At 39.5% G+C, this 121,896-nt stretch overlaps 1 protein-coding gene across 5 annotated transcripts; it reads left to right on the top strand.

The window, feature by feature from the left end:
* Window positions 1–17,104: 17,104 nt before the first annotated feature.
* Window positions 17,105–48,923, top strand: LOC110795315 (protein ILITYHIA-like). 5 transcript variants are annotated; one of them, XR_008922108.1, is made up of 5 exons: window positions 17,105–17,545; window positions 19,390–19,470; window positions 19,548–19,664; window positions 47,211–47,309; window positions 48,691–48,923. XR_008922108.1 is itself a non-coding variant. In XM_022000314.2 (4 exons), exons 2-4 carry the CDS (start codon window positions 19,174–19,176, stop codon window positions 19,662–19,664), a joined length of 291 nt encoding a protein of 96 aa, XP_021856006.2. In that variant the 5' UTR covers window positions 17,105–17,545; window positions 19,145–19,173; the 3' UTR covers window positions 19,665–19,797. The 5 variants fall into 5 exon arrangements, 1 of the variants encoding a protein (XP_021856006.2); XR_008922109.1 differs by lacking the exon at window positions 47,211–47,309; XR_008922110.1 differs by lacking the exons at window positions 47,211–47,309; window positions 48,691–48,923 and adding an exon at window positions 22,168–22,790.
* Window positions 48,924–121,896: the final 72,973 nt, after the last annotated feature.

The following is a 121,896-nucleotide window of genomic DNA, read 5'->3' as shown; positions in this document are numbered from 1 at the left end:
AACTTGTACTAACCTTGCCGATGGAAGTAACATTAATGAATTGACTCTGATTTGGGGAGCATGAAAGCTCGCAGAAAAGATTCAAGAAGTTCCTCAAGCAAGCAGGGCAACTCACAAGTAAAGGAATCGCCTGCAACAAAATAGCCAAAATTGAACCCTTTTTTACAATAGACAAGAAAACTGAACAAGACACAGAGGTAACAAAATAATTTATCTGCACCAGATCAAGAGTTCTGAAATTATCTATCCTAGGTCCATATTATATACAGGAAGAAGCTGTTTATATAACATCATATTTATTGCTAGACTGCAGTGCTAGACATTAGTAAATAGTAATTATTCTTACTTGTTGAACTTGTGACCGCAATGTGTCAAACTGACGTTCTGTACAACAAACATTCCCACTTATGGTAGGACACAAACTCTGAATTTTCGCAGAAAAGAGATCATCAGGCTGCAAAAGATGACAACTAGCTTGAGTTAAAAGTCCAATGCGGTACAAATAATTTATGAAATAAAAACTTGATATCATGCCTTTTTTGAAGGAGAACTGTCAGGACAATTTAAAACTCTCCCATTGCTGCGCTCTCCACAAATATCATACATGGAACAATACTCTGTTGAGTGTTTTCTCCTAAGAACAAAGGTTAAGCAAGTTAAACTACGAATTTTACACAGGAAGTAACAATTTAGAAAAATTACAAGAGTTAAACTTAGACAAGGGACAGGAATCCGGTAAAGATACAAGAGCCAAGACTATGGGATCCATCATATACACGACATAGTTATTATAATATGGCACTTGATTGGTTCATACTAAGTCAAGAAATCAAGATTGCAACTTAAAGTATAGACAATCCACTTTTCCTGACTTCTCATCTTCTTGCTTTTAATTTTCCCAGTTATCTGCGAAAATAGAACTTAGGCGAATGAAATATATTAATACAGATCCTTTCACCAAGCACTAGTCAGAGTAGTCACAGACGTGCTAACTATAAAACGGCTCATAGAGTAATAATTAACCGCCAATTGTTTGAAATGTGTTCCTCCACAAAGATTTAACCACGGCACCGCCACCATCTTACTCAGTTACCCTAGCCCCTAATGATGCCTATTACCACATTACTCATTCCAAGCATGCCCTAACAAATAACAATACAGTGGCTACAGTAAAAGGTCACATAAGCCTTTACTGTGACTTGGAAAAAAATAAGTGAAATCATCAAATCATAGACCTAGTTATCATCAAATCATCGTTATAGAGTATCATTTTGAGTTCGTGGAATTTAGTATAAAGGACAGAAGCAATCAATTTAAGAGTATTATACATCATTTTCCCCTTTGACACTCGATCACTCTACACCCCTAAAAACAAAAAAAACAATCAATACACTATTATCACTGCAATAAAACACGACCCATGCTCGAAACGCCAGTCGAAGGAGATAAAGTGAGGTTAACAATTCCAGCAATAAGCCAATCAAGCAGTAACAATATATCAAAGGAAACAATAACCATCATCTTCTGCAGCAACTTAGTATTTCAGATCATTTCTTAACTGAATTATTATACAATTCTATAGACTAAACAAAATCCATCAACAAAAAATAAATAAAAAACAGATAATCAGGGATCCAAAAGAATTCAAAAGGTGAATTCTGGGGTTTCCTTTCTGGGTTTTTTATTTATCTGAAAAAAGGAAAGATAAAATGCATATGTGCATCTGAAAAAACAAAGAATCGGATCTGGGATTTAACAACAAAAACAAAACTAATAAAAGAGATTGTTTCAATTACCCGTTCTTGCTGCGGAAATCTGTTCTGCTCAGACCCCATTTGTAATTTGTAATTTGTAATTAAAAGAGATGACAATGAACGAGGGCGGCTGAGTGGGTGGTGGCGTGGGCGGCGGCGTGTGCGGCGGCTCTAAAAACGGAGCAGGGCAGTGAATTAAGCAGTGAGGGGAAGCAGTGAAGCGCGCAGTACGTGAATCAGCGAAGGAACGCCGGCGCGGCAACGATGGAAGGCGGCGAAGCAACGACGGCAGTGCCGCCGGTGAGAACAAAGCAACTAGTGTTGGTGTTGGTGGTGGTTTCGTTGGGGAGGGCGCAACGTTAAGGGTGAGCTTTGCAATAACCTAAGTCAGAATGAATATTTGTTTTGCAATTAAGGGTGAGCGCGAATTCGAAAAAAAAAATCAAAAACCAGTGCATCGCAGATTTATAATTCTGCGTGGCAAATGACTCTAGGAGCATCCTAGAGTCATTTGCCACGCAGAATTATAAATCTGCGATGCACTTAAATGAGTCATTTGCGTCGCAGATTTATAATTCTGCGTGGCAAATGACTCTAGGGTGCTCCTAGAGTCATTTGCCACGCAGAATTATAAATCTGCGACGCAAATGACTAAATTTTATGCTAAAATTTGTTATTTGCTTCGCATGTTCAGAATGGCGTGGCAAATGCGGGGATACAAATAAGCCTTTTTCCACTAGTGTATGTATCCTTAAAACCTTTATTCCAAGGAGTAATCGCGAGTGCTCATCTGCCGTTAAGTGGCAACGTCGGGAAGAGAGCATTGCTAATGTTATTCGTACATGGAGTGATACGGAGGGTAATATGCTGCTCTTGCGGGAAACTTTGACAGTTGGATCCCCTACTTTGATGGATGCTGACGAGGACTTTGATTTGTCAGAGCGTAATATCAAGCAGTGGCGTAGGAAAATTTGTGATGGCCATTACACCGCCGCAGTCCGAGTTCTTTCTTTTTCTGGCGTTGCTCCTTATAATGAGGCCACTCTTGCGGATTTACAGTCAAAACATCTTTCTTCTCCGGCTACATCCTTGCATGATATACCTGTTGATCACCATCATCTCATCGCTACTTCTGCTGTTATTTTGGACCGGATTAGAAGTTCACGTGGCACATCTTGTGGGAGGGACGATTTGCTAGCTCAACACCTTGTGGATTGCTTGAGTGGTGTTGTTGTGGCTGTTTCGGATGAGTTAGTTGACTCTATTTATGGGGTGGTTAATCTCTTTCTAGCTGGAAAATGTCCTATGGATTTGGGAGAAGATATTTCTAGTGCTCCTCTCACGCCTCTTGTCAAGCTCGGTGGTTGTATTCGTTCTATAGTTGTGGGTACTGTTTGGTGGCATCTGGTTTCAAAGATCGGTGCTATCATGGTTGGCAAGTCTTTGGGAAGTTATTTTGATGGTCTTCAATTTGGTGTTGAGGTTTCTGCAGGTGGTGAGGCAATTCTTCATGTTGTAAATCGGTTGATTGAAGATCGCGACTCTGATGTGGGTCTTTCAATGTTGTTGGTGGATTTTCAAAATGCCTTCAATTTGGTTGATCGAGCGGTCATTTAACGTGAAGTTCGTCTTTGTTTTCCATCCATTTCACAATGGGTTGAATTCTTCTACTCTACTCCAGCCATATTGTATTATGGGGAGCACACCTTATGGTCATCTCAGGGGCGGGTGCAGCAGGGTAATCCCCTTGGTCCTCTGCTTTTTTCTTTAGTTTTACAACCCCTGGTGTGTAAAATCAGAGACGCTTATGATTTATATCTTCATGCATTGTATTTGGATGACGACACTATTATTGGTGACACCTTGGTGGTGGGGAAGGTTCTGCAGTTGGTTATGGAGGAAGGGCCTTGTTTCGGGTTACATCTCAACGTGGACAAAACTGAATTTTTCTGGCCTATAGAAGACCCTCTAAGCAGGCTTGTGGGTGTCTTTCCCCCTAATATTGCTCGACCTTTTCATGGTGTTAAGTTGCTTGGTGGTCCTACCAGTTCCAGTTCCGTTTTTAGTGGTGAGCTTGTGATGCAGAGGGTGACCAAGACCATCGTGCTTATGGATAAGGTTAATAAGCTTGATGATCCTCAGTGAGAGTTGTTGTTACTTAGTGTTAGGTTATGATACATATAACTAAACATAAATCATGTGGAAAAACCATAAAGCCAGGAAACATATTATTAACACATAATCATTTAGCATAATTCAGATGCATACACTTTGTAGCGTGCCCTCCCTAGCTGCGCCCAAACCGAACAAGAACAAGTCTTTAGGACTCCAAGTGTCGTCCCTCCGTCGATAGTCCACAGCACGTCCGGATCCGCCTTAAGCTTGACCAACTAGAATCGCCCTTAAGGTTACTTAGGATTTTCGGCTATTTTGGGTTGCAAGTGTTTGGCTGATTTTTGCTTAAAAATCTTACTTTTGAATACTTCAAAATCGTCTATCAAATATGTGACCCTAGGCCCTTATTTATAGAGTTTAGGGAAAGGAATTATAATCCTACTAGGATGTGGATTTATTAATTAGAATCCTATTAGAACTCTAAATAATAAATTTAATCTTTTAGGATTAGGATTTAATCAATGCACAAATTCCGATAGGATTAGGATTCGTTATGAACACGAGCGTGCACGACCACGAGCATCGCACAAACCCGCGTAGGCCTTACGGCCCACACGAGCAGGCGCTGCTCGCAGCCCACGAGCATCAGCCCGCACGCGCCCCATGGCCTCGCTGGGCCTGGCCTTGCGCTAGGCCTGGCAAAGCTCTGGCAGCTTCGTGTTGGGCGCTTGGCTTGCTGGGCGCGGGTCTGGATTCGTGTTGGGCCTTCGTCTAGCAAGCCTCGTCCGATGCTAATTCGAACGATGCGCTGCCGATTAAATTCCCGATTCCGGAATTCATTTCCGATACGAACAATATTTAATATTTCCGATTCCTGAATTAATTTCCGTTTCGAACAAATATTTAATATTTCCGTTTCCGGAATTATTTTCCGATTCCGATAATATTTCCGATTCTGACAATATTTCCGTTTCCGGCAATATTTCTGATTCCGGCAATATTTCCATTTCCATTAATATTTTCCGATACGTACCATGTTTCCGTTTCCGGCAACATCTACGACTTGGATAATATTTATATTTCCGATACGATCCATATTTCCGTTTCCGGCAATATCATCGTTTCCGGAGTATTCATTTCTTGCTTTGTGACGATCTCAGCTCCCACTGAAACCAAGATCTGTCGAATCCGAATATCCATAGATGAAGTATGTAATGCCATTAAATACTTGATCCGTTTACGTACTATTTGTGTGACCCTACGGGTTAAGTCAAGAGTAAGCTGTGGATTAATATTATTAATTCCACTTGAACTGAAGCGGCCTCTAGCTAGGCATTCAGCTCACTTGATCTCACTGAATTTTTAACTTGTTAATTAATACTGAACCGCATTTATTAGACTTAACATTATATGCATACTTGGACCAAGGGCATTATTTCCTTCACTTAGGGCATGTCCCGAAGTTTCTAAACTCTATTTTGCTTTGCGTACTTGTCCTCCTGGTATTTTTGAGGCGGCTCAGCGCACAATCGATGGGGCTCTTCGATCTTCCTTGGAGCGTATTGTTACTGCTTCAGGGCCTGGGTTTGGCGAATGGAAGTGGTGCCTTGCCACCTTACCTTTTGCGTTTGGAGGGCTTGGTGTTTATTCTGAAGGTGATGTTAGTCATTATGCTTTTCTTGCTTCTCGGTTGCAGTCTTCTGGTTTGCAGTCAAAGCTTCTTCGACATGATGGCATTGTTGGTCATGGTCGTGCCTTTGACGATGTGTTGTGTCTTTTTAATAGAACTGTGGAGTCTGATATTTTGAGTAATCCTAGTGAGGCCGTTGTGAGGGGGTCGAAAAAAACACGACGGGGCGCCTCTTAAGGAAAGTTGTACGACCCGCACGACTTTTCCCTCTTCTGGATGTGGAAAGCATATAAATTAAATAGGGACTAACTGTGGGCGTTAGCCTCTTTTTTCTTGTCTTTAGGAGTCGCCATTCAGTTTTAAAAAACTGACAAAACCCGGTTATCATGACATGCTTGGAGTGCAAACATGTGTTACTCACGGCGGCCATAGATTCCCTTGTGATCCCTGGAGTGGAGATCCCTCAACGTACATCTAACAGAGCAGAGATTAAGAGTTCGGGGGACGTTTACTAATACAGGGAGTGCCCAACATTAGCCCACAAGGCGCGGTCCTTACTAGTTCAATTGTGACGATGATGGGACATGCGTTATGCTACATTACTACTCTGGATTGATTTTAATGCACAAATATTACTAAACAGATGTCAAAAGCTGATTTAGGTTGATTAAAGGAACTTAACAATACCTGTTTGTCCAAGAATTATCTGATTTAGGCGTGAGCAATATAACAAATTAAAGTTAGAAAATTTATATGGTGGGGAAAGCAATAAAGATATAATTCACGTTACAGCAAAGTGTAGGCTTTACTTTGGTTCTCAAGAACACCTACGACTTGACTTTGCTAGCTTTCCGTTTGATTTTAGAACTTTTCCAGACTGACTGATTACGGGACGGGATTCTTCCAGAGTTTTGAGTATTTTAGGCTTAAGGACTTGTGTTTAGGTTTCAGCAGCACTTCGACAGTATTTGGTGAGCAGGCAGTCATGCGGGCTGGGTCTGCTTAACAGTGTGTTAAAGCGGCAGACGCACGAGTACTGGACAAAGAAAAGCTTCAGTCTATACTCAAGCTTAAGGGTTTAGGGTTGGAATTTTGGAATGGGAATTTTGCAACTGAGATCTACTGAGCGCTAGAAATTCCAGCTCTTGGACCAGGAGCGCTGGTTATTTCTAGCGCTAGAAATTTGTGCGCCAAATTTGTTCTCGTGACAGCTGGATAATTCTATCTTTTTGCGTGATTGTATAAGAAGCAAACTGTAGCGCCGGAATTATTCACCGCTTATGGTTTGTGCGCTGGAATTTCGGGAACCTCACTCTGCCAGCGCCAGAATTTTCCAGTGCTGGTGTTTTACTTCACTACTCCTGTCTTATCGATTTTTTGCCGAATCTTATCACATTTTTATCCTTTAGGAACACGAGTTGGACTGCAACTCTTAGTCCTTACCTACTGGTGAATCGTAAGGCGATTCAAACACTTAGATATTTTAACTTACATGGTTACTATTCTAAGCAGCTTTTTAAGCATGGCAGTTACTATAAATAGCAGTTTCTAAAAATGGAAATGTGGTGTACGGGATTATCAGTCAGTCATGGATCGTTCATCGCACGCTTAGGAAAACTTAGTCAAGCGGTGTTTGGTTTCATCATCGAACACACCATGTCGGGCCTAAGGACAAATATAGGCGTCTACAGCCGCTGTGTTAGGTTATGATACATATAACTTAATATAAATCATGCGGAAAAACCATAAAGCCAGGAATCCAAATTAATTAACACATAACAATTACCATAATTTAGGACACATACACTTTGTAGCGTTCCCTCCCTAGCTGCGCCCGAACCGAACAAGAACAAGTCTAGGACTCCAAATGTCGTCCCTCCATAGATAGTCCACAGCACGCTCGAATCCGCCTTAGATTTAATTAACTAGAACTGCACCTAAGGTTTTATGTAATTTTCGGATTTTATAACAAATAAAAATCTGACTTTTAAGGCTAAAACTTGTATGAATACTTGAATTACTCGTTATAAATTGTGAAATATGATCACCTATTTATAAGGTGGGGAAATCGGATATTTAGAATCCTAGGAATCAATTTAGCTAATCTGAATTTAACTTAAATTCAATCACTTAATTTCTAGTAGATTTAGGAAATTAATATAAACGAATCCTAATCGATCAAGGCTTCGTACACAAACACAAACACACACGCACAGCAGCCCATGAAGGGTGCTGTGCGCGCGCGCGCTGAGGCTTGGCCCAGCAGCTGCTCGCAGCCCACGAAGGGCGCGCGTGCTCGCGGGCCTTGCTCGCGGGCCTGGCCTTGCTTCTCGCTTAGCTGGGCTTGCTTTCTTGGTCGCAGTAGGCTGCGCCTATGCGCTTGTGCGCGCGGGCTTCGCTAGGCGTTGGGCCTAGCTTCGTGCTGGGCCTTGCGTCTAGCAAGCTCGTCCGATTTTTATTTCATACGTCGCGCTTCCGATTAATTTTCCGATTCCGGAATTCATTTCCGATACGAACAATATTTAATATTTCCGATTCCGGAATAAATTTCCGTTTCGAACAAATATTTAATATTTCCGTTTCCGGAATTATTTTCCGATTCCGATAATATTTCCGATTCCGACAATATTTCCGTTTCCGGCAATATTTCCGATTCCGGCAATATTTCCATTCCCGATAATATTTTCCGATACGTACCATGTTTCCGTTTCCGGCAACATCTACGACTTGGATAATATTTATATTTCCGATACGATCCATATTTCCGTTTCCGGCAATATCATCGTTTCCGGAGTATTCATAATTTGCCTTTGACGATCTCAGCTCCCACTGGAACCGAGATCCGTCGATTCCGAATATCCATGGATGGAGTATTTAATTCCATTAAATACTTCATCCATTTACGTACTATTTGTGTGACCCTACGGGTTCAGTCAAGAGTAAGATGTGGATTAATATTATGAATTCCACTTGAACTGAAGCGGCCTCTAGCATGGCATACAGTTCCCTTGATCTCACTAAATTATTAACTTGTATAATTAACACTGAATCGCATTCATTACACTTACCATTAAATGCATACTTGGACCAAGGGCATTATTTCCTTCAGTCTCCCACTTGTCCTTAGGGACAATTGTGCATTTTCTAATTCCTTTGTCACTCGATGCTTGCTCTTGAACATAAGGTAAGAGTTGTCATCCTTATTATATCCTGAGGTGTTTCTCGGTTTCAGAGTTCAACTGATCAAATAAACAGATAATCATAGCCTATGATTCATCTGAGCACGACCATGCATTTTACAGTTTCTAGCTCTCCGAGTGGCCTTTTACAACTTTAAGCATCTCATCCCGATTTATGGGAGGACAATCCTAATCTTGCGATCTTAAGATTAGACTTCGTTTGATAGGTGATTACCCAAGCGTTGCCTTTATAACCTCCTTTTACGGTGCGACGGTTGACAACGTCAAAGTAACTAGTTCTCAAACAAGTAATCTCAAATCACTCAGGTATTGAGGATTAGTGTCTAATAATTTTAATGAAATTTACTTATGACAGATTTTCATCTCTTATAGTAAAGTTTCATAGGTCTGTCCGATACTAGTGTTCCCAAAGTAAGTATCTATGCAAATGATTGCGACATTGACATGTCCACATAGTTCAAGAAACAGAACTACTAGCCATCTTGCATTCTAGTCGTCTAACGTTTTCTATGCGTCCATCTTTATAGAAAACTCCGACCAGGGACCATTTTAAAATTTTGATATTCAAGTTCACTTGATAGACAAATTCTTAGTCACAGGACTGGTTATGAAAATACATTTCATATATGATAAATGTTCAACCCCAATGTTTTACAACCATGGGCCTCGAACCCATCTTTAAAACAATTAGTGGAATTCAAAATTATGCTTTATTTCCAGTGCCGCAATGTGAGTGTTGTTTCTCACTTGTTGCATAGGTTTAGTTATCATGCTTTGCCATTCTTAATATCCTTTTCATCGAATGTTCTTCGACATAGGATGATAAGATCTTTTGAGTTTGTTTATTATGTGATCTAGTCTTTCTTGCTACAATAGTGGTTCTACGCATTTTACAATGAAAAACCATTAAGACAACAGACATGTGATCCACCCAAGTTCATAGAAGAACTTTTTAACGTAAACAACCCTGTTTTATTGCTTCTTAGGCAATAAGTACTTTTACTTCAACTGTATAGGTTGCTAGTGATGCTTTGTTTGGATTTACTTATCCAAGCAGTTCATAGATATGTGGAAGACTTTCCATTTGTATCTTAGAACATAGAAATTAATATTTTAATTTCCCACGCAACAACTCATGGTCTTCAATCAATGTTGCCATTTCAAAACACGATGCTCTATAGCTCGTCCTTGCCAATGGTTAACTCCAAAGGGATCTTTCTTGATCCTTTGCCAGTGTTTATGCGTGTAGCATCAATATTTAGCATATCTTTGTTTCGTTGAATCAAGAACTTTTCTTATGTACCTTTTCAAGTACCATAAGTTTTTCTTGATATCAATCTAGTTGATCTTCACTTAGATCAATAGAGATTGGTATATGTTCGTCATGCCTAAAACCTTACGATACGTTTTTGGCGATCCTCATATTATATCATACATGATAAATTCTTTTGCAGAATAATTCCCAATTTAATTCTATCCATGTAATTTTAGCTCATCTAGTTTCAGTAGATACTAAATCCAGCTAAATTATTTGACATATAATATAGGTTAAGAATCTCATTTTGACTCTTTGATGTTTAACTTAGTAAATGCTTATACATAGTTCAAACATTCATTACTTAGATTTATTCATATGGGTGGAATATCTCTAGTGGAGTCTTTCGTGTTTGATTTAGTAAATGTCATTACTTAATCTAAAACAATATTCTAAGATCTTTGTAAATAGATCTTAGAACCCAGCACGTACTAAGTTTCGCCTTGGTCCATTATTGATAAATAATTTCAAATCTAAGTCATTAGCATTTGAATGTTATTTCACAATAGAGAGACATGTGTGTGGTACACATAGGACCAATTAAATTTTATTTACTCCCACTAAACTTCTTATATATTTATAAGAATCATGTATATTTTATGAAACTAAATACTTATTAGCTTCACTAAAATACAATTCCAATTCCCAATTGCTTGCTTAAATCTGTACTTAGATTTCATAAGCTAGCTTTTCTTTTGAAGTATTTATTTGGATCCACAAATCCTATGACATACCATGTACATAGTTTCTTCCAACATTTGACTGAGGAAGATGTTTTGTCATCCAATTGCCATATGTACCAATATACAATCATTGCTTGAGTTATAGACTTGAGCATTAAGATTATGCATGAGGCTTCAACACAATCCATGCCATGAATTTTCTTGTAACCTTTAGCAACTAATCTAACTTTGTGTGTGAACACAAATCCATGTTTGATGGTTTTTATCCTTAAAACCAATTTGCAACCAATAGATGTAAATCATTCTTGCAAATCAACAAAATTTCAATTTTGTCATCAGAACATTGAGTATGTTTTTATGGCCTTTAACCAATTAAACATTTAGTCTATATATCCATTTTAGGGAATCTATAATTCGTCATAGCTTTCTTACAAGTCACATACTCATTATTCTCTTGATAATAGTTTGACTGCAAGTTATAGGTTTCTTCATTATCTAATAGAAGAATCACATAGTTTCATTGACCTGAACTCCATGTTTCTTCACTATCTAATAGAAGAATCTCATAGTTTCAGCGACTTGAGCTCTATGCCTACTTGGGTATAAAACATCAAATAATAGAATATCAATAGCCACTTGAAGGTTCTTTGAATATTATGTTCTCCTTAAAGCACTTGTAAAGTCTTCTAAGAGATGTCTATTCTTTAAAGCCACTTCTAAAGTCGTTAAAGAATAAGTGTTCGGATTTTCTAAAGAACTTCGAAAAGCTTCCGGAATGTCCGTTTATATTTGTTGTTCGCCTCGAATACTTTCGAGGTCTATTTACTCCCACTTGTCATCTTGGAAACGAATCTCCAAAAGGACATTATTTCGAGCAAACAAACATTATGTTCTCAAAAATTCGTGGTAGAAACAAAACCCTTGTGTCTCATTTGAATAAATCACAATGAAACATATATCTATACTTGGGCCTTAGTTTGTTGAATAACAAACACTAAGCTCCCACTGAGTTTAGGAACTCTTTTAGATATATTATGAAAAGATATTCTAAAATTACTTTTCAATAGCTTTGACGAATTTGGTTTAGTTTGGTGGTAGTTGAGCATTTTGTTTTAGAAATTATAGTAAAAGTCTTTATGATTCATCATTGATCGAATCAAGCACTAATTGACTTCGATCATTCCAACTTAGATATGTCATATCTTATGGAGTTAGATCGTGAAATTACAACACACAATCATTGATGATCATTTTTGGTTTTAAAGTAATCATCGTCATGATCTAACCTAGATCTTTATGATTTCTTGCCATGTGGATTTTATACTTCTGAATCTTTGAACTAGCCAAACAGATTCAAACTTATATCACTTTGAGTAAATAAACCTATATTCACTCCTATGTGAAATAATAAAGTCATAAAATCTTTCTTTAGTTTTGTAATCTATTGTCTAGGGGTTCTAACAATAGTTCATATCCTTTGTTACTTTCAACAAGTAAGACTAACTTGTCTTGAATGATCTAGAAATCAATCAACTTTCAAAAGTCCATAGAAATAGGGCTTTAGAACGTTAAGTTGTTGATATGGTCTAAGCAACAATGCCAAAGATTATTGGAACTCAAATCAAGGGATTGATTTGAACCTAGTAAAGTTTTTCTTGTTAAAGAGTTGTTTGTTTTAATCAAGCATACATGACTCAACCCGTAAATGACCATTTCATTCAAATAACAAACAAACATTGTTTTTGTCCTTCTGAATGTGAGTCTTTCTGTGTTTGAAAACAGAAATTTAGGTATGCTGGTTATGGAACATAATAGCCATTAAGTTCCAGCCTTTGAAAGGACTTAAAACAAACTAGATGACCCTACAACTAATGTAGCATTGCCATGCTTCATTTCCCACTTGTAGGCCATTAGTGTAGCCTAGCTTCCATTGTTTGAGTTTTAACCGAAGTAAGAACCTCAAGCGGTATATGATACTAAGGAAGTTTGATTGCTAGGTCACTTCTCTTTTAAACATAAACTTATAGGTAGAAACGTAATCGTAAATTCCTTTCGTTTGTTCTTTGTTTTCCTATTTCTTGTACCCTTTCTTATAGTCTTAAGAATTGAATTATTTAGTGTTGACTTTTATACTTTGTTTAGACATGTCCAATGTCACTCTAACAAAGTTTTTACCATTTTATTGATGTTGAATATTTTGTTTCAACTTAGATGATCTTACCAGAAGCTTCTAAAGTTCTCTAAGCATCGATCTATTCGAATGTCTAAGGACTAGACTCATTCGAGAATTTAAATGGATAAAGATATTAAGTTGTTAACCTTTGGTAAAGCTGAGCGTTTAAACTTAATGCTTTATGATCTCAAAACTACATTGTATTTTGAATTCACAAGCACCAATCGGTTTTCCATTCGACTTTGATACTTGAAAACAACCATAAAAGTCGCTATAAGAAACGTACATTTTAAATTGCTCATTTTCTCTCATTTCCGTGAATCGTTCTTGAATTCACTACCAATCGAGGAAATTTACTGTTACCTTTCTAAAAGGATTTACTGCAGTGCAAGATATTTAATTATAAACAATAATTAAAACATACATTGAAGCATGCGAAGTCTAAACATTTATCATGAGTAATAACTTGGAAATTAAAGCAATCATGAAATTTAAACAAGTCATTAGCATTTTATTCGAATTTATTGTTCCGGCAGGTGTGAATAAAATGATTCCAAGATTCTTAAATCATTGAAGAATTAAGCACATTATGTATTTAGACTCAATTCTAAAATATTTTAGGTAAGCAAAGCCTTTGCTAATAGTCTAGAAACTACTCTTGGTTGATAGGTGTTAGGTTATGATACATATGACAAAACATAAATCATGCGGAAAACCTTAATTCCAGGAAACATATTATTTACACATAATCATTTAGCATAATTCAGATGCATACACTGTAGGGGAATACAGTTAAACATAATAACATGTGCGGAAACAATCCCCAAAGCCAGGAAACATGTATAAAGCACAGATTAAGCAAACTTACATTCGAAGCGTGTTTTCCACAATAATATGTCAACGAACACGAACAAAGAACTCCACTTGTCGTTCCTCTACTTGGTTCACCGACACGTTCAGATCCGTCTTGATTATCGTAGCTTAGACAATCGATCGAGATACTTTGCTTTTGGGATGAACACACCTTGGAGGCACAGAGAGAATTAGGGTTCTCTGTTTTCTCCTAGGGTTGTGTGTATTGTGTTGTGATTGTACTAAGTTGGAAAATTAGGTTATAAGGTTATTTACATAACCTTACTAACCGACTAAGCCTTGAGGCAAGGCCGGCTACCAAGCCCCGCGCGCCATCACACGGACACGCACAACACGCTGGGCCATGGGCCGCGCTGCTGCTGATGTGTCGTGGTCTCGGCCCGCACGCGCACAGCTCCTCGGCCATGGGCCTCGCTGATGCGTTGCTTTGCTTGCTCGCCTAGCGTGCGCGCGCCCACGGTCCTTGAGTTCTTCGTGCACTCGGCTCGTGGGCCGCTCCTCGTATTCGCGTTTTAATATATTTTCGATATATTATTAATCGTTTCTTATACGACGAATCACCGTCGTACGATACGATTTATTCGTATCGCCTAGCTTACGAATATTCGCGATACGATATACGATTCCGATGCAAGGTCGTATCGTATAATACGTTTCCAACTTAATTCCCGAAAAGCTATTAAAAAAATTTCCGATTCATTTAATCCGGTGATCTTTTACGTGTCATTGGTGTGACCTTGTAGGTTCAGTCAAGAGTAAGTTGTGAGTTCAATATCCATTAGAACTCACTGATCGGAAGCATTGCTCCAGCTAGCTGTTCCGATCACTTGATCTCACTGAATTAATTGTTCGCAATTAATCTGAACCTTGGTATTAGACTTAATGCACCTTGGGTGAAGGACATATTTCCTTCATACACTTTGTAGCGTGCCCTCCCTAGCTGCGCCCGAACCGAACAAGAACAAGTCTTTAGGACTCCAAGTGTCGTCCCTCTGTAGATAGTCCACAGCACGTCCGGATCCGCCTTAAGCTTGACCAACTAGAATCGCCCTTAAGGTTCTAAGAATTTTCGGCTAATTGGCTACAAGTGTTTGGCTGATTTTGTTCCAAAATCTTACCTTTGAATACTTCAATCCTCGATCTAAATATGTGACCCTAGGCACCTATTTCTAGAGTTTATGGAAAGGAATTATAATCCTATTAGGATACTAATTAGTTTAATTAGAATTTCATTAAAACTCTTTTAAACTTAGGATTAGGATTTAATCAATGAACGAATTCCATCAGCTTTAGGATTCGTATCGAACACAAACATTGCACGACCACGAGCGTACCGCACAGCCCGCGCAGGCCTTGCGGTCCACACGAGCAGGCGCTGCTCGCAGCGCACGAGCGTCAGCCCGCCCGCGCGCGCGCCTTTTCCTTTGTTGGGCCTGGCCTTGCGCTGGGCCTGGCGTGGCCTTGGCTGTGTTGTGTTAGGCGCTTGGCTTGCTGGGCGATGGCCCGACTTCGTGCTGGGCCTTGATATGGCAGGCCTCGTCCGATGCTAATTCGTACATACGCTTCCGATTAAATTCTCGATTCCGGAATTCATTTCCGATACGAACAATATTTAACATTTCCGATTCCGGAATAAATTTCCGTTTCGAACAAATATTTAATATTTCCGATTTCGATAATATTTCCGATTCTGACAATATTTCCGTTTTCGGCAATATTTCCGATTCCGGCAATATTTCCATTTCCAATAATATTTTCCGATACGTACCATGTTTCCGTTTCCGGCAATATCTACGACTTGGATAATATTTATATTTCCGATACGATCCATATTTCCGTTTCCGGCAATATCATCGTTTCCGGAGTATTCACTTGCTTGCTTTTGACGATCTCAGCTCCCACTGAAACCAAGATCCGTCGATTCTGAATATCCATAGATGGAGTATTTAATTCCATTAAATACTTGATCCGTTTACGTACTATTTGTGTGACCCTACGGGTTCAGTCAAGAGTAAGCTGTGGATTAATATCATTAATTCCACTTGAACTGAAGCGGCCTCTAGCTAAGCATTCAGCTCACTTGATCTCACTGAATTATTAACTTGTTAATTAATACTGAACCACATTTATTAGACTTAACATTATATGCATACTTGGACCAAGGGCATTATTTCCTTCAATAGGTACGTCTAAGAACTTATTAGGTAAACCTATCATGTTTGCCGCGACATAAAAGGAATCCTTACTTATATCATTGAGTTTCACCAAAACTAACATGTACTCACAATTATTTGTGTACCTTACCCCTTTAGGATCAATAAGTAACACCTCGCTTAGGCGGAAAACTATTACTAAGTTTGATGTAAAGGTTTATCCAAGTAAGTGTTATTTTGGCATGGCACCATTTAACTCAATTTTAAAGTTTGGAACTTAAGGCTCTTACTATGTTGGTTAGATTTTAAGTGAACTAAAATCCTTAATCTTGCAACATAATCAAGCCACAATCTCATGCATAATTAAGACATATTTAAAGCAATAAATAACTTAAAACATGCATAAGATATAAATGTGATCTAGTATGCCCGACTTCATCTTGAAGCTTCAACTTCAAACTCCGTCTTGAAAATGGAATGGAAACTCCGTCTTGAATTTCACCATGGGAGGCACCATTTTCTTCAAATAGGATAAGCTATAATTTAAACTAATTACAACCATTTGATGGTACGCAGACCATATTTAAATTAAAAACTTTGGTTTAGACCAATTTTACATTCAAATTAATGGTATGCAGACCATATTTACTATCCTATTTGGGCCATACTAGTTACTTTCAATAACCTGCAAAACAGTACATATACAATATATACCATTCACCCATTCATTTATCAATGAATGGCCCACATAGCTGGTTAGTAGAACATATTATGCATCACATAAATATTTGCAGCAATTAATCAAGGCTTTCAATAATCTACCAATTATTCAATCCTTATTAATTCTAATCAAGTTGTTTTAACCTTAAAGGAATGTAAACCTAATCAAGAGTTTATGACTAAAAGCTCCCACTTAAACCAATAAATTTACATGCTTTATTAATTTTAAACATAAAATTGTATTTCCTAGTCTAACCGGAAACATACAAATTTAATTAAAATTTAAAGCTCATATAATTTAAAAATTGAATCCTTTAATTTATTTTCAGTTGAATCAAATAAATAAATTTAAATTTATTCAAGGTTTTAATTTTAGTAAAATAATTAGTATAAATGAAATTTATAATAATTAGATTATTCAAAATTAAATTCCGAGAAAAAAAAACTTAACTTACGAATTTTAAAATTAATTAAAATCGTTTCCGAACTGAAAATTCAAAATTAAATTTAAAGCGCATCAATCGGATCAAGACGAGGCACATGGGCTTGCGCCCATGCCCCCACTAGTAAAAAATCCTTATAAGTGGCTCATCAAAAGTTGCCCTTGTCAAACAAGGGCAACCTTTAAAAAATAAAAAAATAAAAACATTAAAAAAAAATTCTGAAATATTTTCCCTCCTAAACGTTAAGCGCAGCTTTTGCCCTAACATTTTGCTCCCCTTCATTCTTTTCTCTCTCGCAGTACACTCCTCCATACTTCTCCTCCAGAATTCATCACCGGCCACCTTCACCACCGGCCAGCATCAACACCGGCTTATAAGTCACTCTTCGTCGGCCGTTCTTCGCAGTCAATCTTCGTTGGCCGTTCGTCGCAGCAGCAGCCCGAGTCTAGCTGCGTCCTCCTCTACGTCATCTTCACCGGCGACGAGGTTATCCTCTTCAATTTCCTGGGCTTTGCTCAATTTATTGTTTTTGGGTCAATTTTCAATGACTTTATTTTGTTAATTTGATGTGGGTGTGTTTGATTTATGCCTGGTGTTAATTGGGGCTTTAGAAAATTCAGCAGTTCTATAATTTTTGTTTTTTTTCGACTTTTTGTTGGTTTCTGCTAAATTGATTGATTCTGGGATACTGGGAATGCTGCGTAATAAATCAAACTCCGTAACATCGAGATGAAACATTCTGTTGTACATATAAACTACAGAAACACAAGAATTGAAAACCTATCAACAAACTAAACTACAGATGAAAACCTGTCAACAAGTGGTATCAGCAGCAGCAGGCCCTCACTAGAACAGATGAAACCAGTATTGACAAACTAAACAAACTAAACTTGCTCACTCTGAGTGCTTAACTAACTGAACAGAATACTGGAGGGTTAGGGGTTGATGGGTTTGAAGGCAGGGGTTGCAGGGCTGATGGTTTAGATATAGGCTGCAGGATCAGGTTCAAACATGGATTATAACGTCAGGTTCAGGTTTGGGCTGCAGGGTTGATTGTTACTTCTTTAAGAGAATACTGGTGGTCTAGGGAAACCCTACAGAAGTAAGGGTTGCTAGTGCAGCAAGAATAGAAATTAAGGAGAGGAATGTACTGTTCCAAAAAGGCACAAACAAGGAGAAATTACACTAAGTAATTCTGATTTCAGAAGGCTGAATAGGAGGTGTCTAATATGGCCTGTCAGCTTCAACTGGCTTTATTTTTGTGTCTAAATGGTTGGTATAAGCTGTGTTGTTCAAGAATATTACCTTTGTTTAACAAGTTAATTAAGTTTGTCTTTTCACTCTGGATTCTTTGATAGTTTCATTTAATAAATAACTTGTTTTCCTTAACTTGGGGGGAATATAAAATATAAGGCTGGTTGATAAAATAAAAGGGAAGATGTGAACAACATAGGCACCGCGCTAGCTAGGCAGTGTGTGCGATTCTAATAATGATCTCGTTTTTGGTTTTCTTGAATGGTTGGGCAGCTCATTTAGTTTGATTTTATTCTATATTTCAAGTTGCAACAACCCCTTTGACTTGAGATGTCTGATGCAGCTATCCATGCAGTTCTATATCAAGTGAAAAAATGGGTGGAAACCAATGGTGTCTAAGTGGAAAATTGAATATAGTGGTTCTAGATTACAGTGGGGGCTGGGGTATATTCAAACTCCTATTTGTGTTAATGTGGATTATTTAGGATTTTTTCGTATAGTTAACATGCTTACTGCTTCTAGATACTTGATAAATGTCTTTATTCTACTAAAATAATAGTTTTAAATAAAGCAATACAATAATTAACATAGTAGTTTAACTTGAGACAATTAGTATAGCTTTAAAATCAAGGAATTATTTAAATGGAAGAAACTGATTTACCTGAATAAATGATCATTCTGTTAAAACCCCGTGTGAGAACGTAATGTCATGTGTCCTTGTTTCGGCACAATATGTCAGATTAAAGCCTTTACTTTGTGAAACTGGTTTTGCTATTTTTTTTCCATCATTTATTTTAATGAATAAGAAAATTGTGGTTGTTGATTTTTAAGTTGATCCCAATGGAGATGTTCGTGGGAGAATGATCAATGCTGGCATATTGATCATATACAAACATAGGAGAGATATCGTTTCCTTGTTATTTCCAATTTTTGAGAACTATCTCAATAAAAAGGTTAAATGATTACTGATCATTATCTATACTCTTCTTTTAGGATTGTACCTTCAGTTTCTCATATTTTACGACTATTTGAAACATCTTAATTTTATATGCGTCATTTTTTTGTTCGTTATTTAGGCTTCTGATGAGGAAATGTACGATCTTGTCCGTGAAGGTGTAGTTATTTTTACTGGAGCTATGGCAAAACATTTGGGAAAGGTGTTGTGAATTTTGTTTCTCCTCCAGTTATTATTTTGATTATTGTGCGATTGGATCTAAAATTTTCTATCTAACAGGATGACCCTAAAGTCCATTCGGTTGTTGAGAAGTTGCTTGGTGTGCTCAATACTCACTCTGAAGTTGTGCAGAGGGCTGTCTCGTCTTGCTTGTCTCCACTAATGTCATCTAAATAGGTATCCAAAATATCGCCAACTTAGTGTTTCCTGTGGATAATTTTTTACCTGTGCATAGAATTTGGGCATGGATTTCTAGACCCTACATGATTTGATGAGGTTTAATAAGCCACTAAAACATGGATTATGCTGACCCTATTGCCGAATGTGACCACCAGCTTGTCCTTACATTGCTTGTGGCACATTTTACACTTCTATCACAGTGTAAATCAGCAGCAGATCTGATCAGCTTCTGATCTGATCAGTAGCAGATCATCAGCAGCAGATTAGTAGCTGATCAGATCAAAAGCTGATCAGATCAGCAGCAGATCAACAACTGGTCTGAGCAGTCTATGATCTGATCAGCTACTGATCTGCTGCTGTTGATCTGCTGCTGATCAGATCAGTAGTAGTAGATCAGCAACTGATCTGATCAAAACATCGAATCCTACGTAGGGGGTGGATTTTATAGGTGGGCTGTTTATTGTTATGCTTGTTACAATGCTACCTCAACTCAATCATTGGTTATTCTTCCTTGTTTATGTAGTTGGGGTTGTTTGTAATTTGGTTCTAGGGCTTGAGTCTGGTCAACCCAGGTCGACTTTGGCCAAGTTATCAATGTCAGTCAGTCTGGTCTGGTGTTGGCTTTTTCTGTAGTTCAGGTCATAGGGATATGGGTGGGTTGCCAGTTCAGGTCTGCTTTGGAATGGGTTATATTTCAAGTCTGCTTGGTCAACTTGTCCTAAGTTGCCTTTTGATGTTTTTTCTACCTTCTTAAGAGCTTGCTATTTATACTTGGTATGCATTCCAACTGATCAGAATAATGTTTTATTTGTTTTCGGTTCTATACATTATTGAGTTGCATAACTTAAATGTGTGAAACCGTATTGTAATTTTTGTCAGAGAATTAATATATGTTGTGAATGGTTGGCATACTATGGAATGTGTACCAGTCTTGTGAACAACTAATTGACTTCAATTTTAGTTTACAAAAAAGCTTTTATGCTCCATGTTTGTGTATGTTATGATTCTCTCAATATATATTATTTGAATGCAGTCAATTTATGTTAAATAAAAAACAAAAACAAAAAACTATTATTTTTGGGAAATTTGCTGAGTTTGTGTGTACATGAAAATTAATGAGTTTTATAACTTGAAACAAGTGCAACAAATGCCAACAGAATGTCTATTTCTGCTTGATAAAGCCGAGATTCCTGAATAAATAAGTGACATTCCAAGAGATTGAGTGTATGTAAGCTCTTTGGTGTTGAAATATCTTTCTACGGTTCAATCGACTGAATCAATTGAAGTTATGGCTCTGATGAAGATGCCTAATTGTTTTATAACTCCTTCCTAAAAAGAGAAAGAAAAACTGAAAAACAAAACTCAAACTCAAACTAAAAAGAGAAAGAGAAACCGAAAATTGTGTTTGAAATAACTAAGAATCAAAAATCTGAACTAGTAAATCCAATTACTAGCTGCTATATTCTACTCGCTATTGCTGCGAACTGCTATTCTATCCCTTGAAGGAAATAATGCCCTTGGTCCAAGTATGTATTTAATGTTAAGTCTAATAAATGCGGTTCAGTATTAATTAACAAGTTAATAAATTCAGTGAGATCAAGTGAGCTGAATGCCTAGCTAGAGGCCGCTTCAGTTCAAGTGGAATTAATGATATTAATCCACAGCTTACTCTTGACTTAACCCGTAGGGTCACACAAATAGTACGTAAACGGATCAAGTATTTAATGGCATTAAATACTCCATCTATGGATATTCGGAATCGACGGATCTTGGTTTCAGTGGAAGCTAAGATCGTCAAAGGCAAGTAAATGAATACTCTGGAAACGATGATATTGCCGGAAACGGAAAGATGGATCGTATCGGAAAATATTATCGGAAATGGAAATATTGCCGGAATCGGAAATATTACCGGAAACGGAAATATTGCCAGAATCGGAAATATTATCGGAATCGGAAAATAATTCCGGAAACGGAAATATTAAATATTTGTTAGAAACGGAACTTTATTCCGGAATCGGAAATATTAAATATTGTTCGTATCGGAAATAAATTCCGGAATCGGGAATTTAATCGGAAGCGTACCGTACGAATTAGCATCGGACGAGGCCTGCCAGACGAAGGCCCAGCACGAAGCCGGGCCATCGCCCAACAAACCACACGCATCAATTACACACAGCCAAGCCCCGCCAGGCCCAGCGCAAGGCCAGGCCCAGCAAGGCCTTGGCGCGCGCGGAGCAATATGGGCTGCGACATTTGGGCTGCGAGCGAGTGCAGCTTGCGTGGGCCGTAAGGCTTGCGCGGGTGGTGCTCGTGTTCGTGCTCGTGTAAGGTTGTGTGCAATACAAATCCTAAAGCTATTAGAATTTGTTCTATGATTAAATCCTAATCCTAGTAGATAGATTTTATTTAATAAGATTCCTAACAGGATTCTAATTAAAATAAATTGGTATTCTAATAGGATTCTAAGTCCTTTTCCATAACTCTAAAAATATGTGCTTAGGGTCACAAATTTATTGAAAAAAAGATTCCAGTATGCAAAGGTAAGATTTTCAAGCAAAAATCAGCCACAAACACTTGCCCTATTAGCCGAAATTTATTGTTAAGGGCGATTCTAGTTGGTCAAGCTTAAGGCGGATCCGGACGTGCTGTGGACTATCTACGGAGGGACGACACTTGGAGTCCTAAAGACTTGTTCTTGTTCGGTTCGGGCGCAGCTAGGGAGGGCACGCTGCAAAGTGTATGCATCTGAATTATGCTAAATGATTATGTGTAAATAATATGTTTCCTGGCATTAAGTTTTTCCGCATGATTTATGTTTTGTCATATGTATCATAACCTAACAGTGGTATCAGAGCCTCTTATTATTTTCATAATCTAAATTGCATGACATGGTTAAATTTTACAAATTTGCAAAGAATTAAAAAGGGTGATTAATTTTCGTAATTGTTAATTAATTGCAAATTGCGTTTATTTAATTATATGTACGTAGTTTTTCGGCAGAATATTCGTTACTTATCCACATCGAGTGATTTTTGTATCAATTCCGCATGTAAAAGGCATTCTAAAATTTTGACAAAAACATTATTTTTCGGCCGAACCCAGAATTCCCAAATTCGAAGCCTAATTATGACTTTTCGGAGGTTTTAGTTTTTCGAACGCAAAAGGTTGTAAATTTAAGATGTTAAATTAAATATTTGCGATTCTTGTTGATAAATCTTGAGTGTTTGATTGACCTACAGTATATGTTTAACAAATTTGAATGCCTAGACTTGTTAATTATACAACCTAATTTGTAATTATGATTAATTTGTTGAAATTCGAATAATTTAGAATTGATTTGTTTTTCATAATTAATTAATAATTTAATTAGGTATCCATGATTAAAATCCACCATAAAAATTGTTAATTTGTGTTAAATTTTAAATTTTTATGACCTAAATTTGAATCCATGTTAATCTAAAATTAATTGATTAATAAATTTTCGATTTGTAGCCCTAAAATTATGAAATTAATATGTTTTATTAATTTGTCATTAATTTTAAATTAAAAATTTTAAATTTTTATGAAAACGCCCATAAATGTTGCACGCACAAAGCAATGGAAGCTACGTGTTACCCTTAAGGGGTGTTGTATAGTGCGGGCACGAGACGACGAGCAAGGGAGCTCGTCGCCCGTGCGGTACGAATGCATCGAGCAACGAGCGTGACATGCACAAGGCAATGTGCCTAAGGGGTGTGTGCTACGCGTGTGGGCGATGGGGCAACGGGAGAGCAAGTGCAGCGAGCAAGGCAAGCACGCGTGGGCAGCGACGAGCTGTCCAGCAAGCCATGCCCAGCAGCGCGCCAAGGCGATGGGCGAGTGGGCTGCGCGCAAGCGTGGCTCGCTGGGCCTGATGCATTGGTGCGTTGTTGCTTGGTCTTTGCGGTACGATCAATCGAGTGACAAGGGGTTTGTTGCTTGTTGGACTTGACGAGGTATGGGCGCAAGCCCATGGCCTTGTCTTGACCCGATTGGTTCGTCTTAATTTTAATTTGAAATTTTCAGTTCGGAAATAATTTTAATTAATTTTTAAATTAATAATTTAAATTGTTTTCTTCGGATTTAATTTTGAATATTATAATTATTATAAATTTCAATTTATACTAATTATTTTACTAAAATTAAACCTCGAATAATTTAAATTCATTTAATTCAACTGAAAAATAAATTAAATAAATGGATTCGATTATAATTTTATATGAGCTTTAAATTTTAATTAAACTTGTATGTTTCCGGTTAGACTAGAAATACATTTTTATGTTTAAAATTAGTAAAGCATATAAAGTTATTGGTTTAAGTGGGAGCAATTTTAGTCATAAACTCTTGATTAGGTCTACAAATCCTTTAAGGTTAAACAACTTGATTAGAATTAATAAGGACTGAATAATTGGTAGATTATTGGTGCCCTTGATTAATTGCTGCAAATATTTATGTGATGCATAACGTGTTTTACTAACCATCTATGTGGGCCATTCATGATAATGAATGGGTGAATGGTATATATTGTATATGTACTGTTTTGCAGGTTATGAAGTGACTAGTATGGCACAAATAGGATAGAAAATACGGTCTGCGTACCATTAATTTGAATGTAATTGGTCTAATGCACCAAAGTTAATTTGTTTTTTAAATTCAAATATGGTCTCCGTACCATCAAATAGTTTTAATTAGTTTAATTATAGCTTATCCTGTTTGAAGAAAATGGCGCCTCCCACGGTGAAATTCAAGACGGAGTGTCCAATCCATTTTCAAGACGGACTTTGAAGTTGAAGCTTCAAGATGAAGTCGGGCCATACTAGATCACAATTATCTTATGCATGCTTTAAGTTATTTATTGCTTTTAAATATGTCTTAAATATGCATGAGATTGTGGCTTGATTATGTTGCATGATTAAGGATTTTAGTTCACTTAAAATCTAACCAACATAGTAAGAGCCTTAAGTTCCAAACTTAAAAATTGAGTTAAAAGGTGCCATGCCAAAATAACACTTACTTGGATATCCTTTACATCGATCTTAGTAATAGGTTTCCGCCATAGCGAGGTGTTACTTATCGATACTAAAGGGGTAAGGTACACAAATAATTGTGAGTACATGTTAGTTTTGGTGAAACTCAACGATATAAGTAAGGAGTCCTTTTATGTCGTGGCAAAATCGATAGGTTTACCTAATAAGTTCTTAGACGTACCTATCAACCAAGAGTAGTTTCTAGACTATTAGCAAAAGGCTTTTGTTTACCTAAAATGTTTCAGAATTGAGTCAAAATACATAATGTGCTTAATTCTTCAATGGTTTTAGGGTCTTGAAATCATTTTATTCACACCTGCCGGAACAATAAAATCGAATAAAATACTAATAACTTGTTTAAATTGCATGATTGCTTTAATTTTCAAGTTATTACTAATGATAAATGTTTAGACTTTGCATGCTTCAATGTATGTTTTAATTATTGTTTATAATTAAATATCTTGCACTGCAGTAAATCCTTTTAGAAAGGTAACAGTAAATTTCCTCGAATTGTAATGAATCCAAGAACAATTCACGGAAATGAGAGAAAATGAGCAATTTAAATGTACGTTTCTTATAGCGACTTTTATGGTTGTTTTAGAACATCAAAATTGAATGGCAAACCAATTGGTGCTTGTCAATTCAAAATACACTGTAGTTTTGAGATCATAAAGCAATGAGTTTAAAACGTTCAGCTTTACCCATGGTTAACAACCTAAAATCATTTTCCATTTAATTCTCGAATGAGTCTAGACCCTAGACATTCGAATAGATCGATGCTTAGAGAACTTTAGAAGCTTCTGGTAAGATCATCTAGTTGAAACAAAAATGTTCAACATAAATGGTAAGAACCTTGTTGGAGTGACATTGGATATGTCTAACAAAGTATAAAAGTCAACACTAGAAGTCAATTCTTAAGACTATAAGAAAGGGTACAAGAAATAAGAAAACAAGGAACAAATTAAAGGAATCAACGATTCCGTTTCTACCTATAAGTTTATGTATAAAAAAAAAGTAACCTAGCAATCGAACTTCCTTGGTATCATATACCGCTTGAGGTTCTTACTTCGGTAATAACTCAAATAATGGAAGCTAGGCTACACTAATGGCCTACAAGTGGGAAATGAAGCATGACAATGCTACATTAGTTGTAGGGTCATATGGTTTGCTTTAAGTCCTTTCAAAGGCTGGAACTTAATAGCTATTTTGTTCCATAATCAGCATACCTAAAATTCTGTTTTCAAACACAGAAAGACTCACATTCAGAAGAACAAAAATAATGCTTGTTTGTTTGTTTGTTTATTTGAATGAAAATGGTCATTTACGGGTTGAGTCAATATGCTTGATTAAAACAAACAACTCTTTAACAATATGAACTTTACTAGGTTCAAATCAATCTTTTGATTTGAGTTCCACTAATCTTTGGCATTGTTACTTAGACCATATCAACAAGTTAACATTCAAAAGCTCTATTTTGATGGACTTTTGAAAGTTGATTGATTTCTAGATCACTCATGACGAGCTAGTCTTACTTGTTGAAAGTAACAGAAGATATGAACTATTGTTAGAACACCTAGACAATAGAGTTCAAAGCTAAAGAAATATTTTATGACATTATGTATCACCTGGATTTGAGTGAATATTGGTTTATTTACTCAATGTGATATAAGTTTGAATGTGTTTGGCTAGTTCAAAGATTCAGAAGTATAAAATCCACTTGGCAAGAAATCATAAAGATCTAGGTTAAATCATGACGATGATAACTTTAAGACCAAAATGATCATCAAAAGATTGTGTGTTGTAATTTCACGATCTAGCTCCATAAGATATGGCATATCTACGTTGGAATGATCGAAGTCAATTAGTACTTGATTCGATCAATGATGAATCATAAAGACTTTTCCTATAATTTCTAAAACAAAATGCTCAACTACCACCAAACTAAACCAAATTCGTCAAAGCTATTGAAAAATAATTTCATAATACTTTTTCAATTATATCTAAAGAGTTACTAAACTCAGTGGGAGCTTAGTGTTTGTCATTCGACAAACTAAGGCCCAAGTATAGATATATGTTTCATTGTGATTTATTCAAATGAGACACACCGGTATTGTTTCTACCACGAATTTTTGAGAACATAATGTTTGTTTGCTCGAAATAATGTCCTTTTGGAGATTCGTTTCCAAAATGACAAGTGGGAGAAAATAGACCTCGAAAGTCTTCGAGGCGAACAACAAACATAAACGGACATTCCGGAGGCTTTTCGAAGTGCTTCATAAAATCCGAACTTATTCGTTAAGGACTTTAGAAGTGACTTTAAAGAATAGACATCTCTTAGAAGACATTACAAGTGCTTCAAGGAGAACAGAATATTCAAAGGACTCTCAAAGTGCCTGTTGATATTCTATTTGTTTGATGTTCTATACTCAAGTAGGCATAGAGTTCAAGTCACTGGAACTATGATATTCTTCTATTGGATAGTGAAGAAACATAGAGTCCGGGTCAATGAAACTATGAGATTCTTCTATTAGATAGTGAAGAAACCTACAACTTGCAGTCAAACTATTATCGCATAGATTAATGAGTTTGTGACTTGTAAGAAAGCTATGACGAAACCCAGATTCCCTAAAATGGTTAGAGGCCATATATAGACTCAATGTTTTAGATGGTTAAAGGCCATAAAACATAATCAATGTTTTGATGACAAAATTGACATCTTGTTGATTTGCAAGAATAGTTTACACCTATTGGTTGCAAATTGGTTTTAAGGATAAAAACCATCAAACATGGAATTGCGTTCACACACAAAGCTAGATTAGTTGCTAAAAGGTTACAAGCAAATTCATAGCGTGGATTATGTGGAAACCTCATGCAAAATCGTAATGCTCAAGTCTATCAATCAAGCAGTGATTGCATATTGGTACATATGGCAATTGGATGACAAAACGTATCCCTCAATAAAATGTTGGAAGAAACTATGTACATGGTATGTCATAGGATTTGTGGATCCAAATAAATGCTTAAAAAGGAAAGCTAGCTTATGAAATCTAAGTACAAATTTAAGCAAGCAATTGGGAATTAGAACTGTATTATAGTGAAGCTAATAAGTATTTTAGTTTCATAAAATATACATCATTCTTATAGATATATAAGAAGTTTAGTGGGAGTACATAAAACTTAATTGGTCCTATGTGTGTCATACACATATCTCTCTATTATGAAATAACATTCAAATGCTAATGACTTAGATTTGAAAATTATTCATCAATGACGGACCAAGGCGAAACTTAGTGCATACTGGGTATTAAGATCCATTCACAAAGATCTTATAATATTGTTCTCGATTAAGTAATGGCATTTACTAAATCAAACACGAAAGGCTCCATTGGAGATATTCGACCCATGTGAATAAATCTAAGTAATGAATGTTTGAACTATGTATAAGCATTTACTAAGTTAAACATCAAAGAATCTAATGAGATTCTTAACCTATATTATATGTCAAAGAATTTAGCTGGATTTGATATCTACTGAAACTAGATGAGCTAAAGTTACATGAATAGAATTCAATTGGGAATTATTCTGCGAACGAATTTATCATGTATGATATAATATGAGGATCGCCAAAAACGTATCGTATGACTTTGGACATGACGAACATATACCAATCTCTATTTGATCTAAGTAAAGATCAACTAGATTGAGATCAAGAAAAACTAATGGTACTTGAAAAGGTAAATAGGATTAGTTTTTTATTCAAGGAAATAAAGATATGCTAAATATTGATGCTACACGCATAAACACTGGCAAAGGATCAAGAAAGATCCCTTTGGAGTTAACCATTGACAAGGACGAGCTAAAGAGCATCGCGTTTTGAAATGGCAACATGGATTGGAGACCATGAGTTGTTGCGTGGGAAATTAAATATTAATTTCTATGTTCTAAGATACAGATGGAAAGTCTTCCACATATCCTGTTAGGTTATGATACATATGACAATTCATAAATCATGCGGAAAAACCATATAGCCAGGAAAACATATTATTTACACATAATCATTTAGCATAGTTTAGATGCATACTCTTTGTTGCGTGCCTTCCCTAGCTGCGCCCGAACCGAACAAGAACAAGTCTTTAGGACTCCAAGTGTCATCCCTCCGTGGATAGTCCACAGCACGTCCAGATCCGCCTTAAGATTGACCAACTAGAATCGCCCTTAAGGTACTATTATTTTCGGCACTTTTATAGGCAATTGTGTAATTGAATTTTGCTCTCAAAAACTTACTTTGAATACTTGAATTCTCTCTGTAAATATGTGACCCTAGGCACCTATTTATAGAGTTATGGAAAAGGATTTGGAATCCTATTAGGATACTAATTTATTTAATTATAATCCTACTAGGACTCTAATTAAATAATCATTATCTAATAGTTTTAGGATTTAATCATATTTCGAATCCCGATTGCTTTAGGATTCCCGCACAAGCATTGCACGAGCACCGTACACCCGCGCAAGCCTTGCGGTCCACGCTAGGCGCACAGCGCTCGGCCCACTGCTGCTGTGCTCTCGCGCGCGCGCCCCAGGCCTTGGCTGGGCCTGGCCTTGCGCTGGGCCTGGTCGAGGCTTGGCACGCGATGGTGCGTGTTGGCTCGCTGGGCGATGGCCTGGCTTCGTGCTGGGCCTTCGTCTAGCGGGCCTCGTCCGATGCTAATTCGTACGATACGCTTCCGATTAAATTCCCGAATCCGGAATTCATTTCCGATACGAACAATATTTAATATTTCCGATTCCGGAATTAATTTCCATTTCGAACAAATATTTAATATTTCCGTTTCCGGAATTATTTTCCGATTCCGATAATATTTCCGATTCTGACAATATTTCCGTTTCCGGCAATAATTCTGATTCCGGCAATATTTCCATTTCCGATAATATTTTCCGATACGTACCATGTTTCCGTTTCCGGCAACATCTACGACTGTGATAATATTTATATTTCCGATACGATCCGTATTTCCGTTTCCGGCAATATCATCGTTTCCGGAGTATTCATTTCTTGCCTGTGACGATCTCAGCTCCCACTGAAACCAAGATCCGTCGATTCCGAATATCCATAGATGGAGTATTTAATGCCATTAAATACTTGATCCGTTTACGTACTATTTGTGTGACCCTACGGGTTCAGTCAAGAGTAAGCTGTGGATTAATATCATTAATTCCACTTGAACTGAAGCGGTCTCTAGCTAGGCATTCAGCTCACTTGATCTCACTGAATTATTAACTTGTTAATTAATACTGAACCGCATTTATTAGAATTAACATTGAATGCATACTTGGACCAAGGGCATTATTTCCTTCAGTCTCCCACTTGTCCTTAGGGGCAAGTGTGCATTTCCTAATTCCTTTGTCGCTCGATGCTTGCTCTTTGAACATAAGGTAAGAGTTGTCATCCTTATTATATCCTGAGGTGTTTCTCGGTTTCAGAGTTCAACTGATCAAATAAACAGATAATCATAGCCTATGATTCATCCGAGCATGGCCATGCATTTCACAGTTTCTAGCTCTCCGAGTGGCCTTGTACAACTTTTAGCATCTCATCCCGACTTATGGGAGGACAATCCCAATCTTGCGATCTTGAGATTAGACTTCGTTTGATAGGTGATTACCTGAGCGTTGCCTTTATAGCCTCCTTTTACGGTGCGACGGTTGGTCAACGTCAAAGCAACCAGTTCTCAAACAAGTAATCTCAAATCACTCAGGTATTGAGGATTTAGTGTCTAATAATTTTAATGAAATTTACTTATGACAGATTTTCATCTCTTAAAGTAAAGTTTCATAGGTCTTTTCCGATACTAGTCTTCCCAAAGTAAGTATCTATGGAAATGATTATGACATTGCCATGTCCACATAGTTCAAGAAACAGAATTACTAGTCATCTTGCATTCTAGTCGTCTAACGTTTTCTATGCGTCCAATTTTATAGAAAACTCCGACTAGGGACCGTTTTCAACCTTTGACATTCAAGTTCACTTGATAGACATTTCTTAGTCACAGGACTGGTCCTGACAGTCTATCTTGAATATATCGTCAAATTGAAGGGACTCATCATTTAATAAACCACAAATTAAATGGAAAAATGAAATTTTTTCATTTATTGTGAATGATTAACCAATAATGTTTTACAAAGATTTAAACTCTAAAACTTTATAACATTAAACAGGGTCATCAAAGCCATTCTCCAATATGCTTGATTCCCATAGCTGCAGTGTGCGAGTTATGCTTCGCCTGCGGCAGAGGTTTAGTTAATGGATCTGATATGTTGTCATCAGTTCCAATCTTGTTTATCTCGACTTCTTTTCTTTCAACGAACTCTCGTAGAAGGTGAAATCTACGAAGTACATGCTTGACTCTCTGGTGGTGTCTAGGCTCCTTTGCCTGGGCAATAGCTCCGTTATTATCACAATACAGGGCTATTGGTCCTTTAATGGAGGGGACTACACCAAGTTCACCTATGAACTTCCTTAGCCATATAGCTTCCTTTGCTGCTTCATGTGCAGCAATGTACTCCGCTTCAGTTGTAGAATCCGCAATGGTGCTTTGCTTAGCACTTTTCCACCTTACTGCTCCTCCGTTGAGGCAGAAGACAAACCCAGACTGTGATCTGAAATCATCTTTGTCGGTTTGGAAACTTGCGTCCGTATAGCCTTTAACAATTAATTCATCATCTCCACCATAGACCAGGAAGTCATCTTTGTGCCTTTTCAGGTACTTCAGAATATTCTTGGCAGCAGTCCAATGCACCTCTCCTGGGTCTGACTGGTATCTGCTCGTAGCACTGAGTGCGTACGCAACATCCGGGCGTGTACATATCATAGCATACATTATTGAACCAATCAATGATTCATATGGAATCCCATTCATTCGTCTACGCTAATCAAGTGTTTTTGGGCACTGATTCTTGCTTAGAGTCATTCCATGAGACATGGGCAGGTAGCCTCGCTTGGAGTCCGCCATCTTGAACCTATCAAGCACCTTATTGATATAAGTGCTTTGACTAAGTCCAATCATCCTTTTAGATCTATCTCTGTAAATCTTGATGCCCAATATGTACTGCGCTTCTCCTAGATCTTTCATCGAAAAACATTTCCCAAGCCAAATCTTGACAGAGTTCAACATAGGAATGTCATTTCCGATAAGTAATATGTCGTCGACATATAATACTAGGAAAGCAATTTTTCTCCCACTGACCTTCTTGTATACACAAGATTCGTCTGCGTTCTTGATGAAACCAAAGTCACTTACTGCTTCATCAAAACGTATATTCCAGCTCCTGGATGCCTGCTTCAATCCGTAGATTGACTTCTTTAGCTTGCATACCTTTTTAGCATTCTTTGGATCCTCAAAACCTTCAGGCTGTGTCATAAACACAGTTTCTGTTAAAACGCCGTTTAAAAAAGCAGTTTTGACATCCATCTGCCATATTTCGTAATCGTAATATGCAGCGATTGCTAACATTATCCGAATAGACTTTAGCATTGCAACTGGTGAAAAGGTTTCATCGTAATCCACACCGTGGACTTGCCTGTAACCTTTTGCAACCAATCTCGCTTTGAAAACTTCAAGTTTCCCATCCTTGTCCTTTTTCAGTTTCAAAACCCATTTGCTTCCAATGGCTTGGTAGCCATCTGGCAAATCGACCAAATCCCATACTTGGTTTTCAGACATGGAGTCTAATTCAGATTGCATGGCTTCTTGCCATTGCTTGGAGCTAGGGCTCGTCATAGCTTGTTTGTAAGTCGCAGGTTCATCACTTTCAAGTAATAGAACGTCATAGCTCTCGTTCGTCAAAATACCTAAGTACCTTTCCGGTTGAGATCTATATCTTTGCGATCTACGCGGGGTAACATTTCTAGATTGACCATGATTCTCACCAGATTCTTCTAAAGATCTCTGAGTTTCATCTTGAATGTCATCTTGAGCATTCTCTAGAGTTTGTTGTTCGACTCGAATTTCTTCGAGGTCTACTTTTCTCCCACTTGTCATTTTGGAAATGTGATCTTTCTCCAAAAAGACACCATCTCGAGCAACAAACACCTTGTTCTCAGATGTATTGTAGAAGTAATACCCCTTTGTTTCCTTTGGATAGCCCACAAGGATACATTTGTCAGATTTTGGATGAAGTTTGTCTGAAATTAATCGTTTGACGTATACTTCACATCCCCAAATCTTCAGAAAAGACACATTTGGAGGTTTTCCAAACCATAATTCATATGGAGTCTTTTCGACAGCTTTAGACGGAGCCCTATTTATAGTGAGTGCAGCTGTATTTAGTGCATGTCCCCAAAATTCTAATGGAAGTTTGGCCTGACCCATCATTGACCTGACCATGTCTAGCAAGGTTCTGTTCCTCCGTTCTGACACACCGTTCCATTGTGGTGTTCCAGGAGGAGTCAATTCTGATAGAATTCCACATTCTTTCAGATGGTCATCAAATTCATAGCTCAGATATTCACCGCCTCTATCAGACCGCAGTACCTTAATCTTCTTGCCTAATTGATTCTCTACTTCACTCTGAAATTCCTTGAATTTGTCAAAGGATTCAGAATTATGCTTCATTAGGTAGACATAACCATATCTACTGAAGTCATCAGTGAAAGTGATAAAGTAGCTGAAACCACATCTAGCATTCGTACTCATTGGTCCACATACATCTGTATGGATTAAACCCAATAGTTCATTTGCTCTTTCTCCAACTTTAGAGAAAGGTTGCTTTGTCATTTTGCCAAGTAAACATGATTCGCATTTACCATAATCCTCTAAGTCAAATGGTTCTAGAATTCCTTCCTTTTGAAGTCTTTCTAAGCGTTTCAAGTTTATATGGCCTAATCGACAATGCCACAGATAGGTGAGATCTGAATCATCCTTTTTGGCCTTTTTGGTATTTATTTTATATACTTGTTTGTCGTGATCGAATAAATAAAGTCCATTGACTAATCTAGCAGATCCATAAAACATCTCTTTAAAATAAAACGAACAACTATTGTCTTTTATTAAAAAGGAAAATCCCTTAGCATCTAAGCAAGAAACTGAAATGATGTTTTTAGTAAGACTTGGAACATGGAAACATTCTTCCAGTTCCAAAACTAGCCCGGAGGGCAACGACAAATAGTAAGTTCCTACAGCTAATGCAGCAATCCGTGCTCCATTTCCCACTCGTAGGTCGACTTCACCCTTGCTTAACTTTCTACTTCTTCTTAGTCCCTGTGGATTGGAACATAAGTGTGAGCCACATCCTGTATCTAATACCCAAGAAGTTGAATTAGCAAGTATACAGTCTATAACGAAAATACCTGAAGATGGAACGACTGTTCCGTTCTTCTGATCTTCCTTTAGTTTCAAGCAATCTCTCTTCCAATGCCCCTTCTTCTTGCAGTAGAAGCATTCGGATTCAGAAGTGGGTTGACTGACCTTCCTCTTTACAGATTTGGCGCCAGTTTGCTTAGTTGGGCTGGCCTTGTTGCCACCTTTCTTAGCATTCCTCTTCTTTCCAGATTTCTTGAACTTGCCCCCATGCACCATAAGCACATCCTGCTTATCACTTTTGAGCGTCTTTTCAGCGGTCTTCAGCATACCGTGAAGCTCAGTGAGCGTTTTGTCCAGACTATTCATATTGTAGTTCAGTTTGAACTGATCATACCCGCTATGAAGAGAATGGAGGATGGTGTCTATAGCTATTTCCTGAGAAAATTGCTGATCCAGCCGACTCATATTCTCAATGAGTCCAATCATTTTGAGAACATGTGGACTTACGGGCTCGCCTTTCTTAAGCTTGGTCTCAAGAATTTGCCTATGAGTCTCGAATCTTTCGACTCGAGCTAGATCTTGGAACATGTTCTTCAACTCACTGATGATTGTGAAAGCATCTGAGTTGATGAACGTTTTCTGCAGATCCGCACTCATGGTGGCGAGCATTAGACATTTCACATCCTTGTTGGCATCAATCCAACGATTGAGGGCTGCCTGAGTGACCCCGTCGCCTGCGGCTTCGGGCATCGCCTCTTCAAGGACATACTCCTTTTCTTCCTGCATAAGAACTATTTGCAAGTTCCTTTGCCAGTCAAGGAAGTTCTTCCCGTTCAATTTCTCCTTTTCGAGAATTGATCGAATGTTGAATGAATTGTTGTTTGCCATATTAAAAACTACAATTGAAAAGAATAAACAAATAAATAACCATTCACAGTTTCTCTTAATAAACTTAAATTCTAGCATACATGCATAATTCAATGTTTATTAAGCATTTTATTCAAGTTATGTGTTCCGGCAGGTGTGAATAAAATGATTCCAAGATCCTAAAATCATTGAAGAACTAAGCACAGTTTGTCGACTTAATCCTAAAACATCTTAGGTAAGCAAAAGCCTTTTGCTAATAGTCTAGAAACTATTCTTGGTTGATAGGTACGTCTAAGAACTTATTAGGTAAACCTATCGATTTTGCCACGACATAAAAGGACTCCTTACTTATATCGTTGAGTTTCACCAAAACTAACATGTACTCACAATTATTTGTGTACCTTGCCCCTTTAGGACCAATAAGTAACACCTCGCTGAGCGAAAACTATTACAAGATTGATGTAAAGGATATCCAAGCAAGTGTATATTTTGGCATGGCACCTTTTAACTCAATTTTTAAGTTTGGAACTTAAGGCTCTTACTATGTTTGTTAGATTTTAAGTGAACTAAAATCCTTAATCATGCAACATAATCAAGCTTTTGATCTCATGCATTTTAAGACATATTTAAAGCAATAAATAACTTAAAGCATGCATAAGACAAATGTGATCTAGTATGGCCCGACATCATCTTGAAGCTTTAACTTCAATGTCCGTCTTGAAAATCTCCGTGGGAGGCACCATTTTCTTCAAATAGGATAAGCTATAATTAAAACTAATTACAACTATTTGATGGTACGCAGACCATATTTGAATTGAAAAACAACTTTGGTACTTTAGACCAATTACATTCAAAATTAATGGTACGCAGACCATATTTTCTATCCTATTTGGGCCATACTAGTCACTTCATAACCTGCAAAACAGTACATATACAATATATACCATTCACCCATTCATTATCATGAATGGCCCACATAGCTGGTTAGTAAAACACATTATGCATCACGTAAACATTTGCAGCAATTAATCAAGGGCACCAATAATCTACCAATTATTCAGTCCTTATTAATTCTAATCAAGTTGTTTTAACCTTAAGGATTTGTAGACCTAATCAAGAGTTTATGACTAAAAAGGGCTCCCACTTAAACCAATAAATTCATATGCTTTACTAATTTTAAACATAAAAATGTATTTCTAGTCTAACCGGAAACATACAAATTTAATTAAAATTTAAAGCTCGTATAAATTTATAATTGAATCCAAAAGTTTAATTTAATTTCAGTCGTATTTAAATTAATTCATGATTTTAATTTTAGTAAAATAATTAGAATAAATAAAATTTATTATAATTACAATATTCAAAATTAAAATCCAAGAAAATAATTTAAATTATTAATTTTCAAATTAATTAAAATTACGTAAACTGAAAATTTCAAATTAAAATTTCAAAACGATCCAATCGCAACGCAACCACCCCACGCAACGCACGCCCATGGGCCACACGCGCACAGCCATCGCTGGCCATGTGCGCGCAGCCCATGCGCTGCGTCGCATCGCTGTTGCTGCTTTCCTTCGCAAGCCATCACGCGAGCTGGTTCTCGCTGCGCGCGCGCCAGCGCTCGATGCACGCGAGCCATCGCTCGCTGCGTTCGCTCGCCAGCGCCCGCTGCGCGCGCTCGCCAGCGCTCGCTTTGTGCGGGCCATTGCTCGCTGCGCGCGCTCGCCAGCGCTTGCTGCGCGCGCTTGCCAGCGCTCGATCCTGCGAGCTATCGCTCGCTGCGCGAGGCATCGATGCTGGGCGTAGCACTCGTGGCACGCGAGCTTGCGCTCGCTGCGCGCGAGGCTCAGCACGTTTGCGCGAGGCAGTGCGCGTTGTGGCGCAGCTCGCTTGCTGCCCACACGCGACTGTTGTGCCTGCTTTCGCCCTCGCCCATTCGTCCATTGCTCACAGCCCACGACACAAGGCAGGGCTGCTGCCTTGTGCTCGTGCACCATGGCCTTGCTCATTGCATTCGTGCCGCATGGGCGACGAGCTCCCTTGCTCGTCGTCACATGCCCGCATTATACAACACCCCTTAAGGGTAACACGTAGCGTCCATTGCTTTGTGCATGCAAGTTATATGAACGAATCGCATAAAATTTAAAAAAATTATATTTAAAATTAATGACAAATTAATAAATAATATTAATTTCATAATTTTAGGGCGAAAAATCGAAAATTTATTTTTTAATTGATTTCCGATTAACATGGATTCAAGTCTAGGTCATAAAAATTTAAAATTTATCATAAATTTACAATTTTTATGGTGGTTTTTAAACATAGGTATCTAATTAAATTATAATTAATTACGAAAATCAAATTAATTCTAAATTATTCTAATTTTCAACAAATTAATCATAATTACAAATTAGATTGATAATTAACAAGGCTAGGCATTCAAACTTGTTAAACATATACAGTAGGTCAATCAAAAATTCAAGATTTATCAACAAGAATCGCAAATATTTAATTTAACATCTTAAATTTACGAAATTTTGCATTCGAAAAACTAAAACCTCCGAAAAGTCATAGTTAGGCTTCGAATTTGAGAATTCTGGGTTCGGCAAAAAAAAACTATTTTTGTCAAAATTTTAGAATGCCTTTTACATGCGAAATTGACACAAAAATCACTCGATTTGGATGAGTAACGAAGAAACTGCCGAAAAACTGCGTACGTATAACTAAATAAACGCAATTTGCAATTAATTAACAATTACGAAAATTAATCACCCCTTTTAATTCTTGCAAATTTGTAATATTTAACCATGTTCATGCAATTTAGATTATGAAAATAATAAGAGGCTCGTGATACCACTGTTAGGTTATGATACATATGACAATTCATAAATCATGCGGAAAAACCATATAGCCAGGAAAACATATTATTTACACATAATCATTTAGCATAGTTTAGATGCATACTCTTTGTTGCGTGCTTTCCCTAGCTGCGCCCGAACCGAACAAGAACAAGTCTTTAGGACTCCAAGTGTCGTCCCTCCGTAGCTAGTCCACAACACGTCCGGATCCGCCTTAAGATTGACCAACTAGAATCGCCCTTAAGGTACTATTATTTTCGGCACTTTTATAGGCAATTGTGTAATTGAATTTTACTCTCAAAAACTCACTTTGAATACTTGAATTCTCTCTGTAAATATGTGACCCTAGGCACCTATTTATAGAGTTATGGAAAAGGATTTGGAATCCTATTAGGATACTAATTTATTTAATTATAATCCTACTAGGACTCTAAATAAATAATCATTATCTAATAGTTTTAGGATTTAATCATATTTCGAATCCCGATTGCTTTAGGATTCCCGCACAAGCATTGCACGAGCACCGTACACCCGCGCAAGCCTTGCAGCCCACGCTAGGCGCACAGCGCTCGGCCCACTGCTGTTGTGCTCTCGCGCGCGCGCCCCAGGCCTTGGCTGGGCCTGGCCTTGCTCTGGGCCTGGTCGAGGCTTGGCACGCGATGGTGCGTGTTGGCTCGCTGGGCGATGGCCTGGCTTCGTGCTGGGCCTTCGTCTAGCGGGCCTCGTCCGATGCTAATTCGTACGATACGCTTCCGATTAAATTCCCGAATCCGGAATTCATTTCCGATACGAACAATATTTAATATTTCCGATTCCGGAATTAATTTCCATTTCGAACAAATATTTAATATTTCCGTTTCCGAAATTATTTTCCGATTCCGATAATATTTCCGATTCTAACAATATTTCCGATTCCGGCAATATTTCCATTTCCGATAATATTTTCCGATACGTACCATGTTTCCGTTTCCGGCAACATCTACGACTTGGATAATATTTATATTTCCGATACGATCCATATTTCCGTTTCCGGCAATATCATCGTTTCCGGAGTATTCATTTCTTGCCTGTGACGATCTCAGCTCCCACTGAAACCAAGATCCGTCGATTCCGAATATCCATAGATGGAGTATTTAATGCCATTAAATACTTGATCCGTTTACGTACTATTTGTGTGACCCTACGGGGTTCAGTCAAGAGTAAGCTGTGGATTAATATCATTAATTCCACTTGAACTGAAGCGGTCTCTAGCTAGGCATTCAGCTCACTTGATCTCACTGAATTATTAACTTGTTAATTAATACTGAACCGCATTTATTAGACTTAACATTGAATGCTTACTTGGACCAAGGGCATTATTTCCTTCATATCCGTGAACTGCTTGGATAAGAAAATCCAAACAAAGCATCACTAGCGACCTATACAGTTGAAGTAAAAGTACTTATTGCCTAAGAAGCAATAAAACAGGGTTGTTTATGTTAAAGAGTTCTTCATTGAACTTGGGCAGCGTTTGTGGGATTCGTTACAGGCCATCCCGAGCGTCGCTTATTTTTGTGGCGATCGTTCGGGTTTGTGGGACACGTATTTTGGTATAACTCTTTGGCCAATTGGTTTATGAATGTTTGGGTGATTTTTAAGGTCGTTGGTTTTCTAGCATTATTTGTCTAGCATTATTCGTACGCACAATCATAACATAGTCACACAGTTCGCTACACATAACTACATTACAAACATGGATTTGAAAATTAAATATGTCACGTAGTTTATGATAGGCTTCTATGGGTAGTTATTTGCGCCTGGCTTGGTACCGCTTCTATCGTAGATCCAACACATGCCCCGGTCGAGGTAGTGTCTTCAACAGACGAATTTCGCTCAAGAGGCCAACCCGCAAGTGCAAGCCAAGGGGGCATACAGGCGAGAGGGACCTAATGAGCGAGCGATTGGGTTCGGGATAGGTGTACTACCTGCACAAGTACCGAGTGGGCAACATGCGCGGCGTATGCACCCCCTATTGGCGGAAAAAGGTATCCTTAGTCCCAACTCCCGAGGGAGCCGAGATTCGTTATGCGGTTCTGCCCGTTCACATTAATATGCCGATTTTCAGGTCGTCCCAACTTGATGGGGAAATAAACGCGGGGTAGGATCGTTTCACCCTTCGGCTATTTTGATTACCTACAAGCACGAGTATTTCCTTCACTATCCCCAGCGGAGTCGCCACTGTGAGGGGGTCGAAAAAGCACGAGGCTAATGCGTGACCTCGTCCCTCGTGGGTGTGACGATTCTTTTTATTCAATCAAGTGTAATTGGATTTCCTGTGAGTTTACACCCAATTGACTAGTAATATAGGAGTCGCCATTCAGTTTTTAACGACAATGAGAAAAACTGACAAAATCCGGTTATCGTGACATAAAGGGAGTGCAATTATGTTTGACCACGACGGCCGTAGGTTCCCTTGTGATCCCTGGTGTGGGGATCTCTCAACATACACCCGCAAGGTAGAGATTGAGGGTTCGGGGGACTGTAACTACCGAGAGGAGTACTTCGCTCGTCGATAACTCCAGAGGCAGGATATCCTTACTAGCTCAGCATAAATAATTGAAGGACATGCGTTAACTATTAAACTAATCTGAGTTGATTTTAGCAACATGCAACATATAATACTAATTCGATCGTGATTATCTGATTTAAATAGCATTAAGGGACCTAGCATGATAATCCAATTTCCCAAAAATATTATATTTGTTAGGCGTGATAGAACAATCAGATTTAGTTAGTTTAACAATTCATAAAAAGGGCGAGGAAAGCAATTAAATCACCGAGAAGGGGCACATTACGACGCACCCTTGAGAGGTGCGTCACGGTTCTCAGAAAACTAACCACTTTGACTTTGCTATTTCTCCTTTTTATTTAACGAATCTCAATTATGGGACAGGATACGTTCTGTTCGATTTATGGATCGATTGCAACAGAACGCGTGAACAGTTTCGAAGCGTGAGGCTTAGGCTAAGGGTTGGAGTCAATACTCAGAATATAATTGTGTGTTGTTGTGTTCCTTTCACGTCGAATTTGGGGCTGTATTTATAGGGAAGAGTTCGTGGAAAGATAGAATTGCAGAGTTCTAATCCACAAAGAATTAGGAAAAAACACGTCCCAGGTATTTTCAGCGCCCAATGATGGGCGTCAAAGATTTCGGCGCCCAGCTATGGGCGTTGAAAATAGGATCCAGGCAATTTCAGCGCCCAGGGCTGGGCGTTGAAATTGCTGTTTGGGCCGTTTCTTTGTCAGATTCGGATTCCTAGAATCCGAAGTGTTTGAGATTTAATCGAGTCTTTCATTGCGTATCAATTTTATGACGGAATGCGTCTGGGCCCGTTACAAACTCTAGGCTCGTTAAGATTTTAATTAATACGTAACTCTTATTTCCGAATCATATTAGGAATAGGATTCTTGCAGTTTTCTATCTAATTTAGGATTTATGTTGGAGTGCAACACCTAATTCTGACAGGTTTCTATCTTTTATGACTTGCCACTTTTAGAAGCTACCCTTTACGGCAGTTACTATTTTTAGCAGGTTTCCATAAATAGCAGGTTCCGGGTGAAATGAAAAGGGGAATTGAGATTCGTTATTTTATAGGAGATGCGTTGTCAAGTGGAGATTTATGTTTTCATCATCGAACCTTTCCCTTTCGGGAATGGGGACAAAAGTAGGTGTCTACAACCATTTTAACCCAAAAGCCAATAAAACCCACTCAAGCCCAATATCACTTACAAGGCCTCAAAGGCCCAACAATGGCACTATATATACCCCTCAAAGGGCAAGGTAAAAGGAGGCCATTCTCTAACCCTAGAGAAGCCACCCTACTCTCTCTCTCCCCTAAACACCTCATTTTATACATCAAATTGTACTGACTTGAGCGTCGGAGGCTCCGCCTCGGGGACCCCCCCTTGGCTCGGAGTTCATCTTGCAGGCACCGTACGAGACCAGAACTCAGGATATCAAGGACGCTCCTACCATCGTTTCAACCCCGAAACAATTTGGCGCCGTCTGTGGGGAGAGAGTACAATAACCCATAAAGATCCACTCTTACATGGCTATCGTGTTCAAGCACAAAAGTGGCCGGAAAATTTAAAGATAGCCGGCCATAACTACTAGTTTACTAACAGATCTTCATCATTCGAAGGTGGATAATGTGTTTGGAAAACTCATTTGACGACACTTCAGTCGCAAACAAACAAATCAATTACGAGCAAAACATCTAATGACCAAGTTCCATTTATCAAGAGCCAAGAGAAAGATCTGTTTAAAAGATAAACAATCTTTGACTACAAGAAAAGCATCTTCCTGGCGGTAAATGATTAAAACAAGTTGTAATTTGTTTTGTAGGTCCCTATTTACATTAATTAATGATAAAGAGGAAAGCTCCAACAAAAAAAAATAAGCTTCGGGATGTCAAACTATTGTTTGTCGGGCTAGCTACACAATTTTGTGCCATTTTTGGGATATCAATGACTGCAGCGAGTTGGCCGCAAGTTCAGATACTACCTCAACTGATGAGTCTGGGCAAAATAGCACGCCTACATAAGTCCAACCAAAGGTTCCCGAACTAAGCGTCGAAGCTCTCAAGCAATGCCGAAGCTCCCGGGCTCAGTGCCGAAGACAAGGTCGAGGCTCATAACCAAAACTTCAGAAGCTCGATTGCTGAGGTCTATACCCAGCAAAGCTTTGCGACTGAGACCACCGAAGGGAGGGCTAACCCAAAAGCTCCCGAAGCTCGGTGCCGAGGTATATATGGCCCAAGGCAAAGTGAAAGCTACCACGAAAATATTCAAAGTTGCTAAAGTAACAGTTCCTTCCCAAAGACCTTCAAAGTAGCTAAAGTAATAGCTACTTCATGAGTTCCGGAGAAAAAGCAAACTGATCTCTCGTGGCCCGAGCCAAAGCTTCCCGAGGTCCGAGTTCAAGCTTCCGATGTCCGAGATAAGGCACCCCGAAGCAGAGTATACTGCAAAAGTGTATGCTGAGAACACCAGCTATTGAGCCGAGCATATAAGCTCAGTGCCAAACACAGCAGTTCCGAAGCCTGGTCCCGAGGTTAACAACTTCCCGAAGCTCACCTCCAACGTCGAAGCCCAAGATGCCAACTCCGAGCCAGGAGCAGAGCACAGTGTCGAGGTTGATCGGCGAGGATGATTGCCAAAGAGCAGCTCCTGAGCACAACCCCCTCGAACCCCCGGGGATGACCTGCCGAGCCGAGCTCCATGCCTCAATCACAAGCTAAGAGCTAAGTTTCACCATCTATTTTTTGATGTTTGAAAAATCATTATACTTTATCTATTTTGATTGCTGCACATTGCCTATGCATCAAGACATAATTAAGAAGATTATGTTATTAACTGAGTAAAAGAGACTTGTCATAAAATAAGACATTGACTGCTCATTGCATAGCTATGCTAATACCAGCCTTCATTTTTATCAGAATGTCAAAATCATAAAGCTCATACATATATTACTCTTTGTTTGAGTAATAATAAAAGGTGCAGGGACTCACTTGGTTTGATCAAGTGCTCCATAATTGGTGATACTTCACGACATCATTACCAGCTCGGCTTGAATTGAATTGATTCATACTGACTGTTTATCAAGGCAAAGCTCCGAAACTCATAGTCAAGCTGAATGCCGAAGTCGGTGCCGAAGAGCAGGGCCGAGCATAGAAGCTCCCGAAGCTCATGGTTGTAGCTCAGTTCCGAGCATTTCCACTCAGTTCGTATATACTCAGCACCGAGGTCATTTGCTGAGGTCAGTGCCGAAATTGAGCAACTGCTCCCGAAGCTCAGCCACGGCTGACGAAGTTCACCACCAAGGTTGTATTCCATTTTAGCAGACTAAGAGCTATGCAAAGCAAAATAAGGTGCTGAGATATAGAGTACTTCATGTCACCAACATCGGAGCCAAAAGAAGTGTTGCCGAAAGCAGAATAACCTCCTTGCATCAGAACTGAATAAGGAGATCATCTACCGAAAGGACCGAGCTCATGCTTCCCGAGGTCCGAGATAAGGCACCCCGAAGCAGAGCATACTACAAGAGAGTATGCCGAGCAAAGTAGCAAAGCAACTACTATTATCTTGCGAAGGAAACTCCATTATTGCAACTCCAGTTGATGCCCACAAGGTGTTTGTTAAAATGCCCAAATGAAGTTCAGCAGTTGAGGCTCATTGATAGGAGTTGTTTGCCACCCTAAGCTCAGTGCCGAAGCTCCCGAGCAAGGCCGAACCTCTCAAAATCAATGACGAAGCTCAGAACCGAATCTCAGTGCCAGAGGTAAGTGTTATGCCTTCCCAAAATCTGAACCAAGGTGCACCGAGGTCGAACACCGAGAGAAAAGTCAGGAAAGGTGCGGAACTAACCAGAGGCTTCCCAAAGCAATTTCATGGCTCCGAGGTATGACCACCGAAGCTCAGTGTCGAAGGTCATTGTTCAGTTCCGAGGACTGCACCCTAATTTTGGTGGATAGTGATGATAAATGGCCGACAAAGCCGAGCATGGTTGAGCCGAGTTCCGAATCTCACCTCCCGTATATAGCGGTGCCGAACTCAAAGCCAACTCAGTGCCAAAGTCAGTGCCGAGGCTCAGGACCGGAGCTCAATATCAAAGCTCAATGACTCCCGAAGTTGGTTCCTGAAGTCCAAATCCAAGCTCCCAAAATTAACCCATCAGAAGGTTAACTAAAGATTAGAAACCGGATTACATGCTAAAGCCCACAAAAATCAAAGAGGCATATAACTTCAGTTGCTTGAATTGATCAAAAGGGAAGGTCCCTCGCTTGAGTAGTGAAGCATTAATTTTGAAGGCATATTCAATGCAATCAAAATGCATTAAATCAGGTGGGCATTAAAATGCATTAATTATGGGAAAAATGATCAAGAAATCTGTCTAGCATGGGTGAGCCGACCAAAATGATTTTGTGTTTCCTAAACACTTAAAGTCGTTTTTGCACAACAAAGGAGTGGGCCGACTTCGTCCCCTGGCCCGAATATCTCCCTAGGCAAATTGCCCATTCTGCAGCCCAAAGCTAAGTCCTCCATCTATTTAAGTTTTGTACTTCATATTTTGTCAGCATATATAATTTACTTGACTTGATTAATTTGGTAAAATGCAAACTATTCTTGGAGACTTAATTTGACAGACATTGTCTAACAATAAGTCATTTTGCAAGAGCATACACCTCAAATTGTTCATCATGTTCAAAACGAATTATAAATTCATGTTTGACAAACATAAGTACACTATATATAGATTATACTTACCTTATCCAATACTACTCATAAGTCAACCAAAACTCAACTCATGAGTAGGGGGCATGATGAGAATACGTATCGGAGAGTAAGAAATTAATATTTCTTTTAGAAACGAAATCAAGTTTCATGAACATATGTCAAACAGTGCAAACTGCATATACTCATATTACTTATTTGTTGATGTATCACACTATCGAATTTGCAAGTCAACTTCATAACAGCAAAATGAACAAAGAATAATGTTAAAATTCCCTTTTTGTGATAGAGCATCTCACCTAACCAAGGTTCATCCGCTCGGATATTCAGCAAACTCTTGCCCAGATCCTCGGATTTGAAGAACTTGGAGCAAGCAAGTTATGGAGCGATCTTCGGGTCACCATAACTTGGAGCAAGTCTTGGAAAATTCTGTTCGCAACAAAAGTCGCTCAAATCAAGTTATAAAACTTCGGCTCAGATCCATGGATCGCCAAAGTCATAACTAAGAGTCAGACTAGCGATTTCTTGCCCAGGTTTCCGAACCACAAGAAATCGGAAGAACAGAAACCAAGCAAGTCCCTTAGCAAATCTACGGATCACAAGAAACTTGGATAAACAAGTAAGTTATGGAGCGATCTCCGGGTCACCATAACTTGGAGCAAGTCTTGGAAAATTCTGTTCGCAACAAAAGTCGCTCAAATCAAGTTATAAAACTTCGGCTCAGATCCATGGATCGCCAAAGTCATAACTAAGAGTCAGACTAGCGATTTCTTGCCCAGGTTTCCGAACCACAAGAAATCGGAAGAACAGAAACCAAGCAAGTCCCTTGGATAAACAAGCAAGTTATGGAGCGATCTCCGGGTCACCATAACTTGGAGTAAGTCTTGGAAATTTTCGTTCGCAACAAAGTCTCTCGAATACAGTTATAAAGAGTTCGGCTCAGATCCACGGATCCCCAAAACTCATAACTAAGAGAGACTTGCGATTTCTTGCCCAGGCTTCCGAACCACAAGAACTCGGAAGAACAGAAGTAGACGTTAAAGAGCTCAAAAGTAGACTCTTAACAGATCCACGGATCTGAAGAGCTCGGAAGCAGACTCTAAACATGTCTACAAACGTTAAAGAGCTCAAAAGTAGACTCTTAACAGATCCACGGATCTGAAGAGCTCAAAAGCAGACTCTAAACATGTCCAACACTTTAAAGAGGTCAAAAGCAGCCTCTTAACAGATCCACGGATCTGAAGAGCTCAAAAGAAGACTCTAAACAAATCTACAGACCTTAAAGGTCCCAAAGCTACCGAGTCTCTTAGCAAAATCTACGGATTTGAAAACTCAAAGCAAGACGAGTCTCTTAGAAAAATCTACGGATTTGAAGAAACTTGGACAAAAACAAATCCGAAGGAAAAATCCGAAGGTAAAATCCGAAGGTAAAATCCGAAGGAAAAATCCGAAGGTAAAATCCGAAGGTAAAATCCGAAGGTAAAATCCGAAGGAAAAATCCGAGCCGAGATTACAACTCGAACCGATGTTACAATCCGAGCCGAGGTTAAAAACCGAGCCGAGATTACAACTCGAACCGATGTTACAATCCGAGCCGAGGTTAAAATTCTGAGCTGAAATTAACTTCCACTGCCAAGTGATCAAAATCAAAACCCAACCCATTTTTCAAATAGAATTGGGTCTGGGGGGGCATTTGTTGGGGTGTTAAAATGGGCCCACCATTTTAACCCAAAAGCCAATAAAACCCACTCAAGCCCAATGTCACTTACAAGGCCTCAAAGGCCCAACAATGGCACTATATATATCCCTCAAAGGGCAAGGTAAAAGGAGGCCATTCTCTAACCCTAGAGAAGCCACCCTACTCTATCTCTCCCCTAAACACCTCATTTTATACATCAAATTGTACTGACTTGAGCGTCGCAGGCTCCGCCTCGGGGACCCCCCCTTGGCCCGGAGTTCATCTTGCAGGCACCGTACGAGACCGGAACTCAGGATATCAAGGACGCTCCTACCACCGTTTCAACCCCGAAACACTTAGTATTAGGTTGTCAATACTCATTTTCATCTATTTTGGTCAAGTTATTCATATTTAAGGCTCATTTGATCGCTATAAGACATATTTTGACTATAAAAGCTGTTTCATATTTAAGGCCAAAACAAATACATTTCCTTATCTAATTTATGTTCTCTTTAATCTAGTGCGCCCAACAAGAGCATGGGGTCGAGTGTGGCTATTACGTGATGAAATTCATGCATGACATATTCAAAAGTTGCAAGGAAATTGAAGATTTGGAAAAGGTACATAAAATAGTATATTTATTAGGCTAGAAATTAGTTTAAAAAAACTATTCGCCTATAATTGGCATGAACCGTCAAAATGCCATATTGGGCCAAATATGGCCTATATCGTTCCAATTGAGCCTTATGTGTGCATAAAGAACTTGAAATGAATCTTAGTAGCCTCTAACTAAGCATATGAAACATAAAAAAAAGTTTAGGAAGTGTCCTTAGGTTCATTTGTTGATAATTAGGAACGAAAATGCCATTTTGGACCAAATATGACCTATAACGTCCCAAATTAGCCTTATGTGTGCATAAAGAACTTGAAATGAATCTTAGTAACCTCTAACTAAGCTTATGGGACATAAAAAAGATTTAGAAAGTGTCCTTAGGTTCATTTGTTGATATTTGGGATCGAAAATGCCATTTTTGGCCAAATATGACCTATATCAAGCCAAATGAGCCTTAGATGTGCATAAAGAACTTGAAATGAATCTTATTAACCTCTAACTAATCATATGAATTATGAAAAACGTTTAGAATATGGAAATAGGTTTGTTGGTAGTTGAGATCGAAAATGCCATTTTTCGCCATAAATGACCTATATCGACCCAAATGACACATAGGCCTGCATAACGAACTTGAAATGAGTCTTATAAACATATAACTAATTATAAATCATGAAAAAGGTTTAGAATTTGAATATAAGTTCGTTTGTTAGTAGTTGGGATCGAAAATGCCATTTTTGGCCATAAAATGACCTATAATCGACCCAAATGAACCATAGGCGTGCAAAACGAACTTGAAATGAGTCTTATAATCATATAAATAATTATCTAAATCATGAAAAAGGTTTAGAATGTGGATATAAGTTCGTTTGTTCGTAGTTGGGATCGAAAATGCCATTTTTGGCCATAAATGACCTATATCGACCCAAATGACCAATAGGCGTGCATAACGAACTTGAAATGAGTCTTATAATCATCTGACTAATCATATGAATCATGAAAAGGGCTAGATTGTGGAAAGAGGTTCGTTTGTTGGTAGTTGGGTTCAAAAATGTCATTTTTGGCCATAAATGTTATATATCGACCCAAATGACCCATAGGCATGAATAACGAATTTGAAATGAGTCTTATAAACATATAACTAATCTTATGAATCATGAAAAAGATTTAGAAAGTGTCCTTAGGTTCATTTGTTTATATTTGGGATCGAAAATGACATTTTTGGCCAAATACGATCTATATCGAGCCAAATGAGCCTTAGATGTGCATAAAGAACTTGAAATGAATGTTAGTACACTCAAAAAGTTGTTTTCGCGACCAATATAATTTTTGTTTTCGCATATGAAACTTAATTTAATTTATTGGTTTGCATGTACGTTGTTCTTTTAAAGGTTTTCAAAACTCCAAGGGAGAGGCCCTTTACCAAAGAGGAGTTGGATGAAGTTCGAGACAATTGGGCTATTTACTTCAACGATTGTGAACTACCCTCAGTGTAATAAATAGAGCAGGCTTGTAGTTATTCGTGACTCTTACATTATTTTGTTATTTATCGATTTAATTAATTACATTTGAATTAATTCGGTAATATTATTGGAAATTTGAAATTTATATCATTTTTGAGGAATGTCAAGCTGATCTTTGACGAAACAGTATTCTATAAATTATAATGCAGAATTTTATATTGCAAAATCTGAAATTATATTGCAGAATATTAGGAATTATATTGCAGATTTTTTTTTTTAAAAAAAAAAAAAAAAAACTCAAAATTGCCCTTGTTTGCAACAAGAGCAACCTATGTGAAGCTTAGAAGTTGCCCTTGTTAAGGGCAACTTTTAATAATTTTACAAAAGTGACCCCCCATTGGTGGCACTTATGAAGGGAAACTTATAAGCCCATTTTAAGGGCAACTTATGATGTTTTTTCCTCTAGTGCCCGTCGAGTGCACGAGGCAGAAGCGCCCCTCGATTCAACGCATAGCAAGGCAATGCACGAGCAGGCCACACGCATACGCAGCCAACCCTGCCACGCATGCGCGCAACCCACTTGCTCGACGCGTTCTGGTCTGCTCGCTGGGCGAGGCAGCGCGCGCTGTGGCGCAGCATCCATCGCTGCCCACGCGCGCCTGCTCGCTCGCTGTGCCTTGCATCATCGTCCATCGCCCATGCGCGCAGTACACACACCCAGGCATCACTTCCTTGCGCGCGTGCCATGCTCGTTGCTCGCTGCATTCGTACCGCACGGGCGACGAGCTCCCTTGCTCGTCGTCACATCCCCGCACTATACAACACCCCTTAAGGGTAACACGTAGCGTCCATTGCTTTGTGCGTGCAACATTCATTAGCGATTTATATAAAAATTAAAACTTTTTAATTCAAATTTATAGACAAATTAATAAATCATATTAATTTCATAAATTTAGGGCGAAAAATAAAAAATTTATGTTATTATTCAATTAATTTCCGATTATCATGGATTCAAATCTCGGTCATAAAAATTCAAAATTTATCAAAAATTAACAATTTTTATGGTGGTTTTTAATCATGGATACCTAATTAAATTGTCAATTAATTATGAAAATCAAATTAAATTCTAAATTATTCGAATTTGAACAAATTAATTACAATTACAAATTAGGTTGTATAATTAACAAGCTTAGGCATATAAATTTGTTAAACATATACAGTAGGTCAATCAAAAATTCAAGATTTACAAACAAGAATCGCAAATATTTAATTTAACATCTTAAAAATTAAAAAATTTGCGTTCGAAAAGCTAAAACCTCCGAAAAGTCATAGTTAGGATTCGAATTTGGGAATTCTGAGTTTGGCCGAGAAAAAAATAATTGTCAAAATTTTAGAATGGCTTTTACATACGGAATTGACACAAAAATCACTCGATTTCGTTAAGTATAATTAAATAATCGGAAATTTGCAATTAATTACAATTACGAAATTTATCACCCCTTTTAATTCTTTGCAACTTTATAAAATTTAACCATGTTAACTAATTATTATGGAATTAATTAGAGGCTCGTGATACCACTGTTAGGTTATGATACATATAACTGAATATAAATCATGCGGAAAAACCATAAAGCCAGTAATCCAAATTAATTGCCACATAACAATTAGCATAATTTAGGACACATACTCTTTGTAGCGTGCCCTCCCTAGCTGCCCCCGAACCGAACAAGAACAAGTCTAGGACTCCAAATGTCGTCCCTCCGTAGATAGTCCACAGCACGCTCGGATCCGCCTTAGATTTAATTAACTAGAATTGCACCTAAGGTTCTATGTAATTTTCGGATTTTATAGCAAATGAAAATCTGAGTTTTAAGCCTAAAACTTGTATGAATACTTGAATTACTCGTTATAAATTGTGAAATATGATCACCTAATTATAGGGTAGGGAAATGGGATATTTAGAATCCTAGGAATCAATTTAACTAATCTGAATTTAACTTAAATTCAATCACTTAATTTAATTTCTAGTAGATTTAGGAAATTAATCTAAACGAGTCCTAATCGATCAAGGCTTCGTACACAAACACAAACACACACGCACAGCAGTCCACGAAGGGCGTTGTGCGCGCGCGCGCTAAGGCTTTACCCAGCAGCTGCTCGCAGCCCACGAAGGGCGCGCTAGCTCGCTGGCCTTGCTCGCGGGCCTGGCCTTGCTTCTCGCTTGTTTGGGCTTGCTTGCTTGGTCGCAGTGGGCTGCGCCTATGCGCTTGTGCGCGCGGGCTTCGCTAGGCGATGGGCCTAGCTTCGTGCTGGGCCTTGCGTCTAGCAAGCTCGTCCGATGTTTATTTCGTACGTCGCGCTTCCGATTAATTTTTCGATTCCGGAATTCATTTCCGATACGAACAATGTTTAATATTTCCGATTCCGGAAATAAATTTCCGTTTCAAACAAATATTTAATATTTCCGTTTCCGGAATTATTTTCCGATTCCGATAATATTTCCGATTCCGACAATATTTTCGTTTCCGGCAATATTTCAGATTCCGACAATATTTCCGTTCCCGATAATATTTTCCGATACGTATCATGTTTCCGTTTCCGGCAACATCTACGACTTGGATAATATTTATATTTCCGATACGATCCATATTTCCGTTTCCGGCAATATCATCGTTTCCGGAGTATTCATAATTTGCCTTTGACGATCTCAGCTCCCACTCGAACCGAGATCCGTCGATTCCGAATATCCATAGATGGAGTATTTAATTCCATTAAATACTTGATCCGTTTACGTACTATTTGTGTGACCCTACGGGTTCGGCCAAGAGTAAGCTGTGGATTAATATTATTAATTCCACTTGAACTGAAGCGGCCTCTAGCTAGGCATATAGTTCACTTGATCTCACTGAATTATTAACTTGTATAATTAACATTGAACCGCATTTATTAGACTTACCATTAAATGCATACTTGGACCAAGGGCATTATTTCCTTCATGCTGCCCTTAACCTCATGAAGAAATTGACAGATATATATTTTACAAAGGTTACTGAATCTGCAGAATCCACCTTCTCTTTTTCTACTTGACAATCGGCATCGTGGAAGTCCCAGCAGGGAGATCACGCCTCTACTTGGCTTCAGGCGGTCCCTATATTGGGTTTGGGATAGACGATGAATGCTAAGTCTTACCGATGTGTGTTGTGTTACCGGTTGGGTGTTCCTTTGTTCTCTGTTTCGACACCATATTCTACTTGCTCCAGGGTTTTTGCAGGGGATATCTTCGGTGATCATGCAGTGTCATGTGCTGACATTGTGGGTATTAAACATCGGCATAATGTTGTTGGGGTACCCCTGTTGATGTTTCTTATCCGCCTGGGATTTCGGCTCGGAAAGAGGTTGATATTGGACTGTCTGGAGGGAATGACGGAGCTTTGCGACCTGCAGACGTGTTACTCTACTCTTGGGATCGGGGGCCGTGATGTATGTGTTTACCTAACAATATCTTCTCCTTTGACACAATGTGGGATGTCTGGCTTTGTTCCGGGACGGGTTGTTACTGACGCGGCTAATCGAAAGTGAGCCAAGTATGAAGCAAGTTGCCGGGCAATTGGTTATGGTTTTCTTCCTTTCTCCTTTTCTTCTCTAGGAGAACTAGATAACGATTCTGTTGCGTTTTGCTGAAGCGAGTTTAGAAGTTCTCTAAGACTCAAGATATTGGGGCTCGTGTTGCTGCTCATATCTTTACCAGGATAGGGTTTGCTGTAGCTAGAGGAATGGTGGCCCAGATTGTATCTCGACTTCCCACTAATTTCTTGTAATTTGATTGACTTTGTTAGCATTTGATTTTATAATAATAATAATAATGGAGTGGGGGCCCTGATTGTATCTCGGCTGCCCACTAACTATTTGTAAAATATTTGACTTGGTTCGCATAATAATAATAATAATAATAATAATAATAATAATAATAATAATAATAATAATAATAATAATAAAATTAATCTAATATATTATATATTTATTTATATATACAGGAGACATATTTGCTGAATTATTAGAGCGCCACGTAGGAAATCTAATTGTTTCGGCCAATGAAAAATAAGACTTCTAATTTATTTTTGAATTAAAAAATTTGAGTGCCACATAGATAATAAATTAGGTGCCACATAGATATTTTAATTAATTAATTACTAATAAATACAACTCCATCCGAAATCAAACACTCCAATAATTAAAAAAAAAATCTAAAATAAAATTCATCCAAAATCAAACAGTAATCTATAATAAAATTCAATCCAAAATCAAACATTAATCCATTATTAGAGCTTCATTTAGGAAATCTAATGGTTTCGGCCAATGAAAAATAAGATTTCAAAATTATTTTAGAATTAATAAAAGTCGAGTACCATGTAGCTAAATAATTAGGTGTAACGTAGATATTTTTAGTAATTAATTATTAACCTTACGCATGTACAATTTCATCCAAAATCAAACACTCTAATAAATTGAAAAATAAATCTAAAATGAAATTCAATCCAAAATCAAAAACCAATCTAATCTAACATATAAAATATAGCAATTGGTATGTAAAGGAATTTTATTTTAACTTAGGAATTTAATAGGGCTAAAATCTAGTCAGAATAATCACAGGCCGGATCAACGTATTACAAATTTAGAACCAAACAAAGGAAGCCAAAATAAAAAATAAAAAAAAGCAAGAGGGAATAATTTAATAGGGCTAAAATCTAGTCAGAATAACAAGTGTTTGAGGTCTTGCATAATCAAGGCATGGTCATTTGGTCGTGGATAAAAACCCCTTGTCATGAGAAAACACTTATGAGGCCGTCTAGAAATTGATACTGCCAATACCAATAATAAGCATCTCCAATCCTCCAGTCCTAGCTAAAGCATGCAGATTCATCCATTTCAGCTATCACTATTGGAAATTCGAAAAACAGACATGTCGGTGTATATGCTTCGGTTATTATGCCCAGCCATCGAGGCTTCTGCTGAAATTTAAACCGTAACTTACCGTTTATTTGAAGAAAAACACCTTACACCTGTACCTATATACAGAACATGAACAGGCATTTCATTGGTTGCTTCATACTGTAAGTTCACAATAAGCTAACTATACTGCAAGTTCCCCTATAACTTCAAATCTTCAGAAACAATGAATCATTTCGTTTTTATTCCCCTATTTCATGACTGCAAAACTTGGATTTCTTTTGCAACCCCCGTCCCTGTCAGGCATAATAGTGACAAAATAATTACCATAAGCTGCATTAGACTAAAATCAAACCTTACAGCAAACACACCACATATAGAATCAAAATTACGTTTTTTAGGGGAATTTTTTTTTTAAAAAAAGAAGAGGCTCACAAATAAAATGTGAGTGCAAATGAAGGAGAAACAAAAATGAGCCTTTAAGAAATTCGATTTGTTTTTTATAAAGATCTCACTATAAGTTCAAAAAAAAAATATAAGAATCAAATTAAAACGACATTCTTTAGGAAATATTATTATCATAGAATAGTACTACCTCCGTTCCTAAATGATCTTTACGGTTACTATTTGCACGGCAATTAAGGAATTTTGGTGAACATGTGATGGTGGGGTAACAAATGGAAAATGAGTGGCTATAAATTGTCCACCAATGTGAGTGGGTGGAAACTAATATTAAATTAAAGTATTGTGAGTGGGTAAGTTATGGTGGGCCAAATAAGAGTAAAAATGGAATAAAATAGAAGTGTAAAGAACTTTCAGGAACGTACTAAAACGGAAAGCGTAAAGAACTTTTAGGAACGGAGGTAGTAACTGGTAGATTTTATTTTGTTCTGATCGGAGTTAAACTTTTTGTAAAGTATAGTCCAACTGAATATAAAGATGAGAAATATTCTTTAATTTATGTAGAAATTTAAGAAAAAAAATAAAAATAAAAAAATATAAACAATGAATTTATTAGGAAAAACGTTTAAAAGAATTCCATCCAAAAGAAAGAACGATTAAAAGAGGAAAATAAAAGAAAAAGACTAAATTTGCTTTGAAAAAGACTAACTATGATTCAGTTAGCTGACCACTAGAACAAGACAAGTTTTTGTATCCTATGCGGGAGGTAATTGTACATATACGTAGTTTTTTATTGCTTATATTGATTTTAAGTTTTTTTTTGTTTTTTTTTTTTCAGGGGTGGCACGTGCCCCCCTTGGCCCCAACGTGGGTCCGCCACTGCTAGTGTATGATGGAACAAAACTTTCGACCATAATCCACGTAACAAAGCTTACCTTCTCTTTCAGCTGCAGGGGAAATCCAGCAAGCAAAACGTAGGAAAGATATGCCACTCATAGGAATGTAAATATCTGGTGCACTGATGTCCGATATTACAGGTTTGTTCCAGGAATGAATTAATTTCATTATAGGAATAAGGAGATATTTTTAGAGGGGGACTTGGGGGAGGTAAAAAGGAGGAAAAAGTAATGTTCAATCTTTCAGAAACAACCCTTCTGATAATCTATGACTAATAGAGTAAGGTTGCATACTTTTAGACCTTCCAAGATCCTGCCTCATTGGCATTAAAATTCCAAGTTTCATCTAGAACAGCTAGAACCACAGTATATTAGGCTCTAGGCGGTTGTTAATGTAAACCAATACTCTCAATTCTGAAATTATCTTATGTACTGTCTATACTTTATGATTAAGGTCCGTCCTCATCTACAATTAGAGGACTAATTCTAAGAATGCAACGAGATAAGTTTATCAAATCCAAGCAAATTACTCCTTGAAAGAACAACCGAACAGAAAATACATCATGAATTGATTAAATATATACTTGATACTTTAATCTATTTCATATATATAACACATTCACTTACTAATAAGTTACTAGAGTTCAGAACAAGCAAAAAGCAAAAACTATCCCAGAATGTCCTTCGATTACTCTGATGGCATGAATAATTGCAATTTGCAAATTAGCATCACATTGCCAAATCCACTACTCTAATGATGAATGATCTTCAACCGGGGGATCACGCCGCAAGAACTCCTCAACTGTACAAGGAAACTCAACCCCTGCAAAACTCTCACCATCACAATTACCATCACCATTAGCATGAACAAAAGCAGCCTTCCCTAATAGCAAATGACTCAATCTAAAAGGCTCAATCTTCTCACTCCTAAAATACCTAATCCACCCTTCTAACCTCTCCTTTTCCTTTTTACATTTAGGACCCTTCACCCCAGCAATCTTCCCCAAAAACCCACTTCCACAATCACAAGAATTGCAAGTATCCAATTCATTATCCAAATTTGAGTCACCCCCATCAAAATCAGACAACCCTAGAAGTTCAATCAACAACCCAATTTCATCAACGTCGTTGATTTCTTCGAGTGTTTTAGGCGGATTCATCAGAAGGGGTTTTTCAGGCAATGATTCTGGTTCATGTGTTGGCAGGAAATCCAAGGAATTTGAAAGAAATTGAAGTGGGACCTCGCTATTTCCTTCAAGATTTGAGCTTTTATGATGAAGTTTAGTAGAATTTGTATCAAGATATATTGGTGAAGAGAGAGATTGTGTTGGAGAAGTGTCGATTTCAGGAATCTGAGAAAACGACGATTTTTGTTGTTCAAGTTTCAGCCTTTTCTCAACCTGCTTCAGAGAAGAGAAGAAGTTGGAATGTGGCCTGCTCATTGGATTCGAAGGAAATTGGAAGAAGAATGAATCGTTTGTTGTTGACAATTAATCATACGATTTTTAACTTAACCATTAATCAAACGATTGGAAACAAGATGTGTTAACTACTTTATGATTAAGGATGTAAGCACGATTAAAAATAATGAAAACTATGCAAACAACCAAATAAAAAACACAGAACTTTTAATTGAAGTTGTAAAACAACATAATCGGACGTAAAGATATGACAAAATGCTGAAAAGTTATCGATATAATATAAAAGTTATTTATTTTCAAGTACTATACGAAGTATATATTTATTTATTTTAATAAAATTATTCCCCATTATTATAATGCATGAAAGTTTTTTTTTTTTTTTATTCTCGAGAGGAAGCAGAGCTTCAGAAAGAAAACAAAGAAAAAAGGGGAAACAAATAGCTACAAGAAATAGAAACGCATGACAGCAAAGAAAAGAAAAAAAACAAACAAACTAAGCTACTGGTATCTCAAGCAGTTATAAGACGAGGAAGAGCCACGCCTTGGATATCCTCCTTTAAGATACGGAACAGGTCTAAAGGAATGGTCTCAATGAATTTCACGCGTTATTCTTGCCGAGCACCTTCATTGGCTAGCCAATTCGCTGCACGGTTTCCTTCCCGAAACACATGAGTTACTCTAATTTCCCAGTTGTGTGACTTGATCAGCTCACGACATTGTCTGATGATGTGGGTCCATTCATTTCTTATCTCTTCATTTCCTTGTATTAGTTGGGTACAAGCTAAATTATCCAACTGAATCTCTAGTTTGTCAATCTGTAAGTTCATAGCCAACTCTAATCCTCTAGCTAATGCCAAACATTCAGCCTTAAATGATGTACAATGCCCAAATTTGATCCAAATGGCTGACATGAGGTTACCCCCCTCATCTCTTATAATTGCACCTCCTCCCGCCGGGCCGGGCGAGCCCTTAGTTGCACCATATGTGTTAAGAACAAACCAACCACTTATAGGTGTCCTCCATCTGATGCACACTTCTTTTTTCACCCTCTTTTCCACTTCTATTTCCCCTGCATCCTCAAGACTCTTCCTAGTTTCCTTGTACCGTACTTGTATGAAGGCACCATAATCCATAGGAATCTCATTGTTGCGGCCAAAGACAATGTTATTCCTCCATGTCAAAATCCACCATATAGCAATTCCAAATAACATTGCCCAAATCGGCATCCCAGGCTCATCTTTGTGTTAATGCATTAAAGTAACCATGAAAGTAGCCATGAAAGACCAGTGATCAGTGATAGGAGTTATCTTGCGTGAAATCCTTCTTCTAGCAAATTTATTTAACTCTGTTATTTCTTCTTATGTATTTAGGGAAGTGTTCGGCCCCCTGTGGGACCCACTTTTACATAAAATTACCAAAATACCCTTTTAAGGAAAATTACTCAAATACCCTCAAACGCAAACCCTCTAATGGGCTCAGACAAGAATTTCGGGGCCCATATCTCAGCCTCCAGCAGACCCAAGATTTCACGCCCCTACAACTGCTCATATTGAAGGAAATAATGCCCTTGGTCCAAGTATGCATTTAATGATAAGTCTAATAAATGCGGTTCAGTATTAATTAACAAGTTAATAATTCAGTGAGATCAAGTGAGCTAAATGCCTAGCTAGAGGCCGCTTCAGTTCAAGTGGAATTAATGATATTAATCCACAACTTACTCTTGACTGAACCCGTAGGGTCACACAAATAGTACGTAAACAGATCAAGTATTTAAAGGCATTAAATACTCCATCTATGGATATTCGGAATCGACGGATCTTGGTTGCAGTGGGAGCTAAGATCGTCAAAGGCAAGCAAGTGAATACTCCGGAAACGATGATATTGCCGAAAACGGAAATATGGATCGTATCGGAAATATAAATATTATCCAAGTGGTAGATGTTGCCGGAAACGGAAACATGGTACGTATCGGAAAATATTATCGGAAATGGAAATATTGCCGGAATCGGAAATATTGCCGGAAACGGAAATATTGTCAGAATCGGAAATATTATTGAAATCGGAAAATAATTCCGGAAACGGAAATATTAAATTTTTTTATCGAAACGGAAATTAATTCTGGAATCGGAAATATTAAATATTGTTCGTATCGGAAATGAATTCCGGAATCGAGAATTTAATCGGAAGCGTATCCCCCCCGAGCCAGTTTACGTTTGCCCTTTTTGTAGGAAAAACAACAGCCATTTGGAGGAAAACAACAGTCGGGTTGACGAGGCTTCCCCTATTTTCACACTTAGCATTTTCTTCGCAGAAACAGTTGGCGCCGTCTGTGGGGAAGTCAACTACAAGCCATGGTTAACACTCGACGAACCAGACCACACTCCTCCTCTCATCGATCAGAGTCCCATCCTAATTACGTGTTAATGACTACTCCGCGGAACGGAGATGATCATGATGGTGATCAAGAGCATGAGAACCAACATCCCCATGCCTATGGTCACCCTGAGAACTTGGTCACCAAAAAGGACCTGGAGCATATGGTTGCTCAAGTCAATTAGGCTATCCGCAACCTCCGAGGAATGGACGAGGGACCTTCGAAGAAACAGCCAAACCGCCCTATCAGCTCAAGAGTGAGCACAACATCTCATACCATCCACATGGCACAACCTCGAAGTGTGATGGAAAGGCTAGGTGACAGGGGTGGGGCGCAGCCTGGCCCTCACCAACCAAGGGCCAGTCAAGACGCACACTGGGTAATTGAAGAACGACAGCTGCACAGAGGAGACCTTGATGCTCGAGACCTCTTGCACAGGAGGCGCCTCGAACAAACCAAAGAGGCCATCGGGAATGATAGGATCACCCGAGGTCTACCCCCCTCTAGTGCTAAGACTACTGCCTCCGCACGAGACCACCCCACTCCTTCACGGCAAGTCGAACCGATCGAAGTCAGCTCCAGCAGGACATCTCCCAGAAGGCACTCACCCACTCCCATAAGGGGGCGTCATTCACCCCCTAGCCGGGTTAGAGGCCATTCCCCCCGGACAAGGGATTCACCCCCTGATCAACAGCCAAGGGCCCATTAAGGTACCGTTCACCCTCAAGAACAGTAAGAAACCCTCCACGCTGTGAGCAAACATACTCACCTCTCCCAGAGAGTAGAGGTAGACATGCCTCCCCAAGAGGAAGATAGGGCTCCCCTCCACCAAGAAATGATAGGCGCAGGCATAATTCATCATTACAGGAAGCTCTACCTCCCTTCTGTTAGGTTATGATACATATAATTGAATATAAATCATGCGGAAAAACCATAAAGCCAGGAATCCAAATTTATTCCCACATAACAATTAGCATAATTTAGGACACATACAATTTGTAGCATCCCCTCCCTAGCTGCGCCCGAACCGAACAAGAACAAGTCTAGGACTCCAAATGTCGTCCCTCCGTAGATAGTCCACAGCACGTTCGGATCCGCCTTAGATTTAATTAGCTAGAAACGCACCTAAGGTTCTAAGAATTTATTCGAATATTTTGGAAAATATTAGTCTTAGTTTTAATCCTTAAAATTAGGTGAATAATTGAAATTATGTGTTCATAAATTTGTGAATGCAATCACATATTTATAGAGTAGGAATAATGGAATTAGAAGTCTACTAGGATTCAAGTATTCTAAATCTATTAGAATTAGAGTTTACTTAAAACTAGTAACTTAGGAAATTAATCTTTTAATCTAATCCTAATCGCTTAAGGATTCGATGCATGCACAAACTCCAACACGCACACGAGCACGGCCCACAAGCGAGCAGGCCATGCCCGCGCGCGCGTGAAGCCCATCGCAGGCTCGGAATCCACACGAGCTCGCTGCCCCTTGCTCGCAGCCCGTGTGCTGCTTCGCAGCCCAAGGGCGCGCTGGGCCTGGTGTGAGGGGGTCGAAAAAGCACGAGGCTAATGCGTGACCTCGTCCGTCGTGGGCGTGACATAAAGGGAGTGCAATTATGTTTGACCACGACGGCCATAGGTTCCCTTGTGATCCCTGGTGTGGGGATCGCTCAACGTACAGCCGCAGGGTAGAGATTGAGGGTTCGGGGGACTGTAACTACCGAGAGGAGTACTCGCTCTTCGATAACTCCAGAGGCAGGATATCCTTACTAGCTCAGCATAAATAATTGAAGGGACATGCGTTAACTATTAAACTAATCTGAATTGATTTTAGCAATATGCAGCACATAATACTAGATCGATCGTGATTATCTGGTTTAGATTGATTTAAGGGACCTAGCATGATAGTTCAATTGTCCCAGATATTATCTTTGTTAGGCGTGATAGAACAATCAGATTAATAGTTTAACAATTTTATAAAAGGGTGATGAAAACGATTAAATCATGTGAAGGGACACATTACGACGCACCCTTGAGAGGTGCGTCACGGTTCTCAGAAAACTAACCACTTTGGCTTTGCTATTTCTCCTTTTATTTAGCGAATCTCAAGTTTCCGGGCTTAATTCTTCAGCTACAAGGGACAGGATACATTCTGTTCGATTTTTTGATCGATTGTAACAGAACGCGGGATCAATTTCGCAGCGTGAGGCTTAGGCTTAGGGGTTGGAGTCAATACTCAGAATATGAATTGTGTGTTGTTCATTTCACGTCGAATTTGGGGCTGTATTTATAGGGAAGAGTTCGTGGAAAGATAGAATTTTAGATCACTAATCCAAGAAGAATTAGGAGAGAACACGTATCCAGGTAATTTCAGCGACCAGGGCTGGGCGCCGAAGATTTCGGCGCCCAGAGCCAGGCGTTGAGAATAGGGTCTAGGCCGTATTTCCTTGTCAGATTTGGACTCGTGGAATACGGAGTCTTTGAGACTTATCCGAGTCTTCTAGTGCGTATTAAATTTATGACGGAATGCGTCTGGGCCCGTTACGAACTCTAGGTTCTTTAAGATTTTAATTAATACGTAACTCTTATTTTTGAATTATACTAGGAATAGGATTCCTCTTGCAAATTCTATCTCTTTTAGGATTTATGTTGGAGTGCAACACCTAATTATGACAGGTTTCTATCTTTTATGTCTTGCCACTTTTAGCAACTACCCGTTACGACAATTACTATTTTTAGCAGGTTCTATAAATAGCAGGGTTGGTTGAAATGAAAAGGGTGATTGAGATTCGTTATTTTATAGGAGATGCGTTGCCAAGTGGAGATTTATGTTCTCATCATCGAACCTTCCCTTTCGGGAAGGGGACAAAAGTAGGTGTCTACAGTTAGCCCCCACTTTGACTAAGTCTCGGGATGAGACGATGGTAAAAGTACTGGATGGAGTGCATCACACAAGCCATAGTGTATGTGACTTGTTTTGCGAGGGTCTCACGAGCCCCCGAGTGATAACATTTGACTTAAGGGTCATCACTTGAAGGGTCTCACGTGTCATTGGGATTTGTCAACGGATAGTATAGAAACTCCCTCACTTTGTCATTGGCAGTATCTAAAGATGCGTAGAAACTCCCTCACTTTTGTCATTGGAAGTAGCTACAGATGTTTTCGAAATCAAAGCTATAAAGTGTAACTAGGCCTGGCCAAGCCCAATCACGAGGTAAAATGTTTTTAAAGATTCTCATTTTCGGGGTTAGCTAAACGAGAAAACCCCCTTGTTTTTATGGGACGTAAAACGAAGGAAAATCCGGCACATCGCTCTTTTTTGGAAAAACGGAAAACCAATCCTTTAATTTTTGGAAAAAGGGAAAACCAGAAAAAGTTATCGCTGCAGCGACTAAGGACCTGCGCGGTTAGTGGAAGACCCCGCCAGCTAAAGATGGCGAGCCTGTCCGCTAAGGGTGGACACCCCGTCCGATAGAAGTGGACGAATCTGTTTTTATGTTTTGAAAATAAGGACCTACGCGGTTTGTGGCGTAGACCCCGCCGGCTAAAGATGGCGAGCCTGTCCGCTAAGGGTGGACACCCCGTCCGATAGAAGTGGACGAATCTGTTTTGAAGTTTTGAAAATAAGGACCTACTCGTTTTGTGACATAGACCAAGCCGGCTGAAGATGGCGAGCCTGTTTTATTTTGTTTTTGAAGATTCTGTTTTCTTTTCATTTTCGAAAACTGAGGACCTGCGTTGTTAGTGACGCAGACCCCGCCCGCTGAAGGTGGGCAAGCCCTGTCCGCTGAGGGTGGACGTCCCTGAATTCGTTTTTTCGATTTGGAACGTAACTCGCGTGGTTCGTGGCGCGATCTTGCTCAATTGAGGTGGGCAAGTCTCTATTTCTTTTGTTCATCGTGATTTCTTTTGAGAATTTCTTTTATTCATTCTTGCAAGAGAGAATTCTTTCGAGGGATGCTCGGATTTAGTTGTAACCTGAATGTGGGTTGACAACGTGCTTAGACGGACCATTGTCTCGTGGTCATCATCTTTCATGGTTTTGAGCTAGTCTTTACGGCTCAATTTTGCCACTACCTGGGTCCTTGATTAGGGGACTATGTATAAGTTTCAATGACGGCCTTTGTCTTGAGGTCGTAATCCGGTTTTATCTTTTGAGATTATCCAAACACGGGACTTCGTACAACGTAGTATGGGAATATTGTTTTTAACTTTGTATACTCTATTTTGAAATATATATTTTCTTTCGAGCCCCCAAGCATTCGTGCTTAATGGTCATTTCTTGTCAAAGAGGTTCCTTGGGGATACGCATCTTGTAATGTCTTTGATCGTGTTTGGGATCGTGCTCGTAAGTGCGAGCGATCTTTGTAGTGGTGTGCTACTCTTAACAAAGTCGTGAGGTTCGACCTTCAGTAAAGAAATCGGCAATTTCGAGTCGAGTGGATACGGCAGGGCCCTATAGAAGTTTGGGTCTGGGATCATTTTTGGCGCCCATGCCTGGGCGTTAAAGATTCCGGCGCCCAGCGCTGGGCGCTGAAAATGATTTCTGGCGAGGTTTCTTGATGACACAGTTGGCCTCTTGTTCGTTCGTTTTCTTTTTTTCTTTTCGTCTAGAGATTCTTTTTTTGGAACGAACCGTTCATTTGAGATCACCGTTGATTGGTGAATAATTATTTCTCGAGAAACCGTAGCCTAATAGTGGATCAACGGTGTTTATTATTTCCTTATTCGTTCGCCATTTCTTAGCTTAGAACGATTACGTGGGATTAATCTTTAACGCCCAAAGTCAGGCGTGGGATTTGGCGTCGGAGTTGATTATTGGGCAGATCTGCCTTTTTTCCGTTCGCTTATTTCCCTTGGAGATTCTACGTATTATCTTCTCTTTTGTATTTCTTTATTTTTGGAACGTAGAATTTTATTAGAGATCACAATGAGCTGAGTGATCGTGATGATTTCCCGAGAAGCCGTAGCCGATTGGTGGACTACGGTGTTTGTCGCTTTGGGGCGCTTATTAAAAGGAACTGTCGCTCTTAAGGCGTGCAATTATAACAATAGTTGGGCGAGTCTATATGGCCCGAGGAACATACCTTGAGGCGTATATTTTTTGATCGCTCGTATATATTTTTTTCTCTTGAACGTGTTCGTGAATGTTCGATACTTAGAATGTATGTGCGAACGAGCGTTCACAGAATGGCCGTTGCGTGCGGTCCATTAATCAGTTCGCTTGAATCATTTTTTTTAGCAATGACTGATACTGAATAATTTGCTTAGAAGCTTGATAGGGTTTAGGCCCATTCATGAAGTGGGCTCAAGCATCGTGCCCTTTCAATCGTTCAAACATTTGCTTCGAGATTTTTTATATTTTGCTATGGTCGTTTCGTAGCTTGGAGCCCCCAAGTATGCATGTTGGGATGCTTCCTTTTGGCTAACTATTTTTGTAGGTTCTTTCGAGAAAGATGCCTTGGGTTTCCGCTCGTGTAGGTGCGAGCTATCCCTTCTATGGTAGGTAATATTTTGCTACTTTTAATTCTTAATGTAGAAGTCGTGTGGCTTGCATTTTGAATTTGGGCGATAAGTAGTCTTTGCCTCATGCTCTTGGTCGTGCCCGCATTAGTGCGATATGCCTTACTCTTTTTTTTTTTTAGACTTGTACCGTGGGATGGTTGAACTTATGGTGCGACGTAGGCTTGTGTGGCCTAACAGCATGATTTAGAACATTTCTCCAGGTGTTGGGATATCATTATTATTTTTTGCATTGGAGTACTTCATCACGCCTCGTTCAGGTGCTCGAACAAGTGTAGCACCTTTTGCGTGGGTGTGCACGGCTTATTACTTCGTTCGATGCGAGGATTCATAGATGTTTCTTTCTTGTTTTTATATCTGGGCAAAATTCGGCAAGCAAAGAGATTCAGCGCCCAGGCTGGGGCGTTAAAGATATCAGCGCCCAGGCTGGGGCGTTAAAGATATCAGCGCCCAGCTCTGGGCGTTGAAAATCATTTCTGGGCAGAATTTGACAGTTTTATTTTTTTTATCCTTGAGATTTCTTTTGCTTTTGCTTTGGAACGACGTAGATTGTGTAACGGGCGCCTGTAGGGCGAGCGTTATGTGCAATAGTTTGATCGGAGTTTTGGTGACTCGCGATTCTCAGTTTGATAGGTTATGATTCATATGACAAAACATAAATAATGCGGAAAAACCATAAAGCCAGGAAAGCATATTATTTACACATAATCATTTAGCATAGTTTGGATACATACACTTTGTTGCGTGCCCTCCCTAGCTGCGCCCGAACCGAACAAGAACAAGTCTTTAGGACTCCAAGTGTCGTCCCTCCGTAGATAGTCCACAGCACGTCCGGATCCGCCTTAAGCTTGACCAACTAGAATCGCCCTTAAGGTAGTATAGATTTCTGCTGATTACGGGGCAAGAGAGTGGCTGATTTTTCTTCAAAATCTTACCTTTAGAATACTTCAATTGTGTCTATAAATTATGACCCTAGGCTCCTATTTATAGAGTATGGAAAAGAAATCATAATCCTATTAGGATACTAATTAGCTTAATTAAAATCCTGCTAGGACTCTATTAAATAAATTTTATCTAATAGGTTTAGGATTTAATCTTTTATCGAATCCCGATAGCTTTAGGATTCGCACACGAGCATCGCACGAGCACCGTACACCCGGCAGGCCTTACGGCCCACGCTGAGCACACAGCGCCTCGGCCCATGCCCGCTTCCTGTGTCCGCGCGCGCGCCCTAGGCCTTGGCTGGGCCTGGCTTGCGCTGGGCCTGGTCGAGGCTTGGCGTGTGTTGGTGATGCGTGTGGCTTGCTGGGCAATGGCCTGGCTTCGTGCTGGGCCTTCGTCTAGCGAGCCTCGTCCGATGCTAATTCGTACGATACGCTTCCGATTAAATTGCCGATTCCGGAATTCATTTCCGATACGAACAATATTTAATATTTCCGATTCCGGAATTAATTTCCGTTTCGAACAAATATTTAATATTTCCGTTTCCGGAATTATTTTCCGATTCCGATAATATTTCCGATTCTGACAATATTTTCGTTTCCAGCAATATTTTCGATTCCGGCAATATTTCCATTTCCGATAATATTTTCCGATACGTACCATGTTTCCGTTTCCGGCAACATCTACGGCTTGGATAATATTTATATTTCCGATACGATCCATATTTCCGTTTCCGGCAATATCATCGTTTCCGGAGTATTCATATCTTGCTTGTGACGATCTCAGCTCCCACTGAAACCAAGATCCGTCTATTCCGAATATCCATAGATGGAGTATTTAATGCCATTAAATACTTGATCCGTTTACGTACTATTTGTGTGACCCTACGGATTCAGTCAAGAGTAAGCTGTGGATTAATATCATTAATTCCACTTGAACTGAAGCGGCCTCTAGCTAGGCATTCAACTCACTTGATCTCACTGAATTATTAACTTGTTAATTAATACTGAACCGCATTTATTAGACATAATATTAAATGCATACTTGGACCAAGGGCATTATTTCCTTTAGTCTCCCACTTGTCCTTAGGGACAAGTGTGCATTTCCTAATTCCTTTGTCGCTCGATGCTTGCTCTTGAACATAAGGTAAGAGTTTTCATCCTTATTATGTCCAGAGGTGTTTCTCGGTTTCAGAGTTCAATTGATCAAATAAAAAGATAATCATAGCCTATGATTCATCCGAGCACGACCATGCATTTTACAGTTTCTAGCTCTCCGAGTGGCCTTGTACAACTTTTAAGCATATCATCCCGATTTATGGGAGGACAATCCCAATCTTGCGATCTTGAGATTAGAATTCGTTTGATAGGTGATTACCTGAGCGTTGCCTTTATGGCCTCCTTTTACGGTGCGACGGTTGGTCAACGTCAAAGTAACCAGTTCTCAAACAAGTAATCTCAAATCACTCAGGTATTGGGGATTTAGTGTCTAATAATTTTAATGAAATTTACTTATGACAGATTTTCATCTCTTACAGTAAAGTTTCATAGGTCTGTCCGATACTAGTCTTCCCAAAGTAAGTATCTATGCAAATGATTATGACATTGCCATGCCCACATAGTTCAAGAAACAGAACTACTAGTCATCTTGCATTCTAGTCGTCTAACGTTTTCTATGCGTCCAATTTTTATAGAAAACTCGGACCAGGGACCATTTTCAACCTTTGACATTCAAGTTCACTTGATAGACATTTCTTAGTCGCAGGACTGGTCCTGACAGTCTATCTTGAATATATCGTCAAATTGAAGAGACTCATCATTTAATAAACCACAAATTAAATGGAAAACTGAATTCTATTCATTTATTGTGAATGATTAACCAATAATGTTTTACAAAGAATTAAACTCTAAAACTTTAAAACATTAAATAAGGACATCAAAGCCATTCTCCAATATGCTTGATTCCCATAGCTGCAGTGTGCGAGTTGTGCTTCGCGTGCGGCAGAGGTTTAGTCAATGGATCTGATATGTTGTCATCAGTTCCAATCTTGCTTATCTTGACTTCTTTTCTTTCAACGAACTCTCGTAGAAGGTGAAATCTACGAAATACATGCTTGACTCTTTGGTGGTGTCTAGGCTCCTTTGCCTGTGCAATAGCTCCGTTATTATCACAATACAGAGATATTGGTCCTTTAATGGAGGGGACTGCACCAAGTTCACCTATGAACTTCCTTATCCATATAGCTTCCTTTGCTGCTTCATGTGGAGCAATGTACTCCGCTTCAGTTGTAGAATCCGCAATGGTGCTTTGCTTAGCACTTTTCCAGCTTACTGCACCTCCGTTGAGGCAGAAGACAAACCCAGACTGTGATCTGAAATCATCTTTGTCGGTATGGAAACTTGCGTCCGTATAGCCTTTAACAATTAATTCATCATCTCCACCATAGACCAGGAAGTCATCTTTGTGCCTTGTCAGGTACTTCAGAATGTTCTTGGCGGCAGTCCAATGTGCCTCTCCTGGGTATGACTAGTATCTGCTCGTAGCACTGAGTGCGTACGCAACATCCGGGCGTGTACATATCATAGCATACATTATTGCACCAATCAATGATGCATACGGAATCCCATTCATTCGTCTACGCTCATCAAGTGTTTTTGGGCACTGAGTCTTGCTAAGAGTTATTCCATGAGACATGGGTAGGTAGCCTCGCTTGGAGTCTGCCATCTTGAACCTATCAAGCACCTTATTGATATAAGTTCTTTGACTAAGTCCAATCATCCTTTTAGATCTATCTCTGTAAATCTTGATGCCCAATATGCACTGTGCTTCTCCTAGATCCTTCATCGAAAAACATTTCCCAAGCCAAATCTTGACAGAGTTCAACATAGGAATGTCATTTCTGATAAGTAATATGTCATCGACATATAATACTAGGAAAGAAATTTTGCTCCCACTGACCTTCTTGTATACACAAGATTCGTCTGCGTTCTTGATGAAGCCAAAGTCACTGGCTGCTTCATCAAAACGTATATTCCAGCTCCTGGATGCCTGCTTTAATCCGTAGATTGCATACCTTTTTAGCATTCTTTGGATCCTCAAAACCTTCACGCTGTGTCATAAACACAGTTTCTGTTAAAACGCCGTTTAAGAAAGCGGTTTTGACATCCATCTGCCATATTTCGTAATCGTAATATGCAGCGATTGCTAACATTATCCGAATAGACTTTAGCATTGCAACTGGTGAAAAGGTTTCATCGTAATCCACACCGTGGACTTGCCTGTAAACTTTTGCAACCAATCTAGCTTTGAAAACTTCAAGTTTCCCATCCTTGTCCTTTTTCAGTTTGAAAACCCATTTGCTTCCAATGGCTTGGTAGCCATCTGGCAAATCGACCAAATCCCATACTTCGTTTTCTGACATGGAGTCTAATTCAGATTGCATGGCTTCTTGCCATTGCTTAGAGCTAGGGCTCGTCATAGCTTGTTTGTAAGTTGCAGGTTCATCACTTTCAAGTAACAGAACGTCACATCTCTCGTTCGTCAAAATACCTAAGTACCTTTCCGGTTGAGACCTATATCTCTGCGATCTACGCGGGGTTACACCTCTAGATTGACCATGATTCTCACCAGATACTTCTAAAGATCTCAGAGTTTCATCCTGAATGTCATCTTGAGCATTCTCTAGAGTTTGTTGTTCGACTCGAATTTCTTCGAGGTCTACTTTTCTCCCACTTGTCATTTTGGAAATGTGATTCTTCTCCAAAAAGACACCATCTCGAGCAACAAATACCTTGTTCTCAGATGTATTGTAGAAGTAATACCCCTTTGTTTCCTTTGGATAGCCCACAAGGATACATTTGTCAGATTTCGGATGAAGTTTATCTGAAATTAATCGTTTGACGTATACTTCACATCCCCAAATCTTAAGAAAAGACACTTTTGGAGGCTTTCCAAACCATAACTCATATGGAGTCTTATCGACAGCTTTAGACGGAGCTCTATTTATAGTGAGTGCAACTGTATTTAGTGCATGTCCCCAAAATTCTAATGGAAGTTCGACCTGACCCATCATTGACCTAACCATGTCTAGCAAGGTTCTGTTCCTCCGTTCCGACACACCGTTCCATTGTGGTGTTCCCGGAGGAGTCAAATCTGATAGAATTTCACATTCTTTCAGATGGTCATCAAATTCATAGCTCAGATATTCACCGCCTCTGTCAGACCGCAGTGCCTTAATCTTCTTGCCTAATTGATTCTCTACTTCACTCTGAAATTCCTTGAATTTGTCAAAGGATTCAGACTTATGCTTCATTAGGTAGACATAACCATATCTACTGAAGTCATCAGTGAAAGTGATAAAGTAGCTGAAACCACCTCTAGCATTTGTACTCATTGGTCCACATACATCTGTATGGATTAAACCCAATAGTTCATTTTCTCTTTCTCCAACTTTAGAGAAAGGTTGCTTTGTCATTTTGCCAAGTAAACAAGATTCACACTTTCCATAATCCTCTAAGTCAAACGGTTCTAGAATTCGTTCCATTTGAAGTCTTTCCATGCGTTTCAAGTTAATATGGCCTAATCGACAATGCCACAGATAGGTGAGATCTGAATCATCCTTTTTGGCCTTTTTGGTATTTATGTTATAAACTTGTTTGTCGTGATCTAATAAATAAAGTCCATTGACTAATCTAGCAGATCCATAAAACATCTCTTTAAAATAAAACGAACAACTATTGTCTTTTATTAAAAAGGAAAATCCCTTAGCATCTAAGCAAGAAACATAAATGATGTTTTTAGTAAGACTTGGAACATGGAAACACTCTTCCAGTTCCAAAACTAGCCCAGAGGGCAACGACAAATAATAAGTTCCTATAGCTAATGCAGCAATCCGTGCTCCATTTCCTACTCGTAGGTCGACTTCACCCTTGCTTAACTTTCTACTTCTTCTTAGTCCATGTGAATTGGAACATAAGTGTGAGCCACAACCTGTATCTAATACCCAAGAAGTTGAATTAGCAAGTATACAGTCTATAACGAAAATACCTGAAGATGGAACGACTGTTCCGTTCTTCTGATCTTCCTTTAGCTTCAAGCAATCTCTCTTCCAATGCCCCTTCTTCTTGCAGTAGAAGCATTCGGATTCAGAAGTGGGTTGACTGACCTTCCTCTTTTCAGACTTAGCGCCAGTTTTCTTAGTTGGGCTGGCCTTGTTGCCACCTTTCTTTGCATTCCTCTTCTTTCCAGATTTCTTGAACTTGCCCCCACGCACCATAAGCACATCTTGCGTATCACTTTTGGGCGTCTTTTCAGCGGTCTTCAGCATACCGTGAAGCTTAGTGAGCGTTTTGTCCAGAGTATTCATACTGTAGTTCAGTTTGAACTGATCATACCCGATATGAAGAGAATGGAGGATGGTGTCTACAGCCATTTCCTGAGAGAATTGCTGATCCAGCCGACTCATATTCTCAATGAGTCCAATCATTTTGAGAACATGTGGACTTACGGGCTCGCCTTTCTTAAGCTTGGTCTTAAGAATTTGCCTATGAGTCTCGAATCTTTCGACCCGAGCCAGATCTCGGAACATGTTCTTTAACTCACTGATGATCGTGAAAGCATCTGAGTTGATGAACGTTTTCTGTAGATCTGCACTCATGGTTGCAAGCACTAGACATTTCACATCCTTGTTGGCATCAATCCAACGATTGAGGGCTGCCTGAGTGACCCCGTCGCCTGCGGCTTCGGGCATCGCCTCTTCCAGGACATACTCCTTTTCTTCCTGCATAAGAACTATTTGCAAGTTCCTTTGCCAGTCAAGGAAGTTTTTCCCGCTCAACTTCTCCTTTTCGAGAATTGATCGAATGTTGAATGAATTGTTGTTTGCCATAATTAAAACTACAATTGAAAAGAATAAACAAATAAATAATCATTCACAGTTTCTCTTAATAAACTTAAATTCTAGCATACATGCATAATTCAATGTTCATTAAGCATTTTATTCAAATTATGTGTTCCGGCAGGTGTGAATAAAATGATTCCAAGATCCTAAAACCATTGAAGAATTAAGCACATTATGTATTTTGACTCAATTCTAAAACATTTTAGGTAAGCAAAACCTTTTGCTAATAGTCTAGAAACTACTCTTGGTTGATAGGTACGTCTAAGAACTTATTAGGTACACCTATCGATTTTGCCACGACATAAAAGGACTCCTTACTTATATCGTTGAGTTTCACCAAAACTAACATGTACTCACAATTATTTGTGTACCTTACCCCTTTAGTATCGACAAGTAACACCTCGCTATGGCGGAAAACTATTACTAAGATCGATGTAAAGGATATCCAAGTAAGTGTTATTTTGGCATGGCACCTTTTAACTCAATTTTTAAGTTTGGAACTTAAGGCTCTTACTATGTTTGTTAGATTTTAAGTGAACTAAAATCCTTAATCATACAACATAATCAAGCCACAATCTCATGCAAAATTAAGACAAATTTAAAGCAATAAATAACTTAAAGCATGCATAAGATAAATGTGATCTAGTATGGCCCGACTTCATCTTGAAGCTTCAACTTCAAAGTCCGTCTCGAAAATGGAAACTTCGTCTTGAATTTCACCGTGGCAGGCGCCATTTTCTCCAAATAGGATAAGCTATAATTAAAACTAATTACAACTATTTGATGGTACGCAGACCATATTTAAATTGAAAAACAAATTTGGTGCATTAGACCAATTACATACTAATTAATGGTGCGCAAACCATATTTTCTATCCTATTTGGGCCATACTAGTCACTTCATAACCTGCAAAACAGTACATATACAATATATACCATTCATCCATTCATTATCATGAATGGCCCATATAATTGGTTAGTTAAAACACATTGTATGCATCACATAAACATTTGCAGCAATTAATCAAGGGCACCAATAATCTACCAATTATTCAGTCCTTATTAATTCTAATCAAGTTGTTTAACCTTAAAGGATTTGTAAAAAGGGCTCCCACTTAAACCAATAAATTCATATGCTTTACTAATTTTAAACATAAAAATGTATTTCTAGTCTAACCAGAAACATACAAATTTAATTAAAATTTAAAGCTCATATAAATTTATAAATGAATCCACTTATTTAATTTATTTTCAGTCGAATTTAAATTAATTCAAGGTTTTTAATTTTAGTAAAATAATTAGAATAAATAAAATTTATAATAATTATAATATTCAAAATTATAATCCAAGAAAACAATTTAAATTATTAATTTTAAAATTAATTAAAATTACATGAACTGCAAATTTCAAATTAAAAATTAAAATTCGACATTCGTAACATGACGAGCACTTGGGCTTGCGCCCAAGCCCCGTCGATTGCTCGGCCTGTCGCTGGCCCATGGCACATCGTAGCAGCAGCCACGCGCAAACGCAGCAAGCCAAGCCACGCTTGCGCGCAACCTGCCTGCCCATAGCATCGCAGCAGCTACGATGGTGCTCGCTCGCTCGCGCAAGCAAGCGCTCGAGGCCACGCGTGTTGGTGCGCAGAGCAGCGATCGCTGGGCGACCAGCTCTCGCCCTCGCGCGTGCGCGCCTCTCCTCGTGCCATGCCATCGCTCTTCGCCCATCGCCCACATGCGCACAGCACTCGACACAAGGCAGGGCTGCTGCCTTGTACTCGCGCGCCACTCGCCTTGCTCGCTGCATTCGTACCGCATGGGCGACGAGCTCCCTTGCTCGTCGTCGTATGCCCGCACTATACAACACCCCTTAAGGGTTACACGTAGCGTCCATTGCTTTGTGCGTGCAAGTTTTATGAGCGAATTGCATAAAAATTTAAAATTTTTAATTCAAAATTAATGACAAATTAATAAAACATATTAATTTCATAATTTTAGGGCGAAAAATCGAAAATTTATTAATCAATTAAGTTCCGATTAACATGGATTCAAATCTAGGTCATAAAAATTTAAAATTTAACACAAATTAACAATTTTTATGGTGGTTTTTAATCATAGGCATCTAATTAAATTATTAATTAATTATGAAAAACAAATCAATTCTAAATTATTCGAATTTCAACAAATTAATCATAATTACAAATTAGATTGTATAATTAACAAGGCTAGCCATTCAAACTTGTTAAACATATACAGTAGGTCAATCAAAAATTCAAGATTTATCAACAAGAATCGCAAATGTTTAATTTAACATCTTAAATTTACAAACTTTTGCGTTCGAAAAACTAAAACCTTCAAAAAGTCATAGTTAGGCTTCGAATTTGGGAATTCTGGGTTCGGCCGAAAAATACTTATTTTGTCAAAATTTGAGAATGCCTTTTACATGCGGAATGGACACAAAAATCACTCGATTTGCATGAGTAACGAAGAAACTGCCGAAAAACTGCGTACATATAATTAAATAAATGCAATTTGCAATTAATTAACAATTACGAAAATTAATCACCCCTTTTAATTCTTTGCAAATTTGTAAAATTTAACCATGTTTATGCAATTTAGATCATGAAAATAATAAGAGGCTCGTGATACCACTGATAGGTTATGATTCATATGACAAAACATAAATCATGCGGAAAAACCATAAAGCCAGGAAAGCATATTATTTACACATAATCATTTAGCATAGTTTGGATACATACAATTTGTTGCGTGCCCTCCCTAGCTGCGCCCGAACCGAACAAGAACAAGTCATAATTAAAATCATAATCCTATTAGGATACTAATTAGTTTAATTAAAATCCTGCTAGGACTCTATTAAATAAATTTTATCTAATAGGTTTAGGATTTAATCTTTTATCGAATCCCGATAGCTTTAGGATTCGCACACGAGCATCGCACGAGCACCGTACACCCGCGCAGGCCTTGCGGCCCATGCTGAGCGCACAGCGCCTCGGCCCATGCCCGCTGCCTGTGTCCGCGCGCGCGCCCAAGGCCTTGGTTGGGCCTGGCTTGCGCTGGGCCTGGTCGAGGCTTGGCGTGTGTTGGTGATGCGTGTGGCTTGCTGGGCGATGGCCTGGCTTCGTGCTGGGCCTTCGTCTAGAGAGCCTCGTCCGATGCTAATTCGTACGATACGCTTCCGATTAAATTCCCGATTCCGGAATTCATTTCCGATACGAACAATATTTACTATTTCCGATTCCAGAATTAATTTCCGTTTCGAACAAATATTTAATATTTCCGTTTCCGGAGCTATTTTCCGATTCCGATAATATTTCCGATTCTGACAATATTTCCGTTTCCAGCAATATTTCCGATTCCGGCAATATTTCCATTTCTGATAATATTTTCCGATACGTACCATGTTTCCGTTTCCGGCAACATCTACGGCTTCGATAATATTTATATTTCCGATACGATCCATATTTCCGTTTTCGGCAATATCATCGTTTCCGGAGTATTCATGTCTTGCTTGTGACGATCTCAGCTCCCACTGAAACCAAGATCCGTCTATTCCGAATATCCATAGATGGAGTATTTAATGCCTTTAAATACTTGATCCGTTTACGTACTATTTGTGTGACCCTACGGGTTCAGTCAAGAGTAAGCTGTGGATTAATATCATTAATTCCACTTGAACTGAAGCGGCCTCTAGCTAGGCATTCAGCTCACTTGATCTCACTGAATTATTAACTTGTTAATTAATACTGAACCGCATTTATTAGACTTGATATTAAATGCATACTTGGACCAAGGGCATTATTTCCTTCACAGTTACCCTTGTTAGTGGGGTGACTTTATATATTCTAATTAGTGCTTTAGAATTTGGGAGGGGTTGTCGCCATTCTAAGGTTCGTTTTACACGATAAAACCTTAGGATTGTGCCCCTATGACGTATGTATAGCATTAGCGTCTAGAATTTGGAATAAAATCGTCATTTCGAGCAGTTTTAGAGTGTTTTTCTCAAGCCCCCAATTGTAGCTACGGGATTGGCTTGGTGCTGTAATGCTTGGCATACGTTTTTATGCATTCTTAGTGACATGGATCATGAATAGTTTGAACTAGACTCGTTTAGTGCGAGGTACGTTCGAGTAGTGATTTGCTACTTCTCTTGTAAATGTCGTATTGTGTGACATTGCCATGGTCAAGGTAGTCACATGTTGAAGTGTGCCTTGACCAAAAGCTAGGTGCCTTTCTTTACCCATAATCATATTTAGAAATCTTTTTGACTCACTTGCAACATCGAGATAAACGCATACTTAGCTTAAACCAACGATACTTTATTATGTTCGAAGAAGTCTTTGAAAATTATTTGAAATTCGAGTCCTACTGTGTACAATCCGAGGTGTCCTAAGTAAGTTGACTTGTAGAAGGGTTTGCACAGGATTACATGAGTGAATAAAAATTCTGTTACGATTTTTGGAATGCTGTCTAAGGATTTGCTGGAAGCTAGGGTGCAGGCGTCAAGATATTACTTGTGCCCGTGTGGCACATGCTTTAGGCTTTTAGGGTCATCTTTCCCAGAATTGCGGGAATATAAACCGCTTTCAAATTGACTTAGATTTATTTGGTGTATGTCTGCACAAAAGTTCAAGGTATACTTAGTTCTTTCCCTAGCTCTTTCATTTCAATTTTTAGCCCCTAGTTGCTATTATGTCTTCTCATTAATGATGCTTTCAGATTTCGATTTTAGATGCCCGTGTCATATGTCTGAGTAGGGTGAGCCTTGGTTAAGTGCCAAGTCCTATTGACAATGTCTGGTTTTTTCAAAGGAGACTCGCAAGCATTTGAATTACCATGAACGGGTGCCCTGAGTTCGAAGGAACGATGGGGCGATGCCGTAGAACAATCATCTTTATTGCAAGCTTACTGCCTTTACTACTTGTTGGCGATTATGACTGTGTCTAGTGGTGAAAGAAGGTCTTTAAGTGATTTACTTTGCTTTTAGGGAGGGTCAAGTCGAGTACTTTTAGAGGTCATGGACGCTCGCGCTAGCCCCCATTCAATTGAGGCAAAGCGATCTTTTGAGTATTGGCTAAGTGCCTAGGAGTGTGATTGCTCTTTCTGGCAAGGGTACGTGCCCCTATTATTTTTTCGACGTGTGCTTATTTTAGCATCTTGATGACTTGGATTCTTCTGTTTGACTTAAGTTTTTCTTTCGACTTGGATTGCAAGTAATTAAATTTCACTAAGGGAATCTATTTTTTATTCTTGTTATTCTATAGGCTTTAACATTTTGCAAATTGGTTGGACCGAATCATGGATTGCCTACGTATCCGCCTTAAATAGATTTAATTTGGAATCAGGTCTTGCGTAGTTCTTAGCCAGAAAATGGTTTCTTAGAATGCCGATTTTAAACAAGTACGTTCGAGTGGAACCGTAATGTTTGAAATAGGGTGAAATAAGTGTACGAAAATTTTAGAGTGCGCGTATTTTGCGTATTTTATACGATCTTCTACCCCCAAGTGTTCGTTATTCTTCCGCATGTATATAGGAAAATATACGAACACTTTTAGGAATTGGGAGTTGGAAGCAAGAACGGCGCCCAGGGCTGGGCGCTATTATTTTCGGCGCCCAGGTCTGGGCGTTGAAAGCGTGTTCTGGGCTGCCTTTTTGCGCTCCTCCTTTTCGTTTCGTGCCAAATATTTGGGAATCTTTTTTGTGCCCTAAATGCTTCTTTTCCCTTTTTTAAATGCTTCTTTTCTTTTTTTTTGTGCGCTTTGCAAAGTTTTTTTTTATTATTATTTATTTATTATTATTATTTAATTTTTTTACGTTAAGCGTAGAACGTACTTTTCATTTGTTTTTTTTTTCGTGACTCAAGACGGCTTGAAAGACGGGTCGAATGAGATAGGATAATTTGTATAGGTATTAGTCAAGCATGAGGATTACATCTGCTAGGACTCACAATTTGCAGCCTCGTGCTAGTGTCATGAGTTTACATCAACCAAGGCCAATGAGTAGCATGGGGACGGCTCAAGGATGTATCCAAACAAGTTATATGGTCATTATACTAATGGTGGTGTAAGAGCAGTTTTGGGCTTTGTAAATAATGGGTATGACGCACGTGTCAATGGCCGTACGTGGTTTGCAGTTGACAACAAGTTCAAGAACAAGAGTCGAGGTAATGGTTTCTTGGGTTATGGCAATGAGAACATGGATGGGTTAAATGAGCTGAACAGGGGCCCCAGAGCGAAGGCGTCTAAGATCATAAGGATTGGAAAGGGTAGACATTGTAGAATTTTATGTAGTTTTTGTGGCATGATTTGGATTGGTTGACTCAATTCTTTTCCTTCGTTTACTTGGGTAAATGTTGTACTTTGGGAGGTACGGGATAAGTATTCCATGGCTCGCTCTTTTCACTCTCCCTTTTCTTTTTCTCTTTTTTCTCTTTTTTGCTCGGGATTTCCCCCTTTTATTTGGGCTGAAAGGTAGATGGTTGTGGTCTTTGAGTCACGAGGTGAGACTGAGTGAGCCTCGTTTTGTAGGCCTATAGTAGACCTTTAATTTTAGTAGGCCTAGGGTGGACCTTTAATTTTAGTAGGCCTAGGGTGGACCTTTAAATTGTCTTATTTTGCAAGCGTATTTAGTCGTTTCTTAAAATGTGCAAGTAGCGTAGATTCGAAATATTGTTTTTACCTTATTGAAATTTAACGAAAGAATTACATCGAAAATAATTTTTTGCTTTTTTTCAGATTCCATTTTCTCGGATTTAATTGGAAGTTGTGATTTAGACTCGAACTTTCATTATTTTTTTGATTATAACCCGTGTATGAATACAAGGAGGTCGCCTAGACTCAAAATAATGATGTGGCGTAAGCCTATAATACTTGACCAAGCAACCTTCAGACTTAGGCTAATTGGACCATAACTTTCGTTGGTTGACACTTTAGATTTTAACCCTTGGGTGTTCATTTGTCATGCGCCATTTTGCTTAATGTTGGCAAGGTAGTTAGTTGGGGAGATCGAATTTTTATTTTTGCAAGACTAGAATCATTAGTGTGGCTTCCCTCTTAGTGTGTATTGCTTTACCCCAATGGTAGCCTTATGGTATGCCGATTATGGTATTTTCATGGCTGGTCATGTTGCATTCATGGAAAATCTTTTAGTCCGTACTTAGTAGTATTTCAAGGAGCGAGTGACTCGAGAGGACTATGATAGTCGTGACCCAATGTGATCATAAGCCTTGAGGCCATTAATTATTTTCTTTGCCAATGGTATTGACACCTTAGGCTCACTTTGGGGGTTGTGCGACTAGGGAGGAATGATTTTCAGAATGTGGATGTTTCCATTTTGCAAATACTTGAATTACATAATATATTCTTTTTATTGGTGAGAGAGAGTATTGAGGCCGTAGATTCTTAGCAAGGGATGAAAATTACATATGGGTGCTCATTGATTTAAATGTTAGGAAGGGAGACTCAATATGGTTTAACCTTTTAACTTGGAGAACGACACCAAGCATTAGGATCGATTCTATGTATAAGACAACTAAGACTTAGGATTTAGATTGTACTTTGGTATAGCCTAGTCTAGACTCGGATTTTTTTTTTATTCGAACATTATTTTTCTTTGAAAACTTTATTTGAACATTATTTTTTTGAATTCTTTGCCCATGTGACATTCAAGGTTATTTTAATTAGCATGCTCGGTTTTGGTGCCGAACATTGTCGTCATAGGAAGCCTAATGACGACACAAGGAGTTGTTTATTTTATAAGTCGTTCTTAGAATCGAGTGCCTTTTCACACGCCATCGCAGCAATTTTCACGAAAAGTTTTTTTTTTGCTACGTATTTTCTTTATGCGTGGGCACTGAGGCTGCCGTGCCTGACCAAAAGGCCAGGCAGCAACTTCAGCGGCCAGCAAAGGGCGTAAGAAATATTGGCGCCCAGCCAGGAGCGTTGAAAATGCGTCCCTGGCTGGTGCTCGTTTTCTGTTTGCGTATATTTTTGTTTATGCGACTTTGATTTCGCGTGCTTGCCTAATAACGTCCTTTACGCGTTGTGCAGCGTTTGTGGGATTCGTTATGGGCCATCCCGAGCGTCGCTTATTTTTGTGCCGATCGTTCGGGTTTGCGGAACACGTATTTTAGTATAACTCTTTCGCCAATTGGTTTATGAATGTTTGGGCAATTTTTAAAGTCGTTGGTTTTCTAGCATTATTTGTCACACAAAATCACATAATTCGCTACACATAACTAACATTACATCATGAGGCAAAATAGCAATATGTCATGTAGTTTATGATAGGCTTCTATGGGTAGTATTTGCGCCGGCTTGGTACCGCTTCTATCGCAGATCCAACACATGCCCCGGTCGAGGTAGTGCCTTCAACAGACGAATTTCGCCCAAGAGGCCAATCACGATGTAAGCCAAGGGGGCATGCACCAATGAGAGGGACCTAGTGGGCGAGCGATTGGGTTTGGGACGGGTGTACTACTAGCGAAAAGTGCCGAGTGGACAACATTCGAAGCGTATGCACCCCCCGGTTGACGATGGGTATCCTTAGTCCCACCTCCCGAGATGAAACATCCAAGGGAGCCAAGATTCGTTATGCGGTTCTGTCCGTTCACATTAATATGCTGATTTTCAGGTCGTCCCAACTTGATGGGGAAATAAACGCGGGGTAGGATCGTTTCACCCTTCGGCTATTTTGATTACCTACGACCACGAGTATTTCCTTCACTATCCCCAGTGGAGTCGCCACTGTGAGGGGGTCGAAAAAGCTCGAGGCTAATGCGTGACCTCGTCCCTCGTGGGCGTGACGTTTCTTTTTGTCAAATCAAGTGTAATTGGATTTCCTGTGAGTTTACACCCAATTGACTAGTAATATAGGAGTCGCCATTATGTTTTTAACGACAATGAGAAAAACTGACAAAACCCAGTTATCGTGACATAAAGGGAGTGCAATGATGTTTGACCACGACGGCCATAGGTTCCCTTGTGATCCCTGGTGTGGGGATCGCTTAACGTACACCCGCAGGGTAGAGATTGAGGGTTCGGGGGATTGTAACTACCGAGAGGAGTACTCGCGCTTCGATAAATCCAGAGGCAGGATATCCTTAGTAGCTCAGCATAAATAATTGAAGGGACATGCGTTAACTATTAAACTAATCTAAATTGATTTTATCAAAATGCAGCACATAATACTAGATCGATCGTGATTATCTGGTTTAGATTGATTTAAGGGACCTAGCATGATAGTTCAATTGTCCCATATATTATCTTTGTTAGGCGTGATAGAACAATCAGATTAATAGTTTAACAATTTTATAAAAGGGTGATGAAAGCGATTAAATCATGCGAAGGGACACATTACGACGCACCCTTGAGAGGTGCGTCACGGTTCTCCGAAAACTAACCACTTTGGCTTTGCTATTTCTCCTTTTATTTAACGAATCTCAAGTTTCCGGGCTTAATTCTTCAGCTACAAGGGACAGGATACGTTCTGTTCGATTTTTGAATCGATTGCGACAGAACGCGGGATCAATTTCGCAGCGTGAGGCTTAGGCTTAGGGGTTGGAGTCAATACTCAGAATATGAATTGTTTGTTGTTCTTTTCACGTCGAATTTGGGGTTGTATTTATAGGGAAGAGTTCGTGGAAAGATAGAATTTTAGAGCACTAATCCAAGAAGAATTATGAGAGAACACGTATCCAGGTAATTTCAGCGCCCAGGGTTGGGCGCCGAAGATTTCGGCGCCCAGAGCCAGGCGTTGAAAATAGGGTCTGGGCCGTATTTCCTTGTCAGATTTGGACTCGTGGAATACGGAGTCTTTGAGACTTATCCGAGTCTTTTAGTGCGTATTAACTTTATGACGGAATGCGTCTGGGCCCGTTACGAACTCTAGGTTCGTTAGGATTTTAATTAATACGTAACTCTTATTTTCGAATTATACTAGGAATAGGATTCCTCTTGCAAATTCTATCTCTTTTAGATTTATGTTGGAGTGCAACACCTAATTCTGACAGGTTTCTATCTTTTATGTCTTGCCACTTTTAGCAACTACCTGTTACGGCAGTTACTATTTTTAGCAGGTTTCTATAAATAGCAGGTTTGGTTGAAATGACAAGGGTGATTGAGATTCGTTATTTTATAGGAGATGCGTTGCCAAGTGGAGATTTATGTTCTCATCATCGAACCTTCCCTTTCGGGAATGGGGACAAAAGTAGGTGTCTACACCTGGCCTTGCGCTGGGCCTTGCGTGTCTTTGGCTGCTGTGTTGCTCATGCCTTTCGCGCTGGGCTTGCTATGCCTGGGCCTTGCTTCGTGTTGAGCCTTCGTCTAGAAATCTCGTCAGATGCTTATTTCGTACCACGCGCTTCCGATTAATTTTTTCGATTCTGGAATTCATTTCCTTTTCGAACAATATTTAATATTTCCGATTCCGGAATTAATTTCTGTTTCGAACAAATATTTAATATTTCCGATTCTGGAATTATTTTCCGATTCCGATAATATTTCCGATTCTGACAATATTTCCGTTTCCGGTAATATTTCCGATTCCGACAATATTTCCATTTCCGATAATATTTTCCGATACGTACCATGTTTCCGTTTTCGGCAACATCTACGACTTGGATAATATTTATATTTCCGATACGATCCATATTTCCGTTTCCGGCAATATTATCGTTTCCGGAGTATCCATAATTTGCCTTTTGACGATTTCAGCTCCCACTGGAACCGAGATCCGTCGATTCCGAATATCCATAGATGGAGTATTTAATTCACTTAAATACTTGATCCGTTCACGTACTATTTGTGTGACCCTACGGGTACAGTCAAGAGTAAGATGTGGATTAATATTATTAATTCCACTTGAACTGAAGCGACCTCTAGCTAGGCATACAGTTCACTTGATCTCATTGAATTATTAACTTGTATAATTAACACCGAACCTCATTTATTAGACTTAACATTAAATGCATACTTGGACCAAGGGAATTATTTCCTTCAGTCTCAAGTGTGCATTTCCTAATTCCTTTGTCGTTTGATGCTTGCTCTTGAACATAAGGTAAGAGTTCTCATATCCTATCCTATGATTCATTTGAGCACGGCCATGCATTTTTACAGTTTCTAGCTCTTCGAGTGGCCTTGTACAACTTTCAGCATCTCATCCCGATTTATGGGAGGACAATCCCAATCTTGCGATCTTGAGATTAGATTTCGTTTGATAGGTGATTACCCGAGCGTTGCCTTTATAGCCTCCTTTTACGGTGCGACGGTTGACAACGTCAAAGTAACCAGTTATCAAACAAGTAATCTCAAATCACTCAGGTATTAAGGATTAGTGTCTAATAATTTTAATGAAATTTACTTATGACAGATTTTCATCTCTTACAGTAAAGTTTCATAGTTCTGTCCGATACTAGTCTTCCCAAAGTAAGTATCTGTGCAAATGATTACGACATTGCCATGTCTACATAGTTCAAGAAACAAAACTACTAGTCATCTTGCATTCTAGTCGTCTAACGTTTTCTATGCGTCCATCTTTATAGAAAACTCTGACCAGGGATCATTTTCAACTTTTGACATTCAAGTTCACTTGATAGACATTTCTTAGTCACAGGACTGGTCCTGACAGTCTATCTTGAATATATCGTCAAATTGAAGGAACTCATCATTTAACAAACCACAAATTAAATAGAAAAATGAATTCTATTCATTTCTATTAAAGGTTAACCAATAACGCTTTACAAAGTATTAAACTCTAAAACTTTAAAACATTAAATAAGGACATCAAAGCCATTCTCCAACATGCTTGATTCCCATAGCTGCAGTGTTCGAGTTGTGCTTCGCCTGCGGCAGAGGTTTGGTTAATTGATCCGAGATGTTGTCATCAGTTCCAATCTTGCTTATCTCGACTTCTTTTCTTTCAAAGAACTCTCGTAGAAGGTGAAATCTACGAAGTACATGCTTGACTCTCTAGTGGTGTCTAGGCTCCTTTACCTGTGCAATAGCTCCATTATTATCACAATATAGAGCTATTTGTCCTTTAATGGAGGGGACTACACCTAGTTCACCTCTGAACTTCCTTAGCCAAATAGCTTCCTTTGCTGCTTCATGTACAACAATGTACTCCGCTTCAGTTGTAGAATCTGCAATGGTGCTTTGCTTAGCACTTTTCCAGCTTACTGCACCTCCGTTGAGGTAGAAGACAAACCCAGACTGTGATCTGTAATCATCTTTGTCGGTTTGGAAACTTGCGTCCGTATAGCCTTTAACAATTAATTCATCATCTCCACCATAGACCAGGAAGTCATCTTTGTTCCTTTTCAGGTACTTCAGAATATTCTTGGCAGCAGTCCAATGTGCCTCTCCTGGGTATGACTGGTATATGCTCGTAGCACAGAGTGCGTACGCAACATCCGGTCGTGTACATATCATAGCATACATTATTGAACCAATCAATGATGCATATGGAATCCCACTCATTCGTCTACGCTCATCTAGTGTTTTTGGGCACTGAGTCTTGCTTAGAGTCATTCCATGAGACATGGGTAGGTAGCCTCGCTTGGAGTCTGCCATATTGAACCTTTCAAGCACCTTATTGATATAAGTGCTTTGACTGAGTCCAATCATCCTTTTTGATCTATCTCTGTAAATCTTGATGCCCAGTATGTACTATGCTTCTCCTAGATCCTTCATCGAAAAACATTTCCCAAGCCAAATCTTGATAGAGTTCAACATAGGAATGTCATTTCCGATAAGTAATATGTCGTCGACATATAATACTAGATTTTTTTTTGCTACTGACCTTCTTTAATACTTACACAAGATTCGTTTGCGTTCTTGATGAAACCAAAGTCACTGACTGCTTCATCAAAACGTATATTCCAGCTCCTTGATGCTTGCTTCAATCCGTAGATTGATTTTTTAAGCTTGCATACCTTTTTAGCATTCTTTGGATCCTCAAAAACCCGCAGGTTGTGTCATAAACACAGTTTCTGTTAAAACGACATTTAAGAAAGCGGTTTTGACATCCATCTGCCATATTTCGTAATCGTAATATGCAGCGATTGCTAACATTATCCGAATAGACTTTAGCATTGCAACTGGTGAAAAGGTTTCACCGTAATCCACACCGTGGACTTGCCTGTAACCTTTTGCAACCAATCTAGCTTTGAAAACTTTCAGTTTCCCATCCTTGTCCTTTTTCAGTTTGAAAACCCATTTGCTTCCTATGGTTTGATAGCCATCTGGCAAATTGACCAAATCCCAAACTTGGTTTTCAGACATGGAGTCTAATTCAGATTGCATGGCTTTTTTCCATTGCTTGGATCTAGGGCTCGTCATAGCTTGTTTATAAGTAGCAGGTTCATCACTTTCAAGTAATAGAACTTCATAGCTCTCGTTCGTCAAAATACCTAAGTACCTCTCTGGTTGAGATCTATATCTCTGCGATCTACGCGGGGTTACATTTCTAGATGGTCCTTGATTCTCACCAGATACTTCTAAAGATCTATGAGTTTCAACCTGAATGTCATCTTGAGCATTCTCTAGAGTTTGTTGTTCGACTCGAATTTCTTCGAGGTCTACTTTCCTCCCACTTCTCATTTTGGAAATGTGATCTCTTTCCAAAAAGATACCATCTCGAGCAACAAACACCTTGTTCTCAGATGTATTGTAGAAGTAATACCCCTTTGTTTCCTTTGGATAGCCCACAAGGATACATTTGTCAGATTTTGGTTGAAGTTTGTCTGAAATTAATCGTTTGACGTACACTTCACAACCCCAAATCTTAAGAAAAGACACTTTTGGAGGCTTTCCAAACCATAACTCATATGGAGTCTTTTCAACAGCTTTAAACGGAGCTCTATTTATAGTGAGTGCAGCTGTATTTAGTGCATGTCCCCAAAATTCTATTGGAAGTTTGGCCTGACCCTTCATTGATCTAACCATGTCTAGCAAGGTTCTATTCCTCCATTCTGACACAACGTTCTATTGAGGTGTTCCGGGAGGATTCAAATCTAATAGAATTCCACATTCTTTCAGATGGTCATCAAATTCATAGCTCGGATATTCACCACCTCTATCAGACCGCAGTGCCTTAATCTTCTTGCCTAATGGATTCTCTACTTCACTCTGAAATTCCTTGAATTTGTCAAAAGATTCAGACTTATGCTTCATTAGGTAGACATAACCATATCTACTGAAGTCATCAGTGAAAGTGATAAAGTAGCTGAAACCACCTCTAGCATTTGTACTCATTGGTCCACATACATCTGTATGGATTAAACCCAATAGTTCATTTGCTCTTTCTCCAACTTTAGAGAAAGGTTGTTTTGTCATTTTGCCAAGTAAACACGATTCGCACTTACCTTAATCCTCTAAGTCAAATGGTTCTAGAATTCCTTCCTTTTGAAGTCTTTCTATGCGCTTTGTGTTTATATGGCCTAATCGACAATGCCACAGATAGGTGAGATCTAAATCATTCTTTTTGGCCTTTTTGGTATTTATGTTATGAAATTGTTTGTTGTGATCTAATAAATAAAATCCATTCACTAATCTAGAAGATCCATAAAACATCTCTTTAAAATAAAACGAGCAACTGTTGTTTTTTATTAAAAAGGAAAATCCCTTAGCATCTAAGCAAGAAACAGAAATGATGTTTTTAGTAAGACTTGGAACATGGAAATAAACATTCTTCCAGTTCCAAAACTAGCCCAGAGGGCAACGACAAATAATAAGTTCCTACAGCTAATGCAGCAATCCGTGCGAATTGGAACATAAGTGTGAGCCATAACCTGTATCTAATACCTAAGAAGTTGAATTAGCAAGTATACAGTCTATAACGAAAATACCTGAAGATGGAACGACTGTTCCGTTATTCTGATCTTCCTTAAGCTTCAAGCAATCTCTCTTCCAATGCCCCTTCTTCTTGCAGTAGAAGCATTCAGATTCAGAAGTGGGTTGGCTCACCTTCTTCTTTTCAGACTTGGTGCCGCCAGGTTGCTTAGTCGGGCTGGCCTTCTAGCCACCTTTCTTAGCAATCCTCTTCTTGCCAGATTTCTTGAACTTGCCCCCACGCACCATAAGCATAACTTGCTTATCACTTTTGAGCGTCTTTTCAGCAGTTTTCAGCATACCGTGAAGCTCAGTGAGCGTTTTGTCTAGACTATTCATACTATAGTTCAGCTTGAACTGATCATACCCGCTATGAAGAGAATGGAGGATGGTGTCTACACCCATTTGCTGAGAGAATTGTTGATCCAGCCAACTCATATTCTCCATGAGTCCAATCATTTTGAGAAATGTGGACTTACGGGCTCGCCTTTCTGAAGCTTAGTCTCAAGAATTTGCCTATGAGTCTCGAATCTTTCGACTCGAGCCAGATCTTGGAAAATGTTCTTTAACTCACTGATGATCGTGAAAGCATCTGAGTTGATGAACGTTTTCTATAGATCTGCACTCATGGTTGCAAGCATTAGACATTTTACATCATTGTTGGCATCAATCCAACGATTGAGGGCTGCCTGAGTGACCCCGTCGCCTGCTGCTTCGGGCATCGCCTCTTCCAGGACATAATCCTTTTCTTCCTGCATAAGAACTATTTGCAAGTTCCTTTGCCAGTCAAGGAAGTTTTTCTCGTTCAACTTCTCCTTTTCAAGAATTGATCGGATGTTGAATGAATTGTTGTTTGCCATAGTTAAAACTACAATTAAAAAAGAATAAACAAATAAATAACCATTCACAGTTTCTCTTAATAAACTTAAATTCTAGCATTCATGCATAATTTATCATTTATTAAGCATTTTATTCAAGTTATGTGTTCCGACGGGTGTGAATAAAATGATTCCAAGATCCTTAAATCATTGAAGAATTAAGCACTTATGTATTTAGACTCAATTCTAAAATATTTTAGGTAAGCAAAGCCTTTGCTAATAGTCTAGAAACTACTCTTGGTTGATAGGTACGTCTAAGAACTTATTAGGTAAACCTATCTCATTTGCCACGACGACATAAAAGAACATGTACTCACAATTATTTGTGTACCTTACCCCTTTAGGATCAATAAGTAACACCTCGCTTAGGCAAAAAACAATTACTAAGATTGATGTAAAGGTTTATCCAAGTAAGTGTTATTTTGGCATGGCACCTTTTAACTCAATTTTAAAGTTTGGAACTTAAGGCTCTTACTATGTTGGTTAGATTTTAAGTAAATTAAAATCCTTAATCATGCAACATAATCAAGCCATAATCTCATGCATAATTAAGACATATTTAAAGCAATAAATAACTTAAAGCATGCATAAGATATAAATGTGATCTAGTATGGCCCGACTTTATCTTGAAGCTTCAACTTCAAACTCCGTCTTGAAAATGGATTGGAAACTCCGTCTTGAATTTCACCATGGGAGGCGCCATTTTCTTCAAATAGGATAAGCTATAATTTAAACTAATTACAACTATTTGATGGTATGCAGACCATATTTAAAGCAATAAAATTTGGTACTTTAGACCAATATTACATTCAAATTAGTGGTACGCAGACCATATTTACTATCCTATTTGGGCCATACTAGTCACTTTCAATAACCTGCAAAACAGTACATATACAATATATACCATTGACCCATTCATTTATCAATGAATGGCCCACATAGCTGGTTAAAAAAAACACATTGTAATGCATCACATAAATATTTGCAGCAATTAATCAAGGGCACCAATAATCTACCAATTATTAAGTCCTTATTAATTCTAATCAAGTTGTTTAACCTTAAAGGATTGTAGACCTAATCAAGAGTTTATGACTAAAAGCTCCCACTTAAACCAATAAATTTACATGCTTTACTAATTTTAAACATAAATTGTATTTCCTAGTCTAACTGGAAACATACAAATTTAATTAAAATTTAAAGCTCATATAAATTAATATTTGAATCCTTTAATTTATTTCAGTTTATTAAATCAATAAATTTAAATATATTCTAGGTTTTAATTTTAGTAAAATAATTAGTATAAATAAAATTTATAATAATTAGATTATTCAAAATTAAATTCCAATAAAAAATTAAATTACAAATTTTAAAATTAATTAAAATCGTTTTCCGACTGAAAATTCAAAATTAAATTCATAGCGAATCAAATCGGATCAAGACGAGGCCATGGGCTTGTGCCCATGCCCCGTCGAGTGCACGAGACAGCAACGCCCCTCGAATGATCGCATAGCAAGGCACGAGCATGCGACCACGCCTAGGCGCAGCAGCAGCTCGCTGGGCGAGGCAGCGCTCGCTGTGGCGCAGCATCCCTCGCTGCCCACGCGCGCCTGCCTGCTCGGCTTGTGCCTTGCCTCATTGCCCCATCGCCCATGGCTCGCAGCACACACGCCCAGGCAGCCCACTGCCCTGCGCGCATGCCACGATCGTTGCTCCTGCATTCGTACCGCATGTGCGACGAGCTCCCTTGCCCGTCGTCGCATGCCCGCACTATACAACACCCCTTAAGGGTAACACGTAGCGTCCATTGCTTTGTGCGTGCAAAATTCATGAGCGAATTATATAAAAATCAAAACGTTTTAATTCAAATTTATAGACAAATTAATAAATCATATTAATTTCATAAATTTAGGGCGATAAATCGAAAATTTATTATTCAATTAATTTCCGATTATCATGGATTCAAATCTAGGTCATAAAAATTTAAAATTTATCAAATTTAACAACTTTTATGGTGCTTTTAATCATGGATACCTAATTAAATTTTCAATTAATTATGAAAATCAAATCAAATTCTAAATTTTTTCGAATTTCAACAAATTAATTACAATTACAAATTAGGTTATTGTATAATAAACAAGCTTAGGCATATAAATTTGTTAAACATATACAGTAGGTCAATAAAAAATCCAAGATTTACAATCAAGAATCGCAAATATTTAATTTAACATCTTAAAAACTACAAATTTTGCGTTGGTTAAACTAAAACCTCCGAAAAGTCATAGTTAGGCTTCGAATTTGGGAATTCTGGGTTCGGCATCAAGTCTTTGATTTTAGTCAAAATTTTAAAACGCTGTTTACATTCGAAATAAACTATAAAATTATACGATTCTGACCATTATTGACTAAACTGCCGAAAATTCTGCGAACATATAATTAAATAATCGCACGAATTTGCAATTAATTACAAAAAATCAAAATTTTCGAAATTAATCACCCCTTTTAATTCATTGCAAATTTATAAAATTTAACCATGTTAACTAATTATTATGGAATTAATTAGAGGCTCGCGATACCACTGTTAGGTTATGATACATATAATTAAATATAAATCATGCGGAAAAACCATAAAGCCAAGAATCCAAATTAATTGCCACATAAACATTAGCATAATTTAGGACATATACACTTTGTAGCGTGCCCTCCCTAGCTGCGCCCGAACCGAACAAGGACAAGTCTAGGACTCCAAATGTCGTCCCTCCGTAGATAGTCCACAGCACGTTCAGATCCGCCTTAGATTTAATTAGCTAGAATCGCACCTAAGGTTCTATGAATTTATTCGAATATTTTGGCAAATATTAGTCTTAGTTTTAAGGATTAAAACTAGGTGAATAATTGAAATTATGTGTTCATAAATTTGTGAATGCCATCACATATTTATAGAGTAGGAATAATGGAATTAGAAGTCTACTAGGATTCAAGTATTCTAACTCTATTAGAACTAGAGTTTACTTAAAACTAGTAACTTAGGAAATTAATCTTTTAATCTAATCCTAATCGCTTAAGGATTCGATGCATGCACAAACTCCAACACGCACACGAGCACGGCCCACAAGGAAGCAGGCCATGCCCGCGCGCGAGTGAAGCCCATCGCAGGCTCGCAGCCCAAACGAGCTCGCAGCCCGTGTGTTGCTTCGCAGCCCAAGGGCGCGCTAGGCCTGGCCTTGCGCTGGGCCTTGCGTGCCTTTTGCTGTTGTATTGCTCATGCCTTGCGCGCTGGGCTAGCTAGGCGTGGGCCTTCGTCTAGCAATCTCGTCCGATGCTTATTTCGTAAGCTGTGGATTAATATTATTAATTCCACTTGAACTGAAGCGGCCTCTAGCTAGGCATACAGTTCACTTGATCTCACTGAATTATTAACTTGTATGATTATCACTGAACCGCATTTATTAGACTTAGCATTAAATGCATATTTGGACCAAGGGAATTATTTCCTTCACCTTCTCCCAAGAGATAATGAACACCCCCCACCGGGACAAAGTGAAGGTCCCTACCATCGAACCTTTCGATGGAACTACAGATCCAGAAGAGCACATGGCTTCCTGTGCGGCTCAAATGAACGTCGAGACTGGGTGTGGAGCTACTTGGTGCCGATAGTTCCCCACCACCTTGAAGGGTCTTGCACTTATCTGGTTCATCAAGCATGTGCCAAAGCGGAGTATCAAGAGATACAATGACCTTGAAAAGGTGTTCATCAACCAATTCGCTGCAGGTCGAAGACAAGTGTCAACTTAATGGCGGTCAGACAGGGAGAGACGGAGACCCTTCGCAACTATATCAAGAGGTTCAATGAAGAAGTCCTAAAGATATAAAATCTCAAGGACGAAACCAAGTTCGCAACCCTCTTGGCGGGGCTTCAGCCAGATGACTTCAAATTCGAGTTGATCAAGACCGGGGTGTCCAAGCTCGAGGAAGCAATGGAGAAGGCCCAGATGCACATTCAAGCCACATATATTTGTAAGATAAATTGGGGTGGTGAGCCTGGAACAAGGAAAAAACAAAAGCCTAATTGGGGAGAGACCTCCGAATTTGACAAGAAGAAGAAAGAAAACGGCAGCCACGACCAAACTCAGCCCTCCCTCAAAAAGTCAGTAATGGTTGATGACCATGGTGAGGATCCGAGGTACAACCGCAATAGGCGGGAGATTTACCTTGATCTCCAAGGAAAAGACATCCTCCCTAGGCCACCTGCAATCCTTACGCCCGAAGCAAACCGAGACAAGTCACTTTGGTGTGAGTTTCACCACGAGTATGGGCACACCACAAAGAACTGTAGGGAGCTGAAAAGGGCACTGGATCACTTGGCCGACAAGGGCTAGCTGTATAATTACTTAAGGAAGAATCCTCCCCCAAAATCAAAAGCTAAAGAAAAGGAGTCCCCTAGTGATGATACGGGAGACTACATTGGGGTGATAGCCGGAGGCTTGGCAACAGGCGGTTCCGTGAGCAAGGCGAAGGATAGCTTATGGGCACTTGAACATCAAGTCCTATAAGTGGCATTGGCTTCTCAAACAACCCCGGTGATGACAATTGGTGGGAGCACTGACCACCCAATTCAAGAGTTCCATGACGATCCCCTGGTCATCGAGATGAAAGTCTCTAACTAAATAGTAGGGCGAGTGTTAGTGGATAGTGGATCATCCGCCGAAATCATTACTCTAAAGTGTCTAGAAGGGCTCAAGTATTCCAAAGATGATCTAAAAACCATCTCCCAACCCCTCATTGGGTTCGGAGGTCAAGCCGTCCATCCCCAAGGCACTATCAAGCTACCCATCAGTCTGAGTCCCAAGATCAAAGGAAGGCGACTGCTAGTAGAATTTCTTGTCGTTGATATCTCCCTACCATACAACATCATCTTAGGCCGGCCTCTACTAAACAAAATAGAAGCCGCAATCTCTGTGTACCAACTTCTCATGCAGTTTGAGTTGGAAGATGGCATTGTGGGAAAAATCTTTGGGGATCAATAAGTGGGCAGGCGATGCTATGTTAATAGCCTCAGGAGAGGGACAAGCACCTCTCAGTCACTAGCCTAGAAAGCCAAGCCGGAAGAGACCCGAAACTCCTGAAGGCAAGCCCCTCCCTCGTCCATGGAACGCCAAAAACCTTAGAAGGTTTTATGTTCAATATCCTAAGAATTTTTCACTTTCTCAAAAGTACTTAGCTTTATAGCTCGCAGCCATGGTTTTCAATGATGAAAGTGGGGGTAAGATACATGTAAGCCCGCCATAGGCTAAATAACATTCCATCATTGTAAACGAATTTTCAATTTTTCAAGGCAACAGTAAAGAGCATCGGCTGATATTACTTAGAAAATTTTTTGTCTTCTTAAGAGTGTTGTAAAGTAGAAGCCAAACATTGGCCAAGCAAGCTCAACATACATCAAAAGGAAAAGACAAGCCAAGTTCAAACATATGAACTCACTCTTATACTTAGCAAAATAATCTAAGTCATTTTTCCAGAATGGTGCTTCATCATTCGCCCAAGCATGGGGCTCATTAACTCCTTTGGAGAACAACAGCCCATTCCCGTACTTAGCAAAATAATCTAATTCATCTTAAAGAATGGTGCATCATCGTTCGCCCAAACATGAGGCTCATTACTCCCTTTGGAGAACATCAACCCATTCCCATACTTGGCAAAATAATCTAGGTCATTTTAAAAAATGATGCATCATTGTTCGCCCAAGCATGGGGCTTGTTAGTCCCTTCTGAGAACAACAGCCCATTCCCATACTTAGCAAAATAATCTAAGTCATTTTCAAGAATGGCGCATCATCGTTCGCCCAAGCATGGGGCTCATTAGCTCCTTTGGAGGAACAACAGCCCATTCCCATACTTTGCAAAATAATCTAACACTACTACAGAAATATCATTTAACAGCGTTAATTTAACATCGCTTTTTACCCATTTGCTGTTAAAGATATCAAATATAGCATACTACAGCGCTTATAATAAACACGCTATCATAAATGCTCATATTACAGCGCTTTCCCAGTGTGCGTTGTTATATTACATATGTATAACAGCGCTCCAACGACCAACGCTATCAAATAATATACGACAAACACCTAAAAGACACACACTCTCGAAATATAAAACAATCGCCTTCTTCCTCCCTTGCTTCTTCCTCTACAAAACCCTTCTAATGTCAAGACCCTCAAATCTCAATCGATTACAACCGGAGCGGCGAAGTCCACGGCGGCTATTTCCTTCACGCGACGGCGCTTTCATTCACTTGGCGGCGCTTTCCTTCTCACGGCAAGATTTAATAATCGAATTTGAAGGTATACTCTATAAAATTCAAGGGATTTTTGCTGATTTATGTTTAAGTTGTTCTTAATTTTGCGTTTTAAGTGTGTGGTTATAGGTAATTAATTTTCTATAGCTTGAATTGGTTTTTTGGGGAAGGGGGTTTGAATTCAATTACGATTGTTTTAATTATGGGTTTTGGGTTTTGGTCCTCGAATTGTATATGTAGGTTGTGAGTATTATATGATTTCATTATTGGGTTCGTAAATCATTCATATTTATATAGCAGAGATGGCTAATCTGCCTTTTAGTTTTACATCACACTGGGAGGCGTTTGTTTCCCTACTTAAGTTTACAAGCTTCTATTCTCTTGTTCTAGATGTTAAGAGTTAAGAATTAAGATATTTACTTTTTTTTAACATAAACCAGTTACTAACGCCTCCAACCCATGCCGATGTTTCTGTTGGAATATAAAGATGGAAAAGCGCTCAAAACCTGCCTGCCAGGTTTTGGCAAAACCGGCAGGTTTCGAGCATAAGTTGAAAAACGGACTTTAAAGGCATTTCTTGAAGTGCACCGAAAACCTGTCGGTTTTGGGAAACCGGCAGGTTTCGAGATCGGTTCTTTGTGTTGTCCGTTTTTGTTCTTCTCTTTGGATTCCTCCTTTATGATAACCTTTTAAGTATGGTTTATGGACAATTATCATTCTGATTATGGTGATTAAGTTGGTCCATTATTTCTCTTGATTATGGGGGTTATTAATCCTTCATTATCATGGGTTTATGGTTGATTAATATCATTGAATTCCTTTGAAACCTTTGATTTCTTTGGGTTGTTTTGTCTCCTCCAAAAATCATATACTCTTGATTTTCTGAGTTGTTGTGAGACAAAAGATTGATATCTTCCTCTCCTTCTCATTTCCTCTTGTTTTGGATGAAAAACTTTTAGTTCATGATTAAGTCATGATTATTCATATCTCTTCAAGCTTCCCCTTCTTATTCTTTTGGGCATAAGTTTATGTGGCTCTATCTCATCACCCAAAAGTGCCTTTGTGTGATGAGGGTTGTGTAAACCTTAGGGAACGAATCGGTGAATACGATTGTGCACCCCGGTTGCACCGAATCTCGTTTTCAAGGCAGTGGTTAGTTTACCACGGCGCAACGATTTCCTAAACACATTCTTATTCTTATTCTAGTATTTTGCCTTGAAAACCCAATTATTACAACAGTTTCTTTCAAAGTAGTTGAGGTAATTGCCAGTCCAGAACTTCAGATGCTTTGAAATAGTCGTTTGAAGAATTGTTTGGTGCTATGAAGCAACGGTGATTTTTTGTATTTCTTAAGAATGGTGTGTCAATGCTTGATAATATGTATAAAAGTTCGTCACTTTTACAATTTATCTTTCGTCTTTGTCTTAGAACTACAAAATTAATGAAAGATAAGTTGATAATTGTGAGTTTTGTGCCATTTCTTTTGGTGGGTAGTTGATAATAAAAAGTTAAATATGGGAAGCGAGTTGATAGAAGAGAGCAGTAGTATTAATTTGAGGTGGGTTGGAAGCGGTGGAAGTGGAACTTCAAGGTGGGTTGATGGAAGTGATGTGAGTTATGAAGAAATACTAAATTGGTAAAAAATAGAGGAAGATGAATTTAAGAGGAGATATGGTGGGTCTGCTTGGTCTCTTAAAAGAAGGCTTATTAAGAAGCCTAAGAGATTTGATTCTTTAGACGTTGAAGCGATGGAGATTGCTGCGGCCCATGCTCATCATTAATGTAGTCCTAACTCTTAAGGGTGTTATTATAATATTACTCAGTTCTTTCGCTTCTAATTGGATTGGTTTTGCTATGTGTAGTCCATGATCATCATTCTAAGGATGTTATTAGCTTATTATTGTCAATTTTTTGTTTCTAATCCTATTGATTTTTATGTAGGTAGCTCTAAGGGTTAATTACTTAAGTATAAGCATGAAATATATATTAAAAAATGGTACAAGTATCAGTTTAGGAATTCATGATAGTGGATTAAGCTAATTTGCTGTTTAGCCTGCTATTAATTGTTTCCTGACATTTCTCATTGATTGTTTACCTTAGTTATGTCAGCTGTGAGTGGTTTGTAGGGTGAGATTAAGAGATTCGCTACTAGTAAGTATATATACGCTTTGTGTAGATACAAAGTAAATGGGTTCATCTTCTATCTATGCACCATCAACTAAATTCATGATTAGACAGTAACTCTACAAGCCAGCATTGTGCAATTACATAAGTCTATAAGACTCTACACTAGCTCTTCCTTCACACAAAATGTTGAAATGCGAATATTGTTATTTCTTTTTATTGGGTTTCCGTAATTATTAACTTACCAGTGAATGCATTTGGTAAGGACTGACAACTTTTTATGAATTAGTAGATGCTGTAGTCATTGTTTCAATGGTCATTCTGTTTGGGTTGTTTAGCATACAAAGGTTTAGAACAAGAAGAGTTGGGTTTTCATTTTCTCATGCCTTGTAACTTATTGTGGTTCTTTTCTTTGGCATCACTTGGATTCTACAACCTCATCAGACATGATATTACAGTTTTGAGAGCCCTTAATCTAGCTTATATCTACCTTTCTTGGCGGCTGTGTTTTGTGCATCACAGGTATTTTGAGCTCTACCTCAAGTTGTGGGTGCTTTTAGCCTTTTATGTTCTAAAATTTCAGGCCATTAGAACTTAAATTAGCATTAAACATCATTCTTACTTGACTTCCCTAATTGAGGCAATTTGTTGTTGCTCGTTGTAGTATATATAGTTCCTTGCTTTTGAGCATAATCAGTAGTTCATTACGACACTTTTCCATTTGCTTGGACTACTGCATCTAGTTCCCCTGATTTCATAGAGAATTTCTTACAAGCATGTGTTTGCTGAAAGTCCAAATTTCTGTTTCTTACCTGGAATCTGGAATCTGAAATCTGATTTACTTTCATTGATGAGTTGTTCTTGTACCTACACTACCATTGTAATTTGCGGGGTATGTGAGCCATGTTTGCCGATCTAGGCAACTTCTCTGTGCGATCCATTCAGGCAGGTCCATCCGAGTTCTCAGTAGCATAGAGTACTTCAATGTTCTATCAAATAACTTGTTAATGTTTTAAATTACAATGACCTTGCAGATTGCATGTACTTATGATGTATTCCCCTGCCTTCTGCTAGCATACATGGGCCAAACAGCATTCTTGATAAGATTTCCATCCTCATCTGAGCGAGTATTCTTAATTTGCTAGTATGCCAGGTAACCCTTGACAGAAAGCTACTACTTGATCATCTTTAATCGTATAAGCTTTTTGCTGACATTTCTATAAATATATATTTATGGCAAATAGATGGATTTTTCTGGTCAGTCTTTGTGATTGCTACACTAGTTGCCTTTGGTTTACGTTAGCACAATTTGAATGACAGTTTGTTTGGTTGGACTCGGCCTAAGCTTAGCCATATTGGTATTAAACTAGCTATATTGTTTGTTTGTGCAATCTCCCTTTCACTAGGGAGTAATTTAGAAGAGCAAAGCTGCTAAGAAATGCGTTGTTCGTCATCCTGCCACTAAAAGTCTTGTCATTCATGTTATACAAATGGCTGATGCGTTGTTTAGTGTAACAGGTAGCTTCAACTGGTGGTGCTACTATGAGCTTGAATTTTGTTGTAGGCCTCATTCATTTTTACTGTTTGCAGCTAGGCAGTGCATGATATATATATATATATATATATATATATATATATATATATACACACACTAATTTCTAATACCTTGTTGATTCGCATTACTTTTCAGATTGCCAGTTTCCAAGTTACGTGACAAAGAGCAGATTGACGAAGTAAGAACTCATTGGATGCGCTATATTGTTCAACAAATTTATTGTAGATATATTACATTGAAGGAATAAAAAAATATACAACTCTATTGATTAATGTGTTTTGCGTAGTTTAATGTTGTGGTCTTATTTTAGAACATATTTATGTTACAGTTATATTTTTTATTTTTTTTGACGAGGAATCTCAGTTATATTATATTCCCAATTGTAAATTCTTTTCATTGGAGGTTTGGAATTAATTTTTAAATGTTTACTATATTATTCATTTGGTGTTATTATGAACTATGTATAGTTTTGTGGTATCAAAAAATGAAATATATTGCACAACCAACAAATTTTTTTTAAAAATAATAAAAATCACTTTAACAGCGCTTTGTAGGATATCAACTTATATAAAATAATTTAAAAGTTCGCGGTAAAATCTTAGCAGCATACCTTTAATAGCGCTTATAAAGTGCTGTAAAAGAATCATTTGAATTATCCTAAAGGGACCTTTTACAGCGCTTCTAACAAGCGCTGTTAAATGTGCGTTTTTCTTTTAATAGCGGAGCGATTAACAGCGCTCTTAGAAGCGCTGTTAAAGGCAAAATCAAGCGCTGTTAAATGGTAATTTTGTAGTAGTGTAAGTCATTTTCAAGAATGGTGCATCATCGTTCGCCCAAGCATGGGGATCATTAGTCCCTTTGGAGAACAACATCCCATTCCCATACTTAGCAAAAATATCTAAGTCATTTTCAAGAATGGTGCATCATCGTTTGCCCAAGCATGGGGCCCATTAGTCCATTTGTAGAACAACATCCCATCCCCATAATTAGCAAAATAATCTAAGTCAATTTTAAGAATGGTGATTCATTGTTCGCTCATGACTTACACCAACAACCCAACGTAAGGCCATCAAGCTATGGGCATGAAATGGCAGCCCGAGTTTCAGCGCTCCTTTATGGGTCTGCATCGCACAATCATGTGCGGCAAGCAGAAGCCATCACACCATCATGTGCGGTGAGTAGAAGCCATGGCACCATCATGTGTGGCAAGTAGAAGCCATGGCACCATCATGTGGGGCGAGTAGAAGCCATGTCACCATCATGTGCAGCAAGTAGAGGCCATGGCACCATCATGCCCAGCAAGTAGAAGCCATGACACCATCATGTGCGGCGAGTAGAAGCCATGGCACTATCATGTGCAGCAAGTAGAAGCCATCGCACCATCATTTGCGGCAAGTAGAAGCCATGGCACCATCATGTGCGGCAAGTAGAAGCCATGACACCATCATGTGCGGCAAGTAGAAGCCACGGCACAATCATGTGCGGAAATGAGAAGCCATGGCACCATCATGTGCGGCAAGTAGAAGCCATGGCACCATCATGTGCGGCAAGTAGAAGCCACCTAGCCTTGGCCTTGGCCTGCTCTCACCTCGCACGCAAACCAACTGCCCAAGCTGGGGCTCAGCACGTCCTCGTGCGCAAAAAACATCAGCATCACCTTAAGATCGACCACAACCAAACCCCACTCGTGCCTCATCCACGTAGTGCCAAGGCCCATATGGCTTCACAATCGCCCAAGACCAACAATCACCTACCGCGTAGAATTCAACCAAGCCTAGCACACGAGTAGCGAGCGCCAAGTCACTCTCGAAGCAAAAAAAAAAAAAACCAAGTCCTTGGACCCCGGAAAATAATCGCCCAACCTTGGGCTCAGCTTGTCCGAATGATCAAACATGCCCTCATGGACGGAAAACGACAGCCACATTCGAGTGTGCATCAGCCATGATCTCAAGCACAAGGACGTTCAAACAGCATTTCAATACTTAGGAAAAAATTCAAGTCCTAGGATAACGGCAGCCAAGCCCAACGCCCCTCGCCATAGACAAGATGCGAGAAACGACAGCCACGCCTAGACGTGACCCTCGTCTCGTGCTGCAAATGACACCCACAACCGCACATATACGCGTGCCTAGGGAGACAAACTACCGCCTAGCTAAGGGAAGACTCGTGCGCAAACTACAAACGACGAATAACAGCCAAGCACTGCATATGCGCACATGAACAACCATGCACGAGCCTTGCGAAAAATAGAAGCCACGAGAACCCCGTATGGCGTCTCATGGGCGACGAACAACAGTCCAACACTTGGCCTAGAGCAAATAAACGGCAGCCAAGCCCAGCGCTACCGTCCCGCCTAGCACATCACTCGGCCAAAGCACCTCCCGCCACGATGCGACTAACATCAGCCCAAAAAAGATGCACGACATGTGCGAACATCCAACGGCAAATGGCAGCCAAGCATATGGCTCGCCCAACGCAGCCTTAGGCATGCATGATCCCAACTCCGCGCAAGGCATGCCGGCACCTCATGGGCGATAACCGAAGCAAAGGAAAAGACACTTTCCTTATGAGCTTTCGCACCATCATGTGCGGCAAATAGAAGCCACACGCTCCCTGTACCACTCCATGTGCATCTATCAAAAGCCGAAGCCATTGGCGTTGCATCGTTCGCGCAAGCATGGGGCTGGTTAGCTTCTATTGGAGAACAAAAGCCCATCCCATACTTGGAAAAATAATCTAAGTCTTTCAAGCATGGCGCTTCATCGTTCGCTCAAGCATGGGGCTCATTAGCCTCTATTGGAGAACAAAAGCCCATCCAATACTTAGAAAAATAATCTAAGTCATTTTCAAGAATGGTGCATCATCGTTCACCCAAGCATGGGGCTCATTAGTCCCTTTGGAGAACAACAACCCATTCCCATACTTAGCAAAATAATATAAGTAATTTTTAAGGATTGTGCCTCATCGGTTGCCCAAACATGGACCTCATTAGCCTCTATTGGAGAAAACAAGCCCATTCCCATACTTGGCAAAATAATCTAAGTCATTTTCAAGAATGGTGCATCATCGTTCGCCCAAGCATGGGGCTTGTTAGTCCCTTCGGAAAACAACAACCCATTCCCATACTTAGCAAAATAATCTAAGCCATTTTCAAGAATGGTGCATCATCGTTCGCTCAAGCATGGAGCTCATTAGTCCCTTTGGAGAACAACAGTACATCCCCATACTTAGTAGAACAATCTGAATCCATTCGAGCATGGCGCTTCATCGTTCGCCCAAGCATGAGGCTCAGTACTCCCTTTGGAGAGTAGAAACCCACTCTCTTACTTAGAAAAATAATCTAAGTCTTTCAAGTATGGTGCTTCATCGTTCGCCCAAGCATGGGCTCATTAGTCCCTTTGGAGAATAGAAGTCCACTCTCGTACTTAGAAAAATAATCTTTCCTTGTGCACTCATCCTTCGACAAGGCAAGCGCCCACAACTGCAAGCATCATCCGCCTCGTACACTCATCCTTCGTCAAGACTTGTCCAAACAAGGCTCGTTCCACGTATCAGCAGCCCAGCGCGCAAGCACGCCCGTGCGCTTATCACCCGCCCAATGTCACAGATCAACAGCCCAACGGTCGATCATCTCTCATTGGCGTGTATCTATAGCCCTACAATACATGCATCTCTCGGCCCACCTCATTTCCTAGAAAACGAGCAAAGGACGTGCATCACTTGCCAAGGGCGCGTATTAGTCACCCAGCTTGGCTTCTCGCGCGAGGAACGCCCATTGCCTTGCGCCATTTATCTCTCAAGGTTCGGGGAATGATAGCCTTATGCGAGCACTAACAGCCCCGCCCGCGAGCATGCCTCAACCGCCTAATTAGCAGGCGCTAAAGGGCACAAGTAGCAGCCCCATCAGCGCGCATGAGCCAAATGCCAAAACGGAAGCCAAGTGCACACTTGTGCCAACACGTTCGCCTAGCCAACACACCCATCTACTTGGGTAAACATCATCCGCCAAAATTCGGGCTTGGCACGTTCATGCCTTACATGCAACACGACTGCCTAACGCTCATTTGGGCAAACTTTTCTCAGTACCTAGCACCCCACACGCTCGTATCAACCGCCAGGCATCCAAACTACACCGCCTAATGGGCGAATAATGCCAGCCAAGTGTACCTCACTTTGGGGGTTGTGCGACTAGGGAGGAATGATTTTCAGAATGTGACTGTTTCCAGTTTGCAAATACTTGAATTACATAATATATTCTTTTTATTGGTGAGATAGAGTATTGAGGCCGTAGATTCTTAGCAAGGGGTGAAAATTACATATGGGTGCTCATTGATTTAAATGTTAGGAAAGGAGAGTCAATATGGTTTAACCTTTTAACTTGCAGAACGACACCAAGCATTAGGACCGATTCTATGTATAAGACAACTAAGACTTAGGATTTAGATTGTACTTTGGTATAGCCTAGTCTAGACTCGGATTTATTTATTTTATTCGAACATTATTTTTCTTTGAAAACTTTATTTGAACATTATTTTTTTGAATTCTTTGCCCATGTGACATTCAAGGTTATTTTAATTAGCATGCTCGGTTTTGGTGCCGAACATTGTCGTCATAGGAAGCCTAATGACGACACAAGGATTTGTTTATTTTATAAGTCGTTCTTAGAATCGAGTGCCTTTTCACACGCCCTCGCAGCAATTTTCACGAAAAGTTTTTTTTTGCGACGTATTTTCTTTATGTGCGGGCACTGAGGCTGTTGTGCCTGACCAAAAGGCCAGGCAGCAACTTCAGCGCCCAGCAAAGGGCGTAAGAAATATTGGCGCCCAGCCAGGGGCGTTGAAAATGCGTCCCTGGCTAGTGCTCGTTTTCTGTTTGCGTATATTTTTGTTTATGCGACTTTGATTTTGCGTGCTTGCCTAATAACGTACTTTACGCGTTGTGCAGCGTTTGTGGGATTCGTTATGGGCCATCCCGAGCGTCGCTTATTTTTGTGGCGATCGTTAGGTTTTGCGGAACACGTATTTTGGTATAACTCTTTGGCCAATTGGTTTATGAATGTTTGGGCAATTTTTAAAGTCGTTGGTTTTCTAGCATTTTTTGTCACACAAAATCCCATAATTCGCTACACATAACTAACATTACATAATGAGGCAAAATAGCAATATGTCATGTAGTTTATGATAGGCTTCTATGGGTAGTATTTGCGACGGCTTGGTACCGCTTCTATCGCAGATCCAACACATGCCCCGATCGAGGTAGTGCCTTCAACACACTAATTTCGCCAAACAGGCCAATCACGATGTAAGCCAAGGGGGCATGCACCAATGACAGGGACCTAGTGGGTGAGCGATTGGGTTTGGGACGGGTGTACTACTAGCGAAAAGTGCCGAGTGGACAACATTCGAAGCGTATGCACCCCCCGGTTGGTGATGGGTATCCTTAGTCCCAACTCCCGAGATGAAACATCCAAGGGAGCCAAGATTCGGTATGCGGTTCTGTCCGTTCACATTAATATGCTGATTTTCAGGTCGTCCCAACTTGATGGGGAAATAAACGCGGGGTAGGATCGTTTCACCCTTCGGCTATTTTGATTACCTACGAGCACGAGTATTTCCTTCACTATCCCAGGTGGAGTCGCCACTGTGAGGGGGTCGAAAAAGGACGAGGCTAATGCGTGACGTTTCTTTTTGTTAAATCAAGTGTAATTGGATTTCCTGTGAGTTTACACCCAATTGACTAGTAATATAGGAGTCGCCATTCAGTTTTTAACGACAATGAGAAAAACTGACAAAACCCGGTTATCGTGACATAAAGGGAGTGCAATTTTGTTTGACCACGACGGCCATAGGTTCCCTTGTGATCCCTGGTGTGGGGATCGCTCAACGTACACCCGCAAGGTAGAGATTGAGGGTTCGGGGGACTGTAACTACCGAGAGGAGTACTCGCGCTTCGATAACTCCAGAGGCAGGATATCCTTAGTAGCTCAGCATAAATAATTGAAGGGACATGCGTTAACTATTAAACTAATCTGAATTGATTTTAGCAAAATGCAGCACATAATACTAGATCGATCGTGATTATCTGGTTTAGATTGATTTAAGGGACCTAGCATGATAGTTCAATTGTCCCATATATTATCTTTGTTAGGCGTGATAGAACAATCATATTAACAGTTTAACAATTTTATAAAAGGGTGATGAAAGCGATTAAATCATGCGAAGTGACACATTACGACGCACCCTTGAGAGGTGCGTCACGGTTCTCCGAAAACTAACCACTTTGGCTTTGCTATTTCTCCTTTTATTTAACGAATCTCAAGTTTTCGGGCTTAATTCTTCAGCTACAAGGGACAGGATACGTTCTGTTCGATTTTTGGATCGATTGCGACAGAACGCGGGATCAATTTCGCAGCGTGAGGCTTAGGCTTAGGGGTTGGAGTCAATACTCAGAATATGAATTGTGTGTTGTTCTTTTCACGTCGAATTTGGGGCTGTATTTATAGGGAAGAGTTCGTGGAAAGATAGAATTTTAGAGCACTAATCCAAGAAGAATTAAGAGAGAACACGTATCCAGGTAATTTCAGCACCCAGGGCTGGGCGCCGAAGATTTCGGCGCCCAGAGCCAGGCGTTGAAAATAGGGTCTCGGCTGTATTTCCTTGTCAGATTAGGACTCGTGGAATACGGAGTCTTTGAGACTTATCCGAGTCTTTTAGTTCGTATTAACTTTATGACGGAATGCGTCTGGGCGCGTTACGAACTCTAGGTCCGTTAGGATTTTAATTAATACGTAACTCTTATTTTCGAATTATACTAGGAATAGGATTCCTCTTGCAAATTCTATCTCTTTTAGAATTTGTGTTGGAGTGCAACACCTAATTCTGACAGGTTTCTATCTTTTATATCTTGCCACTTTTAGCAACTACCCGTTACGACAGTTACTATTTTTAGCAGGTTTCTATAAATAGCAGGTTTGGTTGAAATGAAAAGGGTGATTGAGATTCGTTATTTTATAGGAGATGCGTTGCCAAGTGGAGATTTATGTTCTCATCATCGAACCTTCCCTTTCGGGAAAGGGGACAAAAGTAGGTGTCTACACCTGGCCTTGCGCTGGCCTTGCGTTCCTTTGGCTGTTGTGTTGCTCATGCCTTGCACGCTGGGCTTGCTATGCCTGGGCCTTGCTTCGTGTTGGGCCTTCGTCTAGCAATCTCGTCCGATGCTTATTTCGTACCACGCACTTCCGATTAATTTTTTCGATTCTGGAATTCATTTCCGTTTCGAACAATATTTAATATTTCCGATTCCGGAATTAATTTCTGTTTCGAACAAATATTTAATATTTCCGATTCTGGAATTATTTTCCGATTCCGATAATATTTCCGATTCTGACAATATTTCCGTTTCCGGCAATATTTCCATTTCCGATAATATTTTCCGATACGTAACATGTTTCCGTTTCCGGCAACATCTACGACTTGGATAATATTTATATTTTTCCGATACGATCCATATTTCCGTTTCCGGCAATATTATCGTTTCCGGAGTATCCATAATTTGCCTTTTGACGATTTCAGCTCCCACTGGAACCGAGATCCGTCGATTCCGAATATCCATAGATGGAGTATTTAATTCACTTAAATACTTGATCCGTTCACGTACTATTTGTGTGACCCTACGGGTTCAGTCAAGAGTAAGATGTGGATTAATATTATTAATTCCACTTTGAACTGAAGCGACCTCTAGCTAGGCATACAGTACACTTGATCTCACTGAATTATTAACTTGTATAATTAACACTGAACCTCATTTATTAGACTTAGCATTAAATGCATATTTGGACCAAGGGAATTATTTCCTTCAGTCTCAAGTGTGCATTTCCTAATTCCTTTGCCGTTTGATGCTTGCTCTTGAACATAAGGTAAGAGTTCTCATATCCTATCCTATGATTCATCTGAGCACGGCCATGCATTTTTACAGTTTCTAGCTCTTCGAGTGGCCTTGTACAACTTTCAGCATCTCATCCCGATTTATGGGAGGACAATCCCAATCTTGCGATCTTGAGATTAGATTTCGTTTGATAGGTGATTACCCGAGCGTTGCCTTTATAGCCTCCTTTTACGGTGCGACGGTTGACAACGTCAAAGTAACCAGTTCTCAAACAAGTAATCTCAAATCACTCAGGTATTGAGGATTAGTGTCTAATAATTTTAATGAAATTTGACAGATTTTCATCTCTTACAGTAAAGTTTCATAGTTCTGTCCGATACTAGTCTTCCCAAAGGAAGTACCTATGCAAATGATTACGACATTGCCATGTCCACATAGTTCAAGAAACAAAACTACTAGTCATCTTGCATTCTAGTCGTCTAACGTTTTCTATGCGTCCATCTTTATAGAAAACTCCGACCAGGGACCATTTTCAACTTTTGACATTCAAGTTCACTTGATAGACATTTCTTAGTCACAGGACTGGTCCTGACAATCTATCTTGAATATATCGTCAAATTGAAGGGACTCATCATTTAACAAACCACAAATTAAATGGAAAAATGAATTCTATTCATTTCTATTAAAGGTTAACCAATAACGCTTTACAAAGTATTAAACTCTAAAACTTTAAAACATTAAATAAGGACATCAAAGCCATTCTCCAACATGCTTGATTCCCATAGCTGCAGTGTGCGAGTTGTGCTTCGCCTGCGGCAGAGGTTTAGTTAATGGATCCGAGATGTTGTCCTCAGTACCAATCTTGCTTATCTCGACTTCTTTTCTTTCAAAGAACTCTCGTAGAAGGTGAAATCTACGAAGTACATGCTTGACTCTCTAGTGGTGTCTAGGCTCCTTTACCTGTGCAATAGATCCATTATTATCACAATACAGAGCTATTGGTCCTTTCATGGAGGGGACTACACCTAGTTCACCTCTGAACTTCCTTAGCCAAAAAGCTTCCTTTGCTGCTTCATGTGCAGCAATGTACTCCGCTTCAGTTGTACAATCCGCAATGGTGCTTTGCTTAGCACTTTTCCAGCTTACTGCACCACCGTTGAGGTAGAAGACAAACCTAGACTGTGATCTGTAATCATCTTTGTCGGTTTGGAAACTTGCGTCCGTATAGCCTTTAACAATTAATTCATCATCTCCACCATAGACCAGGAAGTCATCTTTGTTCCTTTTCAGGTACTTCAGAATATTCTTGGCAGCAGTCCAATGTGCCTCTCCTGGGTATGACTGGTATATGCTCGTAGCACTGAGTGCGTACGCAACATCTGGTCGTGTACATATCATAGCATACATTATTGAACCAATCAATGATGCATATGGAATCCCACTCATTCGTTCACGCTCATCTAGCGTTTTTGGGCACTGAGTCTTTCTTAGAGTCATTCCATGAGACATGGGTAGGTAGCCTCACTTGGAGTCTGCCATATTGAACCTTTCAAGCATCTTATTTATATAAGTGCTTTGACTGAGTCCAATCATCCTTTTTGATCTATCTCTGTAAATCTTGATGCCCAGTATGTACTGTGCTTCTCCTAGATCCTTCATCGAAAAACATTTCCAAAGCCAAATCTTGACAGAGTTCAACATAGGATGTCATTTCCGATAAGTAATATGTCGTCGACATATAATACTAGAATTTTTTTTTTGCTACTGACCTTCTTGTATACGTACACAAGATTCGTCTGCGTTCTTGATGAAACCAAAGTCAATGACTGCTTCATAAAAACGTATATTCCAGCTCCTTGATGCTTGCTTCAATCCGTAGATTGATTTCTTAAGCTTGCATACCTTTTTAGCATTCTTTGGATCCTCAAAAACCCGCAGGTTGTGTCATAAACACAGTTTCTGTTAAAACGGCATTTAAGAAAGCGGTTTTGACATCCATATGCCATATTTTGTAATCTTAATATGCAGCGCTTGCTAACATTATCCGAATAGACTTTAGCATTGCAACTGGTGAAAAGGTTTCACCGTAATCCACACCGTGGACTTGCCTGTAACCTTTTGCAACCAATCTAGCTTTGAAAACTTTCAGTTTCCCATCCTTGTCCTTTTTCAGTTTGAAAACCCATTTGCTTCCTATGGCTTGATAGCCATCTGGCAAATCGACCAAATCCCAAACTTGGTTTTCAGACATGGAGTCTAATTCAGATTGCATGGCTTTTTGCCATTGCTTGGATCTAGGGCTCGTCATAGCTTGTTTATAAGTCGCAGGTTCATCACTTTCAAGTAATAGAACTTCATAGCTCTCGTTCGTCAAAATACCTAAGTACCTTTATGGTTGAGATCTATATCTCTGCGATCTACGCGGGGTTACATTTCTAGATGGTCCTTGATTCTCACCAGATACTTCTAAAGATCTATGAGTTTCAACCTGAATGTCATCTTGAGAATTCTCTAGAGTTTGTTGTTCGACTCGAATTTCTTCGAGGTCTACTTTCCTCCCACTTCTTATTTTGGAAATGTGATCTCTTTCCAAAAAGATACCATCTCGAGCAACAAACACCTTGTTCTCAGATGTATTGTAGAAGTAATACCCCTTTGTTTCCTTTAGATAGCCCACAAGGATACATTTGTCAGATTTTGGTTGAAGTTTGTCTGAAATTAATCGTTTGACGTATACTTCACAACCCCAAATTTTAAGAAAAGACACTTTTGGAGGCTTTCCAAACCATAACTCATATGGAGTCTTTTCAACAGCTTTAGACGGAGCTCTATTTATAGTGAGTGCAGCTGTATTTAGTGCATGTCCCCAAAATTCTATTGGAAGTTCGGCCTGACCCATCATTGATCTAACCATGTCTAGCAAGGTTCTATTCCTCCATTCTGACACACCTTTCTATTGAGGTGTTCCGGGAGGAGTCAATTCTAATAGAATTCCACATTCTTTCAGATGGTCATCAAATTCATAGGTCAGATATTCACCACCTCTATCAGACCGCAGTGCCTTAATCTTCTTGCCTAATTGATTCTCTACTTCACTTTGAAATTCCATGAATTTGTCAAAGGATTCAGACTTATGCTTCATTAGGTAGAGATAACCATATCTACTGAAGTCATCAGTGAAAGTGATACAGTAGCTGAAACCACCTCTAGCATTTGTACTCATTGGTCCACATACATCTGTATGGACTAAACCCAATAGTTCATTTGCTCTTTCTCCAACTTTAGAGAAAGGTTGTTTTGTCATTTTGCCAAGTAAACATGATTCGCACTTACCTTAATCCTCTAAGTCAAATGGTTCTAGAATTCCTTCCTTTTGAAGTCTTTCTATGCGCTTTATGTTTATATGGCCTAATCGACAATGCCACAGATAGGTGAGATCTGAATCATTCTTTTTGGCCTTTTTGGTACTTATGTTATAAAATTGTTTGTTGTGATCTAATAAATAAAGTCCATTCACTAATCTAGAAGATCCATAAAACATCTGTTTAAAATAAAACAAGCAACTATTGTCTTTTATTAAAAAGTAAAATCCCTTAGCATCTAAGCAAGAAACACAAATGATGTTTTTAGTAAGACTTGGAACATGGAAACATTCTTCCAGTTCCAAAACTAGCCCAGAGGGCAACGACAAATAATAAGTTCCTACAGCTAATGCAGCAATCCGTGCTCCATTTTCCACTCGTAGGTCGACTTCACCCTTGCTTAACCTTCTACTTCTTCTTAGTCCCTGCGAATTGGAACATAAGTGTGAGCCATAACCTGTATCTAATACCCAAGAAGTTGAATTAGCAAGTATACAGTCTATAACGAAAATACCTGAAGATGGAACGACTGTTCCGTTATTCTGATCTTTCTTAAGCTTCAAGCAATCTCTCTTTCAATGCCCCTTCTTCTTGCAGTAGAAGCATTCAGATTCAGAAGTGGGTTGGCTCACCTTCTTCTTTTCAGACTTGGTGCCGCCAGGTTGCTTAGTCGGGTTGGCCTTCTAGCCACCTTTCTTAGCATTCCTCTTCTTGCCATATTTCTTGAACTTGCCCCCACGCACCATAAGCATAACTTGCTTATCACTTTTGAGCGTCTTTTCAGCAGTTTTCAACATACCGTGAAGATCAGTGAGAGTTTCGTCCAGACTATTCATACTATAGTTCAGCTTGAACTGATCATACCCGCTATGAAGAGAATGGAGGATGGTGTCTACACCCATTTCCTGAGAGAATTGTTGATCCAGCCGACTCATATTCTCAATGAGTCCAATAATTTTGAGAAATGTGGACTTACGGGCTCGCCTTTCTGAAGCTTAGTCTCAAGAATTTGCCTATGAGTCTCGAATCTTTCGGCTCGAGCCAGATCTTGGAAAATGTTCTTTAACTCACTGATGATCGTGAAAGCATCTGAGTTGATGAACGTTTTCTTTAGATCTGCACTCATGGTTGCAAGCATTAGACATTTTACATCCTTGTTGGCATCAATCCAACGATTGAGGGCTGCCTGAGTGACCCCGTTGCCTGCTGCTTCGGGCATCGCCTCTTCCAGGACATACTCTTTTTCTTCCTGCATAAGAACTATTTGCAAGTTCCTTTGCCAGTCAAGGAAGTTTTTCCCGTTCAACTTCTCCTTTTCGAGAATTGATCGGATGTTGAATGAATTGTTGTTTGCCATAGTTAAAACTACAATTGAAAAAGAATAAACAAATAAATAACCATTCACAGTTTCTCTTAATAAACTTAAATTCTAGCATTCATGCATAATTTATCATTTATTAAGCATTTTATTCAAGTTATGTGTTCCGACAGGTGTGAATAAAATGATTCCAAGATCCTTAAATCATTGAAGAATTAAGCACATTATGTATTTAGACTCAATTCTAAAATATTTTAGGTAAGCAAAGCCTTTGCTAATAGTCTAGAAACTACTTTTGGTTGATAGGTACGTCTAAGAACTTATTAGGTAAACCTATCTCATTTGCCACGACGACATAAAAGAACATGTACTCACAATTATTTGTGTACCTTACCCCTTTAGGATCAATAAGTAACACCTCGCTTAGGCAAAAAACTATTACTAAGATTGATGTAAAGGTTTATCCAAGTAAGTGTTATTTTGGCATGGCACCTTTTAACTCAATTTTAAAGTTTGGAACTTAAGGCTCTTACTATGTTGGTTAGATTTTAAGTAAATTAAAATCCTTACTCATGCAACATAATCAAGCCATAATCTCATGCATAATTAAGACATATTTAAAGCAATAAATAACTTAAAGCATGCATAAGATATAAATGTGATCTAGTATGGCCCGACTTTATCTTGAAGCTTCAACTTCAAACTCCGTCTTGAAAATGGATTGGAAACTCCGCCTTGAATTTCATCATGGGAGGCGCAATTTTCTTCAAATAGGATAAGCTATAATTTAAACTAATTACAACTATTTGATGGTACGCAGACCATATTTACTATCCTATTTGGGCCATACTAGTCACTTTCAATAACCTGCAAAACAGTACATATACAATATATACCATTGACCCATTCATTTATCAATGAATGGCCCACATAGCTGGTTATTAAAACATATTATGCATCACATAAATATTTGCAGCAATTAATCAAGGCTTCCAATAATCTACCAATTATTCAATCCTTATTAATTCTAATCATGTTGTTTTAACCTTAAAGGAATGTAGACCTAATCAAGAGTTTATGACTAAAAGCTCCCACTTAAACAATTAAATTTACATGCTTTACTAATTTTAAACATAAATTGTATTTCCTAGTCCAACCGGAAACATACAAATTTAATTAAAATTTAAAGCACATATAAATTAATATTTGAATCCTTTAATTTATTTTCAGTTTATTAAATTAATAAATTTAAATATATTCTAGGTTTTAATTTTAGTAAAATACTTAGTATAAATAAAATTTATAATAATTAGATTATTCAAAATTAAATTCCAATAAAAAATTAAATTACGAATTTTAAAATTAATTAAAATCGTTTTCCGACTGAAAATTCAAAATTAAATTCATAGCGAATCAAATCGGATCAAGACGAGGCCATGGGCTTGTGCCCATGCCCCGTCGAGTGCACGAGACAGCAACGCCCCTCGAATGATCGCATAGTAAGGCACGAGCATGCAGCCACGCCTAGGCGCAGCAGCAGCTCGCTGGGCGAGGCAGCACTCGCTGTGGCGCAGCATCCCTCGCTGCCCACGCGCGCCTGCCTGCTCGGCTTGTGCCTTGCCTCATTGCCCCATCGCCCATGGCTCGCAGCACACACGCCCAGGCAGCCCACTGCCCTACCCGCATGCCACGATCGTTGCTCCTGCATTCGTACTGCATGGGCGACGAGCTCCCTTGCCCGTTGTCGCATGCCCGCACTATACAACACCCCTTAAGGGTAACACGTAGCGTCCATTGCTTTGTGCGTGCAAAATTCATGAGCGAATTATATAAAAATCAAAACGTTTTAATTCAAATTTATAGACAAATTAATAAATCATATTAACTTCATAAATTTAGGGCGATAAATCGAAAATTTATAATTCAATTAATTTACGATTATCATGGATTCAAATCTAGGTCATAAAAATTTAAAATTTATCAAATTTAACAACTTTTATAATGGTTTTAATCATGGATACCTAATTAAATTGTCAATTAATTATGAAAATCAAATCAAATTCTAAATTTTTCGAATTTCAACAAATTAATTACAATTACAAATTAGGTTATTGTATAATTAACAAGCTTAGGCATATAAATTTGTTAAACATATACAGTAGGTCAATAAAAAATCCAAGATTTACAATCAAGAATCGCAAATATTTAATTTAACATCTTAAAAACTACAAATTTTGCGTTGGTAAAACTAAAACCTCCGAAAAGTCATAGTTAGGCTTCGAATTTGGGAATTCTGGGTTTGGCATCAAATCATGGATTTTAGTCAAAATTTTAAAACGGCGTTTACATTCGAAATACATTATAAAATTATACGATTCCGACCATTATTGACTAAACTGCCGAAAATTCTGCGAACATATAATTAAATAATCGCACGAATTTGCAATTAATTACAAAAAATCAAAATTTTCGAAATTAATCACCCCTTTTAATTCATTGCAAATTTATAAATTTAACCATGTTAACTAATTATTATGGAATTAATTAGAGGCTCGTGATACCACTGTTAGGTTATGATACATATAATTAAATATAAATCATGCGGAAAAACCATAAAGCCAAGAAACCAAATTAATTGCCACATAAACATTAGCATAATTTAGGACACATACACTTTGTAGCGTGCCCTCCCTAGCTGCGCCCGAACCGAACAAGGACAAATCTAGGACTCCAAATGTCGTCCCTCCGTAGATAGTCCACAGCACGTTCGGATCCGCCTTAGATTTAATTAGCTAGAATCGCACCTAAGGTTCTATGAATTTATTCGAATATTTTGGCAAATATTAGTCTTAGTTTTAATCCTTAAAACTAGGTGAATAATTGAAATTATGTGTTCATAAATTTGTGAATGCCATCACATATTTATAGAGTAGGAATAATGGAATTAGAAGTCTACTAGGATTCAAGTATTCTAAATCTATTAGAACTAGAGTTTACTTGAAACTAGTAACTTAGGAAATTAATCTTTTAATCTAATCCTAATCGCTTAAGGATTCGATGCATGCACAAACTCCAACACGCACACGAGCACGGCCCACAAGCAAGCAGGCCATGCCCGCGCGCGCGTGAAGCTTATCGCAGGCTCGCAGCCCAAACGAGCCCGCTGCCCCTTGCTCGCAGCCCGTGTGCTGCTTCGCAGCCCAAGGGCGCGCTGGGCCTGGCCTTGCGCTGGGCCTTGCGTGCCTTTTGCTGATGTATTCCTCATGCCTTGCGCGCTGGGCTAGCTAGGCGTGGGCCTTCGTCTAGCAATCTCGTCCGATACTTATTTCGTAAGCTATGGATTAATATTATTAATTCCACTGGAACTGAAGCGGCCTCTAGCTAGGCATACAGTTCACTTGATCTCACTGAATTATTAACTTGTATGATTATCACTGAACCGCATTTATTAGACTTTGCATTAAATGCATATTTGGACCAAGGGCATTATTTCCTTCACCTTCTCCCAAGAGATAATGAACACCCCCCGCCGGGACAAAGTAAAGGTCCCTACCATCGAACCTTTCGGTGGAACTACAGATCCAGAAGAGCACATGGCTTCCTGTGCGGCTCAAATGAACGTCGAGACTGGGTGTGGAGCTACTTGGTGCCGATACTTCCCCACCACCTTGAAGGGTCTTGCACTTATCTGGTTCAACAAGAATGTGCCAAAGGGGTGTATCAAGAGATACAATCACCTTGAAAAGGTGTTCATCAACCAATTCGATGCAGGTCGAAGACAAGTGTCAACTTAATGGCGGTCAGACAGGGAGAGACGGAGACCCTTCGCAACTATATCAAGAGGTTCAATGAAGAAGTCCTAAAGATATACAATCTCAAGGACGAAACCAAGTTCGCAACCCTCTTGGCGGGGCTTCAGCCAGATGACTTCAAATTCGAGTTGTTCAAGTCCGGGGTGTCCAAGCTCGAGGAAGCAATGAAGAAGGCCCAGATGCACATTCAAGCCACATATATTTGTAAGATCAATTGGGGTGGTGAGCGTGGAACAAGGCAAAAAAAAAAGCCCAATTGGGGAGAGACCTCCAAATTTGACAAGAAGAAGAAAGAAAACGGCAGCCACGACCAAACTCAGCCCTCCCTCAAAAAGTCAGTTATGGTTGACGACCATGGTGAGGATCCGAGGTACAACCGCAATAGGCGGGAGATTTACCTTGATCTCCAAGGAATAGACATCCTCCCTAGGCCACCTGCAATCCTTACGCCCGAAGCAAAGCGAGACAAGTCACTTTGGTGTGAGTTTCACCACGAGTATGGGCACACCACAAAGAACTGTAGGGAGCTGAAAAGGGCACTGGATCACTTGGCCAACAAGGGCAAGCTGTATAATTACTTAAGGAAGAATCCTCCCCCAAAATCAAAAGCTAAAGAAAAGGAGTCCCCTAGTGATGATACGGGAGACTACATTGGCGTGATAACGTTGGCAACAGGCGGTTCCGTGAGCAAGGCGAAGGATAGCTTATGGGAACTTGAACATCAAGTCCTATAAGTGGCATTGGCTTCTCAAACAACCCCAGTGATGACATTTGGTGGGAGCACTGACCACCCAATTCAAGAGTTCCATGACGATCCCCTAGTCATCGAGATGAAAGTCGCTAACTCAATAGTAGGGCGAGTGTTAATGGATCATCCGCCGACATCATTACTCTAAAGTGTCTAGAAGGGCTCAAGTATTCCAAAGATGATCTAACAACCATCTCCCAACCCCTCATTGGGTTCGGAGGTCAAGCCGTCCATCCCCAAGGCACTATCAAGCTACCCGTCAGTCTGAGTCCCAAGATCAAAGGAAGGCGACTGCTAGTAGAATTTCTTGTCGTTGATATCTCCCTACCATACAACATCATCTTAGGCCGGCCTCTACTAAACAAAATAGAAGCCGCAATCTCTGTGTACCAACTTCTCATGCAGTTTGAGTTGGAAGATGGCACTGTGGGAAAAATCTTTGGGGATCAATAAGTGGGCAGGCGATGCTATGTTAACAACCTCAGGAGAGGGACAAGCAACCCTCAGTCACTAGCCCAGAAAGCCAAGCCGGAAGAGACCCGAAACTCTTGAAGGCAAGCCCCTCCCTCGTCCATGGAACGCCGACAACCTTAGAAGGTTTTATGTTCAATCTCCTAAGAATTTTTCCCTTTCTCAAAAGTACTTAGCTTTATAGCTCGCATCCATGGTTTTCAATGATGAAAGTGGGGGTAAGATACATGTAAGCCCGCCATAGGCTAAATAACATTCCATCATTGTAAACGAATTTTCAATTTTTCAAGGCAATAGTAAAGAGCATCGGCGGATATTACTTAGGAAATTTTTTGTCTTTTTAAGAATGTTGTAAAGTAGAAGCCAAACATTGGCCAAGCAAGCTCAACATACATCAAAAGGAAAAGACAAGCCAAGTTCAAACATATGAACTCACTCTTATACTTAGCAAAATAATCTAAGTCATTTTCCAGAATGGTGCTTCATCGTTCGCCCAAGCATGGGGCTCATTAGCTCCTTTGCAGAACTGCAGCCCATTCCCGTACTTAGCAAAATAATCTAAGTCATCTTAAAGAATGGTGCATCATCGTTCGCCCAAACATGAGGCTCATTAGTCCCTTTGGAGAACAGCAGCCCATTCCCATACTTGGCAAAATAATCTAACTCATTTTCAAGAATGGTGCATCATTGTTCGCCCAAGCATGGGGCTTGTTAGTCCCTTCTAAGAACAACAGCCCATTCCCATACTTAGCAAAATAATCTAAGTCATTTTCAAGAATGGCGCATCATGGTTCGCCCAAGCATTGGGCTCATTAGCTCCTTTGGAGGAACAACAGCCCATTCCCATACTTTGCAAAATAATCTAAGTCATTTTCAAGAATGGTGCATCATCGTTCGCCCAAGCATGGGGCTCATTAGTCCCTTTGGAGAACAACATCCCATTCCCATACTTAGAAAAAATATCTAAGTCATTTTCAAGAATGGTGCATCATCATTTGCCCAAGCATGGGGCTCATTAGTCCATTTGGAGAACAACATCCCATCCCCATAATTAGCAAAATAATCTAAGTAAGGCCATCAAGCTATGGGCATGAAATGAAAGCCCGAGTTTCAGCGCTCCCTTATGGGTCTGCATCATACAATCATGTGCGGCAAGCAGAAGCCATTACACCATCATGTGCGGTGAGTAGAAGCCATGGCACCATCATGTGTGGCAAGTAGAAGCCATGGCACCATCATGTGGGGCGAGTAGAAGCCATGTCACCATCATGTGCAGCAAGTAGAAGCCATGGAACCATCATGCCCAGCAAGTAGAAGCCATGACACCATCATGTGCGGCGAGTAGAAGCCATGACACCATCATGTGCAGCAAGTAGAAGCCATCGCACCATCATGTGCGGCAAGTAGAAGCCATGGCACCATCATGTGCGGCAAGTAGAAGCCATGACACCATCATGTGCGGCAAGTAGAAGCCACGTCACAATCATGTGCGGAAAGTAGAATCCATGGCACCATCATGTGCGGCAAGTAGAAGCCATGGCACCATCATGTGCGGCAAGTAGAAGCCACCTAGCCTTGGCCTTGGCCTGCCTCACCTCGCACGCAAACCAACCGCCCAAGCTGGGGCTCAGCACGTCCACGTGCGCGAAAAACATCAGCATCACCGTAAGATCGACCACAACCAAACCCCACTCGTGCCTCATCCACGTAGTGCCAAGGCCCATATTGCTTCACAATCGCCCAAGACCAACGATCACCTACCGCGTAGAATTCAACCAAGCCTAGCACACGAGCAGCGAGCGCCAAGTCACTCTCGAAGCAAAAAAAAAAAAAAAACCAAGTCCTTGGACCCCGGAAAACAATCGCCCAACCTTGGGCTCAGCTTGTCCGAATGATCAAACATGCCCTCATGGGCGGAAAACGATAGCCACATTCGAGTGTGCATCAGCCATGATCTCAAGCACAAGGAAGTTCAAAGAGCATTTCTATACTTGGGAAAAATTTCAAGTCCTAGGATAACGACAGCCAAGCCCAACGCCCCTCGCCATAGACAAGATGCGAGAAACGACAGCCACACCTAGACGTGACCCTTGTCTCGTGCTGCAAATGACAGCCACAACCGCACATATACGCGCGCATAGGGAGACAAACTACCGCCTAGCCAAGGGAAGACTCGTGCGCACACTACAAACGACGAATAACAACCAAGCACTGCATATGCGCACATGAGAAACCATGCACGAGCCTTGCGAAAAATAGAAGCCACGAGAACCCCGTATGGCGTCTCATGGGCGACGAACAACAGTCCAACACTTGGCCTAGAGCAAATAAACGGCAGCTAAGGCCAGCGCTACCAGCTCCTCTGGAAAACTTCCTTAACACATCAGATGCGAAGAGCAACCGCCCCGCCTAGCACATCACTCGGCCAAGGCACCTCCCGCCACGATGCGACAAACATCAGCCCAAAAAAGATGCACGACATGTGCGAACATCCAACGGCAAATGGAAGCCAAGCATATGGCTAGCCCAACGCAGCCTTAGGCATGCATGATCCCAACTCCGTGCAAGGCATGCTGGCACCTCATGGGCGATAACCGAAGCAAAGGAAAAGACATTTTCCTTATGAGATTACGCACCATCATGTGCGGCAAATAGAAGCCACACGCTCCCTGTGCCACTCCATGTGCATCTATCAAAAGCCGAAGCCATTGGCGTTGCATCGTTCGCCCAAGCATGGGGCTGGTTAGCTTCTATTGGAGAACAAAAGCCCATCCCATACTTGGAAAAATAATCTAAGTCTTTCAAGCATGGCGCTTCATCGTTCGCCCAAGCATGGGGCTCATTAGCCTCTATTGGAGAACAAAATCCCATCCAATACTTAGAAAAATAATCTAAGTTATTTTCAAGAATGGTGCATCATCGTTCACCCAAGCATGGGGCTCATTAGTCCCTTTGGAGAACAACAACCCATTCCCATACTTAGCAAAATAATGTAAGTAATTTTTAAGGATTGTGCCTCATCGGTTGCCCAAACATGGACCTCATTAGCCTCTATTGGAGAAAAGAAGCCCATTCCCATACTTGGCAAAATAATCTAAGTCATTTTCAAGAATGGTGCATCATCGTTCGCCCAAGCATGGGGCTTGTTAGTCCCTTCGGAGAACAACAACCCATTCCCATACTTAGAAAAATAATCTAAGCCATTTTCAAGAATGGTGCATCATCGTTCGCTCAAGCATGGAGCTCATTAGTCCCTTTGGAGAACAACAATACATCCCCATACTTAGCAGAACAATCTGAATCCATTCGAGCATGGCGCTTCATCGTTCGCCCAAGCATGAGGCTCAGTACTCCCTTTGGAGAGTAGAAGCCCACTCTCTTACTTAGAAAAATAATCTAAGTCTTTCAAGTATGGTGCTTCATCGTTCGCCCAAGCATGGGCTCATTAGTCCCTTTGGAAAATAGAAGTCCACTCTCGTACTTAGAAAAATAATCTTGCCTCGTGCACTAATCCTTCGACAAGGCAAGCGCCCACAACTGCAAGCATCATCCGCCTCGTACACTCATCCTTCGTCAAGACTTGTCCAAACAAGGCTCGTTCCACGTATCAGCAGCCCAGCGCGCAAGCACGCCCGTGCGCTTATCACCCGCCCAATGTCACAGATCAACAGCCCAATGGTCGATCATCTCTCATTGGCGTGTATCTATAGCCCTACAATACATGCATCTCTCGGCCCACCTCATTGCCTAGAAAACGAGTAAAGGACGTGCATCACCCGCCAAAGGCGCGTATTAGTCGCCCAGCTTGGCTTCTCGCGCGAGGAACGCCCAATGCCTTGCGCCATTTATCTCTCAAGGTTCGGGGAATGATAGCCTTATGCGAGCACTAACAGCCCCGCCCGCGAGCATGCCTCAACCGCCTAATTAGCAAGCGCTAAAGCGCACAAGTAGCAGCCCCATCAGCGCGCATGAGCCAAATGCCAAAACGGAAGCCAAGTGCACACTTGTGCCAACACGTTCGCCTAGCCAACACACGCATCTACTTGGGTAAACATCATCCGCCAAAATTCGGGCTTGGCACGTTCATGCCTTACATGCAACACGACTGCCTAACGCTCATTTGGGCAAAATTTTCTCGGTACCTAGCACCCCACACGGTCGTATCAACCGCCAGGCATCCAAACTACACCGCCTAATGGGCGAATAATGCCAGCCAAGTGTACCTCAAACGGCTCGGCAACCCTGCCGTAGTGCGTGAATAGCAGCCTCGTCCGCATGACAACAAATGACCGTCTATCAAGCCCAGCAAAATCACGACTAACACTTGCCTCCTAGGCCAACAAGTCGCGCCTCATATGCGAACAATGTGCCCCAGGAGTGTAGGCCTCGCCCATTATCCGAGCATTGCTCGCCTAGAACACGTACGAGCCGATCACTCAGCCCGTGCGCACCACCCTCCTAATAAGCATGTGTTGACGGCCAAACACCCACGCGTGCAGAATAGCAGCCCCGCCCTTGGTGCCAAGGCCAACGTGTTTAATACGTGAAATAAAAGACCAAAATGCGGACATATGCAGCCAATCGAGTCAAAAAACAACCAACTGTGCAAATTCACCGCACAACACACGCGGGCATCAACCGCCAAGCCCAACGTGCAGGAATTAACCGCCTTGCACACATGCAGCCTTATAAAAGCCCATATGCATGTACTAAGAGCCAAAAGTCATGAGTCACCCCAAAATATTGGACTTCAATCCAAAACTTTTGTCTTTCACGCAAAAGCCAAAGAATAAAACGTAGACAAAAGCATTTCCACTCAAAATTCATCAAAAGCATTATCTTACAAGCTAATTATTTTGGTTGTTGATGTACTTAACACATTTCCACTCAAATATCAACACCTTGGATGCATCATCCGCGAACAAAAGTATACTAGTCGCCCCACTCATTTGTCCACCAATTCTAATGAACGCACAAAATAATGCCCCTCAAACCAACCGCCATATTCTTAGAAACCCACAAAAGTATAAGTAATTAGAATATTTTCACCTATTTAATCAACTCTAAGGAGTATATCATTAGCCACATGTTACCCCATCAATTACTACTTTTTAATCCGCCAAACACACAAGCCTCGAGACGGTCAGTCTCGTATATTTGGCGTTGGGATAATGTTCGGGCCCCCTATGGGACCCACTTTTACATAAAATTACCAAAATACCCTTCTAAGGAAAATTACTAAAATACCCTCAAACGCAAACCCTCTAATGGGCTCAGACAAGAATTTCAGGGCCCATATCTCAGCCTCCAACAGGCCCAAGATTTCATGCCCCTACAACTGCTCATATTTACTAATAATGTCATCCGGTATTACTGTAAATATGACCCACCTAATCATTACTCAAGTATGCAATTATTCTCACACTAACTCTCTCACTACTTTCTCTCTCTAACAAGAACTGACTTGAGTGTCGGAGAAGGGTTTCTCGGGACCCCCCCCCCTCCCAAGCTTGTTTACGTTTGCCCTTTTTGTAGGAAAAAAAACAACCATTTGGAGGAAAAAAACAACCTGGTTGACGAGTCTTCCCCTGTTTTCACACTTAGCATTTTCTTCGCAGAAACAGGAAGCTAATGAGGCGGTACATATTATGGCTCATCTCTCCCCCGATTAACTACTCGACTAGAGTATGGGTGGGAAATGTTCCTAATGCCGTTGAAGATTTAATAGCTACGGAATTTTGTCTCTCTTTTAATGAAAATTAAGGCCTTGAGGCGCTTTTCTGAAAAGAAACACTTTAAAAAGTTTACCAATTACAAATAACTTCATCTATTACATTATAGTATTATACGTATTAAAACAGACGTCAAGAGTAATACATGTCACTTCCTGGTGTAAATTTTTTCTAAAAGTATATCTACTTTATTTCTTTTGTACTTTCTATCAATTTTTTTTATAAATTGTTCACATATGGAAATTAAAAATTGGAATACATAATATGATTATACGTACTAAAACAGACGCCATGAGTGATACGTGTCAGTTCCTGGTGCAAAGTGTTTCCGCCAAAAAAGTTTATCTAAAAATATATATACTTTATTTCTTTTGCACTTTCTATCATTTTTTTTTATAAATTGTTCACATATGGAAAGTAAAAATTAAAATATAAAATATGATAACTAATAGATTCCACATAATAATAATTCGCTTAAAATGATTTTGGTAATATATTAGACAAATAGGTATATCAAAGAAAAAATTATTTACTTAATATTTTGGTCAAATTAACATATTACGCATATAAAATATGCAATACGTAGTAGGACGAAAATTGCATAGTAAATGACTAAATGAGCATGCAACTGATTTACAAAGTATTTATTTGTAGGGGAATACAGTTAAACATAATAACATGTGCGGAAACAATCCCCAAAGCCAGGAAGAATGTATAAAGCACAGATTAAGCATACTTACGTTTGAAGCGTGTTTTCCACAAATTGTCAACGAACACGAACTTAGAACTCCACTTGTCGTTCCTCTACTAGGTTCACCGACACGATCAGATCCGTCTTGATTATCGTAGCTTAGACAATCGATCAAGATACTTTGCTTTTGGGAAAAACTCACTTTTGGAGGCACAGAGAGAATTAGGGTTCTCTGTGACTCTAGGGTTTGAGTATGACTGAATTGTGTTGTGTTGGAAAAAGGGTTAGATGGTTATTAACATAACCTTACTAACCGACCAAGCCACAAGGGCAAGGCCGCCCAGCAAGCCCGCGCAAGACGAGCACGAGCACAGCGCGCTGCGCCATGGGCCGCGCTTGCTGTTGCTGCGTCGCTGCTTCGGCCCGCACGCACACACGTGCAGCTCCCTCGGCCATGGGCCAGCGCTGTCGTGTTGCTGCGACCTTGCTTGCATGCCCAGCGCGCCAATGGGCCTTGAGTGCCTCGTGCACTCGGCTCGTGGGCCGCTCTTCGTAGTCGCGACTTAATATCGTTCCGGATATTATTTACCGTTTCGTATACGACGAATCACCGTCGTACGATAAGATTTATTCGTTTCGCCTAGCTTACGAATATTCGCGATACGATATACGATTCTGATGCAAGGTCGTATCGTATAATACGTTTTCCAACTAATTCCCGAAAAGCTATTAAATGAATTTCTGATTCATTTAATCCGGTGATATGTTACGTGTCATTGGTTTGACCTTGTAGGTTCAGTCAAGCTGTGAGTTTAATATTCATTAGAACTCACTGATCGGAAGCATTGCTCCAGCTAGCTGTTCCGATCACTTGATCTCACTGAATTAATTGTTCGTAATTAATCTGAACCTTGGTATTAGACTTAATACACCTTGGGTGAAGGACATATTTCCTTCAGTCTCCCACTTGTCATTCAGACAAGTGTGCATTCACATTCCTTTGTCACTTAGTGTT

This window comes from Spinacia oleracea, chromosome 5 (genome assembly GCF_020520425.1).
Source record: "Spinacia oleracea cultivar Varoflay chromosome 5, BTI_SOV_V1, whole genome shotgun sequence".
Lineage (NCBI taxonomy): Eukaryota > Viridiplantae > Streptophyta > Magnoliopsida > Caryophyllales > Amaranthaceae > Spinacia > Spinacia oleracea.
This window is presented reverse-complemented; position numbering and strand designations above follow the sequence as displayed.

Excerpts from the sequence above, each read along its gene's own strand:
- LOC110795315 (XM_022000314.2), top strand. The coding sequence starts at position 19,174 with ATGATCAATGCTGGCATATTGATCATATACAAACATAGGAGAGATATC. Across the intron at positions 19,267-19,389 it reads AGAACTATCTCAATAAAAAG|GCTTCTGATGAGGAAATGTA; the intron begins GTTAAATGATTA and ends TTCGTTATTTAG. Across the intron at positions 19,471-19,547 it reads TGGCAAAACATTTGGGAAAG|GATGACCCTAAAGTCCATTC; the intron begins GTGTTGTGAATT and ends TCTATCTAACAG.